The following is a 106,425-nucleotide window of genomic DNA, read 5'->3' as shown; positions in this document are numbered from 1 at the left end:
TAAACCTCGTTTCTCATTCACTTGTTCATACGAACATCTCGCCTCTCTCAATTCTCTCATCTCTCACATTTATACCTCTCTTACATACCAAAATGAACCACGACGACGACACCACTAGTTCCTCGGAGGAAGGTAGTCCGACCGGGGATTCCTTAGATGCAGCCGTTGAAGAGGCCGTGGCAGAATGCTTAGCCGAACTGCAGCGCGAGGAGGCGGCAGCGGCTGATCCACACGCCTATTCGACGTCAGAAGGTTGTCCGACGCGACCACTCGGCAGCTCACCAACGTGTGGTTGCAGACTATTTTGCCGAGCAACCACGGTGGGGCCTGACTATTTTCCGCCGCCGGTTTAGAATGCCGCGTTACCTTTTTCTCAGCATTGTCCGGACGTTGGAGTCACGTGATGAATACATGACATATCGGGAAGATGGCGTCGGCAGACCCGGCCTTACATCGTTGCAAGAGTGCACGGCTGCACTCCGTCAGTTAGCCTACGGCACTACGGCGGACATTTTTGACGAGTACCTCCACGTCGGGGAGACAACAGGCCGGGAGTGCCTGAAGAGATTTTGTAGGGGAATTGTGGAGGCCTACGGGGACACATATTTGCGCTGGCCGACTGGCATATACCCACGGTGGCCTGTTTTTGTGAAGACGATCAGCTGCCCAATTGGTGAGAAGAGTGTTTTATTTACACACAAGCAGGAGGCGGCGCGGAAGGATGTCGAGCGGGCATTTGGTGTGCTCCAAGCACGATGGGCAATAGTGAAAGGGCCGGCTCGTCTATGGTTCAAGGAAGTCATCGCCGATGTCATGTATGCGTGCATATTCATGCACAACATGATAGTCGAGCATGAAGGTGGGAGCATCACCGACTGGAACGATGATGAAGGTGCATCTAGCTCGTCTGACACGGCGACCGCGCCCACCTCTAGAGGATTACTGACGGGCTTCAATGAGGTTCTATCTAGACAGGTCTCAATGCGCAACCAACAAGACCATGCTCAACTCATGAACGACATGATTGAAGAAGTGTGGGCCCGTAACCGCCGTCGCTGAGTTTGCGTATTTTTTTAATTCGTATTGTAATGTATTAATTTTTATAAATGAAATGAAGTTTTTCCCAATTTTTGTAATTATTTAAATATTTAAATAAAAGAAAATGCATAGGGCGCTCTTTAGGGCGCCCCATTACAGGTGAGAGGGTAGTAGAATAAAAATAATGACGTGGCGGTGCATAAGGCACCCCGTTGTTAATGCTCTAATAACACGAATATGGAGCGAAATGGTAATAATACGAATTCATCACGACAATTAGATGATAACGATAAGAAATGATTCAGTCATATTACAATTGAGATATGACTTGATGATAGTGTATTAATAATGGAGGTCATGAAATGGAGGTTACGTTGAAAAATGAGACAATGATAATCTAATTTCAACTTTTAAAAATTAATCTTTCAATTTAATTATTTATTAGTATTATTATTTTTACCAAACGAGTGCAGAAAAAGAAAGTTGAACAAATTTTCTGGGATGAAGAGAGTACTTTTAACGGATTACTCGAATTCTACTGAAACTCAACCCGAAATTATATGTACTTATCAAGTCAATTTGATAAGAAAACGAACACAAAAAGACTTCTAATCCGTGTATTTCTTACTGCAGGCTTGTATCATATTTTTGCATCATATCAAAAATTTTAGTGTATCCAAATTGTGAGTACTATCAAATTATACTCCCTCCCACCAAAAATATATACTAGTTCCCCTCCCATTATGGAGTAAGATATTATCAAATCTATAATTTCTTAATAGTAATACAAGGTTATTACCTTTCACGGACCACGGTATTGTGAGTTTAAATCTAACATTCATCAGCTTTTATTGAAAATTATGTCACACTAAAAGTGTAGTACTTATTTGGGATGAGGAAATTAGATTTCAATGAATTTAAATAATTCATCCAGTAACTAGTAGAAAAAATAGAATTTGTCAGAGGATAGTCACGTTCTCATATGAATTTCTCAGCTTGTTTATGTTTTACTTATCTTTCATTTATTTTTATATGTTTATATTTATGGTTGTGTGATAAAATATTTTAGTCTTGTAAGTTGTTCTCCATATGCAGTAGCATCCGTATGCAAATATTTAATCAACCAACACTTTGTTTTTTTTTCCTTTTTTGGGTGGGCCCATCCAACATACATGTAGGATTAAAAATTATATCAAATGAATTGTTATAAATGTAAGTATTCATAAAAAGACTAAATGTAACATACAATTATAAATGTAGTATGTATTATATATAGTAGTCTAATAATTTGTTGTCAATTTAAAAATGATTTATCTATCTTTCTTTAATCCCATAAAAACAAGTGAAAAACAAGCTGTCAAATGTCAATTTCCTTTGAACATGGAATAGAACGGATTTTCTGCAGATTTGTCTACTGCGTTTGACTCCGCCACTATTCCTCTCTCTTTAATTTCTTGCCTTTTTTATTTTAATTACTAAAAGATTTGTTTTAGTTTTCTAACATAAGTATTTTATAATTTAATGTTACAATAGCAACAAAATAGATGCACTGACATATATTGATCATACTATTATTTTCAACTTCAATATTCACCAAACATTATCATCGAGTTAAAGTAATCTAGTAGTATATATTACAAGTATGGTTATTTAGCTATTTTAAGTACTTCTATTAAAATATCATGTCACGTCATCACTTTTTGGATGTTCGTATGAGCACGTCTACTTTGTTACAAATTCGATAGTGATGTTGAGCTACAATTGAAGAAAATAGACCAACAAATTCACATATTTGTGTTTTATAGTAGTAATAAATTTTGTTAAACGAATATTACTATATTTTACAAAATTGTATGTCATGTGAAATCTACTTCAATTTTAATTTGATCGGCATCTTCCAAAAATATTCCAAAATTCATTTATTTAAATAGAAGTTGGAATGGTTTTGTTTCAAATCATAATTATTCGTTCACTTCTCATCAATCCTATAATATTTAAAACTACTACGTACAATTTTTTTAATTTTCGCAATCATCTTGCGAAGATCCCAATTGAAATTAAGAAGACAAAATCAAAATATAATAATGTCGTTTTCTCAAAAACAACAATGTTTTATTGCTATATTAGTAGTATTTGTCTTTAATTTTGATTATTATGGAATAATTATAAAAAAATTATCATTTAAATGTAAATTTTGATGTTAAAAAACATGAAAATATTTCTATTTGACCGGATCGGAAATCTACAGCAAAACAGTTACAAACCTCCACACTCGTGGCGCAGCTGATTTAAAGCAACCACGACAGCCTGTTCACAACTTTTTCTCTCTCCTCTAACCATATATATACACACTATTTAGCACCAAAATACTCCATTACCGAATTTTGATCTTCTTCCTTGTGTCGATTGAGTGTCCTAAATGCATTTCGGTTGCATGAAAAACCTCTTTTTCCGTTTCCCTTTTCACCCCTAATCCAAATTCCTCATCTTGCCTTCAACCCTCATTATTCCATTGAGCTTCCTTTGAGAAAAGGAGCTTCTTTTCTTTTCATCCCACCTCTCCAATTCCCATTATTCCTCCCCAATTTTCAGTTTTCCGCCTTTTATAAAAATTACCATTACTTCCCAACCTTTTCGATCGTACCACTTTGAGAGGAAGATGTTTGACCGGCTGTTGAAAAGCAAGTTTTTTTCGAAATGGTTAGATCAGTTTTGATAAATGTGTGTGTGTGAGTGTGTGTTTTGATCTGAAATTTTGGGTTGATTTTGTGTTTTTGGAAATATAGCAAGTCGGATATTAAGCTGACGCGGACGCGAATCGAGATTATTACGAAAAAGAGGAATGCAACGCAGAAATATCTGAGGAATGATGTTGCTGATCTGCTTAGAAATGGAATGGATTCTCACGCCTTTGACAGGGTAAGAAGCTTTGATTTTCTTCCTTTGATCAGATTTCCAAATTTTGTCATTAATTACATTCTGTTTATGCACGATTTTCTTGCCTAAATTAGCCTCTTTGGCATTTTGTTTCTAAAATTATGTGATTCTGATTATGGTTGTGTTTGAATTAGAATCTTGAATGAATTTCTCAAAGATCCATTCCTCTCAATGGTTTTTGGATGTTTTTTTCTGTAAAATTTGCTATTTTCATGCTGTGATTCTGATCTAAGACTAATTTTAGGAATATAAGAGTTTGGTGTATCCTAATCCTTTGCTGGTGATATGTCTATGGATATTAATTGCTTTAGATAATGGAATTAAATGATGCTTTTCTGTTTGAGATTTTGGAAAAAAATGATGAAAGACAGCAAGAGTTGACAGACACAACCCAACACCTTTAACCAAGTAATTGGTTTTGAGGTTGTTTTTATCCACTTTTTTAGGTCATCCTTGTGGAAAGCTCATTGTTAACTTGTCCACAATTGTAAGTTATATTCAGGATTAGGACCGTGTCGCTTTAAACTTGTCGTTCGGTCATGTTATTTCTTAGTAGTTGTTGGTTTGTGAGAGCCTGATGTGACATCATGATGTTTTTTCTGCATTTGTTAAACATTCAGATCCACCATTGTTGTGATTGATAGAGCTGTTTTCGATGTTTGAATAGGCGGAAGGGCTTCTTGCTGAGATGAACAGGTCTCAGTGTTATCAGTTGATAGACGAGTACTGTGAACATATCTTGAAGAATCTCCCTGCCATGAACAAACAGGGGTATGGAAACCTTTATATTCTTCAGTTGTAGATGTTGATTAAGATTTCCCTTCTAGCTGTTTTCGTGCGACTATTTTCAGCTTCTGAAACCAAAATTCTCGATAAGCACTATGTTTTTCTGGATATTTTCATTTTGGTATGAGCAGAAAGTCGATATCGTTACTCTATGAATTTCAATCATGATATATGGTGTGCTAATATTAAGTATTGAAGCATACCTTGGAACTGAATGGACGTTCATTCTGAACAGGGAATGCCCCGAAGAGTGCAGAGAAGCTGCAGCATCGTTGATGTTTGCTGCAGCGAGATTTGCTGATCTACCTGAGCTGAGGGAGCTGAGAACCATGTTTTCTGAGAGATACGGGAAGTCCTTGGATTATTACGTCAGCAAACAGGTGATCACGAATGACATTTTCGTATTTGATTCAACATTTAACAGTCTTCCTCAACTCTGTAAAGTAAAAATTGGGTGTGTTTTGTTTTAGTTGACCGAGAAGCTGAAGCCCGATCCTCCATCAAAAGAAGCGAAACTTCTGTTATTGCACGAAATAGCTGCAGAATCTGGCTTAGATTGGGATGCAAAAGCTCTGGAAAATAAGCTTTTCAATGAGTCTCCATATGCTAAGGTATAACCTTAGTTAATACTATTATTCTCAGGTTGGCTGCATCATCTTAAGTATTTGTAGCCTAACTATCTTGTTGGTGAATCTTCGACGATGCTGTAGAATCGTGTGAATGGATCTGCTCCAAAGGCCGGGGCAGGATATGAATACGGCCGTGCAAGAGAGTTGAAACCCGCGGGGAAAAAGGAAAGTCCAGTTGATGCAAGAAATGGCCTTAGTCCCCCTGTCAGAACCAACAAAGCAGCAACGCCCGTGGGGAAGGTTCCCAAGGAAGTGGATGAAGACGAGCCTCTCAAGCGTCCTCCTTACACCAAACCCGTACCAAACAAAGCAGCCAGCAGCTCTTCGGACGACAGTGATTCCAGTGACGACAAGGTTGAAGCAGCCCCAGAGCCAACAGTCGATGAGGTGCTCAGAGGTAATAAGCCGATTGTTAAATCAGTGAGGACGAAACACACTAAACCTTTGCCGGACCAGGAGGTGGTTCCTGGAGGTGATGAGAAGGAGAAAGTGGTGAACAAAGAAAACGTAGCCCAAGGTCGAAGAATCTTGAGATTCTTTGATGGTGGTCGCGGCCAAATAGACGAAGAAGAGAAGATGATGGATCGGCTTCTGAGACACTACAGTAGGAAAAAGGGGTCGAATAAACCAGAAGGGAAGCTGCCTCAGACAGATTCAAGAAAAGAGAAGAACCTAAAGGGGCAAGATGGTCCAACCAGAGCATCGTCTCTTCGTGTCGAGCCAGTGGGTCCCGTGGACACTGATCCTAGGAAGCATTCTCGGGCTGCTTCGTTCCACCCGGGCAACCCGGGCAATGCTCATGTGCATCCAAATATGCCTGACTATGACGAGTTTATGGCTCGGCTTGAGGCTTTTAGAAGAAAATGAGGCCTACTATAATATAGTGTGAGAAGAAGCATTCATTTAATTCTTTATAGTTTCAAGATTAAGGTGTTGGTGATATATCTCTTCACCTTGTTCATCACTATGATATTGTCTCATCAGTTGGAAGCAGTACTATCAGTGTAAATTCATGCATCTTTCATATTCATAATCTTTATGAATATTTGAAGCTATCAAATCTAACATCTTTTAGTATTAGCGATGTGAATTTATTGTTATCTATTAGCTTTATGGAGTAATAAAATATAAATGTATTGAGGTCATTGAATGTGAAGTTTATTTATCAATAATTCGTACGAATTTTTAATTCTTTATTTGTGAATTTGGGATGTCCTAGTGTTTGTCTACTATTGTGCAGTGAAATGTCCTTATGACGTGACAGGAGTTGTTTTTGGGATGTCTTTGGGTTTCTTTGCCGGGATGTCCGCCTCTATTGTAGATGCTCTCAATACGAAGTTGTTTCATTAGAATAAGAAAAGAATAGAAAATGAAAGAGAGAAAAAAATACTCATCTATCCCATAATGATAGATTGATAGACTCTATTGTAAGTTTTTTTTCCAATAAGATTAAGCTCATTTTCTATTAACAATATTTCAATAATTTTTTCTTTTGATCTCTGTCCTACTTTATCAACTATGCATATCATTCACTTTGCGAATGCGATTTAAAACTCACTCTTATGATTAAAAATAATTCTTAACACTTGAAATTAATATAAAAGATTTATTCCCTTCGTCCTCTTTAAAATGATACTTATCATTTTTGTTTATCACTCAATCTTATGATTAAAAATAATTCTTACACTTAAAATTAATATAAAAGATTTACTCCCTTCATCCTCTTTAAAATTATACTTATCATTTTTGTTTATCACTCAATCTTATGATTAAAAATAATTCTTACACTTAAATTTAATATAAAAGATTTACTCCCTTCATCCTCTTTAAAGTGATACTTACGGTATCATTTATGTTTATCTCATTCTAAACTAAGATGGTCACTTTATATTTTTTAAATAAATTATCTTTCTTTATTCCTTATTAAAATATTTAATTACATTATTTTTTCTATTTTATTTTATTTAACAATTACATCTAAAATTTTGTATTACTAAATAAAAGGATCTTATGGAGAGGGACAGCGAGGGTACTATACTACTACTATTTAATCGAATTAGCAATATCATTTTGTCGAAGAAAAGGAAAAAAAACATTAAACTAAAAGAAATAGAAGGGATAGTGAAGATTATTTAATGTGGTTAGGTGTAATTATTTAATTGAGAATAGTTGTTTTAATACTATGCAATTTTTTATTTAGATAAGTTTAACATGCTTAATACTTCCCTATCTTTTCGTAATTTAATATTTTGTCGTTTTGTATGATTGTGAATAATTAACAACTAAGTTGTTTATCACTGGAAGACCGTTTTGTTTTTATCATTTTAACAGAAAATTACAGTTAATTTGTTAACTGAAGCACAACTTGATCAAATAGTAACCAAGAAATGTTTTCGAACTTAAAAGAACTAATGTAGCAAAATTAAAAAATATGTGCAGTTTACATAAATGTTTCAGGTAAAATCTTGTACTAACATGTTTTTAACCTTATTAAGATTGTATTTTATAACGTGCCTAAAAAATTTTACTAAGTCAAATGGATTTGGACCCACTTCATTTAATGACTTTATTTTCATTAATTGTGATAAATAATTAAAAGGTCGGCTTAACTACGTAAGTGATTGGATTTTTTTATTAGACAACATTGACATTGATAATAGTACTAGTATATTTTTTTTTCATTGTTAATTTTAAAAAAAGACCTAAAACTCACAACTTAAATTTCAGTACGAGGCCCAACAAAATGCACAAGAGACACACACATACATTCGTATTTACATTAGATTTCGTTAATAGAGTTCGTTAAAAATCAAATTTTGATTTTTATTTATTTATAAACAAATTAATCCATTTCTGAAAAAAAAGCTTTAGTTAAGTGTGAAATATTTAGCTCCGTCTATTTGGCACCAATGCGCCTCTAAATCTCTTATCCGCCGCCGTAACAGAATAATACTACGGCGGAGGCGCCACCGGCCGGAGCTCCGATCACTATGTAATGTTCACCAATTATTAGCTAAAGAGACGTTTTGTAAGTCTATAACACAAAATTACTGCTTTATTCCACACAGCAACGAATCTTCCTTTTTTTTACTGCATCCAATATTCTACATTTTCACATTTCCACCGTTTCTGGTAAAAGTGAATAATCCAACGTCGTCGTTTCCTGCTCCCCTTGCTCTCGTAATCAAACTAGTGTCATCACATGGATTGCTTCAACATCACTGTTTTCCCAATTTTGATTCGTTCAACTGATAAAAAAGGGGGAAAAAGCGCAAAGAGAGTTGATATGTATCGATAAAACCCTCAATTTCCTGTCCTCCCCCAATTTCAGCCTTTTTACACAATCCAGTGCTTTCTCTGCGTCACTGTGTGGAATTCTGCGGCGGCAATTCGAATCGCCGACCATAGCGATGGGCTGCACGCAGTCGAAGATCGAGAACGAGGAGACGGTCAACCGATGCAAGGAGCGCAGGCAGCACATGGAGCGCGCCGTCACGGCGAGGAACAAATTCGCCGCCGCGCACTCCGCCCACGCCATGTCCTTGAAGAACACCGGCGCCGCCCTCAGCGACTTCGCCCAGGGAGAGGTCATCTACCCCTCCACCCCCGGCGCCGCCGCTTCCGCGTCCCCATCCACCGTGATCGGGAGTGCCGCTCCGCCTCCTCCTCCTCCTCGCTTCGAGAATTTCGCCCCGCCGCCCCCACCGCCGGAATTCCCTAACACATCGCCTCTCCAGCGCGCCGCTACCATGCCGGAATTCGTGATCCCCGGACCTGTGAATAATCACGCTGATCCTATAATTGAGGAAGAAAACGAAGAGGATGATGAATTGGAGAGTAGCCATAGCTTGAAACGGCGGAGTAAGAGTAGCAAAAGCGCGGGTCGGGGTGGGATCTCACCTGCTGAGGCTGTAGAAGAAGAGGTTTTGCATCAGCAGCGGAAGAATGATCAACGGCTGCCTCCTCCACCACCGAATTCTTTGTCTTGGGATTACTTTTTCGAAACTGACAATATTCCGGGGCCGACATTAGCTGATGTGGAGGAGAATAGTGCTGAGAGAGAGGAGATGGAACGGAAGATGCTTGCAGAAAGTGCGAGGAGAAAAGAAATGGAGGCGAAGGCTAAGGCTGCTAAAGCAGAGGCGAAGGAGATGGCGAGTGAGCTTCCTCCGCAGCCACCTCCACCAGAAGCTGCAATGGCAGCTGCTATGGCTGGGAAGAGAGCGAAACAAGCTGTTCTTCCGGCTGAGGGGAAGAAGAAGAGTGTGGCTAATGTGAGTCTTGCGCAGATATTTGTCGAGCTTGATGATTGTTTTCTTAAGGCTTCAGAAAGCGCACATGATGTTTCTCGGATGCTTGAGGCTACCCGCTTGCATTATCACTCAAATTTTGCTGATAAAAGAGGTAAATTGAGTGGTTTTGGTACAAGGAAAGTTCATGCATATTAATGAAGCAAGAGAATATAGCGATGAATGCTTTCTCACTTAGCAGTTGTGTTTTGGTTGTGAGAGCCCAAAATTATTTAAGCAAGTATTAAGTATTTGTTTCTTCTTTGGTAGGGAATATTAATCATTCAGAAAGAGTGATGCGCGTCATTACTTGGAATCGGTCCTTTAGAGGTTTGGCTAATGCTGATGATGGGGTAGATGACTTTGATTTGGAGGAGCATGAAACTCATGCAACAGTGTTGGACAAGATGCTGGCGTGGGAAAAAAAGCTCTATGATGAAGTGAAGGTATCATCATGCTTCCATCTTGCAACTAATTTTCGTCATTTTGAAGGTATATAGTATAAAGTTTGTTGATTTTGTTTCTACAAAAAACAGTATCCGTTTTTCCTATGCTGGCCGAAATTATGTTTCATTTTTTTTTTCTGGTTACCAATGCTGACTTCAACTGGTTTCTCTTGAAGTTGGTCTTTAGGTATTCAGTCCTAGGTTTATTAAGCCTTTTAAAGGTAGATCAACTTCTATAGTTATCAGCAAGTTGATATAGTTGTTCAAAAAATAAAACTGGCTGTATCATGGCTTTTGACAATTTTGTTGGTGTTGTTGCCTTTTATCTTCAAGTGGTCATGAGTCAATGGCAATCTTATGGTTGTTCAGCTGATTTCGGAAGTTGTTCGTTTAGACACTAAGATGCAGTAGCAGTTGTGTAGCATGGCCTTGTTTTCTTATCAATGGAATTAAACTTACAGTTGTGACTTCCGCACATTAAAAATTTTAATGCAACTGCAGTGATATGTAAAAGAATTTGGTTGTTGCATTCCTGTAGACAGATAGAAATTAGCAGAATACTATTTTTCTTTTTTTAAGTTTAATGTAATCTGAAATGTTATGTTGTTCTTTTGTTTGGTGATTAACAGGCAGGAGAACTGATGAAACTTGAATATCAAAAGAAGGTGGCCTCATTGAACAAGTTGAAGAAACGCAGCTCAAACACAGATGCGTTGGAGAGAATGAAAGCAGCAGTTAGCCATCTGCATACGAGATATATAGTCGACATGCAGTCCATGGATTCCACTGTTTCTGAAATTAATCGTCTGCGTGACGAACAACTCTATCCAAAACTCGTTTCCCTTGTTGATGCGTGAGTTCTCTAGCTTTTCTAACAATCTCTTTCCGTCCATGCTCATTTATTGTGAGTGAATTCTTGAAATTGTTCTTGTATGGAGTATATGACTTTGATAGGTTAATTCTAAATTCTCTCATAAAAAACTGTGTTTTCTGTGTGACTGTTCGACGTTCCTTTTTCTAACTTGAGATTTGACTATGTGAATTGTTTTTGCAGAATGGCTATTATGTGGGAGACGATCAGAATACACAATGAGAACCAATCCAAGATTGTTCAAGCATTGAAGTATCTCGACATCTCCCAAGCTCCAAAAGAAACAACCGAACACCACCATGAGCGCACACGCCAGCTAGGCGGTGTGGTTCAGGAATGGTTCACAAATTTCAGTGAACTCATGGGCCAGCAAAAAGAATATATCAGAGCACTCAACCATTGGTTGAAGCTAAACCTCGTTCCAATCGACACAAACTTGAAGGAGAAGGTCTCATCACCTGGTCGACCTCAAAAACCCCAGATCCAGACACTCCTCCAAGCCTGGAAAGAATATCTTGACAAGCTCCCCGACGAGCCTGCAAGGCAGACTATCAACAACTTTGCAGCCATTATAAAGGCCATATGGCAGTATCAAGTGGAGGAGCTCGACTATAAAAGCAGATGTGCAGAAGCCAGAAAGGAACTCATCAGAAAAACCCGAGATTTTGAGAGTTGGTACAACAAGCAAATGCAGAAGAGATCATCTGCTGATGACATGGATCCAGAGAGGCAGATGGATCAGAGTCATATTGCTGATAGGCAGCTCGCGGTTGAAACTGCAAAGCAGAAACTGGAGGACGCGGAAGAGTCTTATCAGAAGCAATGTATTCAAGTTAGAGATAAATCCCTTATGAGTCTGAAGAGCCATTTGCCCGAACTCTTTAGGGCGCTGTCCGATTTTTCTCTTGTCTCCTCAGATATGTACAGTCATTTGAGGGCCATTGCGCATTCACGAAGCAAGAATGAGGTATCTTAATAAGGACTCGTCTTTTTACCTTCTGCACATGTAATTTTCCCATATGTATTATACAAATAATTTACCACTTTTGATGTGTTTAGTTGTGAAATGGTGACAAGAATTGTTACATCCTATTTATTTTACTCCTGGGTGTATATAGCCAAGAGATGGGATTGTGAGATGATGCTAATTTATTTTCTGTATGGGAACTTGTGTCTGTTTTTTTTGTGTAACCATAATATGACCGATTTGTTTTTTCTCTGTTTCTGTTTTACAATAAGCTGGCGATTGTTACGGAGAAGTATTTGTACTCCCTCCGTCCCATAGCGGATGTCACACTTTTACGCTTTTATTTTTAATTTGTCCAACAAAAGATATTACATTTTTATTTTGGAAAAAGCTATCTCTCAACTGGGGAATAAGAGAATGTTACCCATGATAGCATTATTCTTTTTCATTTTTATGTTAATATTAAATTTAATTTTAATATTTTTAAATATTTTAGCTGACATTATTAAGTTTATTAATGTAAAAATCAATGCTCTAAACGCTAATTTTAGTAATTGAAGAAATGTCGGAAGTCGTGTTACTGAAGGATTAGCGCCGCCAATGATTGGCTCCACAGTCTAAACGCGACAATATGTACACGCATTCAACACTTCACGGAACCGCACCGATCGAACAGAACCGTACAGAACACCCTTGTGGACCCCACTCATCACCTATTTCTTCTTCATCTTACGCTGATATTTTATATACGTTATATGTGTGTGTAATGTCTCCATTTGTGTGTGTATAGAACACACACAATCATGACGGCGAAGAAGCACTCTGCTGCGGCGTCGCTTCAGCAGCAGCCTCTCCTCGCCGACGACCTCTTAGCTCCGCAGCCGCAATCGACGCAATACGTCGTCGTTCTCCCCCAATATCCTCCGCCTAACCGCCCCCGCCTCCTCCGCAACGCATGCCGGCGGTGCATCTTCTGCCTCGCAATCTTCCTCCTCTTCCTCGTCGCCGCCGCCTACCTCCTCTGGCCGTCCGACCCCGGGCTCTCCGTCGTCCGGTTCCGCCTCGATCGCCTCAAGTTCCACACCAGCCCCGCAGTGTCGCTCGATGCGACCCTAGACCTGACGGTTAAGATTCAGAATCGGGATATGTACTCGTTGGATTACGATTCGCTGGTCGTTGCGATCGGGTACAGGGGGAAGCAGCTCGGATACGTGACGTCGGATCGCGGATCCGTGAAGGCGCGTGAGACCACGTACGTGAACGCCACGCTCCGGCTCGATGGCGTGGAGATTCTGACGGACGTGGTTTTGTTGCTTGAGGATTTGGCGAGAGGCGCGGTTGTCTTTGATACGACGTCGGATATCAGCGGTCGCCTCGGAGTTTTCTTCTTTGACCTGCCTCTCGAGGTAAATCATACTTGTGCTACTTTAATCAATTAACTTCAAATTGCACATTAATCACTGCGTTTGTTGACCAATTGAGGTTTGTTTCGATAAGAATTTTGAGTTTCATTAGCACATCAAAGCAATTCTCGAAAATGCTAAAGCGTCAATCTTCGAATATCAAAAAGTTAGGCAAATACGAATTTGTGCATACAATGTCATGTGATAGAATGAGTGTAGTTTGAAGATAAATGCTTCGGTAATTTTAGTAACACCTGGATACAGAACTACTGACCAGTGATAAATTCAATTTTGCTAAGAAGATTGAAAAATGTAATAGTATAAACAAAGGAACAGAGACACTAGATTTGGAGGTTTAATTGTTTTGATTAATTCAAATAAAGGTGTGTGTGTGTGTGTCTTACAGTTACAACTTACAAGTAGCTGATTGTAGAATGGTCTTGATTATCTCAAAAGAGGAATATTGTTATACTACATGATTAGATATGCTTACCATCTTCCTCTGTACCGTTGCCAACAAAAAATTGGAATAACATAAACAAAGAAACTTATAATATGGGATTTGAAGGTTTACTTGTATTGATCGATTCATAAGAAGCCTTAGCTTTGATTGTGTGTGTGTGTCTTACAGTTACAGGTAGCTGATTGTAGCATGCTTACCATCTTCCTCGGTATCTGTTGCAGGCAAAAATACAATGTGAAGTTCTTGTAAATACACGGAACCAAACAGTTGCTCGTCAAAGTTGCTACCCTGAGGTAAGCTTTTCCTTGAGATCTTGCTCTCTTATAAACCGAAGCAGATTTGCATGTTTGGTAATGGAGTATTTTCGAGTGAAGCTCTAATGCTTCCAACTATTTTGATGAATAATGATAGTAGTAAACTCAATCCAAGGATGTTAATGTATTAAAGAAAGCCCTTTGAGTGAGATTCCATCCTCTTAAACCTCCTATAAAGAAAATATTAATCGCAGTAATGGTTAGTCGCGGACACAGGGAATAGGGATAGCAGATAAGATAACCCTCAAAGAATTTGGAACATAATCTGTTCAGAGATTTCTAATCCTCAAAAATGTTGAACAGGTGGCGGAAGTGAGATAGTTTACGGAATCTGGGAACAGATAGAATCCACCACAGGTCTTTGTGCAGTTATATATATACCCTGATGAAAATATATGTTTACACTCATTATTCATACTTGTATTGTATCATTCATATTTGTATCATGAAATGAACCATAAACAGATGCATCCAGTAATCTCCATTCTGCTCATTAGCTTGGAGTGAAAGTTACCATTTCTTTGCTTTAACGTTTGTGCAGAATTTGAATATCAGAAGCAAATGGGGAAACCTTTTTTAGGTATTTTGGGCCTCAAGAATGTACAGCATAATGGGATTGGGAATTCTTGGCTTTTCTTATAGTTTTAAATGAGAAATAGTTTGAATATTGTGGGATTTTATGCTGAGGGTATGCAATATTTCAAGAAAATCAAATTATTGGCATCGGGAGTAATTGACAAACCTTAATGACATGGTAAGGAAATAACAGAAAGATATGAAGATAATAAGGCATATAAGTAAAACTATTGTTATTTATTATTATTATTATTATTATTATTATTATTATTATTATTATTATTATTATTACTGTAATTCTTATTATTATATATACATAGGAGTAATACTTATTAATTTGTCTTTATCCAACCAGGTCACTTGTATGTATACATGCTAATTTTGAAGCAGTATGGATAAATTTTTATATCCCAATAAACGAGTCAACTTTGGAAATAAATGATACACAGCAAATTTTCCAGCGCATAAATGAGATGAGTTGTCCACACACTGAGTCAATCAAGAACTCGAGTAAAATCACATCAAGTCAACTAAATGTTTCTGTAATTTTTTAGTGCAAAATGCAATTTTAAATTACTCTGTTATTTGCATATAAAAAATGTAGATACATCTGAATTCACACAGGCAATAAGAATATAAGTACACAGACAAACTATTACTCCTATTCATTACAACAATTCATGACAAGTAATGGTAATATTTTCTCCCTTTGTTCACCTGAAAATCCTGTTAACTTTTTTCACACAAATTGAGCACTTTGCTATTTGCCTATATTTATTAACAACAACCTATTTATATAGAAAATTGAAGATATGATACACATAAAAGCAAATATTTTTCTTCTCCTTAATTGCACACATGTTTTAATCATAGAATCACTCAAAAAAAAAAAATTGGTCATGCTCAAAGCTAACTTTTGAGACATGAGAAGCATCACTTATCTAGATTAGTTGTCTAAGTTTTGACATATAAACTAATAAACATAAGATTTATTGAATGCCAAAGATCTCTCTATGCAGCTACAATATAACTGGCCATAAAAGAATATTTTTTTCAAATTTTAATAACAAAAATATATTAAATTAATGGTCTTATTTAATATTTCTACTTATTCTAGATAGATATGATTTGATTCCAGTGTAGAGTATAGTACTCATAAGAAAAATAATGAAATTTAGATGAATTACATGTTTAACTCTATTACTTACAACAAACGAATCGATTTTTATTTGAATCGAAAGTATAAAAATCCAATTAAATATAGTTGAATAGCATCACCAAATGAATTAATTTTTAATTGACTCGAAAGTATGAAAAGCCAAATTATGGCTAAAAAGCATCACCCTATCCTTTATATAGACAAACAAGAAAAAGGGCACATTCCTATCTTCACACTATATAGTCTTCTATATATATTTATTCCCCACTCCCAACTGTTACATATTCTTCTCCCCCACAAAACACACACACACACACTATTCAAGAATGGATGAAGAGTGGGCAAGCCAAGAGAATGCCTGCTGGCCCAGAAGCCAGTCGAGCCTGAGATACGACCGGTTCGCGTCGTCTGAGCCTCCTGTAAGAAGATCAAAAGCTCCCATTTGGAGACAGATTTGGATGAAGTTCAAGAAAGAGAAGAAGAGAATCTTCCATTGTTCTAACTCAACAAGGTTCACTTATGATCCACATTCTTACTCCAAAAACTTTGATCAAGGCCCTCTTTGGGACGATCCCAACGATCTTTCTAGATCCTTCTCGGCTCGTTTTGCTGTTCCATCTAGAATCTTTGATAACCCTGGAATCATGGTTTAGTTTTAATCATGTTTTTTGTTCAAGAAAAAAAAAATATTGGAACCATATTTTCTTATATTTTTTTTGTTTTTTACAATAGTTAGTAGCAGCATGGTTTCATGCTGCTTTTGATGTAACTATAAAGATGAATGAGAGATCTTGGCAATTTTGATCTTTGTTTACAATGTTTTGTATTTCTTGATTATTAATTGGAATTAGTTTTTATGATTGTGTTGGTGTTGATGCAATGTTGAAACCTTTTTACAATCATTTTCTGGATATAAAACTTTTAGATAAGTGAGGTTTAAAATGAATCATGAAAATTAATTTTGATTAATGTGGATGTGGAGAATTTTTAACAGTGAATTGTAATTTCAGAGATTGGGATTTTGCATTTTTTTTTACTTCAGAAGAAGAATGTGTTTTTTTTTAATTATTTTAACTAGAGTGGCATGCTTTAGAGTTGACTAAATTTTATACACACTCTAAAATAAGATAAAAGAGATGGTTGTCACAGCTATCCGTATTAATTAAAACTCAATTATAAGATTGTTAAATATTGCTCATATTAATAGTTATTTCTTCTTTTTAAAAATATAAATAATGGTTCTCATTTATCCCGAACTATTAGGTGGAGCAAAGGTGTTTTACCAACATATATTAGTAGTTATTTTCCATCAAAACGATTGAGGAAACTATATTAAATACTAATAATAAAATAAGTAGGAGAATCTTAAACAAATTTTATTTTTGTTTGAAATGATATGTCATGTATATAATATATTAGTAAGGCCTAAATTTCAGAGGGATCGATCTGCAAAATCTGATGCAACGATTGACTAATCTTTTGCTTAAACCGGATTAATAAAATGGAAAATTTGCATAATTATTCTCATTGGATACCCTTTTGTTGAATTAAATAATAAGTTGGTTATTCCACAGGAGAATTTGAATAAGTTGGTTCGTTGTCTAATGATATTCCAATTCAAACTTTAGTTTATTTTGTTGGGATTTGGTGAAGTTTTTAATACCACATGGAATCTAGTTAATTCTTTTTAGTGATTGAGAATCATGAAAATTTGAGTTTTTAATTTGTAAGCTGTTGCCAGTCTTTAATCTTGAATGCAAGTTTGTATCTACATTTCTATTGTGTTTTAGTTTTTATTTGAGCCAATAATATAAAATTTGTGATTTTGAACACACACATATCCATATTAAGGAAATTATGGGATGTAAATGTAATGCCACCTTAATCCAGATTTTTTCTTTCTCGAGTCTAATTAATTTTACTACGTTGGATAGTAACGAAGGAAAAAAAAACCATAAATGTGTATATATCCCTAAATATATTTCTATTTTTGTCTACATCTTAATTAATACTATCCATGTGGGACTCAAGAAAATGAGAAGATTCATAAATCGGACTCAAGAAAATGAGAAGATTCATAAATTATCACTAATAATATAGTACTATATTAAACCAAGTTGTCTTATACTGTATTGAAAATTTCATTTCTTCTTTCCAAAACTTTTAATCCCATTAAACAAATTAGGATAAAAATGAATTAATTCAACATTACTGTATAACATATATTGGAATATCCTTACAACATTATGTTATTGTTATATTATAATGTCATTGCCCTAAAATATCCTTTTGGGACATCCTACCATTACCAAAATATTATTCTTATATTCTGCTTGGAATAAAGTTTTTAGCTTAGTGTTAAAATTTGCAAAAAAATTAGGTCGGCCTACATTCTAATTGGCCCCTCCATTTTTAATGTCTATACATAGCCTCTCAATTCTATTTCATCCACTCAAAAATATCATTAGAATGATCAAATGCACTAAATTGTAATTATATTTATATGAACATCAACCATTCTAAGGATGAATCATGGTCAAAGATCACGAGTTTGAATTTCACCAATACCTTTTAGATTAATTTCTGATAGCGAATCGTGATTTCGCACATTCCACCACTTTATAACTTTAAATTCTTCACCTACTTTTTGGGTTGGAAGTTTCCAACCAACTATGAGGGTAGATGAATGCTATGCATATCGGTATAAATTTTGTTTCAAATAGTAATATTCACCCGTATATCTGGCATTTATATAATCACAGATCATATTTAAAATTAATCAAGACTATGTTTCCTGTCACTCTGTCAGTGTCTTTATCAAGTACCACTGGTGTGTCATTGTCCAAAAACCAAGAGAGGGAATTAGTTGCATATTCTGTGAGATTTAATGTTCAACAGATTTGCAGTTTATATAATTCCTTGATTCTTGCTAGATATTTTCATCCACTCTCAACTAACTGTAATGATGTAAAAAAAAACGTCTCAAAACATTGTGATCAAACACTAATTTTGGCTCAGCCCACCAAATTTGATCCTCTTAATGAGTTTAGACAAATTTTCACCCCTAATTTCCTGTATAATTCGAATAAATTATGAGTTGAAATATTCTAATCCACAGTTGGTGTTCAACAGTTTATCTTATAACCGTTTCAATTACTTTTTACGTACTTTTATAAATAAAACTCACATCCACATTTTATAATTTATATTCTACTAACTTTTTCCACCAGATTTCAATTTTTTTTTATATTTTTAAAAAATCAGAGCCGAATCAAAGAAAGACGATTAATCGCGGACGGTGGGAGTGTGATCTAAAAAGGATGCACTGATTACCACCTATGGGCTAGAGTAAGGATTGGAACGACAATTTTGTGCATCAAATAGGAGAATTAGGGCCCAAATAGGCCAAATCCAAGAAAATGTGGAGGAAAATTAGTGAGTGAAATTAGTGCGCCACAAACTAGAGGGCCCAAACTACAATTTTTAGACACGAAAGAATTTATGTCAAATCAAATCGACTAGTCTCAAATCAATAATGATATCATCATAAGAGCATCAGCAATGGCGGATGTCCAGTCGGAAGTCCGCCGGATCGACGGATGCGGACGTCCGCCGCAGATGTGGGGTATCCGCGGCCTTCCGACGACGTCCGTCGGGACGTCCGCCATTGCGGTGCCCCGACGGACGTCCCGAATTTTGAATTTTAAAAAAAACTCTATATATACGGCTCGTTGAACTTCATTTCATTCGCACCACTTGTTTTAACGAGTTTCTCTCTCTCTACGTTTCTAACGGTATATTATCCAAAATGGCTAGTGGTAGTTGTCGGGATGCTGATGACGTACGCCGACAAATTAACGAAGCGGTGCAGGCCTATACGTCTCGGGAGATAAATCGCCTGATACAAGCGGTCTTGCAGCAGCAGCAGCCGGCGGTACCTCGCTCCATCCATCGTCGAGCTATAGTACCCCGAGACCACATCGCTGCACACCGTCGATTGTATGAGGACTACTTCGCTCCGGAGCCGCGGTATGGGGATAACATGTTCCGGTGACGTTTTATGATGCATCGTCCGCTATTTATGCGTATCGTGAGCGCTTTAGAGAATCGATACGAGTATTTCAGGATCAGGGAGGATGCGGTTGGTAAACCCGGTCACACGCCCATACAAAAGTGCACTGCCGCAATCAGGTAGTTGACATACGGAGGCGCGACCGACATGTTCGACGAATACCTCCACATCGGAGAGTCAACTGCCAGGCTCTGATGGATATGCACGGGAGTCAGCACGGGAGTCTGCAGTATTTTTGTGAGAGCGTTAGGGAGATATTCGAGGATAGGTATCTTCGGAAGCCTACCCCCGAGGACTGCCAGGCTCTGATGGATATGCACGGGAGTCAGCACGAGTTTCCGAGAATATAGGGCAGCATAGATTGTATGCATTGGGAATGGAAGAACTGCCCCGTCGCCTGGAAAGGGGTGTACACTACCGGCTTCAAAGGCAAAAATCTCACGATAATCATCGAAGTTGTAGCTGACTACTGGCAACGACATCAACGTCCTCCAGTCGTCGCCCCTTTTCAACGAGCAGTGTATGGGCGTTGGTTCGGCCGTCAGTTTCATCGGCAACGGCAACCAACACAGTATGGGCGTTGATTTTTTAATGTAATTTGTTTTGATTTTTTTGTTGTTGAACTGTACTTTTTTATTTTTTTTATTTAATAAAATTATCATTGCACTTTCTCCGTCCGTATTCTTGTCGAAATTTTAATTCCGTAAATTGTTTAATTTGGTGAATTTATGAATTTTTTTTATTGTGGATGTCCGTCGAGATGTTCGTCATTGTGCAGTGGAATGTCCGCAGGGACATCCGCACTATTGCGGATGCTGAGAGAATGGCTAAACCTCATAATATGGACATTAAATAGCAACAAATATTCCCAGTATTGTACTCCTAGTAGGAGTATTAACAAACTAATAGTGTAAAATTTATATGCTCCCTCCGTGCTATGCTAAAAAATATGTGCTCTTTTTATTTTAGTTTGTCCCATAAAAATATGAACATTTTTATCATAGAAAGTTGTCACTAACTCAATACTCATATGCATTAATTTATTTACAACTAATACCACTATGACCTACCATTACAAATTTACAACTCATTAAACACTAATAATATGTAAGTCTCACTATCCACCAATATGACTTTACCAATTATGCATTAATTTTCATACTATTTTGAATGCATATATTTATATGGAACAGAAGGAGTAAGCAAAAAATAACCTTGCCCCTATCTTCTTGGACCGAAGTCACTCTGGTGGGATATTGACACGGATGAGAAAAGATTGCATTCCATTTGATAAAGATCATGTTGCATTGCTTGTTTACCCGAAGTGAGGAACCCCTTAGATATGATACAAAATGAATCTTTTCTATCTTCTATCAAATATTTCTTTACGCTAAACCCTGAACCCTATCTTTGATCAATATTAATCCGCGTTGAAGAAGGGGAGAGGGGAGGTGCACTTCACATGCAGTAGATATCCTTGCTTCTCTATGTGTACTCGACGACCCCTTTTCTCCTCAAACCCACGTTGACAAAATGTAGAACTAGTGCAATCAGATCATCACAGAAGGAGGACTCACTAAGTCAGGATCACTAACTAATTCAGATACTAATCTTATTATAGAAAATACTAATATAACAGAAAAGAATGGTCTTTTTTGTATACTTTCACTGATTTCTTTGCTATCCGCAATCAATTGGATTAGATAAATACATACCATTGCTTTATTGTGATAATCGTGTAATTTATTGAAAAGGTATCAAAGTTTTGAATATATATAAACAAGGAAAGAGTGAACTTACTTGATGAGATGAGAAATCCCAAAATCAATGCATGAGAGAGAGGCCGCATATAACAATAGCCAAATACAAGCTGCAGTCTATGAAGATTGCACGGACTGTCTGATGCAAGATAATCCCCCATTCCAACACTTTCACAGCTCCATCCCAATTCACATCTTTCTCGAATTCCACCTTTTGCTCGGCCGCCCTCCGGAATGAGAGAAGCGCCAATGTGGCGGCTGCAATCAACAGATCACTCAGCAGCACTGCGTACAGAGGCCTAGAGGCAATGAGGCTCTCCGACTTCACTACTATGAATATGGGGTCAATGTGAGACAGGAGCACGAGGAGTGCTATCACCAAGGAGCAGAACAAGCGCGTCTTCTCCGAGGATATGATGCTGTGGTTTATGTCTTTTCGTGTGATCGAGATGAGATGATACTCGACTGGCTTCCTGGGAAGCTTTGCTTTGGGTGTGGCGACCAGCACTGATGATGATCTATTTCTTCTGTTACGAAAGGATGCAGCTGTGTTTTGTTTCGAGAAATCCTCATCATTGTATGTGTTTGGCACATCATCATCATCTTCACCTTGAAGAACAATTGGAAACACTCAGTTTCAGTCATTCATTCAACAGTTTGTGAGACTCAAATCAATCATTCAATGCTACAATTGTGCCATTTAAATCGCACATTTGAGTGATTTGAGAAGCAGTACAGGTAAATCTACTACGACATGTTATGATTTTTCAAATGCTCGATCGATCTCACAGAATTACAGATCGCCATATAACAAACAAAATCTGGTGAAGAAACATAAAATAGAACGTATTGATAAACATTAATCTACTAGGACATGCATCATTTCCGCATATTGCACTTCATTTATGATTTTTTTCAAATACTCAATCGATCTCACGTGAATTTCAGATCACCATATCACAAACGCAATTTGTAGAGGAAACACAAAACAGAGCCTATTGATCTTCACCCATGCAAATCGCGACGAAATCAAACAAAATCGAAGCATAACAGGAATTGATACAGAAAACCTAAAATTGAGAATTGATCGCACTCACCGTGTGCGCGATCGAGGATCAAATAGGGCGGTGAAGGTTCCGATGAGGAGCGCGAGTGCTTGGGCAAATCATTTGTGCGAATATCAGAAAATGAAGTTGATTTGGATATGCTTGGGCCTAGATTGGAGATCCGACCCGTTATCAACGCCATGCGATCCATCTCTCGTGATTTTATCTTCTCCCTCCTCGCCTGTCTCTCCGTCTCCATCTCTCTCTGTTTGAGCTCTGCAAATCGATATTGGTTCACGTAAGCAATGAAATTAAATCGATGGCTTTTATATTGGTTCAGCGATGCAATAATTAAATATTTTAAATTGTTTATTATTTTTTTCTAAACTTATTTGTGAAGTTGGATTATTATTTATAAATATTTGAACGTAATTCGGTAATACATTAAGGTAGTATAGTCATTTTAAATGATTTTGAAGTTATAAAGGAAATAAGAAGAGAAAATAATTATAAAAATACTAAAAATATTTCGTAGGTATGATATGATGAAAACTCATCTTGAAACCCATGTTTCATCTATGAAATTAACAAGTCATTTTGGTGGATTATAATAAAAGTTATGAGAGTTGGATCCATATAGTGAAATGAAATTACTAATTGTCTTCTATTTTTCTTATTTTCAATTTACGTAGACATATTGGTATCATAATATTTTATATTCTACACTAAACATGAATTAAAGGTAAACTGGATTTTTAATTAACCTATCAAATACACCAATTGCAAACCATAGTACATTATGTTCATATTCCTACCTAAACATAGAGACTCTATGAAATAAGCCAATAAGGCCATAATATTGAATTTCAAATTTATCATTTTCAAGTAAAACCCGAAACACATAAGTAGGCCCAATATAACCAAGCTAAGAGACCTGTATATGAGCCCAACATACGTCACTATATTGATTGATTTCATTTTATAAGTCCTTTTGAAAAAATATTATTATTATATTCCATACAGATATTTAACTAAATCAATTTTATTTCCTCTAATTTTAAGAAATTTTAGAAAAAAAATCTTATCAAAATAATTATTTCCAATGTATCGAGATTGGACTAAAATAAATACTATGTACTAGTACTAGTTTAATTCATGGAGAATGGTATTATTACTATTATTATTATTATTATTATTATTATTATTGAATGTCAAGAATAAAACAATAGCTAAAAATCATTCCCCATTAGTAGTCAACTACCAATTAAATGTTAGCAGTTTGGCACAAAAAAATAAGAGAGTCAAATAATGTCAAAGCGTTTAAAAGCACCAACGTTTCACAACTTTTGCAGTCAAACACTGAAAACTGAATTAGGGTTAAAAATGATGAGAGAAGACTGCGATTAGTAATTGGCCAAGTAATTAGAATAAGAATAAATAAATCAAATCATAGGTACTTAACTTTTGATTTTTTTTTAAGACTCCATACTGCATTTTAATAAATAAATGAAATCATAGGTTGTGCAATAACGAGATTTGCATTTAAAATATCCATACGAGTATCTAATAGGCTGGTAGAAATAAATAAACTTTTAATAGTATAGGAGTAGTATATTATTCTTCTTTCAAATAATGGACATAATTTTTGATATCCAGTGAGTAGATGCGGATATTAATAACCATTAGAAGCATATAAAAATCAGATTTTATAAAATTTTGATAAGAGAGTATATTTATTAAATGAAAATAGAAACATGACAAAAAGATTTAATTAGAAACCATAATTGTAGCTCTTTTATTCACACCTAATTAAAATTCAGCAACCTCAGAGTAACTTGGTAAATTATTACAAATTCTCAAACAATATAATAGATATTTATAATTGAAAACAGTAAATATTCTCATTTCAATTACTTATCTATCCATATTTATTGTTCAATAACAAAACGGCTATTATTAATTCATAATTAAATGCCGCTGCAAAATTATCATTTCTTTTGCTCTCAAAAAAATCACACTATAAGTATGAGGCCTCTCTGCTTCTAAACAGTTTCAGAACCTTTTAAATTGTGATTTTTGAGAGCTAAAAGAAGAAAAAGATGCCAAAGGCAAATCAAATCCCTAAATCGCTGCAAGAGTGCCTCTCAAAACTCAAAATCTCACAGCGCCGGCGGCAAATACTTCCCGGGGGCGCCGGCGGCAAGGAGAAGGAAGACGACAGCGTAACGCTCTCTGATATCAGCAAATTCCTATTCGAGAATTTCCGATCGCTCTACCGAGAGGAGTACTGATGGGGTGCGTACTAAACAAGCCCAACAGCAATGACGGCCCATCAGCCCAAAGCCCAAGGAAGAGTATGAGTTCGGCATTACCAAAGAGTTCGGCCTCAGCCTACAGCTCGGTAAAAGCCAACCAATCAAGCTCTACTCTCAGATCGGCAACCAAAGCAGTTCGGTCTCAGTATTCGACCGAACAAAGAGTTCGGCCTCAGCCTACAGCTCGGTAAAAGCCAACCAATCAAGCTCTGCTCTCAGGTCGGCTTCAAGCTCTACTCTCAGATCGGCAACCAAAGCAGTTCGGTCTCAGTATTCGACCGAACAAGGAGTTAGTGGACCCATACAGGATTTCCACAACTTCCAACACACCCACTACCACGTGGTGTCAACTCAGGCCACGATCGTAGGCCATGACCTACGCTACATCCACGATCTTAGGCCATGACCTCCACGACATCCACAACCATCATTAGTGGTGATGCAAGCCACGATCTTAGTTCAATGTATAAATAGAACTTAGATCAGATAGAAAAAGGTTAAGCTCTCTAGAGATAAAATAGCATATAGCAAGTCTGTGTTGTAAGCTGTAATCCCAGATCAAGCAATACAATCTTGCCCTCCCTTCTTCCCGTGGACGTAGATTTACTTCAGTAAATCGAACCACGTAAATCTCTGTGTGTCGTAGTCTTTATTCTCTACCAGCATTTACTAACATCAGAAATTCGCGGATTCATCACTGGCGCCGTCTGTGGGAAACAGAGAACCAAATTTGTGATAAAGCGAATTTTTGACCCTTTTGTGATAAATTCGTGAAAACCATGAGGAAGCTAGTCCAGCCCGCAGGTCCAGAAAACAGCCTCGGGAGACATCTACTTCCAGTTTTCACGATGAAGGAACAAGCCGCTCAAAAGGTCCACACACCGAGTCTTCCCAGCAGCCTGATTTGAATGAGGCTGTCAAGCTGTTCTTGGCTGAGAAGCAGGATGAGTTCTTAGCCTTCCTGCAAAAGAGCCAAGAGCCGAAGACGAAAACGGTGGATTCTCCTTCCTCATCCAGACATGAAAGTCGCTACCGCAGTAGTGCCGTGTCTTCCAGGAAGAAGAATCCTCAACCCCGACATGTTCCTGTTCCTCCTCGGTACCGGAATCACAGGACTCCATCTCCTCCATACCGAAGAGGTGTCGGGTTTGCCATGTACGGAGCATTGAAGACTCCGTTCTCGGACGATATCACCCGAACTTCCTTGCCACAGAACTACCGAACTCCGTCAATGACTTATGACGGGTTGGTGGATCCTCATGACTTCCTGGGACGCTATCAGTATAATATGGCGAACCAGGGTCTCAATGAGGTCCATATGTGCAAGCTGTTCCCCGAGCTGCTTATCGGGAACGCGAGAAGGTGGTTCGATAGCCTCCCCCAAGGCAGCATTAGATCTTACCGAGATCTAATGGATGCTTTCCACAGGAGGTTCTTTCAGAAAGCGGAAGCCCGAAGCACTTCGGCTCAGCTGCTTTCTATACGTCAAGGTCGTGACGAAAAGATCAGCGACTTCATGACGAGGTTCCACAAGGAAGGCCTACAAGTAGATTATCTCAATGATCTACTTGTCATTTCGGCATTCCAAAATGGAATCCTGCCCGGAGCTCTCTACAGAAAGCTCGTGGAATGCAGTCCGCAAACAGCTCAAGAGATGTGGGACATTGCGGACCAGTTTTCTCGTGCCGATGAGGCAGACCGTCGAAAACGGTCTTTAGACAGCTCATCTAGAGAAGACAAAAAGAAGCCCGATCATAGCGATCAGAGGCTTCCTCGCCGAACTCCTTCCCCACTAAAGGAGGGATAGCGGTCATCCGAGGTGATCAAAAAAGCAAGTGTTTGCAGATTGCGCCTAAAAGTGCCGAGCAATCAGATCGGCACCATCAAGCACAGCAATCACTGCTGCCGGAGTCAAAGGCAGGCGAAATGACCGAAGTCACACCGGCACTGAAGCCGAACTCGATGGTGTACGGCACTGAAGCCGTGATTCCGGTTGAGATCGGCATACCCAGTCCCCGAACTCTTAATTTCTCAGCAGAACTGAATGAGGACGGACTGAGAGCCGAGCTAGATCTTGCCGAAGAAAGAAGAGAATTGGCATGCATAAAAGCAGCCAAGTACAAGGAGCAAGTAGCCCGGTATTACAACCAAAGGGTGAAGAAGCTGCAATTTCAAGTGGGAGATCTCGTCTTGAGAAACAACGAAGTAAGCCGAGCAGAAAAGCTGGGCGAACTCGAACCCACATGGGAAGGTCCATATCGGGTGTCAGAAGTCCTCGGCAAAGGGTCTTACAAATTGACTCACGTGTCAGGAGCACAAGTACCCCGAACATGGTACGTTTCCAACCTCAAAAAGTTCCATTTGTAAGAGACAGTCCGGTCAGCCAGTCTTGTGTCCTGTTCGGTCAATGTGCTTTCTTTGGTTTGCTTGGTCTTTGTTTGTCTCTGTGCGTTTTATCTGTGTGTTTTGTCTGTCTCTGTGCGTGTCGTCTCTTACAAATGTTACTGAGGTATCTTGTTCTTCGAAGGCTGATCCCCTTCTTAGAACATATACAAGCCAACGATTGTGAGTCAAAGCTTCTAAAGAGGATACAAGACCACAATTCAGCTTAAACAAGCAGTTCGTCTGAAACGGACTGCAATAAGCCAACGATTGTGAAGTCAAAGCTTCTAAAGAGGATACAAGACCACAATTCAGCTTAAACAAGCAGTTCGTCTGAAACGAACTGCAATAAGCCAACGATTGTGAAGTCAAAGCTTCTAAAGAGGATACAAGACCACAATTCAGCTTAAACAAGCGGTTCGTCTGAAACGAACTGCAATAAGCCAACGATTGTGAAGTCCAAGCTTCTAAAGAAGATAGAAGACCACAATTCAGCTTAAGAATCAAGCACTTCGTCTGAAACGAACTGCAACAAAAGTCCGATTCACGCGATAAAACTTGCCTGAATTAGGACAAGGGAAAGTCCGATCCACGCGATAAAACTCGCCGAATTAGGACAAGGGAAAGTCCGATCCCCAAATTAGGACAACGGAAAGTCCGATCCGAGCGATAAAACTCGCCAAATTAGGACACAAACCAAGTCCGGTCAAAGATGTTTATTTCATCAGACCAAAGACGAGTCCGGTCAAAGATGTTTATTTCATCAGACCAAAGACGAGTCCGGTCAAAGATGTTTATTTCATCAGACCAAAGACGAGTCCGGTCAAAGATGTTTATTTCATCAGACCAAAGACGAGTCCGGTCAAAGATGTTTATTTCATCAAGACCAAAGACGAGTCCGGTCAAAGATGTTTATTTCATCAGACCAAGGACCAAGTCCGGTCAAAGAAGTTTACTTCATAAGACCAAGGACCAAGTCCGGTCAAAGAAGTTTACTTTATAAGACCGAGGACAAGTACGATGAAATTTTTTCGCTAAGCTGTAAATACAGTGTTAGAAGCGAAAACAAAATTTCATTTTTCAAATCTTGTTCGGCATACAACTCCGCTACCCTACAAAATGGCGTTACGCTATTACAAAGGACTATTCTACTGTCCAGGGTTGCTGAAGTTAAGCCACCTATCTGCAAAATCCTCTGGAAGCCGAGTTCGGTTGTTCCGAGCAGATGAAGAATAAGCAGGTCGACGAGATGCTATCCTCGACCCAACACCTCTTCCGCGAGCCCCAGAAGCTCTAACCCCTCGGCGATGAAGAGTCTCTGCAATAAGCATCTGCTGATCTTGCTCGCTCATAGTCACAAGTCCTCGGCGAATTTCAGTCCGTCCCTGTCTTGACGATTCCGGTTGCTCCTGAGCCCGTTCTCGTCTTGACGTTTCCGGCTGTTCCGGAGTTCGTTGTTGACTTGGAGTAGGATTTTGAACAAGGGAACCAGAGGCTTGATCTGGAGTGCGAGCATCTGTTGGCGGGAAATGCCTAAGGAATCTCTCGATTGAGGGACGCCGGGAAAGAATGATGTCGTACCGAGAAGCCCAGCGCCGTAATGATTTCACAACTTGTTGGCAAGCCGAGCTCTCCAGCGCATTGTTCCTCCGGAGTACATGATATTCCTCCCACAGTTCGTCAACTCGACTCTGAACATCTGATATGGTCACTCCCCCGCGCACACAGATGTAATCCTCGTACGCAGTCCTCTCAGCAATGGTCGTATTCAGCTCGGCCTCCAGATCCTTCTTATCGGACTCTAAGTCCTTATTATCGGCCTCCAGCTTCACTAAACGAGCCAGAAGCTCGTCATTCTTCGTCTGATCGGCTATAGCTCTTTTCTCAGCTTCGTCTAAAGCCGAAGAGTACAGCCGTTTCCAGTGAAGTATCTCCATCTCCTTGAGTACAAAGCAGCTATATTAGTTCGGCAGCTGTACCGAGCAGATAGTAAAATACAACAGGAATAAAGGCGAGTACGAAAAGCTATACGAAGACAAGTGTAGAGAATTTTTCATTCACAAGGAAAATTTTTTACACTAGGAGGGCTTCAAGGCCATTTTACAAGGAAGAAACTAGACTAAGAGAAGGGAGACGAAATCATACTCCGCCAGCTTCGTCTCCGGCTCCTCGGTCTGGTTCAACTTCTTTCTCCTGAGCTACCTCAGCCTCGGCCTCGCATCCTGCCGGCCTCGCCTCCGCCTCCTGATCGGCTTCCTTCTCCGGATGCCCAGCCCGCTCGACTTCGGCCTCCTCCTCCAGCGGCTCGGCCTCACCCTCTCCGTTGTAAGTCGAAGCGGGTGAAACGGGTCCCACGGAGGCAAAGATAGCCTCCAGGTTCTCGTCCCGATCAGCTCGACAACTCCGGACTCGGTCTGCAGAAAGCAGGACCGAGGATGAAGCGAGCTCCTCAAGGAGCGGCAGATTCTGAAGCCGAGCTGCTATCTCTCGGCTGTACAGAGGCAGCACGACGTCGGCCCCCTGCTCGCCCTTATCGGTAATTAGCCTTACCAAACTACCGACAAAGGCCGAGAACTGGCCGCTCAAAAAGAGTTTCTCCGTGTAAACACGGAGAGCCTCCCCCTGGGCAGCCACGGCGGCAGCCTCCTTCTGAGCTTCCCGGTGCTTCGTCTGCTCTTGCAGGATGATGAGCTGGTTTTTGGCTGACCGGGCTTCATCCTGAGCCGAGATCCTAGCAGCTCGGGCCCTCTCAAATTTGGCCTCAGCCTGTTCGGCCACACTACGAGCAAGATGCAACTTCTTCTGCATCTCCTCGTAGTCGTGGGATGCTTTGGAGAGCTCCACGGAGACGAGCTTGGCTCTCTGAAGATGAACAAGGAAAAAACTCAACAGAATGGCCATCAAAAAATGTGGAAAAGAAGCCAAGTCAGAAAGCTTACCTCCACAAAATTCGTCGGCCATTGAAAAGGCTCAGGGACGTGTTCCGGGATGTCTGCAACCACCTCGGAGATGACCAGGTCTTTCCCCGGCACTCTTGGGGACTCATGAAATTTCCCCTTCCCTTTAGCCGAACACGGCTCCGGCTCTTTCGGATCCGAAGAAGAGGTTCTTTGCCTCTTCGGATTCTTCTCGGCTTCAGACGCCGAGCGAGGGGCTCTCTGCCTCTCCGGCTCCACAAGCTCGGAGGACTTTCGGATAGCCTTGTTCAGCATGTACACTGCCAAAAAGCAAGAAAGCAAGGTTAGTTTTCGCCGCTAAAGCAGTAAAGCATAAAAAAGAAATCCTCACCCTCAGTTTCTTCGTCCGAAGACGAGATATTGAACACGAGGTCGCCCTTGACGAGCTCAGTTTCCGAGTACTGTTTCCTAATCATAGGAATCTTATTGAGCTCGCCCTCGAGCTCGGCCAACGGTTCTAACCGAGGATGGGGAATCACGGACTTCGGCCTTCTCCAAGGAAAGCCCGGAGCCGAAGTCCTATTATAAAAAAAGAAACGGTTTTGCCATTTCGGCCACTTGGTTTTGCAGAAGGCCCTAAAAGGCTGTAAGGGGATCAAGTAAAACCAAGATCCCTTCCTTTTAAACTGGAAAAAATTAAGGATTGCCCGCAGAGACAGATCCTTATCTAGCCTACGGAGTTCGGCAGCAAAAGCCGACAAGTGCCTCCAAGAATTCGGAGTCACCTGACCTAAAGGGAGTTGAAAAAAATCAAGAAGCTCTACAAAAGGTGGGGGAAGAGGGAAACGAAGCCCGCATTCTAAGCAGGCTTCGTAAACGGTGGCATAACCCTCCGGCGGGTCGTTAGCCCTATGATCATCGTCGGGAACCACCGCCTTCCCCCCGGGAAGAAGATATTTTTCGTGTAGAGATATCACGGTGTCCTTACTCAAGACGCTGTGAAAGTACTCTACGGTCTTCTCCCCGGATTCCTTCCGGCTAGAAGACCCCTTATCCCCTTTCCTACCGCTACCCGACTCCGAAGAAGAAGAAGAAGACATCTTTCTTACTTTTTGAAGGTGAAGAAAGTCTGAAGAAATTCTTGAAAGCGGAGAGAGAATTTTCGCAAAAAAGAGAGAGTGCAGAAGAAGCAGTCGCAAAAGTGCTTCAATGATGAAGAAAGGAGGTATTTATCAGATTCGGCGAAGATTTCAAAATCGTCGCACCGTTTCGAATCCCACCTTTTCAGGATTCAACGGCCGGATTTTACTGTCGCATTTAATGCAAGGCACGTCCCCTGACATCAGCCTCCCCCTTGCCTTTATCCAGAATGCCGAAGTGACTCACTTCGCCGAAGTGATTCACTTCGCCCTTCGGGGGGGGTAGTGATGGGGTGCGTACTAAACAAGCCCAACAGCAATGACGGCCCATCAGCCCAAAGCCCAAGGAAGAGTATGAGTTCGGCATTACCAAAGAGTTCGGCCTCAGCCTACAGCTCGGTAAAAGCCAACCAATCAAGCTCTACTCTCAGATCGGCAACCAAAGCAGTTCGGCCTCAGCCTACAGCTCGGTAAAAGCCAACCAATCAAGCTCTGCTCTCAGGTCGGCTTCAAGCTCTACTCTCAGATCGGCAACCAAAGCAGTTCGGTCTCAGTATTCGACCGAACAAGGAGTTAGTGGACCCATACAGGATTTCCACAACTTCCAACACACCCACTACCACGTGGTGTCAACTCAGGCCACGATCGTAGGCCATGACCTACGCTACATCCACGATCTTAGGCCATGACCTCCACGACATCCACAACCATCATTAGTGGTGATGCAAGCCACGATCTTAGTTCAATGTATAAATAGAACTTAGATCAGATAGAAAAAGGTTAAGCTCTCTAGAGATAAAATAGCATATAGCAAGTCTGTGTTGTAAGCTGTAATCCCAGATCAAGCAATACAATCTTGCCCTCCCTTCTTCCCGTGGACGTAGATTTACTTCAGTAAATCGAACCACGTAAATCTCTGTGTGTCGTAGTCTTTATTCTCTACCAGCATTTACTAACATCAGAAATTCGCGGATTCATCAAGTACGAAGAAGGAATCTCGAGGAAAACCGCGTTTCTGCACGAATCGCCGCGGCTAAGCGAGCCGCCGCCGCCGGAGAACCTCTGCGGATCGGCGCGGTTCTTTGTCGAGTGCGGATCGGCGAGCTCGCGGATCACGGACGAGCCGTTCTCGTCTGTCTCCTCCTCGTCGACGGCGGAGGAGCCGGCGGCGGCGGACGGTGCGTTGGCGCCTGAGGATTTCATCGCGCTGATGACGTATTCACCGGATCCGTACGACGATTTCCGGCGGTCAATGCAGGAGATGGTGGAGGTGAGATTGGAGCATAATCGGAATGTGGATTGGAAGTTTCTGGAGGAGCTGTTGTTTTGTTATTTGGATTTGAACAATAAGAAGTCATATCGGTTTATTCTGCGAGCTTTCGCCGATGTGATCGTGCTTTTGAGAGAGATCCGGCAAATCGCCGGCGAATATGCCGTTGCTGAGCGGCGGAGGTCGGGATGGGAAGATGTGAAGCATGCATGAAAAGAGTTAAACTTATGATTTCTATAATTTTATTCTCCTCTTTTTATTCATTGTGAGTATTAAGATAATTGTTTTTTATATAATACTACTACTATGATTGTAATGTGATGTTTTTGTACTTTTTAATTCGTAAATATAATATTGTGCATAACATAAAATACTGTCGTTTTGGACATTCCAATACTGTCGTTTAGTAGGGATCTCCCACTAGCAACTCAGATCCAATTTCAGAGAAATTTAAGATTTGATGTACAAAATCAAAAGGATTGAAAGTTGTTGCACTAGAATCCAGTTTCTACCATGTCTCAGAAGAGGAAACTATAACTGAACACTTCATTATTAATCGTTTCATATGGATGAAAGCGGAACTTCAAAAGCCAGAACCCTAAAATGGCTAGTTATTATATGTAGACGTCGGATGTGGGTAGTCACTAGTTATGCATACAACTCAAAATTTGAAACGTTAATATCAAATACACGCCATGTCCACCGATCCACGTCGCTAAGACATGGATCGGTGGACTTAAGACAACTAGGATTCAATTTGGTCGAAATTGTTCGTCGTGTGCAAAATCGAATAAATTTTTGAAAGTTCGTATATTTAGCGGCTAGTGTAATACCCTATTTCAAAATGTGAACGTTCACTATTTTCTTATTTAATGTCATACGGATATTGATTAAAGTATATTTTGAATTGCAAGGAATTAATAATGGTAGAATTGAAAACAGGTTAGGTAGAACAACCGTAATTAAATAGGCCTTTGTTTGCTTTCTGAAGTCAATTTTCTTATATAATCTCTCTGTCCTGGAATAAGAGTCATATTTAAGTTATGACACGAGTATTAAGAAAGGTAAAGAAAAGTGAGTTGAATAAAAAATTGGAATATGAGTCTCACTTATATATTAGTTTTATAACAAAATATTAGTGGAATAAGTTGATGGAATATTAGGTCTACTTACCATTTATGGTAAAAGTGAAATAGGACTCTTACTATGAGACGGACTGAAATGGCAAAATATAATTCTTATTGTGAGAAGAATAGAGTATTTGGGTAGATATTTTCTTTCAGATAAGTCAATAATAGTTGAAACTAGCATTCATGCTATTAATTAGGGATGACGATAAATAATGGATTTATGGGCACTTAAAAAAATTATCACTAGCATTTTCATGTTTTGTCGGCCAACTCACAACTATCTAGATAGTCAAGACACACTTCACCATTAGAGTTGATCTATTTTGATGGCACGCCAAGGAAGGCATAGGACCCCAATATCCTAAAAAAATAATCAGAGTCAATAATGAATCACTCGGCATGAGTCGCCTCATATATATATATATATATATATATATAGGTATTTGATCAAAACAAAAATGTCCTTAAACCAAGAATTGCAGACCAAATTATGTCCATTGGATTATTCAATCTAATCTTAAGATTAGATTAATGAACGGCCTGATTTAATTTTGGGATATTAATATTTTAATCATTTTTAATCGATAAAGGCTAATTAAGTAAATTACTTTATATAGGTAGTTATACTAATTCCTATTATCTTGTATTGTATTCTCTCCTCTAACTGCTCTCTAGTTGATTTTAATAGCCCTTAATTATTCTTCTTCAATCCTCCGTTAAATTTGCATACCATATTACACTGAATGTAGTTATGCATATTATTATGCGTAATGTTACATTTATATGACCATGACCTATTTTTTGTTTGTTATGACACATTAGAATACATTCATCTTTTGAGTTATAAAACATAATCATGTGTTATGAATTGAATTTAGTTATAGTTTCACCCTATTTTAACATACTCTTGTTATGACACATAACATTGATTAGTATGACCCAAATGGTTGTCTATTATTCTACATTATTTTTTGTGGATTACTTGAAATCTATACGGTTTACTGTTTACAGCACCACATTTTGAAAAAAACACTTTTAATAAGAAAACCGTATGATGGAATTACTCTAAAAACACATTATATGACCATGACCTGTTTTTGTTTGTTATGACACATTAGAATACATTCATCTTTTGAGTTATAAAACATAATCATGTGTTATGAATTGAATTTAGTTATAGTTTCACCCTATTTTAACATACTCTTGTTATGACACATAACATTGATTAGTATGACCCAAATGGTTGTCTATTATTCTACATTATTTTTTGTGGATTACTTGAAATCTATTCCACTTAAGGCTTATAATATAAATATTTAATTGATCACTGCTGGGTCATAATAGTGATACAATATAAACAATTAAATGGATACGTCAGGGTATGAAAATACAATAATCTAAGTCATAATAACATATGGATGTGGCCATAATAAGAAATTAAGTCGTCTAAGGCTTATAATATAAATATTTAATTGACCACCGCTGGCTCGAGTATTCACCATTTTCGTGGCTAATTGTCTGATTTTCCCGTTCGGTGCTTGGTGGTTCGGGAAAGATTGTATGTGCTGGAGCGTGTATTGTGGCTGGCTGATGTCGGTGAACTATCGGTCGCCTCTTCGACTGAACAAAGAGTGGTTGGAGCTAGTAAATGTTGTGCCGCTTCAGAAATTACAGAAGTAATGTTTGATTTTGGTGATTAGGGTTTTTTGTGGCGTTAGATATATTTTTGGGGAGAGACGAAGTGAAGAGGCGGGAACCGAACAATCAGCGTAATGGCGTATGGAGTGGTGATTCCATGAAATCCGCGAAGAAAAACGGATCGTCTGGGCATGTTTTTTTCCCAATTTTACCCTTTTATGACTCCATTATACCTTATTATGACATAAATTTATGATGGTCAAGCCTAAATCCTGGCCGCCCATAGTCAGATCCAACGCTTCAGATTTAGTCTGTATTTTTGGACTTAAGGGTGTATTTTGGTAGATTAAGACCCTATATATATATATAGGATAGTGATCAATGTATAACTAATCTTAAGTGTATAATTAGAGAACAAATCTCAGCCACACAATTTATACAATCTGAATCTGAATTGTCTCCAGCCACCGCCATGGCCGACCTCTCCGCCGCCGCCGCACATGCGCCGGTTCTTCCACTGAAGGCGTCCTCCGCCGGGCTGTTCGCGGCTCGCTGAATCTTAACCGATCTCATTACCGAGCAGCGCCGCAACTGGAACTCGCTTCTGCTCAACTCCATCAACATTTATTTGTTTTCGCATTCTCGTCTTATTCTCGATATTGCATTTTGTAAATTAGTGAGATTTGGAGGAGATTTTGAAATAGAGGGTTCTACAAGGGGCTTTTACCAATCCCTAGCTATAATTACGATTCGAGAATGATATGATGATAATTACTCCATTTTCCTTCTCTAATTTCGAATTCCTTTTTTGTTTTCTTTCCATTGTACGTTGGAGAATTGAGTTCGTGATTTTCTGCTGATTGATTTTGTCATTTTTGCTCATACTCTCAACTCATTTGTCTATCATTTGGGAGGCAACATGAACTAAAATCATTCTAATAGTGATGTGTTTTGTAAACAAGAGTGAAGTAAAATCATGCTAAGAGTGATGCGTTTTGTAAACAAGAGTGATGTGTTTTGTAAACAAGAGTGAAGTAAAATCATAATAAGAGTGATGTGTTCTGTGAACAAGAGTGAAGTGTTTTGTGAACAAGAGTGAAGTAAAATCATGGTAAGAGTGATGCGTTTTGTAAACAAGAGTGAAGTAAAATCATGGTAAGAGTGATGCGTTTTGTGAACAAGAGTGAAGCGTTTTCTGAACAAGAGTGAAGTAAAATCAGAATAAGAGTGATGTGTTTTGTGAACAAGAGTGAAGTAAAATCAGAATAAGAGTGATGTGTTTTGTGAACAAGAGTGAAGTGTTTTCTGAACAAGAGTGAAGTGTTTTGTGAACAAGAGTGAAGTAAAATCAGAATAAGAGTGATGTGTTTTATGAACAAGAGTGAAGTAAAATCAGAATAAGAGTGATGTGTTTTGTGAACAAGAGTGAAGTGTTTTCTGAACAAGAGTGAAGTGTTTTGTGAACAAGAGTGAAGTAAAATCAGAATAAGAGTGATGTGTTTTGTGAACAAGAGTGAAGTAAAATCAGAATAAGAGTGATGTGTTTTGTGAACAAGAGTGAAGTAAAATCAGAATAAGAGTGATGTGTTTTGTGAACAAGAGTGAAGTAAAATCAGAATAAGAGTGATGTGTTTTGTGAACAAGAGTGAAGCGTTTTCTAAACAAGAGTGAAGTAAAATCAGATTGATCAAACACCTTCTAGCATCAGCATTTACAAATTTCTCTCTGATCAAATAAATAATTAAGAATGAAAATTTAGCCGAATTAGAAGAGGATGAACTTCAATTACTATTATTACAAGAATTTCCTGTAACGCCCGACTTTTCCCTATTCCTTTAAGTTGCTTTTGGATTACTGTCGAATTTTTTTTAGCCAACTATCGTTCCGTTTTATTTTGGAGAGTTAATAGAATTATTTTTATTTTGAGAGCCTATGGAATTTATTTTTTTAAGAAGCCGAAATTTTAAATAAAGATTCAGAAGAGATCTTCTTCCTCCGTGATAAGATTTCCTTCCTCCGTGATCTGCAATTAAATCACAAATAAATTCAAATTTATTCAAAATAAGGAAAAAAAAAGAAAAGAAAAAGAAAATTCGAATCCTCCTCTCCCCCACGTTGAAACCGCTCCTCTCTCCCAGGAATCTCTCTCCCCACTCCACAAATCTCTCCAACTTCTCAACCAAACTTTCCTCCTCTAAATTCCTACTCCTCTATAATATTGCTGCTTATTTTGCGTTCCTCTCCCTGCAGCAAACATAGGAAGTCTGCAAAATTTCTACTCAAGGTAAGCTAAGTCCTATCGATTCATATCTAAACTTTCTCCTGCTCCAGAGTCTAACATCAAAGTGTTGCTTTTGGCAGTAATCAAATTCTCCAGCTTCAAGAACCAAACTTTTCAGATCCTTGCTGTGTTGATTCCTCAATTCACAGAGGTAATCTCCTACCCAATTCTAAACATGAATTATCACATTCTGCTCCATACACATCATTATCCGATCAAATCACACAATCAAAACCAATCGAATCTTTTAAGAATCAAAATCAAACTAAGAACGGAAGAAACATACCTTGAATAAAAACCAAGCTCCTCAGTTGATTCGGGTCGTTTCGGGGCTGTTCGGAGTTGTTCGGGGTTGGTTCGGTGATGGACGATGGCTGAATTGGCCGACGGCAGCAGCGGGCGCGGCTGAATTGACCGACGGCAGCAGCGGGCGCGGCTGAATTGGACGCCGGCAGTGACGGCGTGCGACGGAGCAGCGGCGCGACAGCAGCAGCTCTTCCGGCCGGCGACGTGAGATGAGTTGGAGGAACGACGGAAAATTTTGGAGGTTGAGAGCTCTGTTTTCTTCGACGGGAGAGAGAAATAGAGAGAGTTAGGGGAGAGAGGTAGATAGGCAGTGGAGAGGGAGAGAGAAGAGAGTGGCCGACGGGTTGATGGGGGGAGATGTTTCTTTTTTTTATTTTGGGCCATTTTGCTTTGGGCCTTGATTTAATAAAATTGGGCTTTTGTTTTAGATTTGGGCCTCATAAATTAAATGGGAGGATGTATTTATTTAAGTCTCAGAATAATTCAAAGTACGAAATAAATATAATTGCGAAGGGAAATAGTTGTGATAATTTAGTTATGCGCTTGTACAATTTTTGGGAATTTATTCCGACATCGTGGTGGAAATACGAGGAGCCAACGGAGGAACTTTGGGCGGCCACCGAATAATCGAAAACCGAGAAACGAGATAGACAATTTTTAATTAGGGTGCATGCATCTTATTTATTTACTTGATTCATTGTGTTGATTTATGTGCTATTTAAATGCTAAAGGTGATTCCTTGCAAGCGAGACGTGATATCAAGGGAAGGGAAATAATTTCGAATTAAGGACTTAAGCGAACGAGGTGGGCTTTCTTTTTAAATATGGGCAATGCCCTAAGTATATTTTTATGTGAAAATGATATGAATATTTGTCATGCCGTGTTTTGTCTTATTCTATGGAACCTATCTGATGTGGCTTTTGCCATCAATGGATAATCGAATTCGGGTCTGTCTAGGGAGTGAGTCCCTATTCAGGCTAGTGTACACCTATGGAGATCGTGAGCCGTCTTTTGGGTCGGCCGGTCTAGTGACTTGGAATGTGGCCACATTCCTTGTCATCAATGGATCAGATATGGTAGACATCTATGGGAAAATGGCTGATCAGTCGAATTTTACATTGGAAATGATTTTAGTGTCTCGGGCATTTTCAAAGTTAAACCTGAGGTCACTCAATGGTGGCATGATAAATACTTTTTATAAAATGATTTCGGCATGAGTCCACTGAGTGCATCAAGTACTCAGCCCTGCTTTTCTTTTAAAAATTGCAGGTTGAGCATGACGGGTGCGGTGGGTGTTGAGCAAGACCGTTGAAGAAATTAAGTGTTTAGAATGTGTCATGTCTTCACACGTGGCATATTCCTTCTCTCAAATGCTTCCGCTAAGTAGTTGTCCTTCTTTTGAGTTCTTGTATCGTTGAGATACTCTGATTTTTATTCGAGTTATTCCCATTTGTTTCGAGCTATGGTCGAGTTGCGTTGTTTTCCCCTTTCTTCCCCGCTTCTTTAATCCTCCCCTAGTCGCGATCAACCGTGTTTTCTATCCTTAGAAAATGCGGGCGTGACAAAGTGGTATCAAAGCCAGGTTTTTCTTTCCGCTCTGGAGCCGAGAGTCTTTTTCAGTCTTAGTCTAGACTTGTTTCGCTAGACTAAAATAATAGTAATAATAATAATAATAATGATAATAATAATTATGCATTGAAGGCTCAACATCCCGCTTCGCCACGCTCAATCAAGAAAGAGGTAATTTATTTTATGAAAACTTTTATAAGAAAGTTTCTGGAAATGAGATGAGAAGAGCTATGGTTATGAAAACAAAGTATGTTTTACAATGGGATAGATGAGCTATGGTATATATATGCGTGTGTGTGTTTTGCGAGAAGATGAAAATCTATGGTGATAGAAAGATGTATGTTATGCAATGGGGTGATTTATCTTTTATGAAAAACAAATTTGATCAATGGAATACTGTGTTTATGAATTATTCGAAAATTTTTGAGTTTCGAGAAAAATAGTTTTAACTTTTTCGTTTGGAAAATTGAGCTATGGGAGTATGATGATATCTATGTTATGAGGTGCAAAGTATGATGCGTTATTCTATGGAGTGTTTTATACGATGGATGAAAGTTGATGCGAAAGTATATTTTAGTTTTGAGTCAAAACTTTTACTTTAAAAGTGAGATGTGGAAATTTTAAGAAAGTGTGAAAGAGTTTGACGAAAGCTTTTGTGCCAAAATTTTATGAATGCAAATGTTAAGTGTGAAAGCTATGAGATGTGAAAATGTTGTGTGTTTATCTTGTGGTATGGATGACGTTAATTGTGGTAGATGTTGAGATGAGAGATGATGAAGTATGTGGCGAACATAGAGTGCTTATGTTGTAGGCTAGATTGAATACACGCGAACCGTAGTTTTAAGTTGAGATAATCTATCACTTTCCCGAGTGACAAAAATGAACGAGAATCTGAAAGTGTGGGGCGAATCCCTAATTTATCAAAAATACGAGGCAAGGAAAATCGAAGAATGAGAAGAGAAGTCAGTATTATGATGTATGAAAAGATATGAAAGTGGTGAAGTTGGAATATGAACAACCGTACTAACTCGTGTGCCTATGAAACAGAATGCCACCGAGACGTGGACGTGGACGTGGAGATGGACGTGGACGTGGTCCACGAGTAGGGCGCAATGGGGAGGAACGGTCCGAGGAGAGTGTTGGAAATCAACCCCCGCCACCACCACCACCTCCACCTCCACCTCAAGAAAAAGGATACATCAAGACATTTTTGAAGCAAAACCCCCCACAGTTTGATGGACTTGGAGAGCCACCAAAGGCAGAGGCCTGGATACGCGCCCTCGAGCGTATATTCGAGTTTATGGAGTGCACAGATAGGGAACGTCTCGCTTGTGTGACTTTTCAATTAACTGGGCCTGCAGATTTTTGGTGGGATACTAAGCGAAGAACAATGAACCCCGCACGCCGTGAGGCCCTGACATGGAATGAATTCAAGGAGGAGGTGTACAACAAGTACATTCCCATGAGCTACAGACGGGCAAAGATAGTTGAGTTCCACACCCTAAAACAAGGAAGCATGACGGTGACGGAGTACGACCGTGCTCTTTGTGAAATGACCCGATATGCACCTGAGTTGGTAGACACAGATGAGAAAATGGCCGAAAAATTTCGTTCTGGTCTTAGACACGAAATAAGGGTAGCCGTGGCCAGCCGTAGAGGAGTTACATACTCCGAGATTTTGAGTTGCGCTTTAGATGTGGAAGAGGCACTGCCTAAGGATGAGACGGTAGCGAATCCTACACCACCAACACCACAGCAACAACATAACTCTCGAGACAAGAGGAAATGGGATGGGGATCAGGGTCCATATGAAAATAAGAGGCAACAACATATCCAGACTGCTCCCAATCAGAGGGGTAATTTCCGACCTAGGATTCCTCCATGCACTATATGCTTTAGGAACCACCGTGGAGAGTGTAGACTCAAGTTTGATGGATGCTACAACTGTGGTGGAAATGGTCATTTCTCTAGAGATTGTCCAAGTAAGAATGTTGGAGTAGGTGTAAGGCAAAACGACCAAGGACCACGCCCACAACTTCAAGCAATTCAAGCCGACCCAAGAGGAGACCCAGCTCCACCCCCAAACCAATAGTAACATTGTGGTTGCGAGGAATACGCTTGAGAATTTGAAGATAAGATGGAGAGTACTAGGAAACGTTTAGTTATATTTTTGCAAATTTCGGGACGAAATTTTTGTTAAGATGGGTAGATTGTAACGCCCGACTTTTCCCTATTCCTTTAAGTTGCTTTTGGATTACTGTCGAATTTTTTTTAGCCAACTATCGTTCCGTTTTATTTTGGAGAGTTTATGGAATTTATTTTTATTTTGAGAGCCTATGGAATTTATTTTTTTAAGAAGCCGAAATTTTAAATAAAGATTCAGTAGAGATCTTCTTCCTCCGTGATAAGATTTCCTTCCTCCGTGATCTGCAATTAAATCACAAATAAATTCAAATTTATTCAAAATAAGGAAAAAAAAAGAAAAGAAAAAGAAAATTCGAATCCTCCTCTCCCCCACGTTGAAACCGCTCCTCTCTCCCAGGAATCTCTCTCCCCACTCCACAAATCTCTCCAACTTCTCAACCAAATCTTCCTCCTCTAAATTCCTACTCCTCTATAATATTGCTGCTTATTTTCGTTCCTCTCCCTGCAGCAAACAGAGGAAGTCTGCAAAATTTCTACTCAAGGTAAGCTAAGTCCTATCGATTCATATCTAAACTTTCTCCTGCTCCAGAGTCTAACATCAAAGTGTTGCTTTTGGCAGTAATCAAATTCTCCAGCTTCAAGAACCAAACTTTTCAGATCCTTGCTGTGTTGATTCCTCAATTCACAGAGGTAATCTCCTACCCAATTCTAAACATGAATTATCACATTCTGCTCCATACACATCATTATCCGATCAAATCACACAATCAAAACCAATCGAATCTTTTAAGAATCAAAATCAAACTAAGAACGGAAGAAACATACCTTGAATAAAAACCAAGCTCCTCAGTTGATTCGGGTCGTTTCGGGGCTGTTCGGAGTTGTTCGGGGTTGGTTCGGTGATGGACGATGGCTGAATTGGCCGACGGCAGCAGCGGGCGCGGCTGAATTGACCGACGGCAGCAGCGGGCGCGGCTGAATTGGACGCCGGCAGTGACGGCGTGCGACGGAGCAGCGGCGCGACAGCAGCAGCTCTTCCGGCCGGCGACGTGAGATGAGTTGGAGGAACGACGGAAAATTTTGGAGGTTGAGAGCTCTGTTTTCTTCGACGGGAGAGAGAAATAGAGAGAGTTAGGGGAGAGAGGTAGATAGGCAGTGGAGAGGGAGAGAGAAGAGAGTGGCCGACGGGTTGATGGGGGGAGATGTTTCTTTTTTTTATTTTGGGCCATTTTGCTTTGGGCCTTGATTTAATAAAATTGGGCTTTTGTTTTAGATTTGGGCCTCATAAATTAAATGGGAGGATGTATTAAATCTATGAGATCCATTTAAATCTTTGGGCTTTAGTTTGTAATTGAAGGTATAAGGTGGAGAAAATAATTAAGACATGAGCTTTTAATTCAATCTTTGGACTAATCCTTTTAGGCCCTACTAAATAAATGGGAGAAATAAGGAGGGCTTAGATAATAATTAACTTGGATCAAATTAATTAAATCCTTGGGCCGATAATTTAATTGTGGGGAATTATTTATTTAAGTCTCAGAATAATTCAAAGTACGAAATAAATATAATTGCGAAGGGAAATAGTTGTGATAATTTAGTTATGCGCTTGTACAATTTTTGGGAATTTATTCCGACATCGTGGTGGAAATACGAGGAGCCAACGGAGGAACTTTGGGCGGCCACCGAATAATCGAAAACCGAGAAACGAGATAGACAATTTTTAATTAGGGTGCATGCATCTTATTTATTTACTTGATTCATTGTGTTGATTTATGTGTTATTTAAATGCTAAATGTGATTCCTTGCAAGCGAGACGTGATATCAAGGGAAGGGAACTAATTTCGAATTAAGGTCTTAAGCGAACGAGGTGGGCTTTCTTTTTAAATAAGGGCAATGCCCTAAGTATATTTTTATGTGAAAATGATATGAATATTTGTCATGCCGTGTTTTGTTTTATTCTATGGAACCTATCTGATGTGGCTTTTGCCATCAATGGATAATCGAATTCGGGTCTGTGTAGGGAGTGAGTTCCTATTCAGTCTAGTGTACACCTATGGAGATCGTGAGCCGTCTTTTGGGTCGGCCGGTCTAGTGACTTGGAATGTGGCCACATTCCTTGTCATCAATGGATCAGATATGGTAGACATCTATGGGAAAATGGCTGATCAGTCGAATTTTACATTGGAAATGATTTTAGTGTCTCGGGCATTTTCAAAGTTAAACCTGAGGTCACTCAATGGTGGCATGATAAATACTTTTTATAAAATGATTTCGGCATGAGTCCACTGAGTGCATCAAGTACTCAGCCCTGCTTTTCTTTTAAAAATTGCAGGTTGAGCATGACGGGTGCGGTGGGTGTTGAGCAAGACCGTTGAAGAAATTAAGTGTTTAGAATGTGTCATGTCTTCACACGTGGCATATTCCTTCTCTCAAATGCTTCCGCTAAGTAGTTGTCCTTCTTTTGAGTTCTTGTATCGTTGAGATACTCTGATTTTTATTCGAGTTATTCCCATTTGTTTCGAGCTATGGTCGAGTTGCGTTGTTTTCCCCTTTCTTCTCCGCTTCTTTAATCCTCCCCTAGTCGCGATCAACCGTGTTTTCTATCCTTAGAAAATGCGGGCGTGACATTTCCGTAGCTCAATTCGCCGTATTTATAGCTGAAACCGATCGCCGCCTTTGCTCGGGCAAATTCTAGCTTTGATGAACAGAGCTCCGAATTCTTCAATAATTCTTGAATTCACATACAACATTCAGCAACCTAAGAGTAATTAAACTCAATTTCGAGCTGGAATTCCCATACCGGATGATGATTCCGGCGAGCAGCGACTTGTCGATCACCGTCTTCAGCTTCACATTCTTCGGCCCGGTCAGCTTCTGCGCGCGCTTCGCGATCTCCGCCAGATGCTGCGACTCCAGCTCCAGCTCCACCACCGATGCCACTGTCGCCACCTCCGTCTCCGACAGCCGGTTCGCGATCAGCTCGAACTCCGCCGCGATCTCCTTGATCAGATCCACTCGCTTCATGTCCGTGAAGTTAACCTTCAAATGAAGTAAAAATTTACATAATCTAATTTTTTTGTGCAATGACAATAATACCCCTGACTTGTTATTATGGAGTAAATTTGTGATTGAGGGAGCTAATATCTCATTAAATTCGAAAATTAATATTAGCCCTTGATTTTTTTGATCTTGTGGCTATTATTTGTTCTCTAGTTATATGGTTAAGAGGTGTTTGTCATAGATCACTACCCCTATATATATATATATATATATATATATATATATGGGGCGATTCATGGCCAACGATTGATTATTGACAACTCATCTAAAAAATATTTCATTTTTGTCACTTACTCATGTGTGTCGTTGACGTAAAATGTTTCATTTTTCTCATTTTCGTTTAGAGCCTCTAAAGTATGAGGCAATTCATGCCAAGCGATGGATTCAAGGGGTGACGCCCTCTTCTCCCTGATATCATCAGGAGGCTCTAATGTTCTCTTAGGCTTGGCTGGAAACACCATGGTCACGAAAGAAGAAGATATTAGACGTGAAATGAAATTGTTTTTAGAATTTCTTAAAATATTGTGAAATTACAATACACCAAACATTTACACATAGTGAATTCCCAAAATTATTAAATGAATTTGAACACTAACCACAATTGGTCCGCAACTGTCTCGCAACAGTTTTAACCACCCTACATAAAGCAAATTTAATTTGAGATTTGTGTCGTCCCCTACTATTATCACATATTGGATAAAACATAAATGAGCATTCATAAAGAGATTATAATAGTAGGTCTATATATTAGTTCGCATTAACATTGTTGAACCTACCGCAACGTCTCTTTCAATTCTTCTTCATAATTTATACCAAAATGTTTACATTGCTACATTATATTATTTGTATCCATATATATATGTTTGAATGTGTGTCCGATAAGATTACTAACTATTTTATTTGATCAAGTTACTAAACTATATTAATGCCATTTATGATTTATGTGGTTCAGAAGAATGTCAACATATGCGAAGTACATTTTATTCAATATTTTTTTATGTGTATCAGTGGCGTATCTACATATGAACAAGGGGTACAATTGTACCCCAAAATTTGTCGTTAATAGTATTATACTTAGAGATAAAACCAACATTCAGTATCTATACCTAGAGGACCGGGTTCAAATCCTCTCTCTGCCATTTCTTTTCCGTTAACTTCTTCCAAGACTTTATATGTATTCAAAGCAAGGGTGTTCAACTCAATTTGTTTAATTCCTATTTAGTTTTCGTTTATTATTTTATTTTTAGTAGACTTTGTATGGATTCAAAGGAATATTTTTTAACTCAATTTGTTTAATTCTTATTTAGTTTTCGTTTATTATTCACTGTTAATAGATATTCTCTACATTTTCGCTAACAACTTCTCCTAAAATTTTGTATTAATTCAATACACTTTGACATACTCTTATCAAATTTTATTTTATTCATCTATATTTAATATTTGATATTTACTTTGTTCTTAATAATTTATTTAATTAACTTTTATATAATACTATAGTCTTAACTAACAAAGTATCTATGTGCATAATTCAATTATTTTTTTTAAAAGAGTTTTTTTATGAAAAAAAAATAAAGAGAATATTTTTAAAAACAGAAAAATTGTAAAAACAAAACAAATAGAACTAAAAGGATTTGCTAAAATTTGAAACTTTAAATTGTTATAACTATTTTTCGCACCCCAATATCAAAAATCTTGGATACGCCACTGATGTGTATGATATTTATTTCTTATTTGTGGGGATATATATATAGATCGTAGATCGGAGGAGATTGAAATTAAAATTCCATCCATTAATTCTGTTTATGGGAGATTCTTTGTTCTTTAAATATACATATAGTAGTTGTCCAAACGAACCTTTAATTTGTTTATACATTTTTCAGTTTTAAGTAAAATAACTCATATATATGGATAATAATTTCACTAAACAAGTAATGCTAATGACATGTGTATAATAATAGTTTTATGTATATAATACCTTCCTTTATTGATTTATCGTTTGTATGTAATTATTTCATTTCTAGATTAATTTTACTATACAAATAATTAATTCATTTTATTTAACAAATTCTTAATTAGTTAATTTTGTGAAAATTTCCGACCAGTATGCTACTATTTTTCGAATTCGAAATCTATTAGAAGTCCTAATTACATGATACTATATGATTCTTTTTTCCAAATATGCGACCCTTTTTTCAAAAATACATAGATTTCTCGTCGCTTAGTAAAGTTTTTGCTAAATTAATTATTTTAATACATATAATACTTTGTAATGTGATACCAAACCGAATTCTTATTGGAGTTGGAGCGATTCTCTTTTTAAACGTTTAGTACTATATATTTATATAGATCCATAGTCGTTCATAGCTCTTCATTAAAGTTTTTAATTAAATTTGCGACGAAATAGAGCAACATACAAGCGACGATATAAGCGTCATGAGCAACAAAATACAGCAAGACACAAGCGACAATACAAGCATCATGAGCGACGAAACACATCAAACTTTCACATGTGAAATCTGTATAGAACCAGCGATGTTGAGCCAGAAATTCGGTCACGGTGCCAATTGTGATCATAATATATGTTTCATGGTACGTTGCATTATTATTTTTTCTACTTGTTATTCGTTTGCTTTCAATCTATTAAACCCTACACTAAAATTAGATAATTAGGGTTTCGTACATACGTTTCTTTGAAATCGATAATTATTATTGGTGATATTAGCCACCAATTTTAAATTACCTTAATGGTTGAATATATAGTGCATAGGTAGCCACATCCAAGCAAAGATTGATGACAACATATGTACCATCAAGTGCCCGGAACTGAATTGCAGGAAAATCCTAATTCCTATGGAATGTCGGCCGATGATCCCATCTTCGCTATTTGTAAAGTGGTCTTATTGTTTGTGCCTATCAATCGTTTCAACTTACACAAGTTGCTATTGCCCTTATCGGGATTGCACTGAGCTGATTCTTAATGAGTGTGATGTGGCAACCACGAAATGTGCTTGCCCGCTTGCAAGAGGCTCGTTTGCTATGCGTGTAGGGCTCCATGGCACGCCGGGCTTAGGCGCAGCGAGGCATCCCAAGTAATGGATGAAAACGACGTTCAATTCGGTCTTTTGCTTGAGCAAATGAAGTGGACAAGATGCCCTAAATGTGGCCATGCAATAGAACGCATTCAGGGTTGTCAAATTGTTATGTGCAGGTATTCTTAACTACTTATGTTGGGTGTAATATAACTTTTCATTGACTTCTGATCTGTCTCGTAATTTTTCTATTTTGTGTTTCTTTCCCGTGCCATGCAGATGTCGGACAAGATTTTGCTATAAATGTGGTTCACAAGTTTGTCGACATGTGCAACAGAGTGCTTGTGTAGCTGTGTGTGTAGTGCTATTAGCGATTGGTCTATTCATCTATTTTCTTTTCAAGTTCGACTGAAAACGTTGACCATCGATTGTTTTTGTTTTTGGAAGATTCTAATTTGTTGTTTTAATATCTACTGTATTGATTTGTTTCATATTTTTTCAATTTTCCTTTTAAGAAAATCGTCTCGTATCAAATATATATGGATAAAAAGTTCACTATACAAATAGACATAGTAATAATACTGATCTATGTGTATATATGATGTTAATTTAAGTATAGAATACTTTGCTTTACTAATTGACTGTTGTGAAGTAATTATTTCATATGTACACTAGTTTTATTACACAAATGATAACGATTGTAATAGTACATGAAAGCGATATATAACAAAATTCTAATAAGTACAAAGTAATCAATCAATAGCCAATTATGCACGTCTATGATAATATTAGTACTAATTTTTAAGATAAAATATTTATATCATTAAGAATATTCGATATTTACAAAATAACTAATTAATGGAAATCAAATTGAAGGAAAAGGAGATTAAGACACAGATATATTGAATTTGTGAGACAACACTGACATTGGTAAATTAAATATTTTTAAACTTTATTGTTGTTTTTCAAAAAATTGAACTAAAAGTTACACTTCGATCTAAAATACATGTAAGAACACAATTATACTCCTACTTATTCAGCATAGAAAATTTTCGAATTTTTTAAAATATTCACTTTCGACTTTACTAAATGATTATTCTTGCCATGAAAAGAGTATATTTTATTGAAATTAAATATAAGCAAAACTTACAAGTTCAATTTCTAGGAAATATTTGAATTAAAGATCTGATTAAAAATCAAAATTTGAGTGTACTTTGCAATTACTTCCATTTTGACTCGGCTAAAACATCTTTTAGTGAAACAAGATATTAGACCTAATTAAATGGCAAAATAGGGCTGTAGGGCAACCTTTGAGCTTAACCTGTAACTGAGCTTGCTCACACCTCCATATACTTTCTTGTGCAGATCTAGTTGAAACACTACAGTTGTCGGCGTCGTTGCCAGTGTACAAGTTTCAGGCATTCCTTTTCTTCTCCTAAAAACCACGAGATGAGTCCCTACCTCGTGTTCTTTCTTTCTCGGCCACTTGTACTCGTCTCTGAAATAATTTCACTGGGGCAGCCAATTTCGCTTCATAAAAGCCATGATGACCTAGTGCCTTGCATAAGCTGTCTGCAGATGGAGATGCGAGCACCAAAAACGTAGTCACATGCACAACAGTAAGGCGATGATTCCTGGCTCGGTTATCGTCAAGAACTAGCTTTGTACACCTATTAGTAACTAGTGAGGAAAGAAATAGTTCAGCGCAAAGTGGCATAATTCATTCAGCAGCAGGAAATAGTTACTTACTTTAAAGACCAGCTGCATCGCATGTAGTGGAAATCATGATCTCCTCATATAGAGATCGATATTTCGCAGGAACATAATCCTTGAAACTGTCAAAGATCGAGAAATAAGATACAACGATAGTATTAAATGAAGGGGTGCACCGGATCAATTTTGTAAAATCATACTAGTGATATTGAGAGCGATATCATAATTGTGGAATAGTGATTATGAAGAAATAAAATGACGTTCTAACAAAAAATTCATACCTGTGAAGAAGAGAGAGCCTGTCAGGAAGACAAAACAATCTAGCAATTGACTGCAGAGCATGGCTAATTTTCATTGTATTAGACTTGAGTGCTTTCATTGAGCCGACAAATTCTTTATATTCTGAATCGGTAAGCTTTTCTCGAACCTGCAAATTACCAATTTTTTAGGTGCAATGATGTGGTAAACATGTAAAATATTAAATAAATACTAAAATAACGTAGACAAAAATTCAAAGATACTTCACCTCAACGAGGAAAGCTGATCCCTTGGTCTCAATGCTGTTTTTAGATACAGTTTCCGACACAGCATCCTTATGTTTCGCGATGTCCGGTTTGACATCGCGAAAAATCATCCTTATGTCAGGTTTGACAGTACTTTCACCAACCAATACTTCTGTTTCTTGAGGATTAAGGTCACGGACATTTTCTGGAAACTGCAAATGTTCTTTCTTCACCATATTGCTGAAATGGTTAGACTTTTCTTCATGTGTTGACTGAGTAGGCCCGGTTATAAGCAACTTTTGCTTTTTCAGTAAAATAGGTGTAGCCAGGTCAACAGCTGTTTCATTAAAATCCTGTTTGCTTCTCCCATCAATGGCCAAAGACTCTTTCCCAGAGCTTGAAAGGACACTTGAACTCTTCATCTTTAAATCCCGAAGTAGCTTGCCTGATGCTAGAGTTGAGCGATTGGCAGGAAGTATTTCTCTTGTATGGATAGAAATACCGCCTCTTTTGACTTTTTCAGCAGTGGATGATGAGTCCAATGAGCTAGTTGGATTGAATGCTGTCTTCAGGTTGTTGTAATTCAATGATAAAACCATTACGAATACAATTAGGGGATTCATAATTGTAAAATATAGTACTGTAATATACTTTAATTTAAAGCAGTTAATCGAGATTACCTGGAGCTTTTCCAGGTTAATCTTGTCCAAAGACAAGGGGCTGCTCTGTGAAACTCGAGCAGGTTCTGCAGCAAAACATGTATGGTTACTAAATCCGTACTATCTATTTTATAATGAACTTATTGCTAGAAAAATATGTATGCTTACAGTTTTTACATAAATAAGAACTTGAGATTGTTGTATCGATAGGAGCACAAGAAATAAGAGATGCATTCAGAAGCACATAAAATTTTGAAAAATAAAATAAAAAATCACCTTGATTGTCATTCTGTACGAATTCCAGCTTTGGAGGGCGATATGTTTTAATATCTCGAAAAAATCGAGTAAGTGTGTATACTACATCACCAAATTTGGAGTGACACTGCAAATACAAAGTGCAAAGGCTTACAACATAATAGCAGCATTAACAAGAAATAAAGAAATGGAAGAAAATGAAGTATGGCAGACAAACCGTACTTTGACATGGGGTCGTATCCATGAAGATATCTGAGACTGGCGATTAAAATGCGAGAACCTATTTATAACAAAGGAAATAAATAATGAAGCATTTCCAGTCTGTCCTTAAAGATGTGTTTATGAGACATACTATAATCAATAACACAACTGACAACATATATCCAGAAAATGCAAGAATTAAGTCCTACAAGAACATCGTAATGAAACATTAGTTTCAGCTAAACGTCTTAATAATTCTGGATTATGCACACCAAAAAAAGAAATATGTAACATAAAATTTGAATAACGTAAATAAAGAACAAAAAAACACCTCTCGTCACATAATATAATTGCTCCGTAATCATGTCGATGACGAATGACTCGGCCAATGGCCTGATTTATAGCCCGTAAAGTTTGCTGAGAGTACCATTCTTCTCCTGTGAGACCTTGTCCCTTCATAATGCCATTAGGTCATTTAATAAAATAAAGTACTCCACATTAACAAGGAAATTTCTGAATATTAGGATATGTGCTACCTTGTTTATGGACTTCCGAGAATGAACATGCTGATCCAAGTATTCCCGTTTAAGGCGAACCTGTCTCCAGCAATTGACACGGAAATTACTCAACGAACGTAAGTATAAATAAAACAAATTTGTAAACATTTAAAAAATGTAATGTAATTGATATATTTGATAAATATAACAACATACAGGTATGTTTATGCTTACACTCATTATGTGAGATAAAGAAAAACCAAATATATGTAGCCATGCCATGCAGAAAGAGAATCATTTTAGAGATCCATTTTCAGATTAGATCTCGAAGATGAAAAGCAGAAAATGCTCTCATGAGTTATTCAAAAAAAAGATGGTTGTCAAAACTCAAGATTATAGAGACATTCTCGAATTTTCACAATACAATATGTAAAGTTTCTCATCAAACATTCCATTGCACAATACAAAAGGTTCTTCTTTCACTAAAAACAAACAAATTTTGAAAATATTAAAAATAAATAAATAAGTAAAATAAACAGTGCAACATATCAGCTCTCCTAAAGTAATTTTATCCTATTTAGAAAATAGAAATCAATTTTGTATACCTTCCACAAATATTTCTAATGATTTTTTTAAAAAAAAACTTACTCTTTTTAATCCACAAGGATTGACAGTGTTAATATTATAACCCCAGCAAAACTAGCTTTATTTTCTCAAAAAGAAAAAACCGATAAAAAATTGCATAATTGCTAAAAGTTGCCTTTTGCAGAACTACCAGAGAAACGTATTGATTTGAAAAGTGAAGGGGAAGTATTGTAATCTTACATTCCTATAGCCTAGAGGAAGAGCTGTACAAATGCACAAGCATAAATCAAAATAAAACATAAGACAAACCTTAGGATCGGTCAGTGTGGCAAATGGCAACCCAGTTATGACCACAGCTCTGCCAGCATGGTCAGCAAAATCTAGTCCTTCACTCACCTATAAATATGGTACAAAAAAATATTGTGTTCAAAGGATGTTAATTGGGAGTTGGACAGAAGGACGAGATAATTTCTATATACAATAAAACTGGTACGACGCTAATAAGAGTTTATTAAAGAATAAATAGAATTAGAAGCAAAGATTTCTCCAAGAAAACTAATGAAACATTCCAGGCTGCATTTAGCAATTATTGCCAGCTTTAGTGGCACGTGATGGCATTTTGTATCCTCTCACCAAATTACTGATTCGTGGTTGGAGCTTTAAATCATAATAGTATCTTAACCAAGCTAAACTCTGTGGTACAATTCCACTGTGACAATTACATTTTGCTTATTGAATACTGTCTTATGAGTTCAATACATAACTGTGCATGAAAACACAAGACCAAGGATTATTTTTGTTGTGTAGGATATATACCTTCCCACGGCAGACAGCAAAAAAAACTGCGCCAATATTGACTTCCTTTAACTTTGTCATGTAATCCTGACAAGGGACGCAAAGAAGGAGCTTAGCATAGTGAAAGCCTCAAAAACATAATTTTGCATTCATCCAACTTACATCAATTGCTAAAGGAAAAAGTGAGGATTGCCTAGGTTCCACAACAGGTAACTTATGCTTGCAGATCCTTTCCCAAATTGTTGTTGAATTTGATAAATTTTGCTGACCCTGTCAATAAGAAGTTCGTTTTATAAAACAGAACAAACAATTAATCTTGACATGAGATGTATTACCATAGTTTTCCAGCAGCTGATGCATTGCTCCAAAAGGTAGTATGATGGGAAAAATACAAGCAGACCGTCTGGTACAATTCGAGCAAAGTTGACTGTCGCAAAATTTCCAATTTAGTAACTTGAGGCACATTGTACATATATTTGTACGAAAATATTGCTAACAACTCAGGCAAATACAGCAAAGGGACTTGGGGCATATTGTAGTATATAAGTAATAATACCAATTGCATTGCCCAACTCTGATTTGTACTCTATTGAACCACGGTTGCGATAAGAAGAATTGAAAGAATAACCAGATGGCCCAACCGGTGCAACCCCAGCCCATATTTGATTTCCTGATATAACATGAGGATTCTCCAAACGGACAGGGAATTCTCTACAATACACAAAAGCTAATGAATACTTTGCTCTTTGGAAGCAATCACCACTATAATTATGAGAAATAGTTCCATTGAAAGCTAGTCACTTACAATTTCAATTCTTCTGCAAATGAATCCATTGGTGATAATGTACCAGATGTCAAAATTATAGATCGAACACCAAGCTTGGTGAACTCTTCCATGGCAATTCCAGGATTGAAGCACCACCAGCTCAGGGTTCTAGAAGTTTTCCCTGATTATGAAGATTGATGGAAATTCATAGGTGTCAATCACAATGCATCATATTTGCAAATAAGTGATCTGAAGCTACAATTTAGAAGATAAGGCAGTACAGGATGGACAGCAATACTTCCTCTTTTTATTTTTCTTTTCTAATTTACAAAAAAATTAGAAACCCCAGATAAGAACTTGTGAAATCAATTTTCAGTATAAGAACATGTCCAATTTAGTCAAGACTCGAGAGATGGCAAGAAGATATTCACCGTATATATGCATGCACAATTACTGAAATGTTTCCTTTAAGTGCATGAGCCATGCCATAGGCACTTGCATATGCATGTGTGGGAGGACATCATCTAACATATTCAAATCTTACATAACAACAAACAAAAAATGTGACCTTTTAGTCCCATTTCACAATATGTTACAATCCTTTTTATCTATCACACAAATTCATGCTGTTAACTTTCTACAAGTAATGGGCTACAAATTGCTGATAACAAAGCTGCTCAAGAAACTAAATGTGTAAAGTTCAATGATCTAAGCATGGTAGGTTCTGATTTTCTTGTCACTTAATACGCGTTTAGCAATGTTAGAAATCCATTACAAATACAAGCTTCTTGAATTATGCACACTTGATTCTCAATCTACAGTTCCATAATCTAGGGGGCGGGGCATGACATTTAGGCGGGTGAAAATAAAATAATAATAGTCCTCATACATTAGCTTATACAGCATGTAGTATAGAGCCAAGAATGTGATTGGCTTCATGAAGAAACCTCTAGGGGGCACGATGTTTTGGATGAAGGAAATAAAGAAATTTCAACTCGCATACATTAGCTTAAACAACATGCATTATAATGCCCAGAATGTGATTGCCTACATAAAGAAACCACAGGATTCGTGCAGTGGCAGTGAATGGAAAGACAAGAAATGCACTAGAAATTAGGCAAAGTTAAGTATCAAAATTTAAGAAAAAGCATGTATTTCAACAAACTAAACTACATAATCAGATATGTAGGAATTATAAGGCATAAACATGATCTCCATCTTTTGCGAGGAAAGGAAATCTATATAATACCTTTAAAGGAATCATCAGAGCTAGCTTCGACTTCCTGGACGTGAAACTGTCATTGTCAGAGAAATGAATCAGGAAGACAGCATAGACAAAAGCACAGCTTGTTAGTTGGATTAAATTATATGAAGCAATCAATTGATATAACTTACTCGATAATATTGGGCATGAGCAGTACTATTATCCTTGAAAATCAGTCCAAAGATATCACCTATGCTTTCAAGCCTGAAAACTGAAGAATTGGTTTTGTGTGTTCCTCCACCTCCAGTGACATTTTCACCTGAGGGAAAAGTGAGAATATTAGATCTTCAATAAGGGACAGTATCACCAAGAGAACTTAATTCCACCTGTTAAGAGTATACAAAATGGCCTAGTTTAGAAAAAGGAGATAGCAGGAGAAAATCTGTTTGCGTGAATTTGTTCTATGATGATTGGTTATGTTTGCATGCATTTGTGAAACAAACTTCAATCATGTTCGGTTATGTTTGCATATATTTGATATTCAAAAAAGATTTTCCAAGAAAACACATCTCAATATTGTCACGTAGCCATAAACTTGAACTATACAAATATAGTTAAAGACCATGGCAGCAGGTACCTTCTTGGAGTAGTATACACGCCTTCTCAATAATACCCGTGAGCATGTCGGCAGTTTTCTGAGTGATATTTAACTCAGATAGTAGCTGATAAATGTAAGGTCCATCCTTCGTAAAACCTAATTCCTTGGATTCAATTGGCACCTCGGCTATTCTCTTCTCAAGCTTCAAAAGCAGAGCTGCAGGAACACCATAATGCACATATAATGGCCTAAAACTAGGCAATAAAATTTCATTGACCATAACAGCTAGAAAGAAGATTGAGGCCGACAGATTAGTTTAACAAGCTATACTCATAGAGTATAAAACTCTACCACATCATGATCAAGGCAGAAAATTAAATTCAGATAAGAAACAAGTATGCAGGGTCAGGATCAGGAGAATGACTTATTCAATATTCATGAATTAGTCATGAGAGAAACATCAGGTAAAAGCTCTGATATACCTCTAAGAATAGCAAAATCATCTGGACTATAAGTTTTATCATTAGAAGTGTCCCTCCTAGCAACTGAAAGATCAATGCAGTTTTTTGCCTCTGATATGCAAGCTGTCAAAAGACTTGAAGGCAGGTCAAATGAGGCAGCTTCAGCACATAAGCTTTCCTGCATTAGAAAATAAAATTGCAATATGAAGCTTGATAGGCGAAGAATGTTCACATAATACCTGACTTATATGTATTTTTTTCGCTTGCAATCTCCAAAAAATTATGGCTGCATTCAGTAAGAAGGATTTGAAAAAGTGGAAGATTGATGAAAAACATTGAACAAATGGATGTCTGTAGGAGTTAGGTGACTCAAAAACTAGATCAGCGTGGAATACCATGTATTTCAAGTCAATCAAGATTCAAAATAAAAGGTTTACCAAGCAAGTTCAATGTATTGCTAAGATGAAATATGAATTAAAAATCTCTGGAACCTGAAATATTTGCAGATTGATGATAAGATGAAAATGATTTTGGGAAGATGGTGTGCTCCAAAAGTCAAGGAGTTTATACGTACTAAGTTGTGAGCTTCATCAAAAATAAGGATGCACTTTTTCCAGTCGATCTTCAGAGATTTTCGATTCCCACGATCAATGAGATAGTTGTAAGGTGCGAATAAGATATCAACATCCTTATGGATCTCCCGTGATAGGTAATAAGGACACCTAAGTTTGAGATAATCATTGTTAAGTTCAACTTGATTGGTTTTCTGCAAAGATAGCAATAGAAGGCAGAAACCATAAACCTACGATCCAGAGCTTCTTCCAATATTGACCAAGTCCTCAATATCAATAGGATCCTCTCCAATACCAGGATTCTTCTTGACGAATTCTGAAGAGACAATGAAGGAGCAGTTATTTGCATACCATAACACATTATCATGACCAACAGCCTTTAGAAAATAATATGGAGGTCATATCTTATTCGTTTTCTTCAGCTGCAATACGATATAGCTCTAATTGCTCCTATGCCTAATAATTACAAGCATATATTGGACTACAATATTACTCTAGTAGTTGGAACAGTGTCTTCTAAAAGTTACCAACCAAGCATACTATTCATGAATACAGCTTATAAATGAGTATACTCATTGTCTATTAAATAATGCAGGTTATGCATGCAATTGAATGGCACCAAACTAAGGCATACCTGCAGCACCAGAAAAATGAGGACAAAACCGTTTTGTTAACTTTTTGCATAGGGCACGGCAAGCATTTGTTTGTGCCTTTCCACGAAGTAGACTTACTTGATCATGAATACACAATTGCTCTCGAGATCCTAATACCACCATTTTGGGCCTGAATATTAGATCATTAAGTTAATGATGTTAATCTACCATAACTATTTTCACATTTAAATTAAATGCATTCAACATTCTTAAAGAAAGCATAGTTGTATAAAAAGACTTTAAGTCCGCTCTGTTTGAAGCATTACTGATGTAAAAACTATCAAATTTTGTCATAATTAAACAAAAGAAAATGACATTGACCCAGAAAGGAAAAACTAAAATTTTTGTGCTGGGTGGAGCTCCCAACTACCATTGAATCAATGCATCATCGTTCATCACGATTACCCCAATGACTAAAATAACAACAAACTGTCATCAGTTTGATGCAAAAGTATTATCCCAAGCCATAAATTACTATTGTAAGCAGTCCTGATGGAAGTAACTAAAGGCAGTGCGCAGCCAGTCGACTTCCCTTTCTACCATCATTCTTCAGTCCTAAAGTCAATCATGCAGCTATACTTGAACTACTTTTCCAACTTAGCTGAAACTTTGTATTTGAAGTACTACCAATGAAAGGCCAATCCACTAAATCTTTCTAATATAGTGATAAGAAGAGTCAACAATAATCACTAGTACTCCAGATAATAAATTTTCGCAACAGTAATGCCTGATCATAAAATTTTGCAGATGCATATTTGTTTTGTCGTAGACTTCTTGATTTTGATAAGACAAAGAAGCATCTTCGTACTCATTGGAAGAAGGCATATCAATGATTCAATACTGTATTAGCTATTCAGCCCTCCAAGACAACAAAGTTAATTTAATCAGTTTAGTGTTACTTGAAATCATATCCAACAAAATTTCTTGGAAACCCATTATCCACATAGCAATTTCTAAGAATCAATCTTACAAGCACTTATAACTGCAAATGGCCAAAAAACAAAGAACAATGTAGTTGGAGCACAAGCACTGTTGTAGTTGACCTGACCTGTAGTTAGACCTCTTCAGCTCTTTAACCACTTGCTTAATCTGGCTGTGGGTGCGTGATGTGTAAACAATTGTGGGAAATTGAGAAGATTGGGATTGTGGTATATCTTCATCTACAGACTGGGAGAGAATTTCTCTGATGCTACTTTTATCGCTCCGGCCTCTAGAGAATTCGCCAAAACTTCTCCTCCAAGCTAATGTGGCACATAGAAGGCATAATGTCTTTCCTGTTCCAGTTGGACTCTCTAGTAGAGCATTACTTTTCTGTCGATTTAAAAAACAACACAGAAATAAATCAGTGGTGAATGGAATTTTTAGGCTAATTTTTGGATGAAACTACTATTGACATTACTGAACAAAACAAGTAAATATTCCAAGATCTCATCAAGCAACCATGAACCAACTATGGTCTATGACTCTATGGGACTAGTAAATAGATTTAAAAAATAATACAAGTCCTGTTTGAGAAACACCTCGATGAATCAAATAAAAAACAAAGCTATATGAAAGGATATACTCATAAAGATACATCGCAGTAATGGTATGGTATCCCAGAGGAAAAACATTTTTTTCATTCTTCACTGTATTAAAAAGCAATGGATTTTTTTGTTATCTCTACTAAAACATTATGGAATTGTGAGTAATTATACAGCAGCGCAGTGTAGCAAACAGCAAACTTTAAAAATTCACTGAAAAATGTCAATAATCATTCTCACCAACTAAAATGCCAAAATAATCATTGTGAAACTGGGCAAGAAGCAATTTTTCCACACAACTTAAGTAAATGAGCAGTCAAAAATTGCATCTTTATCTTTTTTGTAATAGCACAAGTGTGATTTAACTTCATATGAACATATGATACTGCATAAAACCTGCCAATTAGGACTAGTAAAATCAACCGCACCCTAACACATAGTCCGGTCAATTAATGCAACACGGTTTTATACAAATTTTACCAACTAGTTCGAGTATGAATCCTTATCTTCTAACGAAATGTTAACTGAAACCTCTTGAATCAAGCATATCGATCAAACAAATAAAAGAAATCCGGATCATGGCGTTTTTCATACATTTTGAAGAGATTCGATGACTCTTTCCATGTAAACAAGCTGGCAATCATACGCCTCGTACGGAAAATCCACATTGATGCCCCTGATGTTGTATATCGGCATTGCGAATCAGCAGATTCTTCTCCTCGTGGCGGTATAATCGGAGTGATTAATTTTGTTGTAGTTGAAACCCTATCTCTACTCTCATTTTTGGTGTATATAATTGTGAGGAAGAAGAGTACAGTACAAACCAGCGCAACCAAAATCCCCATTGTTCTTCCATTTTCCCGCCGTTTTCTAGAGCGACAAGATTGATTTGGGCTACAATGCTGCGCCTACTTTATTTTGGGCTGCCCGCAGCCTTCAGGCCCATTTCAACGAGAGGTGCGTTCAGGCCCATTTCGACAATTGATTTTATTTTAGTCATCATTTTTAGCTACAACATAGAATGGGATGAAAATTTCAGTTACATTTTTAGCCTTGATTAAATTTTATTTTGAATTAGATCATACACAATAACAATGCCCTTAGCAGAATGAAAAAGTATAAATTAAATATATTGATGACCAAATTTTTAGTATATCTCCTTCGTCTTGAAAAATAGCGCACGTCTTGGTGCAGTAGAAGTTTTACTACTATTCCTATATAAATTTTTATTTTCTAAACTTATTATTTTAGGATGTGAAGCCACAGTCAACTAAAATTACTTTTATTAATTTTTCTCTTTTTTTTTATTATTTTTTATTCCCTCTTACTTTATCAATTATAGTCTCTTAAATACTTCATAAATTGTGCATAAAACTCGTATCGTTTCAAGAGTTTCTATTTTTAAAAAACGGAGGTAGTAAAAGTTATTTAGTGCATTTCAATAGTGGTGAAAGGGAACATTGGCTGCAGAGCAAAAATTCATGAGTCATGACAATATCATGTGACAATAACAATTACATCGATTGTTCAAATTACATATTGATTATCCAAAATTGCACATTGATTACTCATTCAGTAATCAATGTGTAACTTCTATCTTCACGTCGATATTCCAAATGCAATAATTTTTTAGGATGATTTATTCCAACAAAATGAAAGAATATGTAGTAGGCTATAAATGTCTAAAATAATGAGACAAAACCGACCACTTGTCTTTAGTTTTATTAATTTTTTTGCGTATTGATTAAATTTAATAATTAGACTGAGGTGAAATTAACATTTTCAAACTAAAAAAATGAAAAATTAAAAGAATATAAGCACTCATTTCATTAGTGAGATATTTAAATATTACATCAATCACACTTTAGTAATTCACATTTGACTTAGCACGAGTTTAAAGAAATATAAAGGAAAATGAGTTGAAAATATTAGTGGAATATGGTTCCACAGGGGCGGACCCATGTATAAAATGGGTGGGGCTAAAGCCCTCAATAAAATTATATTTTAAGTATTTTTCTTTTTAAAATTTTATAATTAATCTAAATTTAAGGTAAATTATTATTTAAAAGCCCTTATAAATAATCTGAAACTCTAAAAAATATACTTTAAAATAGAATTTAGAAATTACAGTCCTTATAATTATTTATTTATGCGTCCGCCCCTGTCGTTCCACATGGAGTCCATTTATCATAATAATAGTAGTAAAAACAGACTTTTATTATGGCCTGTGGGAACAAGCTAAAATGACAAATTAAATTCTTATTCTAAAACTGTTTAAAATTTTGGAATAGTAAAAAATAAGTGGTTACGTGTAGCTCGTGGATTCACACTCGATCAAATTTGACAAAGTTTGTCTTAGCGCATTATCTCTCATTTACCTAGAGTTCGTGGCAAATTTTGAGTGCTTATCTGTACTTAAATTTAGTTTTCTGATACGGCAATATGTGCATGAGTTGTTGATCGGGCCAAAGAGTGCGAGTGTGATAGGGTTTAAGTTCCTATCGAAAGGTTTGTAGAGCACGCGAAGATTGAAAGGAGCAAAGAGATAATTCCCCAGTTGAAGTTCTAGGGTTTTTGGAACCAGAATGAGAATAGAAATTTATTTCATATTTCTCAATTATTTGAAATACGATAGAATTCTAAACCCTAACACATATCTTGCTAATCAAGAAACATAATTAAAATAAAAGAATACAAAAGATATGAAAAATGAATAAAGACAACTAACTAAAATAAAAGATACACCAAAATATTGGAGATGATGTTCGACGAGATTTGCTAAATCGAGAACCCTATCAGAGTGCATCGGCTGCAGCTGCTCTTCAAATCTGCAATACCTTTCTCGGCCGATGTGAGAACGCAAAGGCGCCAATGCAACTTGCCATCCTTGTTTTTCTTTTTGCGGACTGTATTTCACTTTGAAAAGATTGATATTCAATTCGATTTTTTCACCAATTTTTTTTTCCTAATTTTAAACCAAATGATCAAATTTACAATTAAAAATTGCAATATAATTAGACACAAATATCTACTCCACTAATACACAAACGCGTACCACAATCACGTCAAAACAAAGCGTCGCGAAGAAGCTACATTTTCTCAGAGAGAAAAATCCCACAAATTACGTTCCGCGGCGCGCTCGACTGCTCTCAGGTATTTTTTTTTTCAAACTGAATCCCGATTGACGGTGCTGCAACTTACGCTATTTTTCAGACCTAATCGTTGCACCGATTTTCATATTGACGCATATGTTGTACCGTTTGGACTTTAAATGAGGTGCAATCCGGTGGTAGAAAATGTGCATTCGTTGATTCACTTCTTCAAATTTGACGAAGTTCGTTGATTCTCTCATTTACCTTGAGTTCGTTGCAAAGTACGCCAGCTGATTAGTGTATAAATTTAGTTTTCTGATACGGCAACATGTGCATGAGAGAGTAAGAGCATCTACAACAGCGCCTTCACGTTTCTTAGCCGATATGAGCGCAGTGCAATTTGCTATCCCTGTTATTCTTTTTGCAGTCTTCTATTTTTAGTTCCAAATCAAATAATGTTAGTATTTGATAAGGTTGAAATTCAGTTTGATTTTTTTACAAAAAAAAATCAAAATAATATTCCTAATGTTAAACATGGTTGAATGATCATATTTATAATCACTCTCACCCGCATTTTCGATGTGGGGAGAAAGTTAACATAAAATTTGTAGGAGTAAAATGTGAATGACTTAAATTTCGACGTGGGATGGCCAACATAGCCGAACCAAAATTTGTAGCTTAGTGGTAAAATATGTAGGAGTAAAAATTTTGTTTTAGTTTTCACCTTGGTTGAAATTCAATTTGACCAACATTATTATTTTGCCTTTTATTTTCATTTTCCCGATTTTTTTCTTTCTTTCTCATTTTTTATTAGCATATTGGAATTAAGTTTTTGATGAAGTTTAACAGATTTTAAATTTCAATAATGTTTAATGAACTAAAAGATTTAATGATGTTTATTGAGTTAAAAGTTTTAAGGGAAAAGTTGTTGTACGCCCATTAATAGTGTAAGGGAATTTAGAGGGCTCGATCTATGTTGTGTACGTGTGTATGTCTTAACTCGTCTCGACTTGTTTGTTATTCTTCTAATGTATAGTTGGATTATTGCATTTCGTTTATATTATTATTATTATTATTATTATTATTATTATTATTATTATTATCTTTTGTATTGCATGTGGTATCAGATTTTTTAAATCTTCAATTATGAAGGGAGGTGTTCATGTATCATGCTAGTTAAATATGGTACATATCCATTATTGTTTTTTTATGGCGGTCATTAAAAATTTCAAAATTTTAATGATCCAGGTAAATACGCTTCACATTGCAAAGTGACTTTGCTGCACCTTCAAGCACTATAGTAAACATGAGTGTGGTAGGTTTCGATGTTGGGAACGAAAGTTGTGTTGTTGCTGTTGCAAGGAAAATAGGTATCAATGCTGTGCTCAACGATGAGCTCAAGCGCGAAACTCCTGCTGTTGTATGTTATGGGAAGAAGCAGCGATTCCTTGGAACAGCAAGTATGATGAATCCAATATATACAATGTCACAGATCAAACGTTTTATTGGACGCAAATTTTCGGATACCGTGTTGCAGAAGGATATCAAATCACTGCCGTTTTCAGTCACTGAAGGGCCTGATGGGTATCCCTTGATTCATGCTCAATATTTGGGAAAAAATAGGACCTTCACACCTACTCAGCTTTTAGGAATGGTACTTTCTGATTTGAAGATCATTGCAGAAAAGAACTTAAATGCTGCTGTTTTTGACTGTTGCATCGCGATACCTGTTTACTTCACTGATCTGCAGAGAAGAGCTGTTATAGATGCTGCGACCATTGCTGGTTTGAACCCTCTTCATCTCATTCATGAGGCAACAGCTACCGCTTTAGCTTATGGTATTTACAAGACCGACTTGCCTGTCAATGAACCAATTAATGTTGCATTTGTTGATATTGGTCATGCCAGTATGCAAGTATGCATTGCTGCCTTCAAGAAAGGTCAGCTGAAGATATTGGCTCATTCTTATGATCAGTGTTTAGGTGGAAGGGATTTTGATGAAGTGCTTATCCAACATTTTGCTGCAAAATTCAAGGATGAGTACAAGGTTGATTTTTATCAAAATGCAAGTGCTTGCCTAAGACTGCGTGCTGCTTGTGAGAAGTTGAAGAAGGTCCTGAGTGTAAATGCCGAGGCATCGTTGAACATCCAGTGTTTTATGGACGAGAAGGATGTTATAGGTTTTATTAAGAGAGATGATTTTGAGCAGATTAGTAATCCAATTTTGGAACGCATGAGAATGCCATTGGAGAAGGCTCTTGCTTGTGCCCGACTGACTACCCAGGATATACATTCTGTTGAAGTTGTTGGTTTAGGCTCTCGAGTTCCCATGATTACAAAAATATTGACAAAGTTTTTTGGAAAGGAGCCTGGACGAACAATGGATGCTAGTAAATGTGTGGCGGAAGGCAGTGCTCTGCAATGTGCTATTCTCAGCCCCACATTAAAAGTCCAAGATTTTCAGGTAAATGTTACTCCAGGAATCTAATGCAACATTGATGTATATGCCATTGGGTGATCCACAGCTTTATTCCATCTACTTTGGTTATGTTGATTAGCCAATAATATTTTCTTAGTTTCTTTCATGTGGTATCATTTTACTTGCTGTCATCAACAACTTGTTAAAACAATCTTGGTAATATGGTTTTGTAGTGTCCACACATTTATCTTATGCATTTCATTTTCGAACGGCTGAGTTCGTACTGCTTTGTAGAGTAGTGTGATCTATTATCACATGGTAGTTGAATTGACTTATGTATACTCTTCCCTCGTTTAGGTTATCGAGAGTTTTCCATTTCTCATTGTTTTGGTATGGAAATTACCTCCCCCTGATGATACACCAACTGGAGAAGCTGATAGGTGGCAGAGCACTGTCTTTTTCCCCCCGGGTAACCCCATGCCATGCCTTAAGGAGTTGACTTTCTATAGATCTGGCACCTTCACTATAGATGTACTGCATATCGATGGCAGTAAACCTTCGAATATTAGTACTTACACGGTAGCTTGTTGTGCATTCTTTCCATTCACTATTACATGTGTTTCCCTTACTTAACATATGACATATCCTCTTACTGGGTTCTGCAGATTGAACCTTTCCTGTCCACAAAAGGTGAAAAGGTAAAGTTGAAGGTCAAAGTGCATCTGAATCTTCATGGCGTTGTCTCGATCGAGTCTACAATGGTGAGCTTTCATTGTGAAGCTCACTAGATCCTTATGTATCTAATGATCTCACAAGCTCATAATTTTTTTTAGATTTTGTGCTGTGAACCATACCATTGTGCTTTCTTTTACTTGCATTTATATTCTTATTGCTCATTGCCGATCTATCATTGAGTTCTTTCTTGATCAATGAAACTGATGCTCTTTGAACTCCGAATAATATGCTACTCCTACTTGTTTTCAATTTGGATAGCATTCAATTCCATGAGATTTTGAATCAATAAGTTGGATGTTATGGTTTACATTTGGAATTGATTAAAGCATAGTACAAATTTCCAATCTGAGAATGGTATGTTTATTGAGCCAATCACGATAAATATTCTGGTTAGGAACTGGAGTAAATTTAAGTGAGTTTATTTTGGGATATGAACAATTTCATTGGTCTACTGCGATAGTTAATCTTAAGGTTATCCCTGCTATTTAGTTCCTGTTGGGAAGAGATTGAAATTTTAATTTGCCTACCTTGCTGCAGCTCGTAGAAGAGGAAGAGGTGGAAGTTCCAGTTGTGAAAGAGGAAAGAGATGATACTCGTCCCGGCAGCACTGAAACTGATGTCAATATTCAAGATGCTAACGCGGACGGCCATGGAGCTGAAAATGGTGTCCCGGAATCAGGAGATAAGACATCTCACATGGAAATGGATAAGGTTAATGAAAAATTTTCTAGTGATGATGATGGGTTCAACCTTGTTGATTTTGGTGCAGATTAGAAGTAGTTATCTTTTGTTATAGTAGTAGTACTATTTATTAGTTGATGATTTGTTTTAAGTCTTTTCTATTGGTGGAGTCTTAGAAATAGGTTTATTTGGTAGAGCTTGAGTAGGAGCTGAGTCATTTGTAATCTTCTTTGGTTATGATTTTATTGGTTGCTGATCTGTTCTTTATGTTCTGTCCGTGTGATATTCCTTCTACTTGGTGCGGTGAACGTGGATCCAACACAGAGCATCGAAGCTAGGCTCGAAGGATTAGCAAAGGCTATGGAGGATCAGGCCGCTCGCACTTCAGCTAGACTCGAAGGATTAGCGATGGCGATGGAGGATCAGGCTGCTCGCACTTCAGCTATGCTCGAAAGATTAGCGATGGCAATGGAGGATCGGGCCGCTCGCACTTCAGCGATCGAGGCAAAGTTCGACAATCTGGCAGCCAGTCAAAAATTCCAGTTCGACCTAATCATGCAACAAATTACTGCCTTGGGCAGCCGCATAGGTCTCAAGGAGTCAACATCCCGTACAGCAGCCGAGGAATCCACAATTCTGCGACATCAACAAACAATGGACCTTCCTACGTTTGATGGTAGCGACGCGCTCGCATGGCTAGCTAGTGTGGATCAGTATTTTCTAGTCCACAAGACGCCAGCGGAGAAACAGGTCGAGCTTGCCTTGGCTGCACTCTCTGGCCCCGCAATGTCTTGGATCCAGCTACTCCTCCGATGCAACCCTGACCTCACATGGGATCAGTTTACCCACGAGCTTCTCGTTCGTTTTGGGTCGGACCCGGCCTTAGACGGGCACGAGGCGCTGCCTACCCCGTCCCAAGAAGGGTCTCTCGACGACTATGTTGCAGAATTCGAAGAATGCCTCGCTCAACTTCCAGAGCTCGCTGAGAAGCAATATCTTGGATTATTTCTAGGGGGGTTGAAGCCCCACATCCGTATGCAGATACGTGATCCCACCATCACCACCTACACAGATGCTCTCCAAATGGCGAAGCATATTGATTTTGTCTTCAAGCGTATGTGGGATGAGGAGTTCAATCGACGTAGGCCAGCCGATCCCTCCCCAGCCTGAACAACAAGATTATGTTGGTTTTTAGTTGTTCATTTGATGCAAATTAGAACCAGTTATCTTTTCTTAACATGTTTAGTTGTGATTTTGAAGTGTTCATTTGTTTAAAGTGTATTAGTTGAATCTTAAGGGTGTCGTTTGCTGGGGTTTATATTGGAGTTATCTAACTCATAATGATCTAAAATGTGTGTTTTTATCATAGTTTACTTTATCTATCCTTACTATCAAATTGCCACTAAAAATGAAAATGAATACTAGTACTAGTATATAGTAGAGTTTGAATATGAGTGGAGTTCTACTATTTCTTATGCTCGTGGATAGTTTAAACTGAACCTTTTAACTTTTTTTTCTCGTAGCATAAAACGTGGTGCGATTTAATTTCATTTGAGCATATGATACTTCATATGGGTAGTATGCGTGCTAACTAGTACTTTCTCAGTCTACCATTAGAGCACCCGCAACGCGATTTCGTTCCGGAGAAACGGAACCGCGGCGGCACGCGTTGCAGCCGCCCGTGTCGTCGCCATTCCGTGCCGGTGCCGTGCCGGGTGCCTTTCCCGCGAGACGCGGCACGACACGTTCCGCCACGCGCCGAGGCGACGTGGCATCCTCCCATTCGACGCGTGACGCTCACTCGCTGCCCCGCGAGTGGGCGTCGTCACAGTGACGCAATAATTCGTTTTTTTAAAAAAAAATTCGAATTTAATAATAAAAATTTTTTTGCAACGATATTGTTACCGTTTTTTTGCCGTTTTTTATTTATTTATTTACTCTATAAATACTCATATTTCATACTCATTTCACTCACAAACACACATCTATTCCTCTCAAATCCTCTCTATTTCCACCCCAATTTTCATCTCAAATCAACTCTGTTTTTCTTCTCACAAATTTAATCAAACTAATGGATCCTTTTGAACAAATGCGTCAAATATTGGAACAATCACTTGAAGAAGATCGACGACGGGAGGCGGAAGAAGCCGCGCCGCCCCAACGACGCTCCCGTACGTACATCCATCGTAACCGGGAGGAAGCCGCCGCAAGGTTAGTACGCAACTGCTTCTGCGATAACCCGGTTTGGGGAGATACGTACTTCCGTCGCCCCGGCTCGTACGTGGTTCATGGAGAACATGGTCGACATCATGTATACGTGCATAATCTTGCACAACATGATTGTCCAAGACGAAGGACCCGAGGCGGGAAATTGGTTCGACCCCGAATCCCCCGGAAGCTCAACCGCAAGTAGTCCGTCTCGAAGTGGAGCGCATCCGTCTATACAAGAACGGTTATCTATTCGTGCAAGGACACGCGACTCTAGCGCACACACCCAACTCCAACACGATCTAATTGAGCACATTTGGGCAAACTTTGGCGGATGAAATTATTAAAATTGTGTACTTTTATTTTTTTATGATTTTAATTGTGTGCTTTTGATTTTTTTAAGTTTAAGTTGTAACTTTGTTTTAATGTTGTGTGTTTTTTAATAAAGTGTGTTTGTTTTTTATTAAAGTGTGTTTGTTTTAATTGAATTGAGTTGGAAATAAAAATAAAAATGAAATTGAATGAATAGTAATTTAAGGAACGGTTAAGGAACGGTTAAGGAACGGAGGGTTGCAGGTTCCGTTCCTTAGTTAAGGAATTGAGTAAAAAAGTACAGTAGGGCCCGCAAATATTAGTTTAAGGAACGGTTTAAGAACGGTATAGGAACAGCGTTGTGGATGACCTTAATAGTCTCATTTTAACTCGGTATGAGTTTTAAAAAAATGTTTTAACATGTGCATGAGATGTTGATCGGGCAAAGAGAGTAACTCGTCCCAGCTTATATGTCATTCTTCTAATAGGAGTATATATTATTGACGGATCCAATTATTGCAATTTTTAATCAATTAATGATTGCACATATATTGTAATTATTTTTGTTGATATTAGATGGGTGTTGGGTTTTTGAAAAAAAAAATCGATTCGTGAATGGAGATGGTCCATGAAATCGTGCTAGTTAAGTTAGGCTGCTGCATACATATTCTTGTTAACTCAAATCTTAAAATGCTAATTTTCCCGCCGCTTTTTTTGGAGCGAGTAGATTGGTTTGGGCTGTGAGCATACTTTGTTTGGGCTGACAGCAGCCCACCGGCCTATTTCAACAAGACGTGCGGCTGTCTAATTTTGTTATAGCCATTACGGATTTACGGCGTGCTTCGACTGCTGATTATATTTTACTCATTCAATGGGCTGAAATTTTTATTACGTACTACATTTCATATTTCATGTGTATTTATTTGGAATTATTTCATTAACAATAACATATCCGTAGTAGAATGGAAGAGTATAGAAATTAAATACTCCCCTCCGTCCCACAAATATTGTCTCATTTTTCCATTTCCGTCTATCTCATACCATTTGTCTTATTTCACTTTTTACCATTTTTGGCAGTAGACCTCATATTCCACTAACTCATTCCTACTCACATTTTATTATAAAACTAATATATAAAAGTAAGACTCACATTCTACTAATTTTTTTAACTCACTTTTTATTACATTTCTTAAAATCCGTGGTCGGTCAGAGTGAGACAATTTTTATGAAATAGAGAGTATATTAATAATCAACTTTGATTATATCCCCACGTCTCGAAAAATAGCGCATGTCTTGGTGCAGTAGAAGTATTAGGCCATCCACAATAGGCGCCCAACGACCGCCCAGCCGAGCGCCGGCGCTGGGCGGTTCGCTGGGCGATCTATTGCAGCCGCCCAGCGGGCGATTGGAGAGAGAAACCGCGCAGCGCTGGGCGGTCGCGTGGCGCTGGGCGGTGCGCTGGGCGATCCGCTCGGCGCTATTGCAGCGCCCGGATCGCCCAGCGCGATTTTTTTTAAAATTCGAATTTTTGAAATTCGAATTTTTTAAAAAAAATCAAATATAAAAAAATATTATTTATTTATAAAAATTGTTTTCTATATATAAAAATCAATTTTTATAAATAAATTTATACTAGAAATTCGTAATAGCCCATATATATTTAATGGGCTTGCGAATTTATGAAACTCATTCATGGTTGTCTCTCTTTTATAGAGACATCCTTGAATGTTTTATGTTCCACTTTCGATGTGGGACAAACTCATTCTTGGTTGCCTCTATTTTATAGAGACATCCTTGAATGTTTTATGTTCCACTTTCGATGTGGGACAAACTCTTTCAAGGATGTTTCTCTTTTATAGAGAGATATCCTTGAATGTTTTATGTTCCACTTTCGATGTGGGACAATCTCATTCAAGGATGTTTCTCTTTTATAGAGAGATATCCTTGAATGTTTTATGTTCCACTTTCGATGTGGGACAAACTCATTCAAGGATGTTTCTCTTTTATAGAGAGATATCCTTGAATGTTTTATGTTCCACTTTCGATGTGGGACAAACTCATTCAAGGATGTTTCTCTTTTATAGAGAGATATCCTTGAATGTTTTATGTTCCACTTTCGATGTGGGACAATCTCATTCAAGGATTTTCTATAAAATTGTATTTTAAATTATGTCATTTTTATTTTTTTAAGATTTTAATTATGTCTTTTTTTTTATTTTTTAACTTTAAGTTGTAATGTTATTTTAAATTTTCATTTGTAAATTTAATTAATGTAATTTTTTTTAATTATGTAATTTTTAAATTTTATTAATATTAGTGAATTTTCCCGTATATGTCTCGTAAATTAAATTTCGTATATTGCGTTATTGTTAATTATTGCATTTTGTATATATTTGTTAATAGTGATGTGGATAGTATGTGGCTAGGCTATGGCTGGGCTATTGCTGGGCTATTTGCTTGTTTTAATGATGTGGCATGATGATTTTTAGTGCTGATGATGTGGCAGTGGCTAGGCTATGGTTGGGCTATTGCTGGGCTATTTCTATTGTGGATGGTCTTAGTAAAAGTTAGATAGTGCAGTTTATAAGTGGAGGATGGCTTGGTTTAGTTTGCGCGTGTTTAAATGAAACTATATAATAAAGAAAAATATTTTATCAATTGACTTGTGTTTTACAGTCAAAATGCCTTTTGAATATTACTAGCAGTAGGATAGGGGATAGGAACCCAGTATTTTATTTTATTTCGAAAGAGAATAATCTCTTCGTATAATTAGTTAGCTTATTTTATACTATATTTTATTCTTTAGTTGTTATGATTTAATTTACTTTTCCTAATAGTTAGAATTTGATTTACTTTCCTAATTTATAATTTTATACTACACATGTTATATAAATATATGTGAAGTCTTTTATTATTATTAAGCAGAATGAATTAAATTAATATTTATCATTCTCTCAATTACAATTTCTCCCTTCTCAAAACCGATTTGTCTCCCAATCTCTCTCAATTCACGTCAATCATCTCTATGTGCTATACCAACTGATAGGGAAGATAAACCCTATCATAGTATATATGGATACGTATAAATTATCACGAGTTTTATGCAATAAAAATATGGGATAATATGAAGGTCGAATAATTTTGAATATAAATGTTATGGCGCATAACTTGTGGGAATACTATCAAATATAATTTGGACTATCAATATTCCAATCTGTCATATTTTTTTTGGACAATATTTTTCCAACAAAATAAAGTGGAACACAAGCGTGTGGCACGATCACGCCCACAACGCAGAAGCCCACAACGCAGAAGCCCTAACGACGTTCGTGTTTAAGAAGGAAGTGTGTATTTTTATTCTCATTCTGAGTCACAGACTGACAGTATCGTCGAAAGAGTAAAAAATCCCACAAATTACGTTCCGCGGCGCGCTCGACTGCTCTCAGCTCAGGTATTTTTTCTTACGTTATTTTTCAGACATAATCGTTGCACCGATTTTCCTTTTGTTTTATCGACGCATATGCTGTGTTGTGTGGACTTTTAATGGATGCAATTGCAAACCGCTAGTAGAATTGTGGATTCACTCCGTCAAATTTGACCTAGTTTGTGTCTTCGTTAGCTATCATTTAAATTGAGTTCGTTGCAAAGTATGAGTGCTGATTACTAGTAGTATATGAATTTAGTTTTCTGATACGGCAATATGTGCATGAGATGTTGATCATCTGCAACTGCGGCTGTTCGATGCTCACCTTCACGTTTCTCTGCCGATGTGAGCGCAATGCAACTTGCCATCATTGTTGTTCATCATGTAGACTTCCATGTTTAGTTCGAAATTTTGACCAACATTTTCGAAACAAAATTTGTACCTTCTAAAAAAAAGTGTATAGTTTTCACCTTGGTTCGAAATTCAATTCGTCCAACATTGTTATTTTGCCTTTTCTTTTCATTTTTACCGATATGTTTGTTTAATTTATTTTTTTGAATTTTCTCACTTTTTGTTAGCATATTGGAATTAAGTTTTTAATGAAGTTTAAGAAATTTTAAATTTGAATATACAGGTTTATTGAACTAAAAAGTTTAATGAAGTTTGTTGAGTTAAAAGTTTTAAGGGAAAAGTTGTTGTGAACCCATTAATAATGTAAGGGAATTAAGAGGGCTTGATCTCTGTTGTGTACGCCTTAACTCATCTCGGCTTGTTTGTTATTCTTCTAATGTATACTGTTCGCGGACCGGATTCTTGCATTTTTAATCTAGATTATTGCAACATTAGATTAATGACTACATGTGTATAAGTATTATCTTTTGTTACTCATTGGGTATCAGTTTTTTGCAAATCTTCAATTAATGAAGGGAGGTTTTCATGGAATCATGCTAGTTAAATTTGGTACATATCCATTATTGTTTTTCTTGGTGATCAGTAGAAATTTCAAAAATTTAATGATCCAGGTAAATACGTGTGACGTTGTAGAGAGACTTTTCTGCACCTATAGTAAACATGAGTGTGGTAGGTTTTGATGTTGGGACCGAAAGTGGTGTTGTTGCTGTTGCAAGACAAATGGGTATCAATTCTGTGCTCAATGATGAGCCCAAGCGCGAAACTCCTGCTGTGGTATGCTTTGGCAAGAAGCAGCGATTCCTTGGAACAGCAGGGGCTGCATCAAGTACGATGAATCCAAAATATACAATATCACAGATCAAAAGTTTCATTGGACTCAAATTTTCTGATGCAGAGTTGCAGAAGGATATCAAATCATTGCCATTTTCAGTCACTGAAGGGCCTGATGGATATCCCTTGATTCATGCTCAGTATTTGGGAGAAAATAGGACCTTCACACTTTTAGGAATAGTTCTTTCTGATTTGAAGATTATTGCTGAAAAGAACTTAAATTCTGCCGTTGTGGACTGCTGCATCGGGATACCTGTTTACTTCACCGATCTGCAGAGAAGAGCTGTTATAGATGCTGCGACTATTGCTGGTTTGCACCCTCTTCATCTCATTCATGAGACAACAGCTACCGCATTAGCTTATGGTATTTACAAGACTGATTTACCTGAAAATGAACCAATGAATGTTGCATTTGTCGATGTTGGTCATGCCAGTATGCAAGTATGCATTGCTGCCTTCAAGAAAGGTCAACTGAAGATATTGGCTCATTCTTATGATCAGTGTTTGGGTGGAAGGGATTTTGATGAGGTTCTTTTTCAACATTTTGCTGCGACATTCAAGGATGAGTACAAGATTGATGTTTATCAAAATGCAAGGGCTTGCTTGAGATTGCCGGCTGCTTGTGAGAAGTTGAAGAAGGTCCTTAGTGAAAATGCTGAGGCATCCTTGAACATCGAGTGTTTAATGGACGGTAAGGATGTTATAGGTTTTATTAGGAGGGATGAATTTGAGCAAATTAGTATTCCAATTTTGGAACGTGTGAGAAAGCCATTGGTGAAGGCTCTTGCTGGTGCTGGACTGACTACCCAGGATATACATTCTATTGAAGTTGTTGGTTCAGGCTCTCGAGTTCCAGCGATAATCAAAATATTGACCGAGTTTTTTGGAAAGGAGCCTAGACAAACAATGAATGCTAGTCAATGTGTGGCGGAAGGCAGTGCTCTGCAATGTGCTATTCTCAGCCCAACATTTCAAGTTCAAGATTTCCAGGTAAGTGTTACTCCAGGAAGCTGTTCACTACTATAGCGAGATGGTAGTATGACCACAGTTTTCAGTTTTGAGTGCTTTATTATATCTGCAAGTATTAATAGATATATAATTTTTTATTGTAATGCAACGTTGATGTTTATGCCATTGGGTGATCCACAACTTTATTTCATCTACTTTGGTTTTGTTGATTTCTCAAAAATATTTCCTTAGTCTTGTTTTGTGTGGCTGTCATTGTACTTGTTATCACCAACTTGTTAAAACAATTTTTTAATACTATAGTTTTGTAGTGTCTACGCATTTATCTTATGCACTATAAACAGCTTATTTCATACTAGTTTTGTAGAGTGGGTGATCTTTGGATAATTATTAATACATGATAATTGCACTGACTTATGTATGCTCTTCCCTCGTGTAGGTTTTTGAGAGTTTTCCATTTTCCATTGTTTTGTCATGGAAAATGTCTGATGATACACAAACTGGAGCAGCTGATAGGCGGCAGAGCACTGTCGTTTTCCCCCCCGGTAACCCCATGCCAAGTGTTAAGGCATTGACTTTCTACAGATCTGGCACCTTCACTCTAGATGTACACTATATTGACGACAGTGAACCTCCGAATATTAGTACTTACATGGTAGCTTGTTGTGCATTCTTTCCAGTCACTATTACATGTGCTTCCCTTACTTTATACATGACCTTTTCTCGTACTGGGCTCTGCAGATCGGACCTTTCCAGTCCACAAATGATAAAAGGGCAAAGTTGAAGCTCACAATGCGTCTGAATGTCCATGGAATTGTCTCGATCGAGTCGGCAGTCGTAAGCTTTCAGTGTGACACTCACTAATCCTTCTTTATCTATTGAGTTGGATGTGTTTATGGTTATAATTAGAATTGATAAATATTATAGTAGGAACTGAAGCAAATTTAAGTAAGTTTATTTGGGATATGTGCAGTTTCATTGGTCTACTTTGATGATTAATCTTAAGGTTATCCCTGCTATTTAGTCCGTGTGGGGAAGACGACTTTACCCTTGAAATTTTAATTGGCATACCTGGCTGCAGATCAAAGACGGGGTAAATGTGAAAGTTCCAGTTGTGAAAGAGCCAGCTAAAGAGGGGACCCAGATGAAAACAGATGATGTTCATCCCAGCAGTTCTGAAACTGATGTCAATATGCAAGACGCTAAGAAGGATGGCCATGGAGCTGAAAATGGTGTCCTGGAATCAGGAGATAAGGAATCTCAGATGGAAGTGGATAAGGTTAGCTTTAAATGACAATTTATGTTGTGATGATGTCCTTGCTGATTTTGGTGCAGATTAGGAGTAGTTATCTTCTGTTATGATTTTATTAGTTGTTGATTTGTTTAAAGAGTCTTGTTATTGGTGTAGTCTTAGAAATAGGTTTATTTGGTAGAGCTTGAGTAGGAGCTGAGTTATTATGCAATCTTTGGTTTTGATTTTATTGGTTGCTGATCAGTTCTTTATATTTTGTCCGTGTGATATTCCTTCTTTTTGGTGCGGTGAACGCAGAACATGGAAGCTAGGCTTGAAGGATTAGCGATGGCGATGGAGGATCAGGCTGCTCGCACTTCAGCGATCGAGGCAAAGTTCGACCTAATTAATAAACAAATCGCTGCCTTGGGCAGCCGCATAGGTCTCAAAGAGTCAACATCCTGTACAGCAGCTGAGGAATCCACAACTCTGCCATATCAGCAAACGGTAGACCTTCCTAAGTTTGATGGTAGCAACGCGCTTGCATGGCTTGCTAGTGCGGATCACTATTTTCTAGTCCACAAGATGCCAATGGAGAAACGGGCCGAGCTTGCCTTGACCGCACTCTCCGGCCCCGCGATGTCTTGGATCCAGTTACTCCTACGCCGCAGCCCTGACCTCACGTGGGATCAGTTTACCACCGAGCTTCTCATTCGTTTTGGGTCCGAACCGACTTTAGACGGGTACGAGTCGCTGCGTACCACATCCCAAGAAGGGTCTCTCGACGACTATATTGCCAAATTCGAAGGACGCCTCGCTCAACTTCCGGAACTCGCTGAGAAGCAATATCTTGGATATTTTCTAGGGGGATTGAATCCCCAGATCCGTATGCAGATTCGTGATCCAACCACCATCACCACCTATACAGCTGCACTAAAAATGGCCAAGCATATTGATTCTGTCTTCAAGTGTATGCCGAATGAGGAGTGCAAGCGACGTAAGGTAGCCGATCGTGCAGAAATTATACATGGAGGTCTCGCTGCCTCTGATGTGCAGAAAGCTGTCAAGGAGTTTGACATGGCATATATTGCTAAGCTGAATGAGCTCAACAAGGTGGATTTCGTGTGTTCATCTATTCTCACCCCCCCCCCCCCCACACACACACTTGTTTTCTCCTACTATCTACAACGATGACAATGTCAATTTTCGGCTGTCCCCTCCTTTAGCAAGGTGATCTCATTGAGGAGCGCTTCAAGGAGAATTCCGAGAGAGGATCTGTGATCAACCAGCTTATTTATTGCATCAATAGTTACAGGGAAGCAGCAATGTCGAACGATTCCAAGTTTGATCACATTGACCTGGCCGAGAAACAAAAGGTGTGTTTCCCTACTCAACGTTGCTTATTCGGAAACAGTTCTTTGAACACCACTTGAGTCCGTCTTCCTTTAACTCTTCAGGTTTTGAGTGAATGTGTTGAAGCTGAAGCTTGGCTTAGAGAGAAGCAACAGCGCCAGGATACACTTCCCAAGTACACGCCTCCCGTTCTCTTGTCAGCTGACGTTAGGAAGAAGGCTGAATCTCTCGACAGGTTTATCTTTGACAGACACATTAAATTTGATTCGTTGTGAGATGGTGGTCGTTATAGTTTCTCAAGAAAAACGATATGCTTCGACAGGTTCTGTAGGCCGATAATGACGAAGCCAAAGCCAGCAAAACCATCCGCTCCCGAGCCATCATCCGCCTTCCGGAGGTGAAAATCCTCAAGGAACAGAGAATGGCAGCTGGCACCGGAATCGAAGAAGCTCAACCTGCCACAGGGCCAATGGAAACAGATAAACCCGAGAGCGAACCAATCTTAAATATGCAGCAAACATACTTTGTTTCAGCAGTTTTTCGTATATATAATCAGTTGGTGAGGAATTATATTACTAAGTGTATCTAATATTTGTTTTTATTTTACAATATCTTGGAGTTGCCTCTTGTTTTTATTTTATGTATCTAATTTCAGCTGTAGTTTTCTGAAGAGTTTTATCTGTGATCACGTATATATTTTTGAAGAATATCATTAATGCTCGTCCCTGTGGTGATTGATTCAGAATCCCGACTTATTGATTGGATGGTAAATTAGTTACTAACAAAATGAGGGTAGACTATAAAGGAAGTGTGTTAAAAATGTGAAGCATTCGTTGCTTTGTGTGACACTCTAAAATGTGAAGGTGTGCATTACTTTGTATACTAAAGAGATGTCATTTACTGGCCGATATGTATATTATAAAAATTATTTGCAATATCTTCAATGTTACGAGTTTTAATAGTAAATGCTATGTAGTGTGTTTTGTTAGTAGTGAAAGAGCTTGGGCTTGGCTTTATTGTATTTTAATAGAACTTATTACACTAGTAGTTAATATAGAAGATGTGGACCATGTTTGACTTTTTTTAAATAGGTGTGCAAAATGAGAGTAAAGTAAAGTGTATAAAAAAAATTACAAACTATACATTAATTTGTGTGACGGACTAAAATGTTAGTGGAGTATATGGTTTGAGATATCATTTGATTGATTGATATGGATATTGTGAAAACAGCACGTTTTTCTACAATATCTTCAATGACACGAGTTTTAATTAAAGTTAGGTAGCATGTTTTTTTTGAATGGATATAGAAATTTTACTTTGTTATCTTTTATGTTAATTAATGTAGAAAAAGATAGACCATGTTTAACCTTTTTATACAAGTGTGTCCAAAAAAGAAAAATCACAAAACATGGATTGTTTTGTGTGACACCCTAAAATGACCAGATGTGCTTGTTTATATACAGCTAAAGATACCATTATAATGCTTGATATGAATATTATAAAGATAGCACGTGGCATCTGCAACATCGTCAGTGTCACAAGTTTTAATAAAAGTTAGGTTGCATGTTTTTTTTGAGTAAAGATAGATTTTCACTTAGTTATCTTTTATGTTAATTAATGTAGAAAATGCTATTTGACCTTTTATACAAGCGTGTCTAAAAAAGAAAATCATAAAGGATGAATTGTTCCGTGCGACGCCTTAAAATTGCAAGATGTGTTTGTTAATATACGGCTAAAGATACCATTTGAATGGTAGTAGTAATACCGAACTCAAGATAATTTTTAAAAGTTCAAACAATTTACAATCACAACATATCCAATCAAATAATCGATTTGTAACTTAATAATAAGAATAAGATTTCCCTTCCATTTATAACATAAATCATAGTCAAATAATTTACTTACAGTACTAGAATTTAAGTTAAATAGTGTAGTAGTACTATTTTTTTATAGAAAAAAACATGAAGCACGTTTTACCTGAGTGACCCAAAACCAAATTTGTTCAAAAAAGCCCAAAAATATAGCCCAACAACGGCCAATTTTTTTAATTATACGCTTTTCTACAAGAATAAAAAAATGGATGTTTCTAGAAGCGGCAAAGTACCTTGTAGACGAATCTCGCTGCACTGGCCTTTTTTGTTTTTTCTTTTAACTGTGAATAATTATTTATTTGGAAATCTCAAATCTTCACACAACGACGCAAACCCTCAATTCTATGTTTTGTTAGATATTTATTTTCCATTTTTATTCTCTCTCTCACACTAGCGTAGAAAGAGAGAATCCCACAAATTCCTCTCCGCGGCGCGGTCGATCTGCTCTCAGGTACTTTTTCTTATGGAATCACGATTGCTGATGCTGCAACGCACCTTAATTTTCAGATCTAATTGTTGCATCGGTTTTCTTATTGCTTTTCGTTGACGCATATGTAGTGTTGTGTGGACTTTTATATGAATGGAATCGGGTAGTGGAAATGTGTATATATGGATTCACTTCACTAGATTTGACGCAGCTCGAGTCTTTCCTAGGTCAAATTCGTTTGCTGCGGTGTTGTTTTAGCTCTATTTGTAGCGAATCATTGTTTTTGAGGCACTGGAGCTTGAGAATGTCTTCGTTTTCTCATTGACACTGAGTTGGATGCAAGTGGGCTTATAATTCGCTTTCTATTTGTTGTATTTTTTTGTTTGATTAGTATGTGTGCTAACTAGTATGAGTAGTACTATAAATTCAGCTTGTTTGTCATTCTAATGTTTACTGTTGGTGGATCGGATTATTTCAATTCTTTTATACTTGGATTATTGGAATTTTTTAGATTACATATTTATTGCAGTAGTAGTTATTTTTGGTTGTTATTCGTTGGGTATTGGATTTTTGCGAATTTTCAATTAATGAATGAAAAGGGCTGATGGAATCATGGTGTTGGTGCATACATATTGTTGAATTAATGTTGGTAACTTGAAATCTTAAAATGCTAATGATACAGGTAAATACCTGTCACATTACAAAGGGTCTTAGCTGCAAACATGAGTGTGGTAGGTTTTGATGTTGGCAATGAAAGTGGTGTTGTTGCTGTTGCAAGGCAAAGAGGGATCGATGTTGTGCTCAACGATGAGTCCAAGCGTGAAACTCCTGCTATCGTATGTTTTGGCGAGAAGCAGCGATTCCTTGGAACTGCAGGGGCTGCATCAAGTATGATGAATCCAAAAAATACGATATCACAGATAAAACGTTTTATTGGACGTAAATTTTCAGATGCTGAGTTGCAGAAGGATATCAAATCATTGCCATTTTCAGTCACTGAAGGGCCTGATGGATATCCCTTGATTCATGCTCAGTATTTGGGAGAAAATAGGACCTTCACACCTACTCAGCTTTTAGGAATGGTTCTTTCTGATTTAAAGATCATTGCAGAAAAGAACTTAAATTCTGCCGTTGTGGACTGCTGCATCGGGATACCTGTTTACTTCACCGATCTGCAGAGAAGAGCTGTTATAGATGCTGCGACTATTGCTGGTTTGCACCCTCTTCATCTCATTCATGAGACAACAGCTACCGCATTAGCTTATGGTATTTACAAGACTGATTTACCTGAAAATGAACCAATGAATGTTGCATTTGTCGATGTTGGTCATGCCAGTATGCAAGTATGCATTGCTGCCTTCAAGAAAGGTCAACTGAAGATATTGGCTCATTCTTATGATCAGTGTTTGGGTGGAAGGGATTTTGATGAGGTTCTTTTTCAACATTTTGCTGTGAAATTCAAGGATGAGTACAAGATTGATGTTTATCAAAATGCAAGGGCTTGCTTGAGATTGCGTGCTGCTTGTGAGAAGTTGAAAAAGATGCTTAGCGCAAATCCTGAGGCACCTCTGAACATCGAGTGCTTGATGGACGAGAAGGATGTCAGAGGTTTTATTAAGAGAGATGAGTTTGAGCAGATTAGTATTCCAATTTTGGAACGTGTGAGAAAGCCTTTGGAGAAGGCTCTTGCTGATGCTGGACTGACTACTCAGGATATACATTCTGTTGAAGTTGTTGGTTCAGGCTCTCGAGTTCCTGCGATAATTAAAATATTGACGGAGTTTTTTGGGAAGGAGCCTAGACGAACAATGAATGCTAGTGAATGTGTGGCGAAAGGCAGTGCTCTACAATGTGCTATTCTCAGCCCCACGTTCAAAGTTCGAGATTTTCAGGTAAATATATCTCTAGCAATCTGTTTATTACTATAATGAGATATTGAGATGCTATCTTTGTAGTTTGGCTGCCCTTGATTAGTTTTCAGAGCTTTATTTTATCTGATGATGATATTAGATATAGTTTTTTATGCAACATTGATGTATATGCAATTATGCATTGGGTGATCCTGCAACTTTATTTCATAATATCTTCTTTATCATCTTTCACATGGTCATCATTGTACTTGGCAACAATTTGTAATATGGTTGTGTAGTGTCCACACATTTATTATATGCATTTCAAAAGTTAAGAGTGCATATTAGCATTGTAGAGTGGGTGATCTTTGGAGAATTATCACATTCTAAATGGACTAACTTATGTATTCTCTTCCCTTGTTTAGGTTAATGAGAGTTTTCCATTTTCCATTGCTTTGTCATGGAAAGGATCAGCATCTGATACACAAAATGGAGCTGCTGATAATCAGCAGAGCACTATTGTATTCCCCAAGGGTAATCCCATACCAAGTATTAAGGCGTTGACTTTCTACAGATCTGGGACCTTTACTGTAGATGTACAATATGCCGATGCTAGTGAATTACAGACACCTCCAAAGATTAGTACTTACACGGTAGCTTGTTTTTCTTTCTTTCAATTCATTATTAGATGTATTTCCCTCACTTAATATGTTGCTTATCCTCTTAATGGGCTCTGCAGATTGGACCTCTCCAGTCCACAAAAGGTGAAAGGGCAAAGTTGAAGGTCAAAGTGCGTCTGAATCTTCATGGCATTGTCTCGGTTGAGTCTGCAGTGGTAAGATTTCAATGTGAAGCTCACTAGTTCCTTCCGTATCTATTGATATCACAGGCTTATAAATTTTGTAGATTTTGTTCTGTAAACCAGACTATTGTGCTTTCTTTTCCATGCATTTATTTTTTGTTAAGGTTATCCCTGCTATTCTAGTTCCTGTGGGAAGCCAAAATTTCTTTCTTTACCCTTGAAGTTTAAATTGGCATACTTTGCTGCAGCTCTTAGAAGAGGAAGAGGTGGAAGTTCCAGTTGTGAAAGAGGCAGCTAAAGAGGGGACCAAGATGGAAACAGATGATGCTCATCCCAGCAGCACTGAAACTGATGTCAATATGCAAGATGCTAAGACCGATGGTCCTGGAGCTGAAAATGGTGGCTCTGAATCAGGAGATAAGACATCTCAGATGGAAACCGATAAGGTTAGCTTCTGATGACAATTTTCCTAGTGATGATGAATTGATGATTGAGCATATTTTTGACAAACCGTTAACGATATTGAGTTTTTTCAATAATTAGAAATTTACATTACTTTGGAAACAATGTCTCAGTAAACAAACTTTAAAGATATATATCCAAGTATGGTTGTTTGGAGTTGATTAGTTCATTGTTGATATGTCGATAGGCTGGCAGTTTCCATTGAGACATCCATGGAAAATCGTTGATTTCTGATTTGCATTCATCTTTAACAGTAACTACTAGCTAGGCACCTTGTAAATGGTTAACGTTGGTATCTATTTCCATATTTATACACAGATGGTTTTAAAGCGATACCCTATCCCGAGGTTTACCCTTGGTTCTATTTTCATCAGGTTGAGGCACCAAAGAAGAAGGTTAAGAAAATTAATGTCCCTGTATCAGAAATTATATATGGAGGTCTCGCTGCTTCTGATGTGCAAAAAGCTGTGGAGAAGGAGTTTGAGATGGCATTGCAGGATCGTGTTATGGAAGAAACTAAAGATAAAAAGAATGCTGTAGAAGCTTACGTTTATGACATGCGGAACAAGGTGTGCATGAATGAATATACTGGCCTTTTGCTGACAACCACAACCTCTTGATACTAACCATTCTTTCTGATTGCAGCTTCATGACAAATATCACGAGTTCGTGACAGAATCAGATAGAGAGCAGCTTATTTCTAGACTCCAGGAGGTGGAAGATTGGTTGTATGAGGATGGCGAGGATGAAACAAAAGGAGTTTATATTGCTAAGCTGGATGAGCTCAAGAAGGTGGATTTCGTGTTATCATCTCTTCTTTCCTCCTCTTTTCTCCCTTGTCTAAAAGTTGACAATGACAATTTTCGGCTGTCCCCTCCTTTAGCAAGGTGATCCCATCGAGGAGCGCTTCAAGGAGCATTCCGAGAGAGGAACTGTGATCAACCAGCTTATTTATTGCATCAACAGTTACAGGGAAGCAGCAATGTCGAACGATTCCAAGTTTGATCACATTGACCTAGCCGAGAAACAAAAGGTGTGTTTCCCTACTTCACGTTGCTTATTCGGAAACAGTACTTTGAACACCACTTGAGTCCGTCTTGTTTCAACTCTTCAGGTTTTGAGTGATTGTGTTGAAGCTGAAGCTTGGCTTAGAGAGAAGCAGCAGCACCAGGATACACTCCCAAAGTACACGTCTCCCGTTCTCTTGTCTGCTGACGTTAGGAAGAAGGCTGAATCTCTTGACAGGTTTATCTTTGATGGATAGAACATCTTTGATTCGTTCTGAGATTGGTTGTCGTTATAGTTTCTCAAGAAAAACGATATTCTTTGACAGGTCGTGTAGGCCGATCATGATGAAGCCAAAGCCAGCGGCGAAACCATCCACTCCCGAGCCAGCTTCCCCAGCAGCGCCTTCTGGAGGTGAATCTCCTCAAGCAACAGAGAATGGCCAAGCTGGTACCGCAAGCGAAGACCCTCAGCCTGCTGCGGAGCCAATGGAAACAGATAAACCCGAGAGTGGACCGAGCTCGTCTTAAATATGCTGCAGACATTCTTTATTTTAACAGTGTTTTGTATCGGCGGATTTTGGGATTTGCTGCAAGGGAAAATGTTTGATGTGTTTCAGTTGGTGAGGGATTATATTATAGGACTGTGCTGAGTCTCGGAGTTGCTTCTCATTTTTATTTTATGATCGAATTTTTGCCGTATTTTCGTCCATAGAGCTCTCTCTGTGATGGCGTATATTTTTTTTTAAAGAATATCAGTAATGGCTACTCTCATTACTCTTGTGGCTATGATCGACTGTTATCCCGACTTATTGGCATTTGTTACTCATAATCCCATTTTATTGATTGGAGGGAATTTTTTTATCAACTAGAGTGTTGTTTGGCTTGACGAGAGGTTTATTAGGATCTTGAAAATATTTAAGTGGGGTCCTGGTGCTGAAAAGGCTGATGAAAGACAATGGTTTGTCTCCCACGGCGAAAATCTATACTACAATGTTAAGTGTTCTCTTCAAACAAGGTAAGGCTGAATAGGCATTAGGATTAGTTCGAGAGATGAAGAGTGTTGGTTGTACCCCAACTGTGTATACATATACAGAAATGATAAGAGGGCTAGGTGCAGCTGGGAGGGTTGAAGAAGCTTATTCGATATTTTTAAACATGTTGAATGATGGTTGCCAGCCAGATGCCGTGCTAACTGCTAATAAACAATGTTACAAACTTCTTGGGAAGGGCAGGAAGGTTGCCTGATGCGATCAAGCTTTTCGAAGGAATGGAATCATTGAACTGCATGCCGAATGTGGTGACTTACAACACTGTCATTAAAGCTCTGTTTGAATCAAAAGCCCCGGTATCTGAGGTCGTCTCGTGGTATGAGAAAATGAAAGCCAGTGGCGTAAGTCCTAGTGCATATACTTACTCAATTCTCATAGATGGGTTCTGCAAGAAAAATAGCTTAGAAAAAGCATTATTAATGTTCGAAGAGATGGATGAAAAGGGTTTTCCTCCATGTCCAGCTGCTTATTGCAGCTTAATCAACAGTCTTGGATGGTTAAAACGATATGATGCTGCTCACGAGTTATTCCAAGAACTAAAAGAAAACTGTGGATCCTCAAGTGCTCGTGTGTATGCTGTGATGATAAAACATTTTGGAAAATGCGGACGTTTGTCTGAGGCTGTCGATCTTTTCCATGAGATGAAGAGACACAGTTGCACTCCGGATGTGTATGCCTATAACGCTCTCATGTCAGCAATGGTGAGGGCTGGTATGACAGACGAGGCTCAGTCATTGTTTCCAAGAATGGGAGAAGATGGTTGTTCTCCTGATCTTAACTCACACAACATCATTCTGAATGGCTTGGCCAGAACAGGTGGGCCTGAAAGGGCAATGGAGATGTTCACAACAATGAAAAATTCTGAGATGAAGCCTGATGCTGTCTCCTATAATACGCTTCTAGGTTGCCTTAGTCGTGCCGGCTTGTTCGAAGAGGCTGCAAGGCTAATGAAAGAGATGCGCCTGAATGGTTTGGAATATGATGTCATAACTTACTCATCAATACTTGAGGCTGTTGGTAAAGTTGATGAAGATATTAAGCCTGCAGCTTGCTAAACAACATTTTGGTATAAAAGCTGTTTCTTCTTCTGTGTTTCAGTTAGAAAAACATGGAATTTGAGCTCAGGAATGAATCCAAACATGTTTATAGTTGATGCTTAGCTGGAAATTGAATAGGAGGAGGAAAACACTTGGGTTTGGGAAAAAAGCATAAACAACCATTAATGTAACATTAATCATATAATTCATATCTGAATTGTTGAAATAGGTTGAAATCTGAACCTTCTTTGGGTGTTTTTGGATGCTATAAAACTGAACACTGATACTAAACTTAACAAGGTTTATATTTACTGATTCTTGGTTTAGGATGGGCAAAAATGAGGACACATACATATGAGATAATGGCATGCCATTTCAACTGAAGAGGAAGAACTTGAAAATTGTTATCGCGCCTGTATATCGTTATACAGATCGTTGAGGTAGGCATGCGTGTGTTTTGATGCGTGTCTATTTTACTCAGCAGCTCGATTCAAGGACATTTTTGTCTAGAGATGACTTAAGCTGAATGTCCTTTCCTGTTCATTTTATTTTTTTGCAGTACTAGATGCTCTAACTTAGCGATGAAGCAGTATATGAAAGAGGCTGGATAAATACCAGAGATGGAAATGTGATTTTACCAAGAAAACAATGCGGGAGAAGCTCTTATTTACAGCTCATAGCATCTGCACATTGTTTCTTAACAGCAAGATAAATCATACTTGCTTTAGTTAGGAGCAATTATAATTAATTACATCTGCATTTTTCACCTTTTCATACACTGCTTATATATATGACATCCATTCTTTTTGAAGTTGCTTGACCATTTTATGTTCAATTGAATGTGATTATAATAAATAGCAGAACTCATTTCCGTTTTCAAAAAAGAGAAATCACTATTTCTATATAATTTGTTGGGAAGAAAGGGACTAGGTAGTGAATATTGATCATGTTGGGTCGTGAGAATAAGACGGGCCTTTCGAACTAGGTACTGATCGTGCCGAGTCGTGAGAGCAAGAAGGGCTTTTTGTACAAAATAGACACAAAGAGCAAACAAATGAGCCCCAAAAGATGAACATTTGATTTAACTAAAGAAAATTGTGTTTATAATATGCGAAAAGAATTTGTAGTAGTATATCATGAGCATTAAGTTATAATATTATATAGGTAAATAAATTAGAATTCATACACTTTCAACAAAGTCGTTGTAGTATAGTGGTAAGTATTCCCGCCTGTCACGCGGGTGACCCGGGTTCGATCCCCGGCAATGGCGTTATTTTTCAATGTTCTGCTTTTTTTGAAATTCTTATTCCTATATTTTAAACTTCCAATGCATTATCACAAATATCCATTAACATTTACGTATGCATCATCATACTATTATTATTTTTTTGTTTCTATTTGTAATTATTCTCTTATATTTCAATTTTTAATATTCATAAACATGTATGCATCAATCATCGTTCATAAAGTGGATTTTTTTCTAGCGGAAGAAATTCTCCCAATAGGGTAAAGAAAAATATATGCATCCATTTATTGTTGTGTTGGTGGAGCTGAACATAACAAATTCTCCCAATAGGGTAAACAAAATTTCCTTAACTACTAGTATTATTTATTTATCAATAATCAAAATAAGACTACATAAACCAGAAATGATAAAAATGATAACAATAACTAAACCACAATAATCATGAAAGAAGCAGGCTTCAAAAACTTATTTAAAACAGGTCTCCAAAATCAAGTCGCAACATAAAAGTTTATCATGTTAGTATGAATCTTGAAACAGATCTCAGTATAATTTGACCAAATAAAAAGAGTAAATAAAAACACTGCCACATTTATAGACAGCTAATAAACAGTAATGGTAGAGAGACCAATCTTGATTGTTTTACTTTCATACCATTTCATCTCGAAAAACCTTTCAGCCACTTACATTCTCAGGCGACGCGTCGTTGTCCTCGTCGTCTCCATGCCAAATCTTTTCAATGTCAGCTTGAGCCTTTTCAAGAATCTGCCTCTTCTGAAGGTCCATGTCTCTATGGAAGTCCATTCTCATCTTCTCCAGCTCCACCAGTTGCTGTCGCTTGCTCAGCTCGATCTTCTGGTATATCTCGCTGAACTTGTGGATCGAGTCAGCCAGCATTTTAAACACCCCGTTGCTTCCCCTCTTTGGCGGGAGGCCCTCAGATTCGCCTTCTCCATCCCCACCCGAGTCTACTGGACTGTCCCGCGTCTCGTTCACCCCATTCGGTTGGTTCAGATAAGCCTTAGGGCTCGTGAACACATCCATCCCGCACGAGAGGCCTGCCTGCGGCGTGGGAGACGACAAGAGCCCGTCCATCTTGGTGAAGTAAATCCACTTACAAGCCACACTCCCGTTATTCTCCCCCAGCTTGGCCTTCTCCTTCTTGTACTTCTTCTTCAACGTGTCCAAACGGTTCCGACACTGAGTGTCGGTTCTCTCAATCTGTGAACCCTGGGACACCTTCTCCGAGACCTCCTGCCACTCTTCGGAGCGGAGGCTCTTCCTCCCTTGCTTCAGATACCTCTCGCCCCACGCATCGAGTAAGACAGAGGTCTCGCGCTCAGTCCAATCCAGCAGCGGATTCCGCCCACCATACGATGGCTTTGGCACCGGCGGTGAGAGTGAGGCTGGGATCCGACGCGCAAACTCATAGCTCGACAGCAGGGTTTTCAGCTTCCTCTTCTTCGGGTGCCTCTGAGGATCACCGGACTCGTCATCATCATCATCGGTGGTGTCGCCACCACCTCCATAATCATCTATACCTATCCTCAGAACACCATCATCGTCGTCGTCATCGTCATCATCCTCCTCCACATCAATATATGATTTTCCATCATTTTGAGGATAACTGACATTTTGATTAGGAAACTTTTCCTCATTTAAGGACATGGTGTTATCATCCTCATCACTCATCGCGCTTACAAATCAGCCCCTAAATTCCACTTCCTAATTAGCTCAAGAGATCAGCTTCCTTGAATAACGCTAGGAAGCTTAACAAAGGTTGCTTCTTGAAGCGCTTAAAACCCTAAAAAATAGGGATCATTAAATTATTACTACCAGATAGAGAATTCCGATTCAAACTGAGGAACACAACCCGACAGCAATCAAATACATTTAATGATCAACAGCCATAAATATCATTTAAAAGAACAAAAAAAAACCCCAATTCACATATCTCTCAAATCGTATTCTGAAGACGGCGGATTAAACATGAATGAACTCAAATTGGAATCTTTCCAGCTGAAACCTAAAAAATTGATTAAATTCATTGCGAAATTTACCTCGGAATAGTCGATTGCGCAGTGGGGATGCTTCAAAGGCTCAGAATTAGCGGAAAAGAAGACGCGAATCAGCGGGAAAAATGGTAGCCGATGTGAGCTGAATTGAGTCCCACGTGAAATGTAGTGAATTGAGTTGGTGGGATGCAGGATTAGGGAAAGAGACGCAATTCTTGTGAAGCTGTGTGTGTGAGAAGCGGGCGGGAGGTGCACGATACACAACGAGGAATGCAAAGGATGCGTTACTAATATACGCTGTGGATGCGTTACCCTACACCGTGTATGGGTCCCACTCTATGCTAAAATCCACGTTATAAAATTTTGAATTTAATTAAATTTATAAAAGGGAACATCTTTTTTAGTACATGACCTTTGCGAAACTATCATTTAAAGTACGTGACTTAATATCAATTAAGCTAAACCTTAGTTAGAAAGTACTGAAGCTCTTCTCTATAGGTATGGTTCTTTTTACTTTGAGATATTTATGTGATGAGTAATATCTGATAATGGCGTATAGAGGGAGAAGGAATTTCATGTTCTTGTGGAATTTTTTTCACGTAAATCTTAGTGTACAGTGTTCAATTTGATAGATGGGTCTCCTTGGATGTTGACAATCTCGTGAAATGATTGGACATATTTTTCTCTCAAGGCTAGTGAATAAAATATAATGAGTTAGGCAATTTCACTGTTTTTCCTAAAATTTATCTTGATCAAGTGCACACCTGGCATGGTATAGACTGACACTAATGAAACTTAGAAATAAATATCCTAGTGAATGCCATGGGGCTTGAAGTCATCACTGTTGAGGAAGAAAGAAAGAAGGAGGAAGAAAGAAAGAGGGAGAAATTAAATATTTTAATGAGAGTAACAAGACTAAATTGTCCTATGTGGTCTTAAGGATATTTCTGTCCGAAAAAATTAAAAATTAGCTTATTTGATATTAAGTCGAAGTTGACGTACTTCAAAAGATATTTTTAAATGTTACGGACCAAAAATGATAGTTTGGCAAAGTTTGTGTACTAAAAAATATGTTCCCTCAATTTATAAAATGGTGTTTAGTAAATCGGACAATACTCCGAGTATATTAATTTAGAAATATATTGATTTAGTAGAGTTATTTATTCTGCAAAGTAGCTAAGGTATGGTTGTGAAACCCTAAGTTTATGAATTGAAATGTAGATTAGTGTACGAGTCGCGATAAAAGTAATCTTTCTAAAATAGTAACAACATGAGCACTCACAATAACATACTAACTTGTTTTTTAAGCGATATTAAATGCCACCGCAAAGCAACTAAATATAATTGCGAATTTAAGAGTTGTCGGCATTGACGACAACGCAATTACACGTGATGTATTAGATCACAATTAATTTTTAAGGATTTACGTTGACGCCGAAATACAACCCGACAAAATTGTGAATTCATCAACTTTATGAACAAATTAAAGGATAGACACGTGTACCGAATATTAACGACTTAATTGCGAAGTCACAGTTAAATTTCAAGGATTTACGTTGACACCGAAATACAACCCGATAAAATTGTGAATTCCTCAACTTTATGAACTAATTAAAGGATAGACACATGTACCGAATATTAACGACTTAATGTAGGCAATAGCAATAACGCGATTACACGTGACATATTAGACCAACTGTTGTTTATCAGGGATTTCTGTTGACGCCGATATACAACCTGACAAAATTGTGAATTCCGTAACTTTGTCACCTGAAGGGTATAGATGCGTGAACCAGATATTAATGATACTAATTACGAATTTAAGAGTGATCTGTCGGCGATAGCAACAACGTGATTACACGTGACATATTTCTGTTTACGCTGAAATACAACTCGACAAAATTATAAATTCCTCAACTTTATCAACTAAAAATACGTGTACCGAATATTAACAATATAAATATTTATATTCATATATGATATGTCCACAAAGTAGCATCACTTTGACGGTTTGACCACACGAGAACATCTATATATTAATGTCGAAGTGACGAGTTTAAATGCAAAAATTTTGTAACTGTAACTAGTAAAAGTGACACAAATATTCAGCTACATCTATTAGTGAATCCACTTCAACATCAATTTATAAGCAATTGACTACTATAATAAATCATAATAGTTGAAAATTTATATATTTATAAGTAGAATTTTTAGATCATGTACATATATAAATAAAGAGGATATATATAATTAATTGATCTTTTAACTTAATACAAATCTCATAAGCTAATTTTTTTTAAAAAAAACTACTCCATAATTTTCCACATTTGTCTCTCCAATGCGTAGGAAGCTCATTAGTATGTTCCATCACATTACTTCGCAGATTTATTTTTTAGCCTTATAAGCATATCTCCACTTTTGCAAAAACAGATCAGCATAAAACTAACTTGTGCTAAACTCTAAATTTAGATACAAAAATAGTGTCAACATAAATCACAGTATATCTTTATCCAGTAATTTATCACACTAACCATGTGAGTGTTCACAATAATCACCCTCTTCTCAAGAATTTATGGAGTTTGAATATGCCACCCCACAAAAAAATAAAAAAATGATTCTTTTGTTTCTTCTTATTTTCCTTTACTTTCTTTCATTTAAAAAAATTACAATGAAAAGCTTTCAATTTTCGTTCACCTATAAAAGATGCCTTTTCTGTGCCATTTTGATATACCAAAAGAGAAGATTTAGTTATACATATAATACTATATTCAGAGTGAGAAGCTCTCTCTTTCATGGAGTTTCCTCGTGCAGGTTCTAGGTAATAATACTATATTCTACTACATTTATCAATCAATCTCAATTTCTAGCTACATTTTCAATGATTGCACAATCTAATAAAGTTGAATTCTATTTATATATCTATTGTTACCTCCATTGATTTATTTTTTTATCATGCATGTTCAATGTATTGACTGATTAAATCAATGGCTCTTTAATTCTGATTTCTGAGTAGTTGATTCATTTATTTCTGTTTCTCTTCTTTTATGTTAGAAAAGTAATTATGAAATTTAGTTCTTTTTTTTTCGTTTGTGCATTCGATCAGATATTCAATTTATGAAGAGCTAGAAAGGACTACTAATTTTAGTCGAATTTTTAGCTTTTTGATGTGAATTCTTCTTTATTTAATAAATTGTTATTAATTTACGTTTAAAGAATTAACGATTTAGATACCGATCTCACATTCAATCAAGCTTTTTTTCATTTTCTTTGGTGATTTTTAAATTTGTTTTCATAAATGCTAGTATAAGTTATAACATTCCCATACAAAGATTAATTTAATTAATATACTTTTTTGGCACAATAACGAATATATACATTACTATAATTATTTATTGTTTCTTGATTTCAATTTTCTCCCCTTTTTTAAAAATTTTCATCGAATTTTGTTACTTATTCCCTTGACCCTGCATGATAACAAAATTTTGATATTTAGGAATCAGGAAATAAATATCAAAATTATTTTAATCTATTTATGTTTCACTTCATCTTTTGGAATTTTCTTTTTCCAAATCAGTATACACATTTTTTTCCTTTTGTTTTTTTTTATAGATTTAGAAAGATGACTTCGCCTTCTTTAATTATGTATACAATGTTTCCTTCCTTCGTGCAGATCATTTTGTCTTTAATTACTAATTTCTACTACTCCACTAATTAAATTGCACTATCAAATCCTAAAAATCATCTATTTTTACTTGAATTTTAAAATTGTATGTAGGTACAACAATGAGTCCTCTTCTTCGGATTCCATATCATCAATATGCAAAAAGGTAGGCTTATTGGTTTTCGACAAAAAACCACACAATGAATCTCACATTGTTTTCAACACTCGGAATTTGACGCAATCCATCGCCAAATTTACGAAAATACCCTCGAACAACGAACCCGCTTCCAAAGGCAACCCGACACTCCCAACAATTAAAATACCCCCATATCCCACGTGCCTCCTCTCTGCCCACGGCGTGCAGCGCCGTGGGCATGGGAGCACGACCTCGAGACACCAGACCTTAAGCCTACTCCCATTGACCGTGTGCATGGAGCACGGTGCCACGAGCTTCCTACCCCTAGATTATGTGCAAAGAATGGGGGAATACACGCGTACAATCTACAAATACCCAATCTCCAAAGAGGTACATCACTTCGACGACTGCGTCCTCGAATTCCCCTTCCCTCCCCCCATTGGTAGCTCGGAAGAGCAATCGTCCGAGCTAGACTATTCGGGAAATTGCTACCAATGCTTCTCCCCGCTATCGCAACGGAGAACGGCCTACATGTACAAGTATGTAACTACTTTTATCTAGCTACATTATTAAAATTTAAATATATATGCATGTTACTAATATTTTTTAGGTTTTTTTTGTTGATTTAGGGATTATTTATTCTGCTGCGATGGGTGCCGTTTCAAAGCTTGTGTGACGAGATATTGGTACAAGAAGGTGATGAAGCATGCTGAGGATTCAATCTTTGCAATGGAGAACTCTGCAGTATTTAATTTATTTTCTTAGCTACTCTTTTTTGTACCTTGCTTTGTGTACCTTTTTGTTAAGTTCACATGAAATTTTGGTGTGTGAATATGAGAATTGAATATTGCACTGAATTTGCAAGCATTTGCACTTATTTGCACTAAATATGCACAATACTTGCACTGTAAGAAATTTTTTTGGAAGAGCTAAAAAGTGTAAAGAAATGATAAGCATAACCACCAATGTCCAATGATGTTCAACATAAAAATAATACTAATATAAAAGCTATAAAGGACAAAAAGCAACTAATTGAGAAACAACAAAAAGATACAATAATGTTAAATAAACTGACTCATTGATTTAAAGATAAGTCGATAATTAAGATAAATGTCATTTTTTAAGAATTTAAATACATGATAACTACCAATAGCAAGAAAGAAGAAACGTTGTGAAAGGAAAGAAGAAATAAACCAAAGTCTTATACTTATTCTATATTATAAAGTGTTATTCTAGAATATTTGGAAGCAACGAATTATAACTAACTTCTTCACTCACAACCGCCAAGAGTTTTAAAAACTGCTGCATTTCTAAATCTCACCCAAATCAAATGTGGATTGTGGAGTAATCAGCAATCGCCGCGCAAATTTGTTTCGTGATCGTTCAAGAGAGAAACAATGAGCTCTGCAGCTGTGAATTCGAGCTCTACGCCGTACCAATTCCGCCAATCTTCTTCCAAATGCTGTTCACAACCGCCATTTCCGTCGTGCTCGTTGAGAATCTCGCCCTCTCGAAGCGAGAATGCGACGGCCACGGCTTGTCTACCGAGAGACGCCAATTATGTAGCTCTTGCAATGGGGTTTCCCGTTCTCCGCCTTCTCAGAATCAGAGCTCACGCAATCCATGCCCTTCCTGAAGGTGTGTCTTTCTTTTAATCTACTCTTTGTTAAGTGAAGATTAAGTAGCGCGAGAGATTTCTGAAGTTATTAGGGTTATTTCTTGATATCTAGGTTTTGGCATACTTGAATTGGTAATTATTATGATTGATTGTGTTTTCTCTTCAATTGATTGGTAAAGGTGGTAAGACAGTTGATTTAGGGGAGATTCTGGTGACCTAATTTAGCTTTTCATAATGTATGTTTACATCTGCATAAGGCCAATTGTGATGGCTCTGAGTTGCACTTCAGTAAACAGCAAAGACTTTGCATCTTTCTTGAAATACTTCTTGACTTATTACTCTGTTCTTCCTTTCATTGAGCCATCACTGATGAGTTCACCTTTTGCGTTATAGAAAGTGACGAATTCACCGCGTCGGATCTGGATCAAAATGAAGAGGTCTGCATCCAGGTATAAATGTTGGTTTGGTCATCTGATTGTTGTTTTTGTATGTCATCTAAACAATCATTCATGCTAATATTCACATTTCTTGTGGCCAGCTATCACCTCAGGGACATCCATCGCGGCACCCCTTCTCCATTCTGAATGTACTCGGTGTTCTGGGATCAGGGGTTCTTGCTGCCCTTTTTCCACCAAAGAAGAAGGAAAATGCCATTTCAGATGCTACTCTGGAAGAAGTAAGTAATTACAATTTGATTTATACTCTTATTTTGTGTGACATTGATGTCCGACCATAACTGTTAGCTAATATGTGCTAAGAATAAAGGCTCGGAAATTTGGAATGTGTTCATTGTGTAAGGAATGGAACTTAATTTCAAGAACCTACGTTACCAAAGTGAAACTGAGAGTAGCTAAAAGTTGGAATAGGTTCGTTATATGATGTCTAGTGTTGCGTCAAGATAAGAAGTTTCTCTACTGTATAATCTCTCTTAGTCTTGAAGTCCCAATCACTGTTCTGACCTCATGCATCTTGTTTGTATGAATAGCTGATTTGTAGTTAGATACCTTCTTTATGTTTCCTTGTGTTTCCTGGTTCTAGCACCAAATAAGTATCACTCTAATATATTTTACACCTGATTGTTATGAAATCTGTAATTCGGTTTGTTGGTTTCTACGTGAAGGACAAAGGGCAAGAGCAGCTGAAGGAGAAACTGTATTCTGTAGGAGTCCTGCAAGAAAGGATCGAATTGCTTTTATTGGATATCATAAATAAAGAAGAGACTATCCGACATCTCAGTGTTCTACTTTCTGACAAAGATAGTAAGCTGGAACAACTCAGCTCCGCATATCAGCAATCTGACAACAATCTAACAAGTTTGGAGTCAGAGAACAAGCAAATGAAGGATGTAATTTTGAGACATTTAGATGAGCTGGATCTGCAGGATGAGATGGTGAAAGAACTTGATCTGGAGTTACTCACTGTAATGGCTGAGAAAGATGAGTCCGAGAAGAAGCTTGATGCCGTTTTAACTGAATATAACAGCTTCAAGTCCTCTATGGAAGAGAAGGAAGCTTCGGACGCAAAGCTTTTGGGAGAAAGGGAGGGGAAAATTCACCTGCTTGACAAACAACTTAAGAGCTTGTTTGATGAGAAGAAGAGAGACAAGGTGTTAATATATTCGTTGAGACGGGAGAGAAACAGTGTTAAAGAAGTGCTGAAAGTAGAATTAAAAAATATGAAAATTGTGGAAGAGGATCTTAGAAGGACAAAGACTACTTTGGAGAGATCAAGAGATGAAACTTTTGAGCTGCTTAAACAATCGAAAGAGTTGGAAAGACTGTGCTCGGAGCTTGAAGATCAGGTCTACAAAGCTCATGCTGAGTCCAGGGAAGCAAGAGAATCATTGTACAAGAAACTCGAGGAAGCTAAACAGGGAGAAGAACTCTTGTCCAAAGAACTACGTTCCACAAATGAACTTCTCATTAAATCAGGTGAAGAACTGCAAATTAGGTCCACGGAATTGTCTGCTGCATTACAGAAATGCAATAACTTGGAGGAGGAACTTGTTGACGCCCTTAGGAAAGCAGAGAGCGCAACGTCTGATACGGACAAAGACAAGAGAATTATATCCTCTCTGAAGAAAGAGTTGATGGATTTGGAAGCACATATGTTGGGAGACGTGGAAGCACAAAAAAGTCTTGAATCCGATTTAGAAGAGGCTACTGAGTCCCTCAATGATGTGACTCGGCATGCGTCAATGCTTTCCAGAGAGTTAGAGCTTGCTCGTACTCAGGTTTCGAGCGTGGAACATGAGAATGATGACCTTTGTAATATCGTCGCTAAGCAGAAACAGGCTTTCTTAGAATCTCGGGTGCAGTTGGAAGACGCTTACAACCTGGTCATGAAGCTCAGGAAGGAAAGGGAGAGTTTGATAAAGAGAGGAAAGAAGCTGGAGGAAGAACTGGCCGATGCAAAGGGAGAGATAATGCAGCTGATGAAGCAAAACAACTCTTCGAACCCTGCAGGTGATGTCGAAGAGGTAGAGAAGGTCGAAGCTGCAGGTGATCCCAGCAAAAAGATCCATAGTTGAAGAAGCATGATGATTTTTGGATTAGTCTAGCTGTATTGTGTTTTCTCTCTAACTGGAAGAAAGATAGATAGAGAGTGACAGAACTTAGTGATGTTTTCCTCTGTATGGAATGGAATTAGTGGTTAGATTGGAATCAATTGCTTAAAATTGTTGGAAAGATGAAATTTAGGACAATTTGGTGGGCTCGAGAGATTTGGCATTTATCGTTAAAACATGAATTTGTGTTGGCCTACAATACGTTGGATAAAAACATATAATTGTCAATATAGCTATTGTGTAGAATTTGAGTGTCACAGTAGACCGCATAGCGCAGTGGATTAGCGCGTTTGACTTCGGATCAAAAGGTCGTGGGTTCGACTCCACTGTGGTCGGTAATTTTAATTTTTGGGTCTGAATTTTCATTGAATTAGTTAAATTTGTTTTATTTTAATTATTTGCTTATTTCTCTTGCAATATTATACGAGTAATTATTTTTTTCTGAACAAAAATGATGTTATATTAATCAAAACCCTCTCAAAAACTACTTGAATCGAAATCTTTACTTGATGTTTGTGCAATTCCGAGTTGTGATGTTAGAACATGAGAAGATAATTATAAAAACGCAAATGGTAGCTAGAAAAAAAGCTAAATCATCAATTAATATAAGAGAAAATAATTAGATTACAAAATTTCTCAGGACTAGTTAGGTTGCATACATATTTATATTTGATATATATGGCTTCATCTCCTCTTGAAGAAACCAAGAACTCCTTCAATCCTACTCATATATTTATATATGGTTATGGAAGCCATTGTTGATGTTGTTCAAGGCTGAGCTTTCCACGCAGAAGAAATGTCGGTAACGGCTTCTCCAACACTCACATACAGCCCATCAAATCCAAAGGATTCCAAGATTTTGGATTCTTGCAGTTTCTCCATCACACTTCCCACAGGATTCACCAGCACAAACTGAGAAGAAAGGATTCAATACGACGTGGAACACAAGGCGAAAATTTGCAGAGATCAGCAAGAAATGCTGCTTACCTTGAGTGATCTCTTCTCTAGCATCTTTCTCAGCTCACTGATTGTGTCAATCCCACTTGTGTCTATTGCTGTCACAGCTGATCAAGATTTTTTAAAAAAATTGCTTTTGTTAGAATATAATCACTACAATAATCTATTAGTAGTAGTAGTATTTTTTAGTAAATACTAACCAGTCATATCTAGTATGACACATTTCAAGTTGCTTCTGTCGTTTGCGGCCAGCCACTCTTCCTCCTCTCTTATCCATCGCACTATCCTGCATTGACGGCTGAGATTAGACGTGTTTTTTTTGCGTGTGACGTGGTAACAAGGACTTATTGCTTACCTTTCTTGTAAGTAAGTGGAATTTGCAAAGTAGATTGGTGCCTCAACTGCCATGATCAAGAATGAAGGAACTCTAACAGCCTCTCTGTATTGGTTGAGATTCTGATATATCTGAGTTCTTGGAATGTTTCCGAGCACAACCGTGTTTGGCCTTGTCACGTGTAACAAGATCTTGAAAACCGAAACTCCAACCTGAAATTTGTTTTTAAAAAGTTAACATCAATTGAGGGAAATTTATTCAGGGTGTTGAGCACAGCAAAGGCTTACTGCTATAGCAAGACCGAGAGGCACTGAGATGAACAGAACTCCGAAGAAGGAACACAAGCAAGCCAAGAAGTCAAGTTTGTCGACTTTCCACAGTTTGTACGCTGCTTGGTAGTCTATCAGGCCGACCACTGCAGTGATGATAATGGCTGCCAGGATGAGATTGGGGGTGTAGTAGAACAACGGCATGAGGAACAGCAACGTCACGAGCACTGCTGCAGCCATTACTATGTTTGAGACGACAGTCTGGGCACCAGCGTTGTAGTTCACAGCTGATCGCGAAAATGATCCTAGAAACGCAAATTCGCCATCAGCTCTGTTGATTCTTCACAATGCAATGGAATGAATAAGAAGAAATCGAGAAGTATGATATACCAGTGGTGACGTAACAAGACGAGCAAGAGCCAGCCATGTTCATTAGGCCAATGGCCATCATTTCTTTGTTACCATCAACTTGGTAGTTTTTTAGACTGGCAAATGTCCTTCCAACAGCAATCCCTTCCTACAGATTCACAAATGCAGAATGTTTATATGATTTCTGAGTTTGATTCTTTTTGTTTTTTCGGCATAATGTTTGAGAACTTACTGTGAGGGAAAGTATTCCAGTTATGATTCCGGTTTTGATTGCTAAAGCAAGATGAGGGCCATTAAAATACAGCATGTTTGAAGAAGGTGGATTCAGGCCCTTAGGCAATTTCCCAATCTGTAGAAACAAGATATCCCAATCAAGATTTTGTTCAAGAATTCGATTCAAATACTAGGCGAAAACTGCAGAGTTCTTACGGTTTTGATCCCGTGGAGTTTGGATTTGAAGCAGACGACTAATATGGTCGACAGAATCACTGATGCTAATGGAGCAGCTGCTGATAACCAAAAGAGTTTAGGCCTTCTCATGCTCTGCATTTAACATTGAAATTCAGGGAAAAACTCGAACAAACAAGAAACTGAATATGGAAGACGGTCACAGCCACTTACAATCTGCCTTGTTATCAGCAACAGCGCCAGAAAAGCGACCCCCATCACAATGGTTTGCCAAGACCACTACAAGCAAGAAATAGCTTCTCAAGTCAAATATATGCCTAGATTCATGTTGTTTAGCATTTACATCAAGAAATTATCACCATCATTAACAAAAGGCCATCTTTAGCTAGAGATTCATTATACCTCATCTATATGATGGAAGGCAGAAGACAACACAGGAACCAGTTGCATTTTGGTAGTGAAATGGACTATCCCAAGCAGCCCTTTCAACTGCTGCAACGAGACGATCACTGCAGCCCCGGCCATGAAGCCAACAAGAGTCGCCTTCGACAGAAAATCGATAACAAATCCCAATCTGCAAGATCACACCATCATTCAAGAATCTCCTAAAAGGCAAAAGCATCTGCCTAGCTACAATTGACTAAATGCAAAAACAAAACAAAGAATCTCTCAAACAGTTCCTGTTAGTTTATTCCTCAAACTACTTTACATAGCACAATCATCTTCACCAATGCAAGCCCTTCATTGTGCCTATAGTGGATATATTCTTGCACAACACTTTTACTAAAAAGATTCCTCCCACTTTCCAAAGCTGGACATAATTACAACTAAACTAGTAAAATTTTCACCTCAGAAAGCCTAGAGAAGCTTGAAACACCCCTGCAAAGAATGTGGCTGTGAAAGCCAGCTTAAGGTAGAGGGTCGGTTCGTCGCTGTAGGGAACTACTTCGCTGATCATTGTTCCCATCACAAGGGAAGCTATGGAGACAGGGCCGACCGCGAGATGCCTGGAACTCCCGAGAACTGAATATATCAACGGCGGAACGAAGCTCGAGTCTTCAAGAAGTTAAACACTTTGCTTTAGCATTTAGTTGAAAACAAAACAAACAAAACAGTGCAAGATAAAGGGATTCTTGATGAATTTCCCACTTACATAAACCAATAATCGGTGGCAGATTTGCTAGCCTTGCATAACTTATCCCCTGTATTTTGCAGGAACAAATTACCAATCAAAATCGTATAAACTGAAATCAAGAAAACTCAAATTTGCATGAAAAGAAACGATCTTGGACGAGAATTTTCAATTTTTGGGAAGAAATTGAAGTTTTTAAAATTAGGGCACCTGGGGAATGGCGAGGCTGGCAATGGTGACGCCGGAAACGACGTCGGATTTGAAGAGTTGGAAGGTGTAATTGGGGGCCCAATCGAAGATGGGGAAGAAGAACTGCAGCCCCAAAATCAGTTTCCGAAACCACGACTGATCCTTGAACTTGTGGAGAGGGTCGTCGGGGAAGAATATCTCGGAGAGGCGGTGGCGGAGCTTCTGCGAGGTGGTTCTGGGCGGCGGAGGGCAGACTCTGTGAACCTCCAGCGGCGGCATTTGCATTACGCTTGTCGGCAGCGGCGGCGCTTCCGCGTCTGAGAAATTCTCGACTCTGTTCGAGTTCAGGCCCATTTTTGCAAACCACAGCGGCGCTGTGGGGAGCGGCGGAGGCGGTTGAGGTCAGTTGAAGTTGCAGTGAAGGTGGTGAGATAGTTTGTGAGGGAAACTTGGGCTTTTTATAGAAGCAACATTCTCAATTCTGCATGGATTCGCTTTTCTATTATTTTAATATTATTTATTATTAATAAAGATATAAACAAGGATACAACTATATCTCAATTTTTTATACTATTATATTAATTATATTACAAATCGGATTATGTCACATTTTAATTTAAAAAACAATTATCTAATCTCTGTTATCTAATATTCATATTATAGGTTATATTATCCATATCATTTATCTGATATTCATAACTCCAACATACATATATCATTTAAAGCAGTTGGAATTTTCACAAAGATTAAGAAATTATCCGAAAAAAAATACTATGTATACTACTCCATAAATTTCGTAATATACTGTATTTAAATAAGTTAGATAAACATGATCATATATAGAAACAAGTTAGATAAACATGGTCGTATATGGAAACATGTCTATATATTTGGGATTGGGACATTTTAAAAATATTCTTTGGAGATGTAAAATGTGAGATATCTCTATTATTTGCGAATGCATGTATATCTGAGTTATGCTAAGGATGCGTGTACGTAGAAATTAGGAATAATGTAGTCATGAATATTGTACGTTTGATTTTTAATTATTATTATTTTTATGTGCTATATCGATTAACTTTATTTACATATATAGAGCGAGAGCATCAATTAGTGTCTTTGTCATCCCAAAAAAAAACCCTAAGTACTAATAAATATTTTTTGGTTATTGATCTATATATATTACCACAAACATGGGATATATATAAAAGTAAAAATTGGATATAGGAGTATATGAGAATTAAAATTAAGGGTTTAGTTTTAATTTGGGGAAAGGCAAACCCAACACCACCTGGATCAGTTGTGAACACCACTTACAAAAAAATGTGGCCTGATGGATCCGCGAATTTCTGATGTTAGTAATTGCTGGTAGAGAATGAAAACTACGACACAAAGAATTTACGTGGTTCGATTTACTGAAGTAAATCTACGTCCACGGGAAGAAGGGAGGGCAAGATTGTATTGCTTGATCTGTTTTCTACAGCTTACAACACAGACTTGCTATAGGGTATTTTATCTCTAGAGAGCTTAACCCTTTTCTATCTGATCTAAGTTCTATTTATACATCGAACTAGGATCGTGGTTTGCAGCCCCACTAACAAGATCGTGGGTGAGCAATAACTGCTCAATAACTGCTTCATACCACTAAATAGATCGTGGGTATAGTGGAGGTCGTGGAGGTCTTTCATGAGTCCACTAACTCCTAGTTCGGTCGAATGTTGAGACCGAACTGCTGGACTTTACCGATCAGCTCTTGCCGATCTGAGAGGAGAGCTTGACATTTACAAACAAACACGTCGGCTTTTACCGAGCTGTAGGCTGAGTCCGAACTCTTTGGTCGTGCCGAACTTTACCGAGCTATAGACTGAGTCCGAACTCTTTGGTCGTGCCGAACTCTTTGGTGCCGAACAGATACTCTTTCTTGGGCTCTAGGCTGATGGGCCGTCACTGTTATTGGGCTTGCCATTAGGGTTTAGTTCGTACCCCATCACTACCCCCCCGAAAAGCGAAGTGAATCACTTCGGCGAAGCGAGACACTTCGGCATTTTGATAAAGGTACGGGGGAGGCTGACGTCAGGGGACGTGCCTTGCGCGTGGCCGCATTAAATGCGACAGTAAAATCCGGCCGTTGAATCCTGAAAAGGTGGGATTCGAAACGGTGCGACGATTTTGAAATCTTCGCCGAATCTGATAAGTACCTCCTTTCTTCATCATTGAAGCACTTTTGCTGTTGCGTCTTCTATACTCTCTCTTTCTCGAGAAATTTTCTTCCGCTTTCACGAGCTTCTTCAGACTTTCTTCACCTTCAAAAAGTAAGAAAAATGTCTTCTTCTTCTTCGGAGTCGGGTAGCGGTAGGAAAGGGGATAAGGGGTCTTCTGGCCGGAAAGAGTCCGGGGAGAAGACCGTAGAGTATTTCCGTAGTATTTTGAGTAAGGATACTGTGATATCCCTACCCGAAAAATACCTTTTTCCTGGGGGGAAGGCGGTGGTACCTGACGGTGATCATAGGGCTGACTCCCCGCCGGAGGGGTACGCCACCGTGTACGAGGCCTGCTTAGAATGCGGGCTTCGTTTCCCCCTCCCTTCCGCCTTTATAGATTTACTAGATTTTTTTCAGCTTCCTTTAGGCCAAGTGACTCCGAACTCTTGGAGGCACTTGTCGGCCTTCGCTGCCGAACTCCGTAGGTTAGGAAGGGATTTGTCTTTGAAGGCGATCCTTAAATTCTTTCAATTTAAGAGGAAGGGGTCTTGGTTTTACTTGATCCCTTTACAGCCCTTTAGGGCCTTTTGTAAAACGAAGTGGCCGAAGTGGCAAAATCGCTTCTTCTACTATGATAGGACTGCGGCTCCTAGTTTTCCCTGGAGAGGGCCGGAGTCCGTTATCCGTCACCCTCGGCCTGAACCGTTGGACGAGCTCGATGGCGAGCTCAACAAGATTCCCATAGTTAGGAAACAATACACGGAGTCTGAGCTCGTCAAGGGCGACGTCGTGTTCGACATCTCGTCTTCGGACGAAGAGGCCGAGGGTGAGGATTTCTTTTTATCTTTATGCTCTACTGCTTTAACGAAGAAAATCTGACTTTGCTTTCTTGCTTTTTGGCAGTGTACATGCTGAGTAAGGCTAGCCGCAAATCTTCGGAGCCCAAGGAGCCGGAGAGGCCGAAAACCACCAGCTCGGCGTCTGATGCCGAGAGGACTCCGAAAAGGCAAAAAACCTCTTCGGATCCGAAGAAGCCGGAGTCGACTTCGGCAAAGGGGAGGGGGAAGGCCCAGAAGCCCCCGAGAGCGCCAGAGAAAGACGTGGTCTTGGCGCCTCCTTCGGAACATATCTGTGAGCCGTTTTTATGGCCCACGGACTTCGCCGAGGTGAATTCTCTTCTTGATTTTCTGGCCTTGCTTTTTTCCTGTATTTTTTGTGGCCCCTTTGTTGACTTTTTTCTTTATCCATTTTCAGAGGAACGATATGCTCTCCAAGCTCGTTGCCGTCGAACTCTCCAAAGCGTCCAATGACTATGCTGAGATGCAGAGGAAGTTGGCGGCTGCTTGTCATCGGGCCGAACAGGCTGAGGCTAACTTTGAGAAAGCCAGAGCTGCTAGGATTTCGGCCCAGGATGAAGCTCAGTTTGCCAAAAACCAGCTCGTCATCCAGCGAGAGCAGACGAAACGGAGGGATGCTGCCGCCGTGGCTGCCCAGGGGGAGACTCTCCGTGTTTACACGGAGAAACTCTTTTTGAGCAGCCAGTTCTCGGCCTTTGTCGGTAGTCTGGTAAGGCTAATTGCCGATAAGGGCGAGCAGGGGGCCGACGTCGTGCTGCCTCTGTACAGCCGAGAGATAGCAGCTCGGCTTCAGAATCTGCCGCTCCTTGAGGAGCTCGCTTCATCCTCGGTCCTGCTTTCTGCAGACCGAGTCCGGAGTTGCCGAGCTGATCGGGACGAGAACCTGGAGGCTATCTTTGCCTCCGTGGGACCCGTTTCACCCGCTTCGACTTACAACGGAGAGGGTGAGGCCGAGCCGCCGGAGCTGGAGGCCGAAGTCGAGCGGGCCGGGCATCCGGAGAAGGAGGCCGATCAGGAGGCGGAGGCGAGGCCGGCAGGAGGCGAGGCCGGGGCTGAGGTAGTTCAGGAGAAAGAAGCTGAACCAGACCAAGGAGCCGGAGACGAAGCTGGCGGAGTATGATTTCGTCTCCCTTCTCTTAGTCTAGTTTCTTCCTTGTAAAATGGCCTTGAAGCCCTCCTAGTGTAAAAAATTTTCCTTGTGAACGAAAAATTCTCTACACTTGTCTTCGTATAGCTTTTCGTACTCGCCTTTATTCCTGTAGTATTTTACTATCTGCTCGGTACATCTGCCGAACTAATATAGCTGCTTTGTACTCAAGGAGATGGAGATACTTCACTGGAAACGGCTGTACTCTTCGGCTTTAGACGAAGCTGAGAAAAGAGCTATAGCCGATCAGACGAAGAATGACGAGCTTCTGGCTCGTTTAGTGAAGCTGGAGGCCGATAATAAGGACTTAGAGTCCGATAAGAAGGATCTGGAGGCCGAGCTGAATACGACCATTGCTGAGAGGACTGCGTACGAGGATTACATCCGTGTGCGCGGGGGCTTGACTATATCAGATGTTCAGAGTCGAGTTGACGAACTGTGGGAGGAATATCATGTACTCCGGAGGAACAATGCGCTGGAGAGCTCGGCTTGCCAACAAGTTGTGAAATCATTACGGCGCTGGGCTTCTCGGTACGACATTGTTCTTTCTCGGCGCCCCTCCATAGAAAGATTCCTTCGGCATATCGTGGCAACAGATGCTCGCACTCCAGATCAAACCTCTGGTTCCCTTGTTCAAAATCCTACTCCCAGTCAACAACGAACTCCGGAACAGCTGGAAATGTCAAGACGAGAACGGGCTCAGGAGCAACCGGAATCGTCAAGACAGGGACGGACTGAAATTCGCCGAGGAGTTGTGACTATGAGCGAGCAAGATCAGCAGATGCTTATTGCAGAGACTCTTCATCGCCGAGGTGTTAGGACTTCTCGGGCTCGGGGAAGAGGCGTTGGGTCGAGGATAGCATCTCGTCGACCTGCTTATTCTTCATCTGCTCGGAACAACCGAACTCGGCTTCCAGAGGGTTTTGCAGATAGGTGGCTTAACTTCAGCAACCCTGGACAGTAGAATAGTCCTTTGTAATAGCGTAACGCCATTTTGTAGGGTAGCGGAGTTGTATGCCGAACAAGATTTGAAAAATGAAATTTTGTTTTCGCTTCTAACACTGTATTTACAGCTTAGCGAAAAAATTTCATCGTACTCGTCCTCGGTCTTATGAAGTAAACTTCTTTGACCGGACTTGGTCCTGGGTCTGATGAAATAAACATCTTTGACCGGACTCGTCTTTGGTCTGATGAAATAAACATCTTAGACCGGACTCGTCTTTGGTCTGATGAAATAAACATCTTTGACCGGACTCGTCTTTGGTCTGATGAAATAAACATCTTCGACCGGACTCGTCTTTGGTCTGATGAAATAAACATCTTCGACCGGACTCGTCTTTGGTCTGATGAAATAAACATCTTTGACCGGACTTGGTTTGTGTTCTAATTTGGCGATTTTTGTCGCCGGGATCGAACTTTCCCTTGTCCTAATTCGGCGAGTTTTATCGCGTGGATCGGACTTTCCCAGTTAACCGAAGTGGTCTTATGCAGTAAACCTCTTTGACTAGACGTGGTCGTCCCCGGTCTTATGAGGTAAACTTCTTTGACCGAACTTGGTCGTCCTAATTCGGCGAGGTTTATCGCGTGGATCGGACTTTCCCTTATTGCAGTTCGTTTCAGACGAAGTGCTTGTTAAGCTGAATTGTGGTCTTGTATCCTCCTTAGAAGCTTGGACTCACAATCGTTGGCTTATTGCAGTTCGTTTCAGGCGGACTGCTTGTTAAGCTGAATTGTGGTCTTATATCCTCCTTAGAAGCTTGGACTCACAATCGTTGGCTTATTGCAGTTCGTTTCAGACGGACTGCTTGTTAAGCTGAATTGTGGTCTTATATCCTCCTTAGAAGCTTGGACTCACAATAGTCTTTAATAATCGATCTAAAAAGGGGATCAGTCTTTAAAGAACGATATACCTTGGTACCATTTGTAAGAGACGACAAGCACATAGAGACAAAACACATAGAGAAAAAAATGAAAAAGACGAAAGAAAAAAAAACTTTAAACTTTTTATAAAACGACAAGTAAAAGGTACAAGTAAAAACAAACAAATAAAAACATGTACCCCTATGACCGAACTAGACACAAGACAGACTGACCGGACTTTGTCTCTTACAAGTGGAACTTCTTGAGGTTGGAGACGTGCCATGTTCGGGGTACTTGTTCTCCTGACATGTGAGTCAATTTATAAGACCCTTTGCCGAGGACTTCTGACACCCGATACGGACCCTCCCATGTGGGCTCGAGTTTGCCCAGCTT

General features: G+C 38.2%; 11 protein-coding genes, 2 non-coding genes and 1 pseudogene across 17 annotated transcripts; 10 read left to right on the top strand and 4 right to left on the bottom strand.

Annotated features, from left to right (window-relative positions):
- The first annotated feature begins 3,390 nt into the window (after nucleotides 1–3,390).
- Nucleotides 3,391–6,467, top strand: LOC121801239. Its single transcript, XM_042200689.1, has 6 exons — nucleotides 3,391–3,738; nucleotides 3,825–3,957; nucleotides 4,643–4,746; nucleotides 4,997–5,141; nucleotides 5,232–5,372; nucleotides 5,472–6,467. The coding sequence occupies exons 1-6, from the start codon at nucleotides 3,698–3,700 to the stop codon at nucleotides 6,255–6,257; spliced, it is 1,350 nt and encodes a 449-aa protein (XP_042056623.1). The 5' UTR covers nucleotides 3,391–3,697; the 3' UTR covers nucleotides 6,258–6,467.
- Nucleotides 6,468–8,614: 2,147 nt separating this feature from the next.
- LOC121797850 (protein ROLLING AND ERECT LEAF 2-like) lies at nucleotides 8,615–12,215 on the top strand. Its single transcript, XM_042196604.1, has 4 exons — nucleotides 8,615–9,794; nucleotides 9,950–10,125; nucleotides 10,755–10,978; nucleotides 11,180–12,215. Exons 1-4 carry the CDS (start codon nucleotides 8,801–8,803, stop codon nucleotides 11,970–11,972), a joined length of 2,187 nt encoding a protein of 728 aa, XP_042052538.1. The 5' UTR covers nucleotides 8,615–8,800; the 3' UTR covers nucleotides 11,973–12,215.
- A 496-nt stretch (nucleotides 12,216–12,711) lies between these two features.
- LOC121797851 lies at nucleotides 12,712–14,673 on the top strand. The gene is made up of 3 exons (XM_042196605.1): nucleotides 12,712–13,369; nucleotides 14,051–14,122; nucleotides 14,447–14,673. The coding sequence occupies exons 1-3, from the start codon at nucleotides 12,767–12,769 to the stop codon at nucleotides 14,462–14,464; spliced, it is 693 nt and encodes a 230-aa protein (XP_042052539.1). The 5' UTR covers nucleotides 12,712–12,766; the 3' UTR covers nucleotides 14,465–14,673.
- Nucleotides 14,674–21,184: 6,511 nt separating this feature from the next.
- LOC121800282 lies at nucleotides 21,185–23,036 on the bottom strand. The gene is made up of 3 exons (XM_042199857.1): nucleotides 22,808–23,036; nucleotides 21,751–22,319; nucleotides 21,185–21,491 (listed from the first exon to the last, which is right to left on the bottom strand). The coding sequence occupies exons 1-2, from the start codon at nucleotides 23,013–23,015 to the stop codon at nucleotides 21,775–21,777; spliced, it is 753 nt and encodes a 250-aa protein (XP_042055791.1). The 5' UTR covers nucleotides 23,016–23,036; the 3' UTR covers nucleotides 21,185–21,491; nucleotides 21,751–21,774.
- A 25,993-nt stretch (nucleotides 23,037–49,029) lies between these two features.
- LOC121801620 (regulator of telomere elongation helicase 1 homolog) lies at nucleotides 49,030–59,723 on the bottom strand. Of its 3 annotated transcripts, none has more exons than XM_042201149.1 (24): nucleotides 59,497–59,723; nucleotides 58,428–58,690; nucleotides 57,361–57,509; nucleotides 56,961–57,042; nucleotides 56,729–56,876; nucleotides 56,176–56,332; nucleotides 55,733–55,909; nucleotides 55,287–55,414; nucleotides 55,141–55,186; nucleotides 53,931–54,072; nucleotides 53,682–53,836; nucleotides 53,461–53,552; nucleotides 53,288–53,395; nucleotides 53,147–53,212; nucleotides 52,640–52,726; nucleotides 51,785–51,844; nucleotides 51,580–51,701; nucleotides 51,270–51,327; nucleotides 51,069–51,174; nucleotides 50,814–50,878; nucleotides 50,157–50,699; nucleotides 49,912–50,057; nucleotides 49,667–49,752; nucleotides 49,030–49,597 (listed from the first exon to the last, which is right to left on the bottom strand). In XM_042201149.1, the coding sequence occupies exons 1-23, from the start codon at nucleotides 59,596–59,598 to the stop codon at nucleotides 49,668–49,670; spliced, it is 3,087 nt and encodes a 1,028-aa protein (XP_042057083.1). In that variant the 5' UTR covers nucleotides 59,599–59,723; the 3' UTR covers nucleotides 49,030–49,597; nucleotide 49,667. The 3 variants fall into 3 exon arrangements, with proteins under 3 accessions (XP_042057083.1, XP_042057084.1, XP_042057085.1); XM_042201150.1 differs by having other exon boundaries at nucleotides 49,030–49,587; XM_042201151.1 differs by lacking the exons at nucleotides 49,030–49,597; nucleotides 49,667–49,752; nucleotides 49,912–50,057 and having other exon boundaries at nucleotides 50,452–50,695.
- A 2,233-nt stretch (nucleotides 59,724–61,956) lies between these two features.
- LOC121801561 (heat shock 70 kDa protein 15-like) lies at nucleotides 61,957–67,180 on the top strand. Of its 2 annotated transcripts, none has more exons than XM_042201077.1 (6): nucleotides 61,957–62,055; nucleotides 63,243–64,458; nucleotides 64,771–64,992; nucleotides 65,079–65,174; nucleotides 65,686–65,859; nucleotides 66,154–67,180. In XM_042201077.1, exons 2-6 carry the CDS (start codon nucleotides 63,301–63,303, stop codon nucleotides 66,997–66,999), a joined length of 2,496 nt encoding a protein of 831 aa, XP_042057011.1. In that variant the 5' UTR covers nucleotides 61,957–62,055; nucleotides 63,243–63,300; the 3' UTR covers nucleotides 67,000–67,180. The 2 variants fall into 2 exon arrangements, with proteins under 2 accessions (XP_042057011.1, XP_042057010.1); XM_042201076.1 differs by lacking the exon at nucleotides 61,957–62,055 and adding an exon at nucleotides 62,093–62,336.
- Nucleotides 67,181–71,654: 4,474 nt separating this feature from the next.
- Nucleotides 71,655–77,171, top strand: LOC121798630 (annotated as a pseudogene).
- A 1,564-nt stretch (nucleotides 77,172–78,735) lies between these two features.
- Nucleotides 78,736–83,770, top strand: LOC121797847 (heat shock 70 kDa protein 15-like). 2 transcript variants are annotated; one of them, XM_042196601.1, is made up of 10 exons: nucleotides 78,736–78,887; nucleotides 79,546–80,755; nucleotides 81,139–81,366; nucleotides 81,453–81,548; nucleotides 81,764–81,961; nucleotides 82,352–82,546; nucleotides 82,623–82,769; nucleotides 82,861–83,010; nucleotides 83,092–83,222; nucleotides 83,311–83,770. In XM_042196601.1, exons 2-10 carry the CDS (start codon nucleotides 79,586–79,588, stop codon nucleotides 83,510–83,512), a joined length of 2,517 nt encoding a protein of 838 aa, XP_042052535.1. In that variant the 5' UTR covers nucleotides 78,736–78,887; nucleotides 79,546–79,585; the 3' UTR covers nucleotides 83,513–83,770. The 2 variants fall into 2 exon arrangements, with proteins under 2 accessions (XP_042052535.1, XP_042052536.1); XM_042196602.1 differs by having other exon boundaries at nucleotides 78,749–78,887; nucleotides 79,642–80,755.
- Nucleotides 83,771–83,865: 95 nt separating this feature from the next.
- Nucleotides 83,866–85,848, top strand: LOC121797848 (pentatricopeptide repeat-containing protein At3g16010-like). Its single transcript, XM_042196603.1, has 3 exons — nucleotides 83,866–85,099; nucleotides 85,398–85,510; nucleotides 85,630–85,848. Exon 1 carries the CDS (start codon nucleotides 84,252–84,254, stop codon nucleotides 85,086–85,088), a length of 837 nt encoding a protein of 278 aa, XP_042052537.1. The 5' UTR covers nucleotides 83,866–84,251; the 3' UTR covers nucleotides 85,089–85,099; nucleotides 85,398–85,510; nucleotides 85,630–85,848.
- A 420-nt stretch (nucleotides 85,849–86,268) lies between these two features.
- Nucleotides 86,269–86,340, top strand: TRNAD-GUC. The gene has a single exon. It is a non-coding gene; the product is annotated as a tRNA-Asp (tRNA).
- Nucleotides 86,341–86,758: 418 nt separating this feature from the next.
- On the bottom strand, nucleotides 86,759–88,604 carry LOC121801453 (trihelix transcription factor ASIL1-like). Its single transcript, XM_042200946.1, has 2 exons — nucleotides 88,374–88,604; nucleotides 86,759–88,117 (listed from the first exon to the last, which is right to left on the bottom strand). Exon 2 carries the CDS (start codon nucleotides 88,003–88,005, stop codon nucleotides 86,989–86,991), a length of 1,017 nt encoding a protein of 338 aa, XP_042056880.1. The 5' UTR covers nucleotides 88,006–88,117; nucleotides 88,374–88,604; the 3' UTR covers nucleotides 86,759–86,988.
- Nucleotides 88,605–93,404: 4,800 nt separating this feature from the next.
- On the top strand, nucleotides 93,405–96,487 carry LOC121799242 (MAR-binding filament-like protein 1-1). Its single transcript, XM_042198568.1, has 4 exons — nucleotides 93,405–93,763; nucleotides 94,137–94,192; nucleotides 94,282–94,419; nucleotides 94,864–96,487. The coding sequence occupies exons 1-4, from the start codon at nucleotides 93,523–93,525 to the stop codon at nucleotides 96,271–96,273; spliced, it is 1,845 nt and encodes a 614-aa protein (XP_042054502.1). The 5' UTR covers nucleotides 93,405–93,522; the 3' UTR covers nucleotides 96,274–96,487.
- Nucleotides 96,488–96,571: 84 nt separating this feature from the next.
- On the top strand, nucleotides 96,572–96,644 carry TRNAR-UCG. Its single transcript has one exon. It is a non-coding gene; the product is annotated as a tRNA-Arg (tRNA).
- A 238-nt stretch (nucleotides 96,645–96,882) lies between these two features.
- On the bottom strand, nucleotides 96,883–100,408 carry LOC121801174 (probable sulfate transporter 3.4). Its single transcript, XM_042200621.1, has 13 exons — nucleotides 99,989–100,408; nucleotides 99,800–99,848; nucleotides 99,495–99,702; nucleotides 99,049–99,220; nucleotides 98,860–98,925; nucleotides 98,668–98,781; nucleotides 98,471–98,587; nucleotides 98,260–98,386; nucleotides 97,888–98,174; nucleotides 97,622–97,812; nucleotides 97,467–97,552; nucleotides 97,297–97,373; nucleotides 96,883–97,221 (listed from the first exon to the last, which is right to left on the bottom strand). The coding sequence occupies exons 1-13, from the start codon at nucleotides 100,319–100,321 to the stop codon at nucleotides 97,078–97,080; spliced, it is 1,971 nt and encodes a 656-aa protein (XP_042056555.1). The 5' UTR covers nucleotides 100,322–100,408; the 3' UTR covers nucleotides 96,883–97,077.
- Nucleotides 100,409–106,425: the final 6,017 nt, after the last annotated feature.

Source organism: Salvia splendens, chromosome 4 (assembly GCF_004379255.2).
Source record: "Salvia splendens isolate huo1 chromosome 4, SspV2, whole genome shotgun sequence".
NCBI lineage: Eukaryota > Viridiplantae > Streptophyta > Magnoliopsida > Lamiales > Lamiaceae > Salvia > Salvia splendens.
Note: the sequence above shows the minus strand (reverse complement) of the source record. Positions and strands in the feature narration are given on the sequence as shown.

Coding starts and splice junctions, on each gene's coding strand:
- LOC121799242 (XM_042198568.1), top strand. CDS start 93,523: ATGAGCTCTGCAGCTGTGAATTCGAGCTCTACGCCGTACCAATTCCGC. Junction 94,193..94,281: donor ATGAAGAGGTCTGCATCCAG/GTATAAATGTTG, acceptor TCTTGTGGCCAG/CTATCACCTCAGGGACATCC. Junction 94,420..94,863: donor CAGATGCTACTCTGGAAGAA/GTAAGTAATTAC, acceptor TTCTACGTGAAG/GACAAAGGGCAAGAGCAGCT.
- LOC121801239 (XM_042200689.1), top strand. CDS start 3,698: ATGTTTGACCGGCTGTTGAAAAGCAAGTTTTTTTCGAAATG. Junction 4,747..4,996: donor CCTGCCATGAACAAACAGGG/GTATGGAAACCT, acceptor CATTCTGAACAG/GGAATGCCCCGAAGAGTGCA. Junction 5,142..5,231: donor ATTATTACGTCAGCAAACAG/GTGATCACGAAT, acceptor GTTTTGTTTTAG/TTGACCGAGAAGCTGAAGCC.
- LOC121801561 (XM_042201077.1), top strand. CDS start 63,301: ATGAGTGTGGTAGGTTTCGATGTTGGGAACGAAAGTTGTGTTGTTGCT. Junction 64,459..64,770: donor TAAAAGTCCAAGATTTTCAG/GTAAATGTTACT, acceptor TCCCTCGTTTAG/GTTATCGAGAGTTTTCCATT. Junction 65,860..66,153: donor CTCACATGGAAATGGATAAG/GTTAATGAAAAA, acceptor GATCCAACACAG/AGCATCGAAGCTAGGCTCGA.
- LOC121797848 (XM_042196603.1), top strand. CDS start 84,252: ATGGAATCATTGAACTGCATGCCGAATGTGGTGACTTACAACACTGTC.
- LOC121801174 (XM_042200621.1), bottom strand. CDS start 100,321: ATGGGCCTGAACTCGAACAGAGTCGAGAATTTCTCAGACGCGGAAGCG. Junction 99,849..99,988: donor CCAGCCTCGCCATTCCCCAG/GTGCCCTAATTT, acceptor TGCAAAATACAG/GGGATAAGTTATGCAAGGCT. Junction 98,175..98,259: donor GTCTTGTTACGTCACCACTG/GTATATCATACT, acceptor TTGCGTTTCTAG/GATCATTTTCGCGATCAGCT.
- LOC121797850 (XM_042196604.1), top strand. CDS start 8,801: ATGGGCTGCACGCAGTCGAAGATCGAGAACGAGGAGACGGTCAACCGA. Junction 10,126..10,754: donor AGCTCTATGATGAAGTGAAG/GTATCATCATGC, acceptor GGTGATTAACAG/GCAGGAGAACTGATGAAACT. Junction 10,979..11,179: donor CTCGTTTCCCTTGTTGATGC/GTGAGTTCTCTA, acceptor TTGTTTTTGCAG/AATGGCTATTATGTGGGAGA.
- LOC121801453 (XM_042200946.1), bottom strand. CDS start 88,005: ATGAGTGATGAGGATGATAACACCATGTCCTTAAATGAGGAAAAGTTT.
- LOC121797851 (XM_042196605.1), top strand. CDS start 12,767: ATGACGGCGAAGAAGCACTCTGCTGCGGCGTCGCTTCAGCAGCAGCCT. Junction 13,370..14,050: donor TCTTTGACCTGCCTCTCGAG/GTAAATCATACT, acceptor TATCTGTTGCAG/GCAAAAATACAATGTGAAGT.
- LOC121801620 (XM_042201149.1), bottom strand. CDS start 59,598: ATGCCGATATACAACATCAGGGGCATCAATGTGGATTTTCCGTACGAG. Junction 55,415..55,732: donor GTGTATACTACTCCAAGAAG/GTACCTGCTGCC, acceptor CTTTTCCCTCAG/GTGAAAATGTCACTGGAGGT. Junction 51,702..51,784: donor CTCGGAAGTCCATAAACAAG/GTAGCACATATC, acceptor GGCATTATGAAG/GGACAAGGTCTCACAGGAGA.
- LOC121797847 (XM_042196601.1), top strand. CDS start 79,586: ATGAGTGTGGTAGGTTTTGATGTTGGCAATGAAAGTGGTGTTGTTGCT. Junction 80,756..81,138: donor TCAAAGTTCGAGATTTTCAG/GTAAATATATCT, acceptor TCCCTTGTTTAG/GTTAATGAGAGTTTTCCATT. Junction 83,223..83,310: donor AAGGCTGAATCTCTTGACAG/GTTTATCTTTGA, acceptor ATTCTTTGACAG/GTCGTGTAGGCCGATCATGA.
- LOC121800282 (XM_042199857.1), bottom strand. CDS start 23,015: ATGGAGACGGAGAGACAGGCGAGGAGGGAGAAGATAAAATCACGAGAG. Junction 22,320..22,807: donor GATCCTCGATCGCGCACACG/GTGAGTGCGATC, acceptor TTGTTCTTCAAG/GTGAAGATGATGATGATGTG.